The sequence below is a fragment of the Abrus precatorius genome, unplaced genomic scaffold (genome assembly GCF_003935025.1).
Source record: "Abrus precatorius isolate BTA unplaced genomic scaffold, Abrus_2018 Scaffold2, whole genome shotgun sequence".
Taxonomy (NCBI): domain Eukaryota; kingdom Viridiplantae; phylum Streptophyta; class Magnoliopsida; order Fabales; family Fabaceae; genus Abrus; species Abrus precatorius.
The window spans coordinates 27,284,799-27,395,308 of record NW_020874362.1 but is presented as its reverse complement, the minus strand read 5'-3'; the positions used below and the strand labels follow the sequence as shown (position 1 = coordinate 27,395,308).

Sequence of the window (110,510 nt, the reverse complement as noted above, 5' to 3'; positions counted from 1 at the left end):
TTATTTTAACATATATAATATTTTATATAATAAAATTTTATTAAAAATTAAAATTAAAAGATTAAACTTAAACTAAAAATAAAATTAGATAATTAAAATATTAATTTTGCCAAAAATTTTATAACACTTCTACATTTTTCCCCCTCTCTTCATCGCATCACTTATTTTTATTCATATATTTCTATTTTTTTTCTCCAATCTTTCTCCCGTAAGTTGTAAGAATCGTTGTAAAAAAATCGTGTAAGTAAAATTATCCATTTCTTAGGGCAATTAAAGTTGCATAGCAAGCACCAGCAGACACATTTTTTGAGTTGTTGAGCACAAAAAGTATAGGTTACACATCAAGCTTATAGGAATATAGTCTTTGTTCCAATTACAAGGAACTTAAAAGGCACACAATGAGCTTTGCAATTTAACATATAAAACCTCCTTTAGTCTTTTACATACGTCATCTTCATACAATCTGCAACCACAAATCTAAGAAAAGGGTTTGATTAGGATATAAGAGAGATGCCAGCAGCAATCAAATCATCTGCCAAAACCTTGTTTGCAGCTTCTGAGGGATGAAAACCATCCCAAAACACATATTCAGACGCATTAGCACAAGTTCCTATGGACTTATTATTGCACAATATAGATGTCTCTATCAAACCAGTTCCACAACAAGCCTTCCTTGCTTCAAAAAATCCTGTGATAAAACAGTGCATGCCACACATACGAAACAAATTAACAATCCTGGTTCATAATGTATTAGAATAATATTTCACTAGGCTGAGCATAATTGGATTTGGAAAATGTTTTTTTAACAAATTTTGTGGACAAATTTTTGTTGTCTTCTTTAGTTTCTCAGTATATTTTTGAGATGTTTATTAAAGAAACAAAAAATAAGTAAAGATAAAAATAATTATATACAACATCACTAATGTAAATTTTTAGTTATTTTAAGTAACATTTTTTTAGGTTGTACAACATTACAAGTTGACAAAAATTTATATATAATAAGTTTTCAGTGCTACAATTTTAATAAATAAAAATTATTATTTACTAATTTCTTATTTCTTGTAATATTTTACAGAGTAGAAAAATCGAATAAATAAAAGAAATGATAAGATTTCGTACCATTTTCAGAAGGTTTGGTGACTAGGTTATATAGAGGTTGGTAGATATCAAAGATGACCAAATTGAGGCCAGGAAGCATGTTTTGCAAGTTCAGAGATGTGGTATTGAGCTTTTCATTGAAGTTAATAGCATCACTATTTAGATTGGCCACACAGTCATTTCTAAGAAGACCAAAGAGAGTGATGGATGCAGGTAGGCAACCTATTGGAGGTAATGTTGTCACACCAATCTTCCTTGCTCCCAGTGCATATAAATTCTGTCATGCATAGGCATTATTAGACATGCAACTAGCAAAGGCAAAATTCTTTCTTTTTGATCAATGGTATCCACTTCTAAGGAAAGATGAGAAGGTTAAGAAAGGCATGCCTGGATGAAACTGGAATAGTATCGCATGATCATGTCTGAGAATTGATCAGTTGTATAAAGCTTGTTAAGCAGAGGATTTATGTAATAGTTCTGAACAAAATCACTGTTCCCTGCACTAACAAGATATATAGCACCAGATATAATTGATGAAGCACTTGATTTCCCTGCTACAACCATCAATTTCTTCTGGCACTCCTTGTAGTTTTCTAGCTGCTGGCTCAATGGAATTGCATTCTACACCCAGGAAAACACACACACACACACACACACACATCAGCACTTGCCAATAATATGATGTCAAGTAAACAAAAAAAATGAGAATTTTAATTTTAAGACTTTAAATATATTTACATATAGTTTGGCTGTAGATTCAAGGTAACCAGAACCAGCTGAGGCAAAGTTGGCACCATTCAAGAGGTTCTTTCCTTTGGACTTCAAGTTGAGGTAAGCAGGTGGATAGGAGGTAAATCCAAGGGTTTCAGCTGCAGTGAACAAATTCATGAAACAATGATCAAAGTCAAATCCCACTTGAGAAAAAAGATGATGTGGGAAATAGGGAATTGGTGAAAAGATAGTTAGTTAAATGGGAATTTTGAGGACAAAGAAAAGAACCAGTGAAGTCTGTGGCTAGCTTTCCATTGCAGAACCTTCCTGTTGGATTGTGATTCTCAAAGTCTCTTCCATAAGGAGGGAAGTTTGCTTTAATAACAGTTAATAAACGGTTATTATTGCCCACATCAACAACCGAGTCCCCAAATATGAACAATGCAGGAACCAGAGGCTGCCCATTAGTTACATTGAGCACCGCAGCAAGAAGAAGAAAGCCGATCAAGAAAGAACTAGAAAACCCCATACTTAAACTTTTCAAATCCTCTTCAGCAATGAGCCTCTTGCTCATGCAAACACACACATAGAGAGCGTGAACTCTCAAGGTGCGTTACAGTTTTGGGAACTGATAATCTGACGTTAGTCTTTTGCTTTGAAGCTGGTCCATACCGTGTGGCAAGGCTGCAGTTCCGAGAGTTTCATTAATGTTCCAACTTTAGCATAGGGTACTGTATAACCTAAGTAAAAATAGAAAATTTTCCATTCACAATCTTAAAGTCAAAAACATTATTTGAAAAAGAGTTTGCATGCTTGAAGAGTGTAGGGTGTTACCAAAAATTTACTGTTGAGTGTTGTTGAGACTTGAGATAGTGTTATATTATTTAGGTGGCAATTTGAGCATGACTTGAGCTGATGCTGATTAATAGAATAAAAAAGACATAAGGATTAAGATGTATAGTAAGGCTTGAAGTACTAAAGATATAGAGAAGCAAACAAATGCCTACTTCTTAGTTTGTTTTCTGAATTTCCAAAACTAAAACCAAAAACCTGACAGATAATTATAATAGTTATAATGGATGTTTGTTAATAACTACTCAGTAAGTACAAATCTTGAACTGTTGACACATGATATCTTGAGCTGTCCCTGGCTCCTAGCTTCTACTTTTCAACAATACAAATCTATACAACAGGGAGCAACATTACATAAACTCAACTAAAAACATAGGCAGAGAGAAAAACAAAAGGAAAAGGAGGAAGAAATTAGAGAGAATACAAAAAAAAAAAAAAAACGCAACTTTCACTTGGACATATTAATGCGGTTGGTGACCACTTAGTTTTTGTATTGCGTGCCTTATTTACTCAAGTGGCAGCACCACTTTGATCACTGTGTGATTACAACCTTCCTCTGCCAACCTTCTTCTGTTCACAGCACTAATCTTTCTAGACCCTTTATGAACAGTGCTTTGTCCTCACTTGACCTTTCTCTTACCATAATTGCTTCTCTTACGCCGGGAGGGGGGGGGGGGGGGGGGTGTGGTTCAGACACATGCCAGATTTGGTGGGTCAATTCTTTTTTTAAGATTTTTTCTACCAATATCCATTATGATGCTCCTTTGGTTCATTAAAAAGCCAAATTTAGTGTTTCACCAATCATCAAAACCACATTAGCAATGTGGAGTTGTTGGCTCAGATGATAAATTAACTTATGGTAATAATTACTATATCTATGCTTTCTAATATAATATGGTTGAGGCTTATCAGTAATATTATTTCCGGAAATAGAATATAAAACTAAGACTCACTTTTTTTCATCACAACCTTCTATGCCTTTTCTTTACTCCCTCTGGCCTCTTCTATTTTTTTATTTTATTTTTTTCATTACACGTGTCACTGTATGCATTTCTGAGGTTTATGTCCTCTTTAAAATGTATAAATTGAGACGCACGCTATGTTTGCATAATTTACCTTTTGTTCTTCTTTACGTGCTTAAATAATTGTGATTCTGTGAAGTGTCAAAAGGGTATATTATTAGGAGTCATATCATTGTCGGCCACTTCACCTTGAAACTCCTAAAATAACATTACTCGCAGTTAGGGTTATCAATGTTTTAAGTATATTTACGCAGAATTAATAACAATATGCAAGTTTTTTATTTTTCAAAACAAAAATTATTCCTTAAATCATGAATGGTGTATAAGGGCATTAACATATACCGTTTGTTATTCATGCATTAAAAAAATGTTAATCAATAATCATATATTGTTTAATTATTACCCATGATATATAATGATACATGTAACCTTGATCGTTTAGCGAAAAAAAAAAAAAAACTTTGTTGCTGTATTTAAAAGAAAACAAAGAACATCGTTAAATTTCAGCCAACGAATGAAAAATAATGTCTAAAAAACTGTCCTACTCTTTCTTTGGCTTCAGATTTGTAATGTAATGTCATGATCCACCAGGTAAAACTTCAATTCATCTGCCTCCTTTTTGGCCCGGTGGCAAAGTGAAGACGTAATGTGTAAGTGATTGAAAACAATAAAAAAATAGTTCAGTATGGACAAGTTTATATATAAATACATACAGTAGACAAAAATGAGAAAGCAAAATAAATTAAATTCTTGTCATAAGTTAATTTTTTTAACTTTTTAAAAGTCATTTTATTTAATTTATAAAAATATTTTTTTATAAATACTTTTTTAAAAGTTTAATCAAATTAAGTCCAATGATATTTTTTTCCTTCTTTTATTTTATTTTATTTAAACATCGTGTACAAATATTCACAATTCTGTTAACCATTCAAATGAAAAGTAATAGGATGTTAATTACTCAATCTTACAAGTATGGGGAGTTGAATTTTGATTGTTGTTCTAATTGGAATTGCGCATGTCTGACCCTTAGGTGTAAATGGTGTATTTAATTTAGTCTTCATATATTATTTGACATACATTTGACGCTTTAACCTGTCCTTGCATTCTACCATGATCATCATAGTAGCGGTTGGCAGGAATCTCAGAAACCTCGACAGTTTTTTCTTGATGCACATGGTTACATTAGTTTTTATCAAATTCCACCAACATACCTGTTTTGTTAGTGATCATCCTCCGTTTCTCCATTACCTTGCAAATTTCTTCTACAGCTCTAATCATGTAAGAAAATTCAACCTTTAAACATAAGGACAAAAGTTAGGTGCAGTATCATGTAGACGTGTAATTTTCTAATAAAGATTTAGAGTTTCACCTCGGTAAAATTTATGATACTGCGCCTAAATTTTGTCCCTAAATATAATCATAGTTTGAGATTTATCCTCTTAGACATCCACATGATATCTGAAAATATTCTATCACCTCCGATATCTGCACCTGTGGCTCCAGCAGCAACTCGTAAAACATCTTCAATCAAGGCAACATTTCCCATAATGTTGGAACTTGCTCCACTCTCTAGGCCTTTACCATCAAGAAGACTACTTGGTTGTTTGTGCTTATATTCTCTTATATATGTGGCCATGCCAGATGGATTGAACCGTGTTCTTCCACGCCATCCTTTGGCACACATGAAACCTGAACTTACGACGGGCACACTCTCATCTCCATCTTCAAAATAAACACCATTTTGTAACCAACTTCCCTCTTCTCCATATGCTGAACTATCAATTTGAAAGGGAATATTCTTGAACTTGTCAGAAGGGAACAATTTGTATGCATGTGATCTTTCAGTAGGAATTCCAACACCATATAGACAGTATATCTCCATACCCGGAGCATCAGGTAGTCTGAATGAGGAACTCAAATCAATTGTTTGAGCTAATAAATAAAATGAAAATAGCATCAACATCTCAGAGCTTCCAAGGTATGATGCTTAACTTAATTAGAAAAAAGAAAAGAAAATCCCTCGAATTGGCCTAATGCTGGTGCCTATTTGGTTATGTTAGGTCCCATGAACCTGAGTGGACAAGTCCAGTCCAACTTAGTCATGGGCCTTGGGATTTGGAAAACATATAGTAGGAGAAATAAGAAGTTCAGAATGGGATTTAGAGAGAGAAATTAGTTATCGAAAGCAGGTTGACGTGTAATGTTTCGTGGGAGTAAGAGAGAAAATGAGTCAGTTCTGCCTTTTTCCTGTTAGCAGTGGGCAAGGGTGTGAACCTTTAGGAGCTTTGCTTTGGGTATTGCAGAATTGATTCTACAGTATTTTCTTCTTTGTTAATAATAAAATTCACATCCTTTTCATTTGGTCTCAGACATGTTAGTAAGAATCCTATAACTGTGGTCTTTTCTGGTAATGAGACAGGAACTGCTGAATAACCATGAAAAGTTGTGTAAGAACAAAGGAATGTCACTGAATCTTTCAAGGAAAACTAGTCAAAAGTATTTCATGAATCACATACTTACTTGGTCTCAAGTGGATTAGACCAGTATTTGTAATAAGCATATTTAGGATCATCTAAATTCTCTGCTATCCCGTGAGAGAAGTGAGCCTCAGCACGTTTCAGTTTTGGAGCCACAAAATTAAGTAGATCAAAAACAGTTGTTGCATAAGCCTTTTTTTTAGCAAGTTTTTGGATGCTTTCTCTGCTCATCTCATCATATTCAGTGCATACATCTTCACATGATAAGTTAAAAGTGGCAGACTTACTTTTGCACGAAATTTCCTGCTGATGATGAAATATATGAATCACTATTGTTCTCAAGTATATAACTACGCTGATCAAAAGAGAACCTTGGTGAATCGATGCAGAAACTGATATAATTAACATGAATGGAACAGTAGAGGTGTAAATAATGATTCATTCGGTGATGGAATACCTTATAAAACATGTAATGTGGGAAATAAAAACCCTGCCTCTTCTTATGGTAAAAGAATATACTCAAAGCATCAAATTTAAGACGTATTCTTTCTGTTCTTCCATATCCAAATCACTAAACAGTTGAAATTTGGAAATAGACTAATAGAGCTAGTTATTTTTTTTTATTCCTGAAAAAAGTGAAGTGACATCTTATTAAGAGCAAAGAGAAGTGCATAATTGTGGTACCTCAGAATCAAGTGTAGTGAGAGGTGAAGCAAGTAACTGTGAGTCTGCCTTGCCAAAAGAGATTAATCTTCCACAATTCTCAGGTTCTTTTACATGGAGATCATTTTGCTTACCATTGCTGTTAAAAGTATTGTCACTTGCTAAGTGCTTCTCATATCTGTCCTCTACCTGATCACAGCTATTCAGATCTTCAGAACACCAACCTAAGTCGCCCCAGATGGTTTTACCACCTTTTGGCATCAATGAGATGATTGAATCCCAAGTTCTACACATCTGCATGACATGCTCAAGTGTTTGACGACCAAGGTAATACAACTTTAAAATGCCAGAAGCCACAGTTCTGCAAAAGTTGAGTCACTCCATCGTCTACTAAATGTGTAATAATCATTTATGGATATGGTACAGAACATACAAAATATTTAATAACCATTTATTGGGGTAAGCAGATTTTGACATAAGTAGAGTTACAGCCCTAGTTTTCAGTTGTATAGGGGGTACCCCTAAATTTTCAGATTCAAATAGTTCAGACATTTTCTCTTCACCAAAATAAGAGGTGACAATGAGGTTTGAACCTATGATGATCTCATTAACTAGCCAAGCCCCTCACCGCTAGCCTCAATCTAGTGGCTCTCTCTTTTACATTTGGTTTATGGAAACATATAAATAGATGGAAAAACTAATAAAGTAGATAATATCAATCCACAAGTTGATTACAAAAAGAATTCATTCAGACAAGTTAGAAGTCTGGCATGTATATAAGCACTGTTCCAAACATTATTTGCAGATATTTTGTTGGTTCCAGACATTTTCTTTAAAATGTGATAATTTGCACCTTATTCATTATCCTGTATTTGATTTCATTTTATTCACAACAAAAATAAAACTGATTTTTCTTTTCCCTTTTAAAGTTTTGTTTTCTAACATCAAACTTTGCTGAAAGTTTCTTTAAATCCTCGTTGTTTATTAGAGACAGCATTCAATCCACCAATGATATATGATTACTACAATTTCAAAATCAACCTCCAAATTTCGGTATTTCTTAACAATATGTCAAATTGAAGTAAAGGATTTTGTCAAAAATACAGACCTGACAAAAGTAGCATCATTGGCTTCAGTTAAAAACATATTGCTAACTGCCTCTGGAACACCAAGAAATGCAGGGCTAATGTTCATGATTGTTTTGATGTGCTTGTCACACCAACCTGGACCTCCACCGCCTCCCATGGGAGGAGGTGTCTCAACCCATTTTAGGAAATGGAGGAAATAAATAGCCCCCATGGATTGTGGCACCACTACCACTTTCTTATAGCCATTTGTTACAAACATCAGCTCAATATTACTCTTCAATCGACTAAGAGCTTGATCTCGAATCTGCTTTGTCCAAAAAACTAAATTAGTTTACACTTAATTTCTACAAAGATGCTAACCATGCATTTCTACTTAAATTTTAGCTCTAGAAGCCAAAAAGAACGACATTCAAGAAGAAAAAATGTTTCAAAAGGAAAAAGAACAGGGTGAGACTGAGAAGAAGATTAGTGTCTGGAAACGAAGGGGTCATCATGCTTACCTGTGAAAATTAAAAGCAAATATCGCATTCTTTGTTTTCTATTAACAATTAAACGCAGAGGAAAATGAAAGCCTGTCACCCAGTTCCTTCCAAAACACACAATAATAAATTAACATAACATCTTATCCTTAAAATAAGATCATTCACATTCAGGCGACCAGAACCGAACAAAGACAGTTTGAAAGTTGAATTCAATAAACATTATATCACAAGGTAGTGAAAAATAAAATAAAATAATCATTGTACCTCAGTATTCTGGAAAGAAAGTCTCCAATCATAGGCAGCCATGTACAAGTTCTTCCCTTCATAACCAATTCTTGCCAAATTTTCAATAAGAACTGCCCAAACAAGATAACCAGAAGCAAAATTGTCAGCAGCAACTAGCTCAGGTACTGCCCTGACTCTAATGCCTGGTGGGTCCAGCCCAGTCTCCTCATGCAAAGAAAGATGCTCTAACCAGCACAAAGGCCTAAAAAAAGTTTCTTATATTAATATGGACTCATTGAATTCATTGTAGTATTCACTCTCACATAAAATTGTAGTTTGGCCATGTCAAGTTTCAAGACAATACAATTAATAATTTTACTTACTCTACTAAGAGTTATGACTAAGAATGTTATGATCACACACCTTTTGAGGATTTGAGCAAAACTACCACCCCACAACCGCTTTCTGAAAAGGCCTTCAGCACAAGGCCTCCCTTCCCACAGTTCCAAACCGCCAGTTACAATTCCAGGTACAAGAACAACAGGATGAAGTGCAGTGACTCCTTCATCGCCTAGCCTCACCCCAGGTGACAGTGGTGCCTTACAGCCAAGTAACCTAACAGGCAAAAAGCTATACAATAAAGAGAGAAGCCACCAAGTGGTGCATATGTAACCAATCATCCAAAAGCAGGAATCAATGCACCTCCACTTCTTGTACTGCCTCTTCTTCTGCTTCATTTCCCTCTTCTTTTCCACTTCATTTGTAACAACACTCTCATCCTTCTTGTTGGATTCAAAGGGTTGAAAACCAAGGGAGGAGCACTTCATTGGCTCCACATAGCATAGCTTTCGAAACCTCAGAATTGAAACCATCCTCGGCCAAAGTTAGTTAAAAGCTTGAATTGCAGATGAGAGTCACTGACGTATAAAGATCTTAAATGTTCACTATTCACTTATACACATTGAGGCATGTCAAGGATAATTAAAGGACACTCTTCTCCATGAATACCATGTTGATCAAGGAAGATGAACCAAAATGTTGTACACATATTACTTCCTCTGAGATTTTCACTAAGACATCGTCATGAAATCTACATGCATCAGTGTATCAGGTGTCACTGTTGAGTTCCAGACGTTTCTATTATGCGCTTTCACGTGGATGTACCTTTTTCTTTCTTTGCTTCAAGTTGACCCTTTTGAAGCTTCTTCACCACTGTGACCAAAAAAGAACGAGGCACCCACCAAACAAGGACCGTGAAATGAAAGGCAGCAAAACGATGGAAAGAGTTAACGTATGTGCTTTGTCTTGTCAAATCCTGAGAGAAAGAGAGTTGAATGAGTTGAGAAAAAGGGAATCTGCTGTTGTGTGTGTGCGTTCTTAATCATGGGAAAAACATGCACTCACTGCGAAGAACACATAAATGAATATAAAACTTGCACAAAGAGAAAGGGTTTTTTTGTACACGACACACCAAGACCATGGATGTGCACGCAGGACTAGTGTGTGTATATATATATATCTTAAAATATGTTAAATTTTTAGTTTAATTTATAGACTTAAATATATTTTTAATAATGCTTTAGTTTGTCTCTTAAAAAAATTAAATATTTTAATAAATTATTATTTTTAATTTCTCTATGTGATATAATCCAACCAATCTTAGTGATTAAATCAGTAGAACTGACAACATGGACTTACTTTTGTCCAATAAAATGTATAAAAGCTTGTGTTTTGCATTTTTAATAAATTTGAGCCATATTAATCTTTTTAAATTAAATCTGATGCAAGTTAAACTTCCAAAAAAAATAGTATTTACTCGTTTTGGACATTATTATTTACTGGCCTAAATTAGATTTGAACCTTTTTAGTTTGATTCACTAAAATTTGTTACTTGCTTACCAAACGAACTAAAAACAAAAAATTATAAAAAAAAGTAATGACTAAAACTAAATATATATATCTAAAAGAACTAAAAGAAAAAATTTGATAAATATAAAGACTAAAAATATATTTAAATTTAATTATTATATAACTTTTTTTAGTTTTTATATTTTTTAAATTATTAATCATGATCCATCTCACTTTACACAAAAGTCATACATGACATAAAAATCAACATGTAAAACATTTGAATCAATCAAATCATCATAAAACTAATGTTTGATGTATTTTGAGATGTAAAAAAAAAATTAATTTTAAAAATAATTTTATTATTAATAATAAATATGTTGTTATATTAAATAATGATAATTAAATGAGATAAAACTTCTTAAAAAATTAAAATATAAATATAAAATACTTTAATTAATACACATTTTTTATAGATAAGTGTGTCAAAATTTAAAATTAAATCTAAACTAAGATTAATTAATATTATTGTAATATTAAAATTAGATATATATATATATATATGTAATATTTAACATTTTTAAAAAATAAAATTATGAATAAAATTAAATATTTAATGAAAAATCATGTAATTTAATAAAAATAAGATCCACTTCTGAAAACACTCTCATATTAAAAAAAAAAAAAAAGGATACATCATGTACCACCCTAATATATTAAAACACTTCAATTTTTTTACTCATTTTATATTGAAAGCGAGCTTAAGTTTAGTCATATCTCGAAATTAGCGATAAAAAGTAAATCTGATCTAGTTTCATTATTTTATTTGATTAAAAATATTTTTAAAATTAATTTAAAAATATATAAAATTACATATAAATTAATATTATTTAATATTTTATTACTAATTTTAATTTTATAAAAATATAAATTTGTAGCATTAAGTAGTATTAATGTATCAAATTACATTAAAATATAAAATTTTTAATAAAAAATTACAAAATTATTATATATTAAAAAAGAAAGATCTCTTCACATTAGTATAAGTATAAAATTTTTTAAACATACGTTAGAAAATCCTATCTCTAATAAAAAAACTGTATACGTTGAATCTTAAAATATTATATCACAGAATGAACTTTTTTCGGGAGGAGAGATTTTGAAGTATTATTATACCATGAATTTGGTAGTATGACATGCGAATGTCTTAGGACCAGAAGAGTGAAGGCGACACAAAAGCACACATCCAACAATTTGGCAAGTGAGCAGAAGAGGCTCTGAATCAAATTTGGTGGTTTGCAGGGTACACTACTCGAGCCAATATTCGATTCATATCAGTCCAATTTTTGTTTGTTATCGTTCTGTGATACCAAAGATTGAACCTCACTCGTATATATTTTGAACATGACACAAATCGCACGGGATGGAAACACATAATTTTGGCATTAAAAATTATTGTACAAAAAAAAAAAAGAGAGAATTGCTCGATACTATGATTATCAAGTTAATCGGAAAAGTTTCCAAATCAGTGATGAAAACTGGTATCTTGGGTGGTCCATTAGAAGCATCAATGCCCTATCATTTGTGTTTATTTATTTTAGATTATTTTTTCTTAAAATCGATTTTTTGAACTGCGAGGAACATTCTGCAATTGAAGTTAAAAATTATACTTAAGTTTGAATTAGTATAATCAACAAATCCAAAGCTACCAAACCGGTGACCAACTTAGCATATACAAATGTACGATGAGGCTAATTAACTTGATTTAACTTGTCTTCGAAGAGATTAAAGATATTCCCCACTCAACCATATTGGGAACCCTCGAGAAGCATTGTCTATCTTCAAAATCGTATATGCAGAGATTAGTGGAAGAACTGATGCTTTTCAATCGTATTTACGATCATTATAAAAAGGCAGCATTAGTTCTAACTTTTTTTAGATGCTAAAAGTTTTATATGACCATATATTCCAATTTCTAATTCTAATAGAAACACTTTACGCTGTTCTTTAAAAAGAAAAATGCTTTTAATTCACAATGTTTTAATGATAATATTATATTTTCTTAATAAACAAAATCTTAAATTTTATAAGCTACAAGTAATAATTTTAAAAACTTATAAAAAATCCATATCATAAAATTACATTTTTTAGTTTAAACAGATGAATTGCATGCGTCTATGACACCTAAACTAGAAATAGCTATTTAGAAAAGGAAATTATATAACTTCTCCAAGCGGCAGAGGACAATGCATTACGTATCAAACATCATGCGTTTAGAGGTTTGTGTTAAAGGTTTAAAATTGAAATTTGAAGAATTTATGGGAGTGGTAGTTTAAATATGAAAAAATTTAATAGCTTTATTTAAAAAATGTTCCAAAAAAGAAACATAAAAATCGTGTATTTGTCAAGAGATTTATTTTAAAAACTAATATTATCTGTCATATGTTTTATTTTATTTTTTATTTTTATTTTTACTTTACTTCCTCTCTTTTCCTTGCATAAAAAAGGCCAAGTGATGGACCTAATTTCTGGCCAACCCATACGTACATAGAAAAGGCCCCGTAAATGTTCATAGCCCATGAGTCATTCATTACCAGACAAAAACTCATGGCCCGATATGATACATTGACACAAAAGTTATTATTATGCACTAAAAATATATTGTTAAATCGATCTAAAGAGTGTTGAAGACGAATAAAATAAAATTGAGCCAGACAGAAAAATATTTTCTTGTTGACGTGTTAAATAAGTTAAAGTTGTAGAAAAACAGTGTAATTTGATGTAAGAAGCTTTTCTGTTATGAAATATTGTTATAGTGGATCAGGATTCATTTTCGTAATTGCACCGTTCGTTTGTGTATTTTATACTTTTTGCGTAAAAAAAAGTGTAAAATTTTGCTTAACCGTACAGTTCTCACAAAAATAGGACTGAATCCTGAGTTGTTGTTAGTCTAGTACCATCACCATCTCATTCATAAACAGATAAAAGAATTGTTGAACATAACTTTGTTAGTTTTAAATAAATTATAAATTCAAATTATATAAGTATAATAAATAGTCTATCAATAAAAGTTACTGTTATTAATTATTTAAATTCAGTCATTTTTAAAAGTTTAAATTAACATTTTCAAAATAAATCATCTAAGAGTTACTCGAATATATATCATTTTATATTATTTTATAAAAATAAAATAATTTTTCTAATTGTTAAATAATGGTTCTCGTTAAATTAATCAGAAAATAATCAGTATTCCATTTCATTACTCAATTTTAACTGCACTGTATTATTATTAAAAATGTAAATATTAATTATTTGAATAGATATCTATAAATATTTAATTCAGCTCTAAATTAAGGTATGTCGTTTTCATATGAATAAAAAAAATCAGCGTAAAAATTTTTAGTGAGCTCTAAATGTTTTTTAAAACAATTAAATATGTATTGTTTGAAACAATTATTTATTAAAATGTTTTATTACAATTAATGATGGTTATGTTTTTATACTTTATATTTTAAAAAATTTCTTAATATAACAAATATTTCTACGGATATAGGGTTTTTTTTTTTCCAGTTCTACATAAAACATTAAAAGACAATCAACATTTGTAAGAAGAGTGTTAACAACATCTTTTATTAAATTATATTTTTATTATTAATTATAATTTATTAAATTTTTGTGTGATATAAATGAAACTCACATAATTTTAGTATTTTTTAATAAATTTTAGAAAAATGTCTATCTCAGCTCTAAGCATTTAAAAATGACAAGTTTTATTAAAATAATGTATTTATTACATAAAAATATAATAAAAAATAATTTTTAAATAAAAATTTACTATCTTTAAATGTTTTAAACTTAAGACAAAAATTAATAAATAAATAAAAATTTTAAGTGCCGTTAGTTAGTGGTTCCTAACATGCACGTGCATTTTATTTATACATAATGAAATCATGTTAAACATTAATATTTTTTAAATAACATTTTAACTGAATTCTATGTATATAATATATATATATATATATATGACAAACATTAATAAAATTATAATAATTTAAAAAAAATTGTATATGTTTTGTTTAATATTAACAATCAATATATAATGATAATTATAAATTTTAAAGATGTGATTCTTAAAATTCATTTTTAATTTTAAAATTTAAAAATATAAAAGTATATTAAGACATGTATTAAGTACAATAAAATATGCATATAAATTTTTTAAAAAAAATTTATGAAAGATCAACCTGAGAATGATGTAAAATGTGAGAAAAAGATGTATAGAAGCGATGGATTTTACAATTTTTAAGAAAAAAAATATTTTTTACATTAAAATAAAGGTAAGTAATTATTGAAAAAATTATTACGAGTACTACAAACAATATGTTAAATATTATGAGAATTTTAACCAGGTGTATTGTAAATAATATATAAAAAATTATAAATTTTATAAATATAAATGTGTGAAATTTAATAGTTTATATAAAGTAATAAAAAAATTTATGAATATAAATATAAGTATTTATATAAATTTGAAATTTTATATAAAATAAAAAATATAATAATATTTATTTTCAATTTCTATAACAAAATATAAAAAAAAGTGAGATAACAAAATATTGTATGAAGAGAGTGTATAATTTATGTATTATTTTTAGATATTTTTTTATTTTAAGACATACTTATGACTAAGTATAAAAATAGAATAACTAACAAATGTTTTAATTTTGTAAATAAATTTTTTTTATTTATAATATAAAAACTATTTATTTAAATGTTGTAGTTATTATTTACAAATTAAAGTTATAATTTGTTCTTAACAATTTATAATAATATTAAATATAAATTTTATTAAAATAAAATTTATCATTAATTAATAAATAACATAAATAATATATAATTTTTATTTTTTATTACAATAAATTTTTTATAAAATAATAAATTTCAACTAATAATAAATATCGTTACGAAAGAGCATGTCAGGGAAATTTTAGAAGCCTTTCTCATGTCACCAAATCTTAATGGTAGATTTCATGTTAAATAGTTAATCAAGTTGATTCAATTTTTAGCTACATAGTTTTAGATCAAATAAATGTATTGACTTTTAGATTAAAAATTTGTAATGATTGAAATTAATTACTAACATTTGTGTTTATTAAAAAGGTAAGAAATATATTAAAATATAATATTTAAAAATTGTAAAAATATAAAAAATTTTAAAAAATAGTAGTAATTAAATTATAATTTTTAAAAATAAAATAGTTACACGTTCACTGATGATTAACACTAATAATATAATATATTTAAATATTTTATGAGATGAAATATGTACTAGTATTTAATAATTACATAATTATTGATAAAAAGAAAAATTATTCAAATTTTTGTAGTTTAAAAAATTATTTAATCACTAGTGAAGATAAAAATTAAATAAATGATTACTTTAAAAAAATTATTAAAAATATAATTATAGTATTATATGATTATAAAGTGTGATTACATAATATTGTATGAAAATTTATTAAAATTTTTGTGATTTAGGAAAAAGATAAATTTTTTAAAATTTTTAATTTTAATTTAAATAAAGAATACATTTTTACTAAAATTTATTTAAGTAAATTTTGTAGTTCAAACAAATTTTTTTTTGACAAATCTACTTAAACATTTTTTTTATTTTAACAAATTTAAATTACAAATTATAGTTTGTGCAAAATTATAAAGAATTTAAATAAATAAAATAGATTAATGTAAAAAATCTTTCATGGCATTGATGGTGACCAGATGGAAAATTTGTTAGGAAACCCGTTCCGATATTTTGTAGATTACCTTCCGTACGTTTTTAATTAATAGTGAAATTATAATTTAGTTTTCACATTAAAAATTATAATAATATTCTCAGATTATTATTTTTTATTAAAAACACTTGAAAACGGTACATGAAAAAATTAATAAAAAATATACATTAAGTAAATATTAATTATAAAAACTAAGTGCATATTAAAAAATAAAAATTGGTGATTTTATTTTAAAAAATCAATGAAGTATTGAATAAAAAAATTTCAAATTCTTAAAATATTATTTTTTAAAATGTGTTTAGATTTATATTTAAAAGTATTATTTAATCATTCAAATAAAATTCATTATTCTAATTTCATTTTTAAATATAAAGTAATCAAAATAAAGAAACACAACCTTTATTCTTCTTTGTTTTTTTCTCGCGGTCATTAGACGGTACATTTGAGATGAATTTCTTTTAAGAAAAATATATTTTGATTTCTAACAACCCGCTGTTTTATTCATTTATAAAATAATACTTTTTCATTTTACCAAACAGGAATACATTTTACTGAGAAATCATCATTAAAAAAAATCAGGCAAAAATATTCAATATGCTAAAAATGAGTAATTTCAATGTCTTATTAAAAACAGTGAACTCGATTATGTTATTAAATGAAATCACAGCTACTAAAATTGACTCCTTTTATAACGAAATCACTATCGTTACAGATAGTAATAGAAACACTTGAACGAAATTAATTAATTATTTTGACTGTTCAGCGACACAGTTTTCTCACATGCCAAATCAATCAAATCCTTAGAAATTATTTATTGTATACAATAAAAGTAGGTAACCATGATATGTTGCTCTCCGTATTGTATTTTATATTAAATTTATAAATTTAATCATGCAAATAATAAATAAAAAGCGTTATAAAAAATACGTAAAATGTAAAAAAAATAAAAAATTATAATAATATAATTTACAGCAATACAGATAATTTAATTTTAATATAATAATATATTAAATGCTAATAAAATATTTAATTATATTAAATATCATTTATAAAAGTAACTTGTATTAAACAAAATTTAAAAATTAATTATATATGTGAATTGGATTAATTATTTATTAATATGTATTATTTTTTTTAAGAGTTGTAATGAGTTAGAATATTTTTATATTTTAAATTTATTTTTAATAAAATATTAATATTTTAAAAAAAATACCCTGTTGAATATTTGGTTTAGCTAATCGTATGAGTTATGATTTATGAATAATAATTTTATTACCGTTTGTTATGGTCATATGATGTATTGCATGTGTAAAACTAATCTTGAATAATTAAGACATAATTTTACATGCATATAGAGATGAAAACATACCACGTTCAAATATGTTTTACTATATTAAAAAGTTATAATAATTAAAATTAATTACTAACATTTGTGTTTTTAAGGGTTTTTTTATTATAAATAAAAAAATTAGAAAAATATTAAAAAAATTCAAAAATTATTATTAGTAAATTTTGAATACTTAATTTTTTTTAAAAAAAATTTGTTGCTGGTATTTTATTTTTTTTAAACATTACTACAGGTAAATTTATTTTTTATATATTTGTTATTTTTTAAAATACATCACATTTGATAATATTAAATTTTAAAATTACATATATAAAAAAATAAATCGTTTCCAAGCGCTCAACAATCGGATTTGGGTCCTCTACAGTGTTGGCAGAAACTGCAGGGGACGCAGTGCGTTTTCGTTTAAGCCAAATTTTTTTTACTTAAGTGAAATTTAACAAAACTTGATTTTGACTTAAGTCAAAAATTTTAGCTTAAACGAATTTAGTTAAAAAGTGAATTTTCCCTAAAGCTAAAAAATTTACTTAAGCTAAAATTGTGAAAAATTTTAAAACTTCGCAAGAGGGGAAGCCACTATTAAAGGAGCTAATGAGCTAGGCTGCTATGTAGCTATGAAGCTATGCAGCTAGGTAAAGTTGAGAAACATTTGTGCAAGATTATGTGGTCACACTTTATGATTATACAACAAAAACTTAAGTATTTAAAAATATGTAATATCACAATTATTTCTCAACTAATTTTTCAAAGTTATCATTTTTATAATTATTATCATCATTCTCAACAATTTAACTTGATTCTAAATAGTTCAACCTCATTAATATTTAGCACAAGAAGCACACTAGACAATATATTTAAAAATATTTGTACAAGATCATATGGTCACACTTTATGGTCATAATACAAAAACATAAGCGTTTCAAAATATGTAATATCAAAACTATTTCTCAAAGTTATTATTCCTATAATCCTTATCATCATTTCAATAATTTAACTTAATTCTAAATGGTTCTAACTCACTAATGTTTAGCCCAAATAGTACACTAGACAATACAATAAAAAATATTTGTGTAAAGATCATATGGTCACAGTAATAATGTAACTATTTCTCAACCAATTTTTAAAAATTATCATTCTTATTACAATTATCAACAATTTAACTTGATTTTAAATAGTTTTATATCACTAATGTGTAGTATAAATAGCACACTAAATAATATATTTAAAATATTTGATGGAATAAACTAAACAATACATTTAAAATATTCAGTGGAATAAAATATGTAAAAATATTTAATAACTAAGTAGTTATTGATGAGAAACAAATATTTTTTGAATTTTTTGCAGTTTATAGAGGTAAAAGATAAAATTTTGAAATTTTTTGTAATTTTAACTTAATCAAATTTTTTAACTTAAGCAAAAATTTATTTTTAACTAAATTTGTTTAAACTAAATTTTTTAACCTAAACCAAAATTAAGTTTCCGCCAGCATAGGATTCGGATCCTCATCAATCGCGCGCAAACACTCACTGTCGGTGCGCGAAGCTGCGGATATTTGCTGACGTTTTGATGCAATATTGCAATCTTTCATAAACAATTATTTCAATTTTTTATTAAAATACATTTTTAAACAAAATATGTAATTCAAAATATTTTTATATAATATAAAATCAACTTTAAATAAATAAATAAAATTTTAAAATATTTATATTTACAATATTAAAAATCTAAATGCATGATAAACTATAAAAACAATTTATTTAAAGCTAAAATAATGTTTTATTTAAAAAATATATATTTTAATAAATTATACTTTAAATGATTAAAAAACATTTATAAAAATAATATTTTATTTCCAACACAAACACGCTTATTATTTTCGAAAAGTTTTGGAAGAAAGCACGGGAGAATGACACTTACACAGGTCACCGCCATAGCACCGGTTCCCTAACATTCACGTATTCCATCCATAATTGATATGATACGGATTGACATTGATGTGTTTGGTTTGCAAACAGTAAAACCAGAAGCTGTCTTTTCAAGCAAATCAAAATTCTCTTAATTAATTCAGCGCGTTGAACGCGTTGTTATTTTTAATTAGTAAAACTTGCTACTATTAACATCATATTTTAGTAATTAATGTCCTTAAAATATTAATAATAATCTGTTAATATATTCGTAGCGACACATTATATTTTCTTAATATAAATTATGGTTTTAAATTTTATTAATATATTAAATTTAATAATATTATATAATTTTTAATAAAAATATATTACATATAAAATTATATTACATATTTTTAGATACATGTTAAAAACTATATTAATAACAATTTTTTTAAAAAAATATTAAAATTTTTATGCATTACACGGTGAAAGAATATTGTTTACTGTTTATAAAATAAAATTTTTAATTAATCATTTTAAAATGCTATTTAATATTTTTATTAATTTATTGTTTTAGTAAAACGCTTTCTTTGACTTCAAATAAAATTTATTTGATGAAAATGTGATAAAATTAAAATATAATTAAATGATGATAATTACTTAAATACAAGCTGAATGTTTTACATCCTATGTTTTACTCTTGACCAGTGTTCTCACAGGTGAGAGATTCTTCTAACGTAAAATTTACTGTAATTATTTAATAGTATATATATTTATAATAAAATTTAAAATTTTTAATACTACGTATAATATTAGAAAATTGAACGTCAAAAGAGAAATTAGACATAAATTGTTAAGATGAATACCAGTGTTACATTATATGCTATTGAAAATGAAAACAATAAAGTGATTATAAATTATATTTAATAAAAATATATATAAATATAAATATAAATATTTACAAATTATTATTTAATTTTTTACGTATTTTACTACATTGTTGTATAAATATTATTAAAATTTTATAAAATCTGAAAAAAATAATTGTGACGAATATCTTTTATATTTTATCAAAATATTTATGTTGTTATATATATTATTTATATTGTATCATTATTATATATATTATCATTTTAATATAGATTTTGTTATTAATAAAATATTTATTTAAAATTTCTATGTATTAACGTGTTATAAATGACTATTTTTTTTACTGTATATATAAAACTCAAAATCTTACTTAGATATGTTTAGTATTCAAACCCAATTTGTAATTGTATAATAATGATAGAAATCCTTGCGTGATTCCAAAATTAAAATACCGATATCCGTGATACTTGATACTGAAAGTCTTTCTCAAGAAAACACTCAAACAAAATTAAGGAAAATAGACATTGGCTCACGTAAAGCTAGACAAGCAAGTGCCCAATAAGATATGTTGAGCTATCTAACAACCCAGACATAGAAGATAAATTTTGTAGTATCTTTAAAAAAATTTTAAAATTTTTCAGATTAATATACATAAAAAATTGTAATTAATAATATTTAAATAATAAATTTATTTAATAATAAATTATTATATTTATTATATTTTAACAAACTGAAAAATAGTTAAATCTTTAAACAGAATTAAGATGTAATTAAAATTAAACAAATTAAAAATAAAAATAAAAATATTATTATATTAATATATTTTTTATGTTTTTAATTTTAATTTTATTAATATTTAATTATTATATTAATATATTATGTTATAATTTTTTTATTTATAATAAATAAAAATTATATTATATTCAAAACTAAAAATTTATAAAAATATAAAAAATAAAATAAAAATTTTAATATACAATATAATAATATGATATAATAAATAATATTTTTTTTAACTTGTCATATATTTTTTATTAATATAAATTTTTTAGATAGAATATTCATAAAAAAAATTTTAGCGTACGGCATCACCCATTAAAATAAAAAGTATATTAAATGTAATTAAAAAATGAAGCATCGCGAGTAACACGTGCCACGAGTTTTACTTGCACTTGGTAGACCCCTTATTTAGTGCAGGAAAGATTTAATATTTTTGGACTCTATAATGGAAACAACAACAAATTGAGGCCTAAGAGTCCTTAATATGTTTTGGATAAAGACATTTTATTTACAGTCCTTCATCGAGTTGGTAAGACTTCAAATTCTGGTAAAATAGTCTCACACATTCTCTTGTATTTTCACCTGAAAAAGTTTATATTATCTCTTCAAAATTTGCAGAATCAACACACTAGTAGAGATTAAACATGATCTTATAATCTTTTTTGAAGGTTACTTTCTCTATATCAATAACATTACTTTCCAAATTTTGGAAGTTATTCTTGACAATATTGAACACATCATGATATCTAAAATCCCTTTCATTAAGATATATTATCTCTCATAATTATTTTCATTAAGAAATAGAAGAGATGCAGGAAAATTCTCATTTGAATGTGCTATAATCATCTCTTTTTCTTGATTGATGCCTAGACTACTTCCAACACACTTTAGAAAAAGCACATGCATTTTTTCTACCAAACACCGCTTAAACTAATTGTTGGAGCTAAATAACGGTCGAATGATAGACAAAATGTGTGTCTATCGTTTTTTCTATCAAACAGTTGATAGATGTGTAAACTGTGTATATTTATATAGATAAATATAAAAATGCTAAACCGATTATATTGCCCAATACAATTACGGTAACTGTCAAAACTGAATTAACTGCAACAATTTTTACTGTTTTCTCTTATTGCTATTTCGATTAGTCTTGATAGCTTTACGTGCGTTTGTGGTGCAGTTGAAGTTTGATACTCAATAACAAGCCCATAACAACTGTGCTTCCCGGTTGATAAAAGAGATTAATGCAAAAGTTCTTTTGTGGCATTTATGGTGATGCAGATGGAAAATCTGTTAGGGGACACGTTTCCGATATATCGGAGATTACCTTCCGTACGTTTTTAATTAACAGGGAAATTACAACTTAGTTTTTACATTAAAAAATTATAATAAATATTCTTAGATTTTTTTTTATTAAAAACACTGAAAACGGGAATATTTTTATTATTATGATTTCTTTATTATAAAATTACTAAAATATGACCATCTTGACAAATATATCTGAATATAATTTTTTTTTAAATGCAAAGATGATTTTACATATCAGTTATGTATAAAAGTTGTTATTGAAAATTTTAAAGTGAAAAAAAAATTTAAAAAAAAAATTTATTGGCAAATTTAAAAAAAAGTATAAAAAACAAAAAAAAAGTTATTTGTAACATTTGATTGTTATAAACGCATTACTTTTTAAATTATTTAAAAAAATGTTGCTAAGTAATAAATCGTTAATGACAATTTTTAATTGATGAGATTATAAATACTACAATCTTCATTGATAGTAAGTTGTCTTAAAAGCTTTTGAAACACTTTTTTAGTCCTATATTATTGAAGGGACAGAATCTTCTTACACTGGTATAAGTTTAAAAACTCTTATATCCAATTTGAGCCTTTTATTTAAAATAAATATGACGGGTTGTAATTTATTACTTCATTGGCCGCTAGATTTAAGTTAAATAGAAGGCTTACATTAAGTGTTAAGAGTTTTTAAATTTATATTGGTGTAAGAAGATCTTTCCCCATTATTGAATCTTGTGTTTGTTAAAAAAAAAAATGAGTGTGATAATTGTAGTTTATTTTGATGATGAGATTGTAGTAAATACAAGTGACTGTGTGATATTTACATGCAAGAAGCCAACATGGCTGTCTATTCCATATCATATATCATGTGAAAATTTAAAGTATTGGCTTTGTCAATGTATTAAAGTTTTGTTTTTAAAAACGATATAAAATATTATGTATCGATATTCAGTTTTGATATTTGGATACAATTTTAATAACCAACGATGATGATGTTTAATAAATGTTTCAAATGCATCAGCAACATTATCCTCTATGTGGTACCATTGAGTTGTATGTTATTTTAAAAAATAATGAAGTTTAAGAAGAATATGTGAGCACTATGCTAGATATGAAATGGAATGGGAATACAATAACACTGAAAGTAATGGCAATGACTTTGTGGAAGTGATGAGAATTTTGATGATGATGTTGAACCCAATCTAATTGGGCAACATCTATTTTGGGAATCACCCTTTATGTGTAATTTAGATTTTGATGTTAAAAATGCTTCTAAGTTTTTAAAGTATGCAAACTTAGGTATGTGAAATTTATAATTATGTTAGTGGATTTAATTTCAATTATATTAATTAGTTTATATTTGCTATTGGTAGGTAATACTGAAATAGATGGTGAATTATATGTTTGAAAGCAATTTAGTGATAGAGAAGATGTTATAAAAATAGTAAAACATTACAACATATCAAAAGGAGCAGATTATAAAGTATTTGAGTCTGAACCAACAATATTTTATTGCAAATGTGTAAGGTATGACATAGATTGCATGTGACTTTTTTGAGCTAGTTTTAGAGAGAGTGAATATTTTTGGGAAATCAAAAAATATAACGATCCATGCACTTGTACTAGTGGAATCATTTCTCAATATTACAAAAAGTTAGATACAAATACAATTGCAGAATGTATTAAACCAATGGTAAAATCTGATCTTTCTTTTAAAATAAAACTAGTGATTGGGGAGATTCAGTCTCGATTTGAGTACACGGCAATGTGTCGAAAAGCGTGGTTGGCAAAGCAAAATGTAATTGAAAAAGTATTTAGTCATTGGGAAGCCTCAATTGAAGTTTTGTCGCAATGGTGTGTAGCAATGTATGACATTGTTCGAAGATATATTGTTCAATTAGATAGTGTAAAGGCTTATCACAACTATGAATTGGTCCCAACGTTCAAATATTGCGTCAATGTTTTGGAGTTTTGGTCCTTGCATTAGAGTATTTCAACATTGCAAGCCACTTGTGCAAGTTGATCAAACACATTTATATGACAAATACAAAAGAGTTCGACTAGTGGCAACTGCACAAGATGAAAATCATAATATATTGTTAATTGCCTTCGTTGTTGTTAAAGGTAAGACAATAGATACTTGATAGTTTTCCTTGAAAATTTACAAAAATACGTCATTATTAAAGATGACGTTGACATTATTTTTATCGTTACATCACTTAATGCAACAATAAGAAGAAGAAATAAACATTGAAAACCTCTAAGAGCATTCCAAATGTATTGTATTAGGCATATTGCTACAAATTTCTTGCGAAGATTTAAGGCTCTCTACTTGTATAAACTTGTTGTCTGTATGAGTAATAAACTTGATTTTTAAATTTGAAATAAAACAAAAAAAAAATTATTATATGACATTCTTCATGCTTAATAAACACCGTCTCCTAAATATTGAGTGTATATGTCCTCATTTGTTGCATCCTCATATGGTATAAGTTCAGGTTGCAATGGATGCATGAATGGTTAGATATATGTGTAATCTTGTTGCGTCAAATCCCACAAGCTGATTAGCATAGACCATTGCACTAAAGTAACATCATACATTGGTGTCACAAGTTGTAGTTTATACTCATCATCTCGATCTACAAAAATATCTTCGATAGTTACTTCTTCATTTAGGTCAAAGTTTAGAGGCAGATTTCACTATGAAGGCAAAGCTCTATCTACCACAAAGTCATTAACATATAAATCCATGAGAAATTCTACTGGTACTACTGCAATCAACTAACATTTACCTCATTCCTCCCTGCTTCTTTGACCATAACCAATATCTCTCCTACTTACAAATATACATCCTTATTGTGGTTGTAGTGGTTATTCACTCCATTGAAAGGGTTGTCACTTATTCTTTTGCGATGATCAATAATACTCTTGATTTAGTTGTACGAAAATTGATGGAATTCCTTGTAGCTAGATAAGTGGTGCATCCATGAGAATCTCTTCAAACTTAGAAAGTGTTGGTTCCATAGGTAATCATAGCTAGTCTATTGCATATAATGTGTATTATGCCCAATATTCATTAGAAGGATAGAAATTCTGAGATACGTTTATTTTGATGCTCCCATATTGTCATCTAATCATGATATATGAATGTCCAATTCTTTGGTTCTCTTACTCAAAGTAAGTCTTTGTTATGGACTCCCTCAAGTTATTGGGACTGAGGAGGAATGGGTTGAGCATATTTAAATTGATGTGTTACACGATTAGTTGCATGTCCATTTATAACTACAAAACATATCAAAGGATTAATAGTTGACCACACTAGACATTCATATCTCACTTTATTTGGAATTATTGCATCAATTTCATCATCCACATATGGTGTCCACAAAAATTGCAATAAACAAAATGATATTAGTGTTGTAATCATTAAGAAAAATGTTTTTTGTTTTGTAGAGATTTATTTAACATGTTAATAAGAATTAGTAAAAATATTTACCTTATGAACACCTAGTTGATTCAATGCTAATATGATATTCTTAAGATTCTTAAATGGAGTATTAGCTAGATATTGCAAGTGTATTAATCTAAAACTAAGTGAAAATATTATTGATTTACTTGGGATTAGAGCCAACCATGGCAAACGATGTCATGCCCACACTTGCAGAAGTGTCAAGTAACCACATATTTCTGTATTATCATGTATGAAAGTACAATTCAACAATCTATAAAGAAATATTGATCATGTTAATCTCCAACTGTAATTTTCAATTTGATTCACATGTTAACAATTGTAAGAATTTTGCATGTATTACTGAATTATTTTTATTTGGCATCAGAACATATCACAACAAACAAAGAATATACGAGCATGTTATTATAATCTAATGTCAAAATTAATAGGAAACCAACGAAAGTATTGTGATAGTCACTTTAATATAATTTCTAATCATTCAATATCATTTGAATAAGGTCGGCCCCTTATTAAAATTTCACACATTTTTTGTACTACTACAGTAACGGAATTTGTAAAACCAATCACAGTCACACTGTTAGTATGAAGTTCAAGATAAAAACATTTTGTAATTAATTATGCATTATTCACAAAGTAATTGAAATGTGTATATTTTAAACCTCTAACGTTCCATAAATGCATTTATAAGTAAACCATTATTTATATTTGATCAAAGTCATGCTATACAAATATATATATTAAAATATAATATTTTTAAAAATAAAAAAATGTGAAGTTTAAAAATGATTAATAATAATTTTGTATGTAAGTACAAAAAATTTAAAATTAAAAAAACAATAAAGTGTCAATAGTATTTTTTTAAAATAATAAATAAGTATTAAAAAGCAGATAAAATTTGCTATATTATAATTTTTATTAAAAAAATATTAAAAATAAAGAGCCACAGGCGATGTGCAATATGGTCCCATTATTTATTGCTTACTACGGACTTGTCCAAAAATTTAGAGCCGCAGAACCACAAAATTTTAAGCGATAGTACCCATTTTTTTTTTCATAAATTATAGAAATGTTATTTATGGAGCGCACCTTTTAAAATTTTTCTTTTTTAAATTAGTTTTATAAATTAGATGGATAAATTTATTTAAATTTTAAAATAAATTTTATATTTTTGGATTTTTTAATATGTAAAATTTCATTAAAAAATTATTTTTTAACATATAAAATAGGTATTTTTATCTTTTGATTTTATCATTTCTATAAATAATATATTGCACTTTATCTTATTCTTAAAAATATTTGATGAGATAATGTTATCGAAGGTTAAAAATATAATTTTATGAGAAGAATTTTTTAATATAATTAAAAATAGTATTATATAAAATATAAATACTTATTTTATTATGTCTCATAAATTTATATTTTTATTTTTCAGTAACTAAGATATTATCTATTGTGTATAAATATAAAAATTCAAAGATAAAAAAATTAAAAAAATGATAAAGTATATTTATTTTATTATGTCTCACAAATATGAATGAAAATTTTAATTAATATACCTTATTTTTATAAAATAAAATTTATTACTTTAAATTAAGGAATTTATTCTTATCTTTTCTCTTTTCTTTCTTCTTAAGTTTTTTAATTTTTTTAAAGTTTTCATACAAAGTCTAATATATATATATATATATATATATATATAAATTATAAATAATTTTATTTACCTAACTTACAAAATTAATTTAAAAAAAAAAAAAAACTTCACAGAGTGCGCTCCACAGCTACAAATAACATTCCTACAATTTAAGAAAAATAAAGATGGGCCTTAAAATTTTGTGGTTCTGCGGCTCATGATTCCTGATTCAAGGACAAGGGACTGAAGAGTAACAGGGGATCCGAAGTAGGATGGAAGTAGTGAATTTGTCTTTAGCTTTTCTTTTTTAATATTTTTTTTTAGCAAAATCACATGAATATATATTTTTTTTCAAAAATCAGCGTTAGCAATTTTTAGTCAAAAATCATTTATGGCAACTTTTAACTACTTTTTAATATTTAACTATTATTTTAAAAAATTACTATTGATACTTTATCATTTTAAAAATTTTTTATCTTTGAATTTTTGTATTTATACACAAAACCACTATAAACAATTTTTAAATTCCACATTTCTATAATTTTTAAAAATATTATATTATAATATATATAATTTCTAAAAATTATATAAGCAGAAAAGTCCCATTTAATTTATATTGACATAAACATATTTAATTTATGTAATATTTTTTTTATCTTATTTGGAAAAATATAATTTTTTATAGTATAAAATATAAAATAAAGATCAGTTTTTAGATATATTAATTAATAATTTTTATATTATTTATTGTAATTTTTATACTAATAAGTCACTTATTAAATAAATAAATAAATTTATTTGTTTAATATATAAGTTGTTTATTTCTTATTTTAAATATTTATAATATATAATTATTTTAAATTCATTTTGATAAATTAATTAATTATTTTATACAAAAATAATTTTTTGTTAAATAATTTTATTTTGTAATTAAATCAAATATTTTCATCTTGTAAATTATATTCATAGAATTTAAAATAATTAAAAATTACTTGGTGTCTATATATATATATATATATCCAAACTTTTTTAAATCATTAAAAATATTTTTATCTATATATACGCGAAACTTAATAAAATTTTGATACATATTTTAATTTTTTTAGTTTTATTTTTAAAATAAATTTTAATTAAAATATATTTTTTATATATAAAAACAGACAAAATTTATGTTGACGTGAAAAAATTGTTTTTATAAATATTATTCTAATAATTTATTCTAAAAAGAGGACCAAACGACGCAACGTCGAATAGCATTTACCGGGCGTGGGAGGCATGCAGAGCGAGTAGGCACTGAACAACAAAAGGCGCGTGGTATGAGATTAAGTTACCTGATGAATGAACATAAGCCAGGCGGGTGTCACTATCGGAAAAACACGTTCGTTTTCTTTTCATTTCCTTCGTCTCCCTAAAATCATTAAATAAATTAATAATTAATAATTTAATATCAACACACTACTATTATATACCGCTTCCATTCCCTTCTTTCTTCCATTATATCACTCACTCCCATTCATTAGCCACCGTCACTGTTATCGTCACATTCTTCTTCTTCTTCTTGAAGAACAATGGCGCGCGTAGATCTGGACGGTAACGCTATCAAGCCGTTGACGATCTGCATGATCGGCGCCGGCGGCTTCATCGGATCGCACCTCTGCGAGAAACTAATGTCTGAAACTCCTCACAAGGTTCTCGCGTTGGACGTGTACAACGACAAGATCAAACACCTTCTCGAACCCGATTCTCTTCCTTGGGCTGGTCGCATCACTTTCCACCGTCTCAACATCAAGCACGATTCGAGGCTCGAAGGCCTTATCAAGATGGCAGATCTCGTAATTATTATGAATTATACATTTTCCTTTTCTTTATTTTTATCTCTGTTTGTGAAATTAGTGTTGTGTTTCAGACAATAAATCTGGCTGCAATTTGTACTCCCGCGGATTACAACACACGCCCTCTCGACACCATTTACAGCAATTTCATCGACGCGCTCCCTGTGGTACTTCTTTTTCTGATTCTGATTTAAATTGGAATGTGAATCTTTGAGATTTGAAGCGGATGTGTGATTTTGATGCGTGTTAATTTTATCAGGTGAAGTACTGTTCGGAAAATAACAAGCGGCTTATTCATTTCTCTACTTGTGAAGTGTATGGGAAAACAATTGGAAGCTTTCTGCCCAAAGATAGCGCCCTTCGTAAGGTAACCTCTCTTTTTCGTTTTCCCTTTTTTTTTTTTTAATGGATTTTTTCTTGGGAGAATGGGCTTCCAGATCTGTGCATTGTGAGGTATTGTTTTGCGTTTGCGCAATTTGGAATTTGTTGGCCCTAGATTTAGGTTGTGATTATGATGACATTTTTCACTTGTGTTTAGCTTGTTTTGGTGTAGGAGGTTGACGTGTTATGATTTTTTAAAAATGATTTTACCGTTGGATTTAGGTTGTGATTATAATTTTTTTTTTTAAATTGGTTGTTGACTTTGTAAGTTTTTCACTTGCGTTTGGGATGCTAGTTGTGGGAGCTGGACATGTTGTGAATCGTCATAGGTTACTCTAATGTTTCTTCCTTGTTTCGGATTGGGTTTTCTATCTAGCCTCGTCTCAGGTTTTGAAGTGACGGTGTTGGGACTTTTTTCAATCATTTGTGATTTGTCCCTAACGGTTTTTTGCTTTTTGGTTTGTTGTAATGAGATTGAGCTGAACTATGTTGTTTCCAATGTGGTCTTAGGATCCGGCATACTATGTTCTTAAAGAAGACGAGTCTCCCTGCATTTTTGGTTCAATTGAAAAGCAGAGATGGTCATATGCATGTGCAAAACAATTGATTGAGAGGCTGATTTATGGTGAGATGATTTGTTTGTGTTTTGGTGTGGACTGTTTTTGTTTTTCAATCTTGATTATGTTTCATTGACGTGTGATCACTGACAGCTGAGGGTGCTGAAAATGGCTTGGAGTTCACAATTGTGAGGCCTTTTAATTGGATTGGACCAAGAATGGATTTCATTCCTGGCATTGATGGTCCGAGTGAGGGCGTTCCTCGGGTTCTGGCATGCTTTAGCAATGTTAGTTACATTCTGCTGTAGGTTTTTGTCGATGTTTTAGCCAAAGTTTTTATATTGCTTCATAATGTTGTCTCTTTTCCTTCTCTGCAGAATCTCCTCAGGGGAGAGCCCCTCAAGCTTGTGGACGGTGGCCAGTCCCAGAGAACCTTTGTTTACATTAAAGATGCTATTGAAGCTGTCTTATTGATGATTGTAGGTTCTCATATCCAATCTCTTATGTGTACTTCCGTTTTTTAAATATAGGTCATGTGATTGTTGTATACACCTTAAAATATTACTCTCGGCTGGTCCACTGAGTGTTGTGACCTGTGTTAACAGGAAAATCCTGCCAGGGCCAATGGTCAAATCTTTAATGTGGGTAACCCAAACAATGAGGTTACAGTTAAGCAGCTTGCTGAAATAATGATTCAGGTGAAGTGATTATTATTATTTTTATTTTTTAATTATTTTGCTCTATTGTTAGAAGTCGGGCATATTGTTTTGGGATTTTAAGAATCTTTGTTATTCCATTCCACAGGTTTACTCAAAGGTAAGTGGAGAACAAACTCCTGAAACGCCTACGATTGATGTAACCTCTAAAGAATTTTATGGTGAGGGATACGATGACAGTGATAAGAGAATTCCTGATATGACCATAATAAACAGACAGCTTGGTAGGTTTCCTCTTTCATTCACCTCATTTGACCTTTAATATTGTAACTTACTTCACCTGTTAACGGTTGTTGCCTCTATCAGGATGGAATCCTAAGACTTCACTTTGGGACCTGCTTGAATCTACACTGACCTATCAGCACAGGACATATGCTGAAGCTGTTAAGAAAGCCATTGCAAAACCTGTTGCAAGTTGAAGCTTACAGGGTGTGCTTCATATGACAAGGTGTTCTTCCCTACGTGTTATTCCCAATCCCACCTTACATATATTTCACCGGTTGATTTTATTTAAATGGTAAATTTCCTCCCTTTTGTTTTCGGTAGCCAATAGGCAATAGCCCACGTTAGCCCATGCCTTAATGTGTGTTCGTCGAGAAGTAGGAATTTATCTAGGGTCATCTGTGATGCTATGTAATTTTAATGTGTGTTAAGTCATTTTATATTTCTAGGGAAGATGTTTTTTGGTGTTTTAGAGGTCTGTCAATCATCTGTGTTGTCTTTCCAGGTCAGTTGTAAGTTGTAACATTCTGTTTGGCCCTCTTAAGCCATGTGTTCTAAATTATTTTTTATTAATTTATTTTATGAATAACTTTTGTTACAAATTCCCCCTCTTCGATGTTGCTATCTAACATTATTCCGATACTTCATGGACTGATGATAAACTTGTAAACTGACAATTAATTACTAGTTGAAAGTTATTAAGCTATCTTATTGAATTAAAAGTATTTGAAAATAATTAGTCGTTTGAATAAATAGATAAATGAAAAATGACAATGTTTATATGATTTTTCAATAGTTATTTTTTATCTCTTATTATTTTATTAAAGATTATGTATTGTATTAAAAATAAATATGTAGTTAATGGCAAAAAATGTAGTTTAATCATTAAACAAATAGGGGATTATTAAATATATAATTAAAATTATGTGATGATTTTTCGCATAACAAAAAATTGAATAAATATTTTATTAAAATGCTTATCCAAACGGAGCTATAATATTCCATGCGAGTGCCATTCCTTTGTGGGATTGAATTCGAATCAGATGCCAACTCCTCGTTATGACATGGGGATGCCCTTTATGGAAAGGATAGTTTTTCAAGTAGTAGTCTCGGTTCTACTTTAACCCCTTTAGTTAAAAAAAGAAGAGAGAAAACAAAATTCGATTTCCAATTCAATTGGGAGAGTCCGGTAGATTAGGCATGTGGGTTGGCACGGAGAACTTAACAAAATAAACAAGTTTAGGATAGTGTGAGCCGAGCTGTACCTTCTTTGTTGATCAAGGATAATAATAACCATTATATAATACTAAACTTTTAGGGGACCAGATGGGAGGTTTTCTGACGACATAAAGCATAGGGAGAACATTTTTGTCTTCTATATGCCTCTTTAGCCATGTCAACATACTTCATTGAATCATAACTGGATCACAATAACTGTGACCATTGTTTTGACTGATCTTCTAATCAAAACACAATTATTGATGTTCTGGTTCGGTGGTTCACATCTACTCACCTGAGAGATTGAAAGCTACCAATACTTCTACACTTTGTTAAGATGATAAAATAAATAAAAATATTTAAGAGAAATAAAATTATTTTTTATTTGAATTAATATAAATAAATAAATTTATAATTATGAATTAATGAAAAAGTAAAATAAATAAATAAAAATTGTATATAAAGATAATTTTTTAATATTTTTTCATCTGAAATATGGTATTTTAAAATAGTAATAATATGGGGCATAGAGGTATTTTTAAGATGCCGAAAATCACGATTTCTCTCTTCAGTTCCTATACATGAATCACTCCAACTATGGTGAAAAGTGCACTCGTGAGTCTTACTGAAAAGGGAACTCTTAAAAAAATTTAATCCAGACGGGTAAGTTGCTATAATCTTATTGCATTTTCCACTCTTCTATTTCTTTTCATGTTTTTGTCTAACAAAAGTGTTTTGAAGTAAGCTAACACACTTCTTTAGTATGACTATGCATGAAATGTTAGAGTTGAATATATGAGTTTTTAAGTTGTAGGTCGTTCCATATATCGTATTGTTTACAATGAAAAGAGACAGTTTGTGAACAAATAATTTAAGAATAATCTAGAGACTAGATTTAGGTTATCTTAAGTTTTTTTAAATGTGTTGTTTAAATACAATGCCTAAATTAATGTTGTAAAAAGAGTATTAAGTAAGAATAGTGAATAATAAACGCGTGGAACTGAATTGAATGTAGAAGTTTACATAAAACGTGCTAAACAAAGCATAAATTGTATGAACAAAAGACATAAAACGAACTAGAAACAAAATGCAGGAATATAAATGTACAATTCCTAGCAATGAACAGCAACAATCGTATATCTTCTTGTAGCTGGTGTCTGACGCGGTGCAGGATTTCAGCGTGCAAATATTTTTCTATTTTTTGAGCAATTCTAAGAGAAATTAAGAGGCTTATTAGCATTTTGGACCTAGAATAATTTTTCATCGATTTCTATTTTTCGACTAATTCTGGAGAATTTGAGAGTTCTTTTTAATTTCATAGACTTAGAATATTTCCTCTGTCTATTTTTATTTTTTGAACAATTCTAGAAGGAATTTAGAGCTCAACTAGATTTGTAGACTTAGAATATTTTTTGACCGCTTCCTATTTTTTGAGTTATTCTAAAAAAATTTTGGATTTTGATAAGAACCTCTAAAATATCTCAAAATGCAATTTCTAAATATGAGACTTCTTTGGTCCTTCTAAATTTCTTGAAAAAGTGATTTCTCTAAATAAGAACAATAGGACTTATAATATTTTTGTTGATTCCTTCTTTTTGACTAACTTTAGCTATCTTCATTATGGAGCTTGAAAAAACTCCTCAAAAATCTCCATTCCCGTGGATTTAGAATGTTTTCTTGTGGACTTCTTCATATTCTATACAAAATTACTCAAAAATATGGTCTCTTTTTTTTTTTTTTTATGAAGGATGAGGTTCCTTTCATGATTTCTCAAAAGTACATTAGCATACAAAGGTTCTTCTCTAAACTTTTTCAAAACTTCTCAAAAAGTAATTTCTTCAACAGAAATTTTATGACTTAAAGAATTTTTCTGACCCGAAATACATATGGATTATGATCAATGAAAATACAAATTCACTTAAATATTTTTTTCTTGTCCAGTCTGTTTAAGCTGCCAGTTAAATGGGGTTACGTTCACTGATTAACAATCCAAGTTGTATTGATAATATGTATTCCGTTATTTATTTATTTTTACTTAATTTTTTATATTTTTACGTGCTTTAATTATTTTATTATACTTAGATAAATGGACTGACTTGTTAACTTGTGGGCCGAAGTGGAGTGGACATAAACTAATAATTTCATGGCCTGTTTGTTTTGGAAGCTAATATTGGTTCGGCCTGTTAATAATGGTTCGTTGAGAATCGAAAGTGCAAATAATTAATCGAAAAAAAAATAATAATACTTTCTTAAATTTTGTTTTTTGGTCAATGATCGAAATAAGGCTCCAGAAAAAACATCAAACTCGCATCATCATTTCTTCTCCCTTTGTTCAGGTATGATTGTATGAATTAATCATAAAAATATAATCATATCGACAATATGCATACACATTACATAATGTGATTTTTGTTTCCTTCATTTTTCTAGCTATGGACATGATGTAAACACACATCATGGAAAGGGATATGGCTGCTCAACACTACCTCCTACATAATTATATGCTTTTGGGGTTAAAGTAACTATTAAAGCAACTTGTAAGGTGTCATTTGAACTTAATTCATCATATGATTCGAATAAGCGGGAGTCAAGGTAAACATTTTCAATTTAAATTATTGATAATGACTTTGAGTTTAACAGCCAAAAATACAAAGGCATGTGTTTATTCTACAGTCAGATTATTTACATTTTTCATACATCTAAATAATATATGTAAAATATTGGTTAACAATATGTACTAATTCCTCTTTTTTTTTTTAAAAAGAATGTACAGATTGTTATGAAACTTACATATGAAAAACAATTTAATAAATTAAGGAATTTTATTCCGTTATATTTATCCAATTATCCAAAAGCACGTAACAATCAAATACACAAAACTTATTTTGTAAAATTAATTATCATAGTAATTATTTGTAAATATAATTGATTATTAAAATAATTATCGGCAGAATGAAATTTTATTCATATAGTTTCTCTTTGCTGTCACCCAATTTTTGGCAGAGTTTGTGTTACGAATAATACCGTTCAAAAATCGACTCTGAACTATAAGTTAGAAATTCCCTAATACTCAAACGCAGCTACTTAGGGCACTAACCAGTGTATGAGTGTGTCTGACTTGAATCCTACAACCAAACGACCATAAAGGGCACTCTTCCTTTAAGGGGGACAATTGGCAAAGTAATTGTTGTACAAAGCCAAAAGTGTTACCTTTTTTTAATTGAAAAAAGGGGTAAAAGTAGAAAACAAGCTAGGAGACATGAAGGGGGACAAAAATGATTTCCACTCCCTATCACCTGTCATTGCCGAACATGGTAAATATTTTTTTAATCTATGTAATATTATATACAATAATAAATTAATAAGAATTTTTTGTTAAAACCTATAACATTTAATAATATTAATATCTCGAATTATTTAATTTTAATAAAAAATTATATTATTATAAAATTGTACATATTAAAGAAATCAGAAATATTTTTTTTCCTGGGCCGTCCTCTACGTATGACTAATTCATTTTCTAGTATTATACTAAGGTCTTGTTCCCCTCTATTCTTAATGACACACATTACATAACAGAACATGACGTTGTCGCGTCTTTATATTATTCGAGCTCTACTTTATGCGATCGTGTTTGGCGTCGTGATCCGTGCTTCACTTTCTAGTTTCTATTCCACAACACAGTTACACGAACTACTTTTTTAATTTTTATTTATTCTACAAAGGATTTATATTAATTGATTGCACTATCTATTTGTATGGTCCATGTTCTTTTGATGGTCGCAGTGGTGGAGGCATTATTTCATTTGAATGGGGTGGGGGTATTTGATCTTAAGAGAAACACTTGGGGGGTTTTTTTCTTAGCTGTAAAGATCCACTGTTCCATACACGACCTTGTTTGACTCACTCAGTGGCTTTTCTTTCTTTTATTCTTCCCTTTTTCTCACTTTTTTTTACTTAATCTCTCTTTCATTAAAAGGGAAAGGATTAAGGCCCAAACATGTTGTTGGGTTAATTGGTAGGGAGGAAAAGAGGGTGTTTGTTTGCTCTATGGCTCCAGCTGGGAAGCTTTCTGGGTTTCGTCAAGAAGGCAATAACTGGTATTTCCTCTCTCCAAAATTCATGTTTTGAGAGTAAAAAAAACAGGTTTTAATGTGATTTCTGTGGTTTTGGTAGGTTTTGCAATGCTGAATTGCCCAGTGATATTAGTGTTTCCATCGAAGGTGTCACTTTCCATCTTCACAAGGTACATGCTTATTTTCAGAACTGTTCTTCCTTCCACTAATGTATAGAATATAAGTTAGGCTCAATTTGAATATACTTCTAGATAAGAACTTGTATGAGAAGAAAACAAAAGTTAATATGAGTAAAACTTTTTTTTTTTTGTGTAAGTTAAATCAGAGGACTTCTGATAAAGTAGAAGAGCATAAGTTTATATTAATTTATGTGAGAGATATAATTCATTTTACTTCCTTATTTTTGTCTTCTATAAGTCGTTTGTGTAAACTAAGCCTCAGTTGGTTTGAGCTGCAGCATGAGGTGTTCACTCTGCTAAGAACATCTGCAACTTATCATCTTGGGAGTTGGGTATCACATAGTCGGGTTGGGACTTTTTTTTTTCTGGAATTTCGATTGGCATGCTTTTCCTCCCCCTCATATATTCTCGTCTCAATTAGTTTGTCAGGCCCTCCCAATAGAATTAAGAGACACAAGCAAATGTTTTGAGATGGTGGACAAAGTTGGTATTGGAACCAGTGTGTTTTTTGTTTCTTTTTTTGGTTCTGACTCTCTGTAAATTGTAAAGAGCTAAAAGATAGTATAAGACCTAGTTTTATTGTAGTCATATTGTTATGCCTTTGATATGAAAATTTAATAGTTATATGATTCCATGGGAGTTTGAGTAAGATATGCTATGGTAATGCAGTTTCCTCTTGTATCAAGATGTGGAAAATTTGCTCAAACATATGAAGAGTCCAAGGATACCTGTGGGAGAACTCTGAGTACTGTGCTGGAAGAATTTCCAGGTGGTCCTGACACTTTCTTACTTGTGGCTAAATTCTGTTATGGGTTTCGCATAGAACTGACAGCCAGAAATATAGTTTTGGTCTACTGTGCCGCAGACTACCTTGAAATGACAAATGAATTTGGAGAAGATAACTTGTTGTCAAAATCAGAGATCTTTTTCCATAAAAACATACAGCACAACTGGAAAGATTGTATTTTGGCTCTCCGTAGTTCTGAGCCTGTTCTAGCAAGGGCCGAAAAGCTTCAATTAGTGAGTAGGTGTTTGAATGCCCTATCTATGATGGTTTGTACTGATCCAACTTTGTTTGGATGGCCCATGATGATGTATGGGAGTTTACAGAGCCCGGGTGGAAGCATTCTATGGAATGGAATAAATACTGGTGCTAGAATCCAGAGCTCAGAATCTGACTGGTGGTTTGAAGACATCTCATATCTGAGTGTGAGTTTGTTTGAGAAACTTATTAAGACAATGCAAGGAAGAGGTATGAGACCTGAAAACATCACAGGTGCCATAATGTACTATTCTAGAAAGTACTTACCGGGTCTGGATCGGTGGCAGGGTGGACAAGGTGGCAAGACTAGAACTGTTGCAAGTTTCAGCTTGACACCTGCGGCTGTTGATCAGAGGGTTCTATTGGAAAGCATTGAAAAACTTCTTCCTGAAAAGAAGGAACAAGCCTTTTGCCGTTTCTTGTTGGGACTTGTTCGTGTGGCTTTGATATTGAATGTGAATCAAGCATGCATGGATTCTTTAGAGAGGAGAGTAGGGATGCAATTGGAACTGGCGAGTCTTGATAGTCTTCTGATTCCTAATTATTCAGATTCTGATATACTATATAACACAGACTGTATTGAACGAATTGTCCATCATTATGTGTCTTCAGAATCAAATATAACTGCTTTTTCTCCTTCATCTGACTTGCAAGCATCACCATCATGTGAATCTTTAAGGAAAGTTGCAAAGTTGATAGATGACTATATTGCAGAAATTGCTTCTGATGTAAATTTGAAACCCTTAAAGATACGCACTCTTGTAGAGGCCCTACCCGATTCATCAAGATCTTTGCATGATGGACTTTACAGGGCGCTGGACATATATTTCAAGGTTTGATTTTTTTGAGCTGCACTTTAATAAAGGCTTTTTTGCGGTCATGGATTGTTTGATGTCTGCCTATGGTATTGTGCAGGCACATCCCTGGCTTTCTGATAAAGAGAAGGAAGAACTATGCAACGTCATTGACTACCAGAAACTCTCAATCCATGCCTGTACTCATGCATCCCAAAATGATAGGTTACCCCTCAGAGTTGTGCTTCAAGTGTTGTTCTTTGAACAGTTACAATTGAGAACAGCATTAGCGGGATGTCTCCATGCATTGGACAGTGAAATTGCGCCCGCCATAACTGTACCGGGTGACACAGTAGGTGATATTGTACAAAGGGATGGATGGGTGACTGTGGTACGAGAAAATCGAGTTTTAAAGGTGGATATGGAAAGGATGAGGTCTAGAGTTGGAGAACTTGAAGAAGAATTTAGTAAAATAAAGCAAGAAATGAAAAATGTGATCAAATCTCATAGTTCCCTTAGTTATCCTCGATTAGTTGCCCGGAAATTTGGGTGTAAACTTGTTCAACGATATTTGGATGCTCAACCAGAATCTCTTGACCACACTGTACTCCCACCAAGAGCGTCAATTGAGAGTGCAAGTCGATCTCATCAGTCTGGACACAGAAAAAGTTTGTCTTTGGTTTAAGTAATATAAAGAAATCTTTACATATACATATAGCAGTGTTGTGTGGTTTTCAAAATTTTTGTACGAGGGAAAGGGAAGGAAAATGTTTCTTAATCCACTTTTTTTAATAAAATTTCACAATTCATGTTTACAAGACTGGACATTTTCCATTTCTTTCCCTTGTGTGTCCTTTGTGTAAAGTTGGTTGTACACTTCATAGTTCATAGAGGCAAATTTGATAGGGAGCTTGCCACTCCTTTACTTAATAGGATGATTCTTGTTGTTTGTATGGGAATGCTCCTGTATTTTGATAATTTGAAGTTATTAAAATGAAACATTTTTTAGATCCCCATTCATGAAGTTCATTGTGATCATCGAAGAAATAAGCACATGTTAGTTCTCCAGCTGAAGATGCAAAATTGATGCATAAAGATTGGGTCACAAACGAGTGTCTCGTGAATTTTTACATTGCAATTTTAGCTCGATGTAAATATGTCACTCATTTTCATTGATTTGATCTTAATATATACAGAAATAGGCACCAAAAATTGACACAATCATTTACGACTCCCTATAATTACAGCTTAACGTTTTGCTACTGTTTTCTCTTTTCGTTCCAATAATAACTACTGTATATCTGCGAGTCAAAGATAAATAGATGCCTAAACTACCTCATCTATAATCCTGATAGCTGGAAAGAATTACAGCTATCATATCACATATTTACATATTTATCAATATTTCCCTTAATGTACTATACTTCAGAAACGGGCTACTGATCTTTGTAGTTGATCTTCTAAATCCTCTAGAACTTATAGTTTTACAGGCTACAACAGTCTATTAAATTATTATGTATGTGTCACTAAAATTTTGTGACTCATGTTACGTGGATAATTGTAAGGGTGAAGAACCGGTATTGTTGAGGTTTCTAAAACGACTTGCATAATAAATTATATGAACGTATATTCTCTCTTGAATGAATATTCTGAATGACATTATCATAAATATAAGTGTAATGGCACTGTCATAATTATATTCATATAACCTAAAAGAAGAATATTTATGTGTTTAGTGTGAAGTACAATGCAATGATACAATTTGCCAACCATCCCATGAACCTAAATAGCTCAATTATGCATGTTGACCTGCAAATGACTTTCTTTTCCTCATCCTAGGCCGGCAATTTGGAGTAGAATACTCGATTCTTGCATTTCTTTTTATACAAATTAGTCATAAGAGTTAAGAATGTTCTCAAACATTGATTAAAAATTATTATAAAATATTTGCACAATTACGAATATTATATATCGTGCAAATAATTATATATTACTCCATTATCATTCAATGTCTTATAAAATAATGATAGTATTAATTTTCCAACACACATAATGAACAACGTCGCTTTGGCCGAGTGGTTAAGGCGTGTGCCTGCTAAGTACATGGGGTTTCCCCGCGAGAGTTCGAATCTCTCAGGCGACGTTTCGATAGCTTTTTATCAGGTTTCCTAGTATTTTTATTAAAATGATATTCTAATTTTAATTGATAAACAGCACTGAAATGACATAAAAAATAACAAATTTTATCCAAAAGAATTAATACGCCTCGTTGAAGCATCTCCTGAGCTAAATAAGGTCCCACTTGTTGAAAATTTGACATGGCCTTGACAGTAGCTAAGCAATTTTGGTATAACATATATGGTGGTATGAATTATGTTGATTGGTGTCAAATGGATTGGCGTTCAACAAGGGTCTTTGTCTATAGTTTTTCAAATTGCTTCTTCTCGAATGCTTTGTTCAAAGTTGGTGATTTCTTGTCCATGCTGAAGGGTCATACTCAGTGTCAAGAAGTTCCCATAATTCCTTTTTTCTCATCTGTCGGGCATTGTTGTTGTGATTAATAGGAAAAGGCCATAACCGATCAGCTTCTGTCTCTTCTATTTTAGTTTTTCCATGATGTTTTGATTGAGTATGTAGCCATATGCTATCTAATTCATTTGCTAGGATACCAATGTGCTATCTCTTTCATAACTGGGCTAATCATACATGTCTTGAAGCTAATCATATATTTTTCTATCATAACTAAGCATAGTCTTAGGCATTCATGATGCTTTTTGCACATTTTCCTCATAGTTCAAGATTTCATAATGGTTCAAAATTCATGTACTCGATCATTTTTAATATTAAATTGATGAAAACTAAACGCTGTAATTAAAGTATTTCAAGAAAACAATTGGAGGGTTTTACTGAATTTAAAGCTAAACTATCTTCCTTGTCCCGTTGTCCTTTGTTGCTCGAAGACTAATGTTATTTGCATCATCCATCAAGTGGATGTAATGTAAGTTAAGCAGCAATAATCACCAGTCTAGCTGTGAACACAATGCTATGAAACCTGACAGCTGGTAATGGTCGAATGTATTGTATTTAGCTTGTCACCACTTACCTATTTTAACTTTAGTTTAACATAATAATTTTCAATGAAAATGAAGAAAGTTAGGACTTATAATGAAAAATAAAATGAGATAAAATATAATAAAATTACAACACTTTGGTTTAAATAAATTAGGATAAATTAAAGTAAACTTTTTTTATATACATATATATTTTAAATAGATGGATTAACAAAAAATTACAAGATAGATCTTTCCATTTTATCTTATAAGACCAAAATTAGGGAGGTGGGGGGGGGGGCAGCAAAGTATTTGATAGAATAAAGATAATAAATTTCAACTTATTTTATTTTAATTAGTAATTAATATTATTTCATTATAATCAGCGTTAATTAAAAATTTCTTTTTATGTCTGAGTATATTTTGTATCTGATACGATTACTTTTTTAAAATATAACAAACACATTTTTTTTTATCTCTTTAAATAAATTTGTTTCTTTATGCATAATCAACAATTTAATTCTAATAATTGAATTATAGCATAGTCTGATATAATAAGGGAATTTTCTTGTATTACATTGAGATTAAGAAGTTAGCAATATAAACTTCTAATTTATGTAGGATTTTGTAGGCTTATTTATATATATATATATATATATAGAGAGAGAGAGAGAGAGAGAGAGAGAGAGAGAGAGCAATTAGATAAACAAACAATAAAAAAATAATAAACTAATTTAAGAAAAGTTACTCTGATATCATTTAACATATTAGAAGTTTACTATAAATATTTTTCCCGTTTTCCCTTAATCTTTCAAGGCTGTTTTTGTAATTGCATTGTGTAACTTTGTTAGCACAAATTGAAAATTTTTTCTTAAAAAAATTTCATTAAAGAGTTTTGTAAATTGAGTTAACTGAGTTTTGAAACTGACAAATTTTAAATCAATTAAGCTTCAAATAATTTACATTTAGATAATTTAATTAAATAATTCTAATTTAATCAACTAATTATAAATTATATATTTTCAGTTGAGTTTAGCAAAGAGTGTCTAAGTTTTGTGCGATATTTTCTTGACTTTGACCCGGGCAAGATACCAAACTTGACTAGAACGGTTCAAAAAAATCAATTGCCATGTAATAAAAAGGAACACGATAATTAGAAAAATAATAATTAATCATTAATTTGTACCTGTCTGACGGAAAAAATAAAACGCAGAAAAGCGTTTGGTGGGAGAAATAATGAGCAATGAAGATTGCAGGTGTTATGGTGACGGTAATCGGTAAATACGGGTAACTCCAGCACTGCGTAACGGCTTTCTCAGTTTCTGATCCTCACTCCATTTTCTCCCTCTACATTCTCTCTCCGCATTTCACATTCCAAAATTGGAGCAGAATCCGAATCGCTTCGAAAGCGAATTGTGTTGCTGGATCCATCTGCATCTGAACGATCTTTGAGTTTCGCCGGCGAAGAGGGTGACGGTGGTTCCGCTCTCTCCCGGCGGCGGATCTGAACGGAGATGGCGTTGTCTGGCATGAGAGGTCTCTCCATCTTTATCAGCGAGATCCGAAATTGCCAGAACAAAGAGCAGGAGAGGCTCCGCGTCGACAAGGAGCTCGGCAACATCCGAACGCGCTTCAAAAACGACAAGGTTTGGGTTTCTAACTAGCTTTTTGTTGCTTTCTCCAACCTTACGTTTTATCGGAATCGGAATTCGAGTTTGTATGGTCAATGCTTGTCGTCGTTTGCGCGCGCAATTGGAAATTGTTGTGGACGGATGTTTAATCACGTTTTGCAATGTTGAGAACGTGTATACTTGACTAGAAAGTTACAGTTACGTGAACAATCACATGGTGATGTGTGCTTTTATGAGACAACAGTACTCATGGTTACTTGTGTATTGTGAAGTCTATAGACAGATCAGCAATTTTCTCATCCTTTCAGGTGCATGTTGAGTGTACTGTTGGGTCCATGATTGGTTGAATTATGTTCACTTATCATGTCCCTTTGGCGGCTTAATCCAGGTTGATACGGAATGCCAAGTGTCAATTATTTAATACTTTGTTCTTGGGCATTAGTATACTTGATGTTGACTGCTACGAATTGTTTGATGAGCATGTAACTGGTTCCCTAAAATGATTGAAAAATTTTATTGGTGATGCCTTGAAGTTCGTCTTTGTTTACCACTGCACTTGAGTTGATTTGTTTTCGGTATACTAGAACTAGAGAGTCAATGCAATTTATTTTCCCCGTATTCTTTTATTTTTGGTCAACAATTTCTCCGGATTCAGTTAAATGCTTTAGAAGCAGTAATAGTCTTTTTTATTGCCAGTGCTGATTGATAAATCCTTTTTTTTTTTTTTGGGTTTTTGCACATGATAAATGTCTTTGCAATACATATATATAAATTTTATCCTTTTTTGTTTCAATATTTAGGGCTTGACACCATATGAGAAAAAGAAATATGTTTGGAAAATGCTTTACATACATATGCTTGGCTATGATGTGGATTTTGGTCACATGGAAGCTGTTTCTTTAATATCTGCTCCAAAGTATCCAGAAAAGCAGGTAAATATTTTATACTTTTACACATTTCTAAAATGACTTGTTGCTGCCCCCTCCCTATTTCTTGTAAAGTGTCATTTCAGCTAGTTCAAATGTTTACATAGCAGAAATAATATATTTGGGGTGAAGAAGGAATTCTAATTTTGTATTAACTGATTACAGGTTGGGTACATTGTGACATCGTCTCTGCTCAATGAAAATCATGACTTTCTGAGATTGGCAATAAACACTGTGCGCAATGATATTATTGGTCGCAATGAAACGTTCCAGTGCCTAGCATTGACCATGGTATGGTAATGGAAAAAATGTAAACCTTTCTGAGGCCTGCTCTTGTCTTTATGTTAAATTTTATTAATTCTACTGCAGTTTTTCTCTTAGTATCTCAATGTAAGCCCAAGAAAGAGGAAAACTTTCTCTTTGTATATTGCCATCCTTTATTTTGGTGTTTGAACTGAAAATTTTTACGTAGGAATATGGGCTTGGAATGCAACAAATATATAACTCATGAAAGTTATTGTGCTTTGAGTTTCCAGCTGTGAATTTCTGCATTTATTAAATTACAGATGCTGAAAAGTCTAGCTACTTCATTATTCTTCCTTAAGAAATAAATCTTTGCTGATGGAATGCAAGTACCTAGTTAATCAGATTAAATATGATTATATTTTAAATACTTACTGTAAACTTCCCCTCTTTTATTTTTCCAATTTCATTCTTGGCACTTTATTGATTCAATGTATTTAAGTTTTAGTTTTCAACTACTTGGATAGAAGATCTATGTGAGATATAGCTCCCGAACTTTAATTATTGAACATTTCATATACTGTGGAATGTTCTCATTATGTCCTGTTAAAGTGTGACAGATTAAAGTACCTTTTTAAATACATTTAAATGTTGGAATAGATATTAAGAGCATTTAGTGGAGCTATAATTGTTTGTAGACCTTAAACTTTACACTAATTAAACTGCCATCCTTAATGTTTTTATGCTGTAGGTTGGAAATATTGGTGGGAGAGAATTTTCCGAGTCCTTAGCACCTGATGTACAGAAATTGCTGGTAAGAAATTATGCATTATCATTAAATAGGTGGTGTAATTTGAAAATACTTGATCTTGACTATATTTTCTGATATAGACATCTAGCAGCTGCAGACCACTTGTGAGAAAAAAAGCTGCTTTGTGTTTGCTGCGACTATACAGGAAAAACCCTGACGTTGTCAATGTAGATGGGTGGTAAATTTGAATGTCACTTGGTAATATTTTGTTTTCCCATAATTCTTTCCTTTAAATGTATCTTATTAGTCCTTTACCATATCTTTTAGGGCGGATCGGATGACACAACTTTTGGATGAACGAGATCTTGGTGTTTTGACATCATCTATGAGTCTTCTTGTTGCCTTAGTGTCCAACAATTACGAGGCATACTGGAGTTGTGTTCCAAAGTGTGTCAAAATTTTGGAACGCCTAGCTAGAAACCAGGATATTCCACAGGAATATACTTACTATGGTATCCCATCTCCTTGGCTTCAGGTTTGTGAATTTTATTTTCATCTAAAATATCTGTGACCCTTGGTTTTGCTGACATTTTTGGATGCTATACTTGCAGCTTCCCTTTTAGTGACAACTAAAAGTATAGTTCCTATATTTTAGCAAAATTTCTTTTCTAATGATGTTTAACTTTGTATTATTTGTTGGTTCATTATTGAGATGTGAAGGAAAGCAAAGGTTTCTGTTGTTTTTGTCTCTTAAAGAACTTGGCTTTTGTTCTTAACTTACAAGTCTAATCTTTTGGAGGGTGGAATTTGGGAGCAATTAAAAGGTTAAGATATAAAATGAAATCAAATTCTGCTCGATGATCACGTTCATCACCAAGGGTAAATTGATTTTAATGAAGGTCAAACGTTTGCTCCAAATTTATAGTGAAAACAAGAAAATTTCATAGGTTGAGAATGGTTTACACTTTTCTATTTATAAATATTTTAATCTTATCCTGCAACTTCACTTTAATATAGCTTATCCTGCTCGTGCTTAATGTAGGTCAAAACAATGAGGGCTCTTCAGTATTTTCCCACCATTGAAGATCCAAACACCAGAAGATCATTGTTTGATGTTTGTCATGTCTCATTAACACATAAAAATATTTTTATTTAATTTGTGAACTTTTGTGAACCTTGAATTACTCATTTCAGGTTTTACAAAGGATACTCATGGGCACTGATGTTGTGAAAAATGTGAACAAAAATAATGCATCCCATGCTGTTCTTTTTGAAGCCCTTGCTCTGGTATGTCCACTGCGTGCACTTTATATTCAAGCAACAGAAACAGTTTGATCATGCTTAACATTCTCATTATAGTGATAAATTACTCCATGCAAAAGCTAATTGTTGGTCAAACTAGGTAAAATCTTTAGCAGAATTCCAATGTGTCTTAGATAACGTATGTAGCATTTAGAAATTAGAAAGGAATGCTCTGAACTAGAACAATGCTTGTGTCATTTCTTAGTATTTTCAGTTAGCTCCCTTCTCCCCTTCCAAATTTAGCATGGGAATCTTTGTATCCACAAGCATGTATGCAGTTGATAAGCTCTGTAGCCTGTTGTTTCTACTACTCTAGACACATTGATGACACTTATATATGGATGTTCACAGTGCATTTAGGTAAAATGTGCAACTCATTTGGTGACTATAAGTTCTTTCCTTTTCTTTGTTTGTAAGTTACAATTGTGCATTCTCTATTCGAATTGTCTTATTCAGGTAATGCATCTGGATGCTGAAAAAGAAATGATGTCTCAGTGTGTGGCACTTCTTGGAAAATTTATTGCCGTTCGTGAGCCAAACATTCGATATCTTGGCTTGGTAAGTTGTGGAAATCCAATTGATTTATCCCTATTTATGCTTTTCTTGTCTAACTTTTCTTTTCTTGGGAAGAGCTGATGTGTAGGACTGTGTTACCTAAATATAAATACAATTTTTCTAACATGTGCCTAAAAGCACATAATAAGAACCTATATATTATATATTTTTTATTAAAAATTATCAGCTATCACAAGATTCAATACATTGATATGATATATTAAATGTTACAGTTTTTAATAAAAAGTTACTATTTAATTTTATTGATATTTTATTGTATGCATTTGAACACATTAAAAATCATATATAAATATTATATGGATAAATTAAGAAAACTAAACATTTATTCATAAACCATAAATATTTATTCCTATCACGTTGTATCAAAGTTTAGAAGACTAAAATTTGCTGCCAGAATACATGTAAGAGTTCATAACAATATGCTATTCGGTGCAGGAAAATATGACTAGAATGTTTATGATTACAGATGTACAAGATATCATAAAAGGACATCAAGCTCAGATTATTACATCATTGAAGGATCCCGACATCAGGTTAAATGTGCTTAAATTATTAATCCTTTGTATATCATCGCTGAATTATGTTCAGCTTGCACAGATTTCATTCATAGCTTATAAATATACATATATGTTAAAGTTGTAATTATAAAGGAAAAGATTCCCTTTCATGTAAGTTCTTAAGTCATTAAGTAAAAGGTTGTATTTTATTAGTTACCTCCAAATCCTATTAATTACTGTTGCAGTTTTTCTATCTTATTTAACCAGAAGAATTTGATATGAAATGTAATATTGGGGGTGACCACCATTCTTTTGTCATCTCTTTTGACAAACTAGATTGTTGCTTCTTTTTTTTTATTGTAGTAATGAACAGATTTGTATGCTGCTTTTCTGAGGCCAGCATCTGATATTCATACCTGCTAAACTAGTTTGAACTAAGATGGAAATATGATGTATTATTGTCACGATTCTCTTGTTTGAGGGATTCTTTTATTTTGGTCTTCACTACTATACATTAACTCAGTTGCATTTATTGTTAATTCTAAATATCTTGCAGAAGTATTAGGTAGTATTAGAAATCTACCAGAAAGGTCTCAGATAAATAGTTAATTCCTTTGTTCTTGACATCATTCTTTGTTGAATCTAGTATTTCTAACTGGCATTGATTTATGCTCAGTATTCGGAAGAGAGCTCTAGATTTGCTTTATAGCATGTGTGATGTTTCAAATGCAAAGGATATAGTTGAAGAACTACTGCAGGTATGAAGCTAGATCCAGCTTGAGATTTTGGGAATATATCTGTATAGCTTACCCTTTGCTGCCATAAAGAGAGAGAGAGAATGGCTTTTATAGGTGAACCACAAAATGATTACTTTGAAGTTTGTATTGTTTTGTAGTACCTCAGTACAGCAGAGTTTGCTATGCAAGAAGAATTATCATTGAAAGCAGCTATTCTTGCTGAAAAGTTTGCACCAGATCTTTCATGGTAATGCTATACCTAAATGTTCACATTGCTGAAGTATATTACATCTGGCATTTGATCAACCTTATGTTTTCTGCAGTTGTTGACATTAGTTTTGACATTTCTAAAGACAGCAATGTTGGAACTGGCAATTGTCACTAACACTAAAAAAGAGCTTACTGTTGGACTATAATTTATATAAGAATGAATTATGTTACTGCAACAGATATCCATCATTGAGTACTCTTTTGAACATAAATTTTAGGCTTTTGCAACTGCTGTTGTCTTGTGTATAGCTGCTAAACTACCCATATAGGTTACATTCGGAGGTGTTGATTATTATAATTATATAGCAATAGCACCTAATGTACCAAGGACAAGGACTTGGACTACTTTGGATGGTTAATTATTTTTTAAACTACCAATGTATGTTGATTTCTTTATTGGAATAACATGCTGGAGGTTAAAGTTTCTAGCATTGCTACTGTTGGATTGGGTAGTTTTTTCTGGCTTTTATGTGGTTGGGCAAATGGTTACTTCTGAGGCAGGAAGAGTTCCACTGTCATAAATGTGGTTGGGTATTCTTTTTCTCCAAAAAAAAGAGTATACTTTGGGAATGGATAGTTTTGTTAATTTATTTTTGTTTGGATTTTTTTCCATCTTGCTTTGAAGGTTTTTTAGAAGATGCTCTATACTCTTATTGAATAAAGCAAGATAACAATATGATTCAAAATAACAGATGGCCTATTAGTTTTTACTTATGCATAGAGCCAAAATATATGATTACTGGAACTTTGTGTCCTTTTTGATCATAAACTGTAAATCATTGAATTTGGAACATTTTCTGATGGCTGGAAAATGTATTTTGTCAGTATTTGATAGAATAAACTTGTAGTTAAATAATTGCCAAGTCATCATGGAACCAACATTGATATTACACATATATTGATATCATACCATGTCTATTTTACAGGTATGTTGATGTGATTCTTCAATTAATTGACAAGGCTGGGGAATTTATTAGTGATGACATCTGGTTTCATGTTGTGCAATTTACTACAAACAATGAAGACCTACAGGTAGGTTTGAAGTTTGTAGCAACTATTTTTCTTGTTCCTCTTATACACTCATCATCAGGGACCTTTTATGTCATTGATCAGCCATATGCTGCGGCAAAAGCACGAGAGTATCTTGACAAACCTGCCATACACGAAACAATGGTTAAGGTATGAGTGCTTTGATCATCCCTCAATAATTTTCAATTAGTATTAGTGGATATTGTATAAGATTTATCTTCTAATGTATCATTTAGTGGTAATGGTTTCTAAATTATAGAATGTGCTTGGAAGGCATTTACTCATATTAGAGCAAGATGGCTTACATGTTCATGAGGAAGTCAGAATATGAGAAAAATAGGTTTGTTTGAACTGTGTTTGGCCACTCCCCTGCCTTAACAGGGAAGGGGTGGGTTATTACTGTAATCATTCATATGTCTTCACCTAATTGCTTAAGCTTATGGGAGACTTGGTCCTTGACTATCATACGTGGCATTGTCTACACTTCAAGCCAACAGGCCATTGCATGGAGGGGCATTAGAGATGTAGAATTATTCATTTGCCTTCTTAAGCTTTAAGCCTATGATTAGTTCTTGATAGAAGGCAAATAAAAAGTAGCAAACAACCAAAGCTTTTCACGCAACATTTTGAATTTTGCCTCAGCCTTGCATTTGTTGAATTAGTCATTAGTTATTAGTGCTTCCATTGTAAATTTTGTTTGCAGGTTTTTATGCCTGTCAAAATCTCTTTACAATATTTCCCTTCATTATCAGTTAAAATTTTCTGGTGCCAAAACTAAAACCATCGAGAGAAGTACAGTACTGGAAAACATTGTAGTTAGATTTGATTGTTAATTTTTTTTTTCTGTTTATTTATGAATTTTCCTTTGTATTGTTATATTTACTGTCACAATTAATTTTTATTTTATCAAATCACTCGGATGTAGCATGAGGTCTGATTTTAGTCCAGTATGGAGTTAATATATGTATCTCATCTCCATATGCTTCAACAGGTTAGTGCATATATCCTTGGAGAGTTTGGACACCTTTTAGGGAGACAACCTGGGTGTAGTCCAAAGGAAATATTTAACATTATACATGAGAAGCTTCCTACTGTATCGTAAGGGGAATCGCACCATATGCCTCAATTTATTGCTGGATCTCATTTAGTTTGGATGCCTTATGAGACATGCTTTATTTTCAGGACTTCTACTATTCCTATTCTCCTCTCAACATATGCTAAAATTCTTATGCACACTCAACCATCAGACCCTGAACTACAGAATCAGATATGGGCAATATTTAAGAAGTAAGATTTACCTCTGCAATTTATATATATGTATTTCTCTATGGTTTGTCTTTACACTGTAGGTTCTTCTAACCCATATTCTAATACCTTAGATATGAGAGTTGCATTGAAGTTGAGATACAGCAACGAGCTGTTGAATATTTTGCATTGAGTAGAAAAGGTACTGCTTTAATGGATATATTGGCTGAAATGCCTAAATACCCTGAGCGGCAGGTATTTTTGCTGTATTATTTCAGAGCCAGCTCGTCTACAATTTCATTTGATCAGTTTATTCATCTATGAGGTGCAACACTCATGGGTTTCTCTTCTTTTCATTCAGTCTGCATTGATCAAAAAGGTGGAAGATAATGAAGTTGATGCTGCAGAACAAAGTGCAACTAAGTTGCGAACCCAGCAGCTCTCTCAAACATCAAATGCTTTGGTGGTAACTGACCAATGTCCTGCTAATGGAACTCCACCTATCAGCCAACTTAGTCTTGTAAAAATACCCAGCCCCAACACAAGCAGCAATGTGGTTAGTTCTTTCCACCTGCACCCTTTTTTATGTTTTGTCTTTTACTGTGCCATTGTTGTCAACATTAGATGGGTCACTAACTCGCTATATATATCACTACCATTTACATTAGGTGAAAAATGGTTCCTTCTTGTGCTTCTTTGTTTGATTACTTCATTTTTATTCAGGATAATCATTCAACAAATCAAAGTTTATCCCATGAAAATGGGACTTCGAGTAAACTAGATTCTCAATCTCCCCCTGCTGATCTCCTTAGTGATATCTTGGGTCCTTTGGCAATTGACGGCTCTCCGAGTAGCAGTGTCCACCCGCAACCAAATACAAATTCGGGAATGGAAGGTGCTGTGGTTGAACCTCTATCAGCCATAGTACCTGCTGGAGAGCAGGCCAATTCTATGCAGGTACTTCATTGATTTAGGGTCCATTTATTTTAATCTTTGGTGGAATTGATTTTGAAAAAATTGATTTGTATTTGAGTATGATACTCCTTACCATCCTATTTATAAGAAACAACTATCCCTATTTTTTGTGTCTAAAATATAAGAAACAAAGATACTTTTTCAAATACATTAACTATTAAATTATATTTATACCCTTTGTTAAGATGTTCAGTCCTGTTGGGTCCACTCATACAGATGTCCAGTCTTGGACATGAAGGGGTGTGTTAAAATGTCTTACATTAGTTAAGAATGGAGAGAGAATACTTTTTATAAAGGTTAAGATAGTCCTCCTCCTATAAGCTAGCTTTTAGGAATGAGTTAAGCCTAAATTTCTTAACACCCTTATTTATTGTTAAATTTATATTATGAAGATACTCACTTATTACTCAGTTGTGGATATTGTCATTCATTTAATGAATGAAATATTAATTTGATCATTTATTACCTTGGTTATTTTAAGAATACACTTTAAATTTATAACATATAACTACTTTTTCATAGTCTTAATGAATACTCTTGCTTTATCCAATGTGTTCTATCAGCCATGGAAGGTGCCATTATCGGACTTTTGAATTCTGTTTGTAGGTTAATAGTCAATAGAGCCATATGTTATTATATTACTTTTATTTTCTTTTGCACAAGTAATTAAGGTTCAGGATAAATCATGTTAATTTTTTTGTCAATACTATTTCCTTGAATGAATAATTATCATAGACTGTTTAGCATGCCTCTCCTTACTCCTAGACTCCATTTCTCCATTGTTCAACACAAATTGTACGCATTGGAAAATAATAAATTTCACCCTTTGTATGTGCAGCCCATTGGAAATATAGTTGAAAGATTTCATTCTTTGTGCTTGAAGGATAGCGGTGTTCTATATGAGGATCCTTACATTCAGGTTTTTCTTCATTTTTCTCCAATAGTATTGAATCTTGATGGTTTTACTTTATTCAAGTCATATATACTTGCAACTTACTTACACAGACCTATTATTGACATTTTAAGTTAGGTTCAAGCTTATCTTAGATTTCTTGTGTTCCTAGGTTTGTCAATATTTATGTATTTGCTACAGATTGGCATTAAAGCGGAGTGGAGAGCTCATCATGGGCGTCTGGTTCTTTTCATGGGGAACAAGAATACTTCTCCTCTTGTCTCTGTTCATGCTATACTATTGCCTCCCACTCATTTGAAGATGGATCTTTCGCTAGTACCAGAAACTATACCTCCCAGGGCACAGGTCAGGAACAGTTGTTATTATCAACTATTTATATTTTTGTTAGTGTTGTTTAAATATTTCCTTTTTTTGGTTGCATAGGTGCAATGTCCACTAGAAATCATTATTCTGCACCCAAGCAGGGACGTAGCTGTTATTGACTTCTCCTTCAAGTTTGGTAACAATATGGTACATAATTTAAACCTGTGTTTTATGTCCCTAACTTGACAAATCACTGTGATTCTTTCCCTCTACCAGGATGGATCAATCAACACTGTTAACATTTACTGCTACTGCATAAAACCAAGTACACGAAAAGAGCTCAGTCCATTGCAACTTTATATTGCATCAAAACAAATTATCTCGAGAAATGTCTCTAATTCTCACACAGAATCTGAAACCTTTATCATATTGATTTTGCTTAAAGGTCCAATTGAATAATGGGAAGTACTTCATCAAGGCTGTGATTTAGTGCAATTTTTGCCTATAGAAAATTGTTGAGGAAATTGAAATATCGCCAACATGATTGTAATATAAGATTTAAAATTTCAAGTGTAAAGTTTAGAAAAATAGTAAATTTTTTTACATGCAACAATTATGAACCCCTGTACTCAGAGTGACTGCATTCTCATCTGTCCTTTCATAGATCAATGCCAAACTTCGCCTTCCAGCTGTCCTAAACAAGTTTCTCCAGCCTGTAGCTGTATCTGCTGAAGAGTTTTTCCCTCAATGGAGATCACTTACTGGACCACCTTTAAAGCTTCAAGAGGTGGTATGTGTTCTGCATTACAAGTTTGTATATTTGGTTAAATGTGAATTCTGAGCAAGTCAAATTCAATATTGCTAATATCTTTCATTGATTGGCTGTATTGTTTATGATTAATGTCATAGGTTCATTTTGTTGATTTTGCAGGTTAGGGGTGTTAGACCACTTCCACTGCTTGAAATGGCGAACTTATTCAACAGTTACCATTTGACTATTTGCCCAGGGCTTGTATGATATTTTTGAAGTTCTTTTTTACTTTTGTTTATTTTCCTGTCAATTTTTTAGCACCTGTTTATTTATTTATTTATTTTTTCTTACTATCAATCTGCCTTTAGGACCCCAATCCGAACAATCTTATTGCAAGTACAACATTCTATTCAGAAAGTACAAGGGCGATGCTCTGTTTAGTAAGTATATATCTTGAACCACGTACTACGATGTGGTTCCTGCTAGGAGTATGATCTACAATTCTTGAAGTAATCTGTTCTATGAAAATGAAGCAAAATCAAAGAAAACAATTTTCACGTCCCTACTTCTAAGAGATCATAAATGATAATTTTATTTGAGAATCAGTAATGGTTTTTTAATTAAGCACCTACATGTGCAGACAGACAGGGATGGGATATGGGATACTTTTTCTTTGACTGTCAACACAAACTCTAGTTTTGTTATTAGATTAGTTATGCATTCATAGTTGAACTTAGTAACGATGATGATGATGTATTTGTACGATTGTGTTTAGTGTAGCATATTAAGAGCTTGTAACTCTTTTTTGTTCAGTAAGTTATAAGAGTTGTGTTTAGTGTAGCATATTAAGAGCTTGTAAATCTTTTTTGTTCAGTAAGTTACAAGAGTTGTTTGATAAAAATAAAAAAAGACGAAGAAAACGTATAACTTTTGAAAATTACTCTAAATAACATTCAGCTTATTCGAAAATAACTACCAATACTTTTCCCATATTTACCCTGAAACTTTAAACAAATTACAGTCACATATAACGACTACAAGTTATAATTTTTTAACCAGTTTTACTAAACTTAACCTGTATCATGAATTGATACGTGTTAATCTTTGAAACCCGAGTTGTTTTAACATCTATTTAAATGGTCAGATAAGAATTGAAACGGATCCAGCAGACAGAACCCAGCTGCGAATGACGGTTGCTTCAGGAGATCCCACACTAACGTTCGAGTATGTGATTTATCTTATTATGAGAAACTGTTAAATATAGATTCTACAGGATTTAGATAATTCTGACATCGGTTTGCAGGTTGAAGGAGTTTATCAAGGAACAACTAGTCAGGATCACCGCAGCAACGCATACACCTACACAAGAACCACCAATGGCACAACAAGCCATTTCTCCAGAAGCATCGACGGACCCTGGGGCAATGTTGGCTGCACTTCTGTGACATTATAAAGGTGAACGATGGATGTTCAGTACACACTCGTAATTGTAAACATGATTTCTCACAAGCCAGCGGATTGGTTATACAGAACCATATGAGCAAGAGCCTTCGGAATTGAGGGTGAGTTATAATTTGTTGCCCGTTGTGTGTTTGATTTCTCTGGTTTAATCGGCATTTTGAGATTCTTTCTGCACAAAATGGCTGTCCATGAACTCCGATTTTACTTGGGCGAGGGTTTAATTCTTATAATTTCACCCATTCCTCTTTCAATGGATTGTTTATAGTGTGTGCACATAATACATGTAAAATATTGCCTCGTATAGAACGAACTGTAATAGATCTTTTTATTCTCTAATTTGTTTCAATAATAGAATGGGGTTATACATATTTCAAGCTTATTTTTTTGTTTCACATTTTTCTTGCTTTCCAATGCTGAATTATTGGATTAGTAGACAAAAATGAATCTAAGACTTATTAACACTAAAATTTGCCAAGTAACCAATGCGAATTAACGTTGACAATTGCAATCCAGCTGCATGGCTACAGGAACATTAATTCGCTCGGCACACGAGCGGGTAAATGACAGATCATTTATAACATCTAATAATCAAGCAGATAATAATAGACCGGCAGATACTTGAAAATTGCACTGATTTTAAGCATTTTTACTTCGATTGAATATGAATGCAGTATAGAAGCTTCTTTTTAAATTGAGTGAAGCTTCTTAATTTCGACCGAACTCAAAAAAATTGAGAATTTTAATCTATACAAATAATGTTTCAGATAAGCATTGTTAAAAAAAAAACATGCCTATCTCAGATCAGAGCTGAATTATGTAGATTGTGAAATGGGAAAAACAATACCATATGCGACTGGGGAATAAAACAGCCGATAAACCACGGATATCCGAGCGCATCAACCAAAACCATCGACTGCCGGTTTAAAATCATACCTTATCTTTCGATCGAAAAATCTGGGGTCCACTAAACACCCAGAAAACAGCAAATCATTCCAACGGCAACCCGCAAGCCAATTAACCTCTGAAAGTGCTAGACATAAACTTGCCTCAAGGTTGTAACATTCATTGCCCAGCTTGCATGATTATTATTACAAATGTTCTCAAGGACTCACCACCTCCGCCAAGAGAACGAGCAAAAATTCAACAGCCAAAGCTTAACAGGATGAAACGTCAATCAGCTTATTCCCATTCCCGGCAGTTCCCACACCTCCAACTTCCAAGCCTAGATGGTGATTCGACCCAAGGCGAACATTGGCTGTGAATCATAATCCCACAAATTTCACAACAGAGATCAGGTGCTGGTTCCATTTGTGAACATCTCCAACAACAATAGCCGGTGTCTTGTAAGGAATATGCAGGTTCTGATTTATCAACTAAACTAAAATCTCCACATTCTTCAGGAACAAGGGTACAAGAATTTTCCAAATATCCTGTCAAGTCCCCAGACACATCAACTCCCTCAAACTGACTACTATCATCTGGGTGCAGCAGTTCAGTCACAGAGAAGTAGGTATGGGGTTCAAAATCCATGTCAGCAAAATTTACATTTTCAGAGTCATTCGGCAACTTGCTGTCAAAGGGCACAGCTGTGTCAGATTCTAAAGCTGATGACAACTGTGCAGGTGTAGCCAGATTACCTGCGTCACTGTATATTGAGAATTCAGCATGCAAAGGTATATCACCAAAAGAACCATCACCATCCCCCTCATGCTTAACATGCCTTCTCACTGGCAGTTTCTGAAGCCCTGACCCAGAGACACTGTTCCAGTCAACATCCCCATTAAACCTAGGTTCTGTTATCAGCTGAACACTTGAAAGAGAGAAAAGAAGAGGATCATCCTCCCCAGGAAAGACAGGAGTAGCGGGTTCACACTCTCTCATATCAGAAAATGTTCCAGAATCAGAATCTGCTCCAGAATGCTCTTTCTTTGAAGCCCTTGTGCGTGACTTCTTGCCCTCTTGTCTCTTAGGCTTCAAGTCAGAGTATGGACAAACAGGCGACTTTATCCTGCGACATTTGCAACATTTGAAGCCCAACACACTAGAAATTTTGGATTCTTCAAGTTCAACAGCTTCAGCATGATACCAGTCTGTGAAAACGAAACAAATATCAGATAAATGAATGTAAGCACTTTTACGTTTTATTAATTATTTACTTCATAAAACTTACTTCCACATGTCTCACAGCAAATATACATCAGATCAGACCTATATGGCTTACGACACAAGTGACAAACAGGTTTCAATTGAGGAATGCATGAACCTCCCTTTAAAAGTATGTTTTTGAGCCTGAAATCAATGTCTGTATCCTCATTATTTTTCTTTTTCCATATAATCCCCCAAGAACAATTCTTGCGATGGCTTTTTGCTGCCAAAGTGGAATCAGAAGTAACTTGTTTCATGTCAGAATGACTATCCTTTGTCCTGGTAGAAGTTGATTCTTGTTCATAGCATTTAGCCTTCATTCCCTTCAAAACTGCCACAGGAGTAACCTGTTTCATGTCAGGATTATTAGACTTTGTCCTGGCAGATTTTAGTAATTGATCATAAGATTTAGGCCTAGGTCCCTTCAAAACTGTCCCCGGGTTACTCTCTTGTCCTTGTAGGAGTAAGGGACTGGTTGGAGATTCATTGCTAGTCTCTTTTCGGGCAAGTAACCTGGCATGGTAACATTGTTTGCACGTGGTCAAGTACTCAACTTCATTTGCAGAGATTGCTGAACTTATGGCACAGCCCTCATGACAATACCCTGATAACCATGAGGAACAAAATATTAAAACAAGATACATATATGAAATATAATAATGCAAAAGCTAAGATATCATAACCACATGGTCACATCCTCTGACCACTAGTAACAACCAGCAGAATTTAGTCTAGGATTTTAAATTTCAAACATCAACAAAAAAGTATTGTTTGATTGTGTGCGTAGTGTTAATTATATAGAAAATAATTTATATACAACTCATTAAATAAGAAACTAAACAAGAATCAAATTTCAAGGTTCTCATAAAAACTTAGGGCGGCATGATAAAGTAAAGAAAGAATGATCATGGATTGTTCATGGGTACCTTGACATGCACTACACCTGTGAGCATTCCTGGAATCACAACAAATAGAGATTATGGTCCTTGATAAAACCAGTGTAAAGAGGAAAAATGGGAAGGGAAGAAACAAATTGACAAATGAAGGAGTAACCAAGTTAGTTTAATTACCGAATTAAAACACCCATATGGCATACAGAACATGAGAAAACATCCAAGTTATCTCTCTTGCAGGTAAGGTAAATAAAAATGTCCTTGCAGGCAGCTTTCAACCGCCTTCTATGTGACTCAGATGCAGTACTCTGGTGTTCTTCATCACATGGCACATTTCCATTACCTTCTTCGTACTCTTTTACCAAATATAAAGGAATACGTGTTTCTGAAAACCAATACTTTTCCTTTCCTTCTGGACCCTGCTCGATTTCAACAACATTTTTCATCACTCGAGAAGGAAGATGCTTTTGGCTTCCAAAAGCTATTCCGTAAAGACTTTTTCCCTCAACAAGTTTTTTATCACAAATATTTGCATTTCGAAAAGCAGAAGCTTCAGTCTCTTGACCTTTCCCATCCTGGATGTTCTGCTCTGGACGAATAAGATCACTCCATCTGAGATAAAAATCTAGATATCTGACCTGATGCAAATATTCACCAAGTCACATAGCTTGCAAGATCCAACAAGTCTAACAGCAAAATAAACTAGATAATGCTCGAAATATAACTCAATAAAAATAGGGAACCTGAAGTGCCAGCTGTGATGCATTCCTACTCATTTGAACTGCAACTCTCCAACCAAGCTGTCTACTTCTTTTAGGGATTTCAGAGCCATCAGCATAGAAAATACCAGAAATTTTCCTCAAACCACCTGATGCCCACAAGAAATAGACCATGTTTTTTATTGGCTAACAATTTAAACAACAAAAAAGATTTGACAAATACTAGTCTCCTGGTAAGCATGGAGACAATGAAATTGAAATATTCAATAGGCTTTGAAGGCTCAGCTTAACTTGATTTGAACCTTGATTTATGTGTAACAGAAACATTGAACACACAATATCCAGCTTTAGAGCTCACTGATCATCTCAACTAATTATGTACACATAATACTACATGTTAATTAAAAAATACGATGAATAAAATTAATAATTATTGAAAAATAAAAAATAATTCAAATCAAGCCAAGCTAAATTTTGGATTACGACCTAAATGCAACTCATTGTTGGATCCACCAATTAAAAAAATGAATGTAAGAAGGAAGGAGATCATTGGGCCACTTGAGCCCATTAATGGATGCACTTTTGATGCTTAGAAAGCAAAGTGATCAGTTAGTCAACAATCTGTCAGTTATAACTGACTCTGGTGACTACACGTGGAACCAGAAATTGGCTTGTACAAAAAGGGAAGAGAATGCAAAGTGTGAGTTTATTGTGTGCATTCAGGAAGTTAAGGGGGAGTGCCAGGACTCTCAAAATTCCTGGGCCTTTTCAGTCATGTTCATCTATTTTTCATTCCTGAACTCTTGATAACCCTGGCTCAAAAGGAGAACCTTATTCAATAGAAGTTCCATTTTCACTTCATTTCTCTTCTCTCTTTCCTACATTCCATCACATCTGTTATATAATATGGTTTATAGTAAAATACCTTGACGAGCTGTTTTTCTGATCATGGATTTAGGCAAAACTGCTTTCTGGAATATAAATTTGGTGAATTTGCCACCACGCCACCACACAAAATTTTCAGGGCAACCATCAGCAGTAGCTTCATCAATAGCTGACTGCTTCTTGTAACGCCTTCCACCTGGTGCACGTTTCTGTGTTGTTCCAAGAGTAGATGTAGTACTTTGTATTATGGAAAATTCAACAAGCCAATCATCCATCAACTTAACCCAGTCCCCACAAAAAGCAATCATTCGAATGTTCTCCTCAAGCTGAAATTGAAGTTTTAAAAATTTAGTCATATGGCACAAGCAAGAAATGTCTTGATACAATATTCCTAATACATTCATAACAAAAGGAGATACAACCATTTAGTCACTTGTACAAGAAATTCCTAATACATTCGAATGATACTTTACAGTCCTGAAAAGGCTATATTTAAATTACTAGCCATTTAGTCACTTGTACAAGCGCTGAATTTCATAACAAAAGGAGATACAACCTTTGTTGTCACATTTAGTTCTAAGCGACATCACTTTCAAGTTATCTGTCGTTGGAATTTTGTCATTCAACATCTTTCACCTCATTTGAATCAGTTTAATTGTTCAATATCACGCAATGAACTTAGACTTTAGTTGAGTTAGCCTTGTTTTTCTTATGGCTTTTAGTTTCTTTACTTGGCTTTGCCAATACATCATCAAAAGACAGTATCATATCCAGAAATAGGTCAAATTTTTTAATCAGAACAAGCTTTGAAGATTTGATTATTCATCATAACAATCACACAACAATCAAGTAGCAAGTGCTTGACAGAATGGATCTTGCCTTTCTAACACCTCACATTAATGCCTGGGGAGCTACACATTCAAGGTATTAGAAGAATATAATATTTTGGATTGAAAACATGAAAGTCAAAATAACAAATGCAAATATGGGATAAATGCCATTGTATCATTTGTATGCTGGCAACAGAAAATGAACTATTTGCAGAAACCAAAACACTTCATCAAACAAGTTAGCGTAGCGTACACTCACTTTAAGTAAAAGTGGCTTGATAGCACTGAACGTTGTGGCCTGTTCTACTTGCTTACGCCATTGCCTTCTATAGCTTGCACTTAGGAAGGGCCCAACTACCAAACCACGTAGACATTCCTCCATGTATATAATGTAAGTTGCAATGCTAGGAAGTATTCCGTCTCCACTCCTTATAGGAGAAAAACCAGCAAGGATTTTCATAGCACTTTTTGTGGCACTTATAGCAGCATGATTTAACATGCATCCTCTCTTGCTTGAGATAGGGGCTTTACAAGAAAAACACCAGCCACACCTCTCTCTTGGAACTTCCACAAGCTTCTTTTCAGAACTTGGCCAAAAGAAGCGTGAAGCTGTTAGTGAGAATGCTTTAGCTTGCAAGTAAGTGTTTCCAGATGCAGTTTTCCGCTGATTGTCAGACACATGACCCTCTGACCTAGATTCTTCTGAGGATAAAATGGCAAATTTAGCAGCTGCTGATGCAGCAAAATCACCATGCATATAATAATTAATGTATGACAAGGGTTTATAGGAGAAACCCATGTACCCAGAATCATTAGTAATGTTGCGTTCACACTTCCCAAAACCTATTTGGGTGCTTTCTTTGGTTTGCAAAGAAAAATTTATAGGCATCCCTGTATGATTTGCATGGCCATAATTAATAAATTGGCTGTTTACCAAAGAGCACTTAGCAGGATCTACGGCACTTGACCTATTAACAGAACTTTGATAGTTCACATCAGAATGATAACTAACAGAAACAGAACCAAGATCAGCAGAGATGACAGGCTCCATCCTAGTGTCCTCAGGCAGCTTCATATTCACAGTAGGGCACTCTTTACTGCTAATATTGCCACTGCTTGCAGGAGCAGGACTTTGAGTGGAAACTGATGAAGGATCAAGAGATGGCACCATAACACTATGAACTGAATTCACAGTGGTAAGAGGGTACTCTTCCTTCACCAAACTAACAGGTTTATGATTGCCTTCACCCAGAGGGGGAAGTGATGTAGAGAGAGCTGTCTCTTCCTTTATATTTACTGACTTTACATCTGTTCCAGTTGAAACAGCAAGAGGCAAGAAACTTTCTGGAATGCTCCAATATTGTAACACTGCCATGCAAATATCATGGTAAAGTGGTCTATACTGCATGGGTTCATAAAGCACTTGAAGAACCTTAGGAATGTCATTCTGATTGTAATATTTAAGACGAAATTCATCATTGTCAATATTGAGCCTGCAATTTATCCATTTGAAAGGATCATAAAGATAAACTTCGGAAACTGAAGTGAATCTATGGTGAGATGATGGCTAAGAAAGAAAAAAGATAAAGCATAAATTCAAGTCTAAGGCTTTTTAAAACATGGAACTGAACTTTAAATTTCATTGACTTAGAAATAGCTACAGTACTGATCCAGCATAACAAATGAACCAGTAAAAGCAACTACAAAGATGTTGAACATACACAAGTAAGTGCTCGCAAGTACCCATGAAGAGTTGCCCATACAAATCCTTTCCAAATGTTTCAGCCCCTCGAAGTGATGTGCCCTTCGCAATAGTTGGGCCAGTCATATTAATTTTGCACTCTGGACAATACCAAGGCCCTTCTGGTATATACATTTTCATCACACCAATACACCTTGAATGATAAGCAGAGGGACACCCATCACAACAAAGCAGGGTCCCATCCATACCACAGAGGCGACATTCATCTCCATTTCTATCAACATCGCCATCTTCAGTATTTTCTGTGTCCCTGAGATATGAAATGGAGTTCCCAGGTTGGTTCACAGCATTTGATGCTGAAACTTTTCTTGGCCCAACTTCTGAAGGAATGATATCTTCTGCCTCATAATCATAATCTGTCCCAACCTCTGATTCTTTCCGCAAGTTCATTTCTGATTTTAGCTCCTCAGATTCCAAAACATCATCACATAGAATTTGCAATATCATTAATTTCCTACTTACAGGCATCAAATAATACTCGCCATTAAAAACCTCGTCATAAAATCCTTTCCAGTCAGGTCTGTTTGTGTACCCATTAACTACTAAATACTGAATCACAAAAACAGGCCATGTCAATGTATCAAGCAAGCTCCAATCATTGCACCTGCAAATACATCAAATATAATATATTTTCAACTATAAAAGATCTTGCTGAAAAAGATTAAAACCATTAAGTATAAACAAATTACTTATTCTCGCAATCCTACAGCAACAAAGAAATAAATATAAGCACCTAAGGCATTGTGATGCAAGCTCAGAGCCTTCAGACGAAATGATTTCAAGATGATGCCTCAATGCCCGCAACAGTGAAACGTGAATGGCATCAAACAAAGTGTTTGAAATTTGGCAATTAAGGCACCCAACAAACTCATCCAAAGTAAAAGGCAGTAGAAACAAGCGAATGCTGAATGATCTCAAAAATCCATAAACAGCAAATAGTTGTGAAACACATGGCTCAGGCACACCAATGGTTCCAGACGAAGACGGCAACTGCAATGGTGGAAGTAAGGGTTGAAGTGTCTCAGCATCAGACCCAGAATCCCTATCCCTAAAACCTGCACTTGAGTCACTCGAAGAATCAGCATCCGCATCATCATCGTCACCCTCTTCCTCATCATTTTTACCCAATGACGCACCATTCAATTCACTTGAAACAGGCACATCAACCACAGATTCCTCCTTATTTGCTACAGCAGAGCCCTTCTCAGAAACAGCTTTGACTTTGGCATTATTCCGTGACACTAATTCCTCCAATTTACCTCTCCTCTTTGCTAAATCAATATCAAAATCATCTTCATTGAGAAGAATCCTGCGAACCTCACTACTATCTAAATCCTCAAAATCACCATCCTCGTAATTAACTCTATACAACCCGCACTCGTAATACACAACTTTCCCGAGAAAAAGTCCATTTCTAGGGAACTCTTTCAGCACATTTTTTCCAACTAATGCTATCGATCGTGTCCCCATAGCTTGCTTCTTCGCTTCAGGAGCCAATTTCACATCGTTTTCGTCCTCTTTTCTTCTCCGTTTCCGCGGACGACCCCTCGATCTAACAACTGGCGGTTCCATCGTTCAGTCAGAACGAAAATCGAAACCCTACGATCCTCAAGAGAAAGTGCCTTTGATTTTCCTTTTCAGAAATTTTTTTATTTATAAAAGTCAGGATTAATCAGATCCTGCAAAAGCGTAGAGAGAAAGCAAACACTGATTAAGAAAGATAGTGGAAATGGAAAATGAAGAGTGCCTAAATGAAAATTTAAGAAATGGAAAAATCGAAGTTGGATGATTTGTAAGAGATTGGAAATGAAAGAGAAAAGAGGATTCAAATAGGAAAGCTGAAGACGAAGATTGTGATTATTCAGACACAGAGTGTGAGAAAAGGAAGAAGCAAAATATAAAAAATAAAGAGAGAGAAAGAGATAACCCTAGTGTAAGGAAATGCAGAGCAGAGAAAACAATCGTTTTGGTTTGTTCTGGAAACTCGGTTGCCTAGTTATTTTATTAAGACGATTTATTTGTGTTGACTCGTCGCGAACGAGTTGACGCGCCGAGTCAATTCCTATTCATTGTGTTGTATAAGGAAAACGTTCCATGTATGATGAAGGTAGGTAATCCGTGTTAACAAGCTGGCCACGTGGAAATTTTGAATAGTCAATATTTATGGAATTTATTTATTTTGAACCAAAAGAATACACTGCTTCTAAACATTATGCCCGCGAAAACAGAAGATTCAAAAAAGCATTGCTCCATTTGTTTTTTAATTGATAAATCCACAATAAACTTTTGAACTTAGTTGGAGATGTCTTGCATTACAAGTTACCCCCATACAGAGTAATATTTGGATTCATATTCATTTATCAATCATTATCCCGCAAACTAAAAGAAAATTATATTATAAATAATTGTATTATTATTAATAATATATATATATAATACAACATCATTATTAATGATTTTTTAATTTAAAATTTGTTTTTTTTAAATTGCCGATAGTTTTTTATATTTTATAATTTTAACCATTCATTTTTTAAATTGATGTACTTACATGAAGATTGTTATTTATAATTTTTAAATTTTATTATTATAATTTTAAAAAATTATATTTTAGCATTTTTTTCTGAAGCATCTTTTTTTTTAGATACCATATTAAAAAATTATTTATCATTTTACATTTTTTAATATGAAATTTGTTGAATTTAAATCATATGACTATAACGATATAATAAAATTAGTCTATTTAAATCACTTTGAATCCATTCAAAAAGACCTGAGCTTTAAACTTTGAATTCAATTTGAATTCAGACTTTATTTTAAAACATTATCTCATCAAAACCAATGTGAATTAAACCAGCAAAAATACAATTTTACTTATATTGACCACCATTTTTATAAATTTAAATTTAATTTGATTTTTACTAAAATCTGTAACTTGCTGACAAACTCAAGTAAGTTTGATAACTCATTTTATCATTTATAATGATAAAGAGATTATGAATACATTAGTCGACAATAACATATTAGTTAAAGTTTTAAATTTAAAGTATGTTTAAGTGTATAAACTTTTTAACAAATATTTACAAGAGTTCCAAGTTATTTGAAAGTTAAACTTTTAAATCTATATTATATTTATCTGTTTTTTATTATTATTTTTAAATTTAAATTGTTTTTAATTTATAAAAATAGAACTAGTCTAATTGGATAAACTTTTAGAAAAATACTTGTAAGATAAATAAATAAATAAATTCTCTCTCACATATTAAAAATAAATTTTACTTCTTCATTTTGTAAGAAAATTTATGAAAAACTTTCTCATTTAATTTATCTAATTTTTTAGAAAATAAATTATTTTTAACTTATAAAAAAATTGTATTAACTTTTATATTTTTATATGAACTTTTTTAGAAAATTTATTATTATTATTATTCATTTATAGAAATTTGTTCACATAATCACTTAAACTAGGTCTACTTTGTTTTGAACAAATTATTATTCTCATGATGACATATGTATGAAGCTAATTAACTTTAAAAAATCAAAACAAAACGAGGAAATTGGACAATTCTCTTTTAAACTTAAGAACATCTTTATCAAGGGTTAATAAATAGTTTTTTATTATATTTTTTAATCACGTGATGACAGAAAAAATAATTTTAAAACAAATTAATTTATTCATTTATGAAACTAGAAAGAAAGAGGATATTAAATTTATTCTAATACTTTTACAAATAAGTACAGCTTATAATAAGATTACAATTATAAATAACTAAATAATATTAAAAAATAGTTTGATGATAACGATGAAATTAAAAAAAATCGTAACCCTATAGTGACACTTGTCACAAATTATCATCCCTAAAATTTCACTAAATAAGATTCCATAACTATCTATATTTTTTTTTTGGCGCTAATGTTTTTATGTTTTCATATATTTTCCTGAAAACTCGGTGATACAACTCAACATTTTTCTTAATAAAAAATGAGATGAGACGATGAGTTAACTCGGAATGAGTAGCGAGTTGACTAAAAAAGATGAGCTGTAGCTAGTGGAATGAGTCTATCACATTTTCTTTTCGCTCACAAAGGTAAATTATAAGAAATTATTGGCGGGAACAATTATCCCGCTTAATTGAATTTGCCCGCGAATTTTTCAAACAAATGATTTGATGTTAGAGACCCTGCAACCGTTGTGCAAATTTGGGTTACTTTTTATGTATTTTTCCTGTCATCATCCTATTAATGTGCATTATTTATTTATTTATGATATATTTTATAGTTAAATATCTATCGAAAGGAATAAAATGTAACAGGAATAGAGTGCAGTGCTAAAAATGCTACACATAAGTAAGTATTCTCTCTACTTTTATTTTTTTTTATCCATAAATGTTGAGTCTTAATATACCTAGTAAGTGAAATCTCATTCATACGTGGTATTGGTAATTGTTGAAAAATCTAAGGTAATGGCAAGTTCTCACACATCTTGAACAATTATTTACGTGCAAATCTTTTTCTTCTTGAATTTGTTTTAATTTTTTTGAATGGGACATAAAACTAATGGTGTAATGTATGTTATAAAAAAAATTATGTTGACTTCTGTTCAAAAAATTACTTGGAAGTGTTTCTTTGAAAATTCCTTTTTTATGAAGATATTTTTTTCAAATACATGTTTAGATATATGTATATAAAGATAAAACTACTAAAACAGAGGCAAATATATAATTAATTGGTATGATATATGTAACTTTAATAAGAAATTAAATCCATATGACAGCATCGTGCAATTATATTTTTCATATGCAATGGTCATTTACATAAATATATTAAAAAAATCTCCTCTCTTTGCTTGAACGAGCATTAGAAATGACCAATTTGAGATATTGGGAAATGACTCCAAAATCAGTTATGAGAAAGCTATCATGTGCAAAATTTCATTGGCATGTTACTTTGAGATAGTTTTGGATGTCTTTCTCTTGGTTCATTCCGTCATGCTCTAATTCATTGTCTCAGAAAATTTAAGTTTGATTTATAAAACATTAAGCAAGTGGTTAAGAGTATAAATAAACTTTGCACAAATATAAAGATCAACTACGTAAATACATGTTAAAATTGATTAAACAAAGTTTCGTATTTTTAAGTTCGTAAAAGAAGAGAGTGATCAACGTTATGCATTAATCGTTTCAAATGTATGAGTCAAAAATAATTTAAGTTTGTACGTTACTTTTTTTTATTGTGAGTTGTTCAAAATTTTGTTTTGTAAAAAGGTGAGTGTGCCGCGGAGTCGTGAAATGATGGAGAAAATTTTGTATGGATTGTAATTTTTTTTCATATTGTATTATTATTTGGTTGTTAGACGATAGTGATAGTTTTTTTTTAATTATTTTACAGTTTTTACATTTATTATTACATGGTGATTGTATTATAATTTTATGTTTGAAATAATTTTTTAATGGTAACTTTACATTATTTTCATTTATAAGTGGATAACATGATAGTAAATTTTGAATTTTTATTGCGTATAATTTATAATTAAAGTTTAGAATCAATTAATTGAACGAGAGTTGTTTGATAACACTAACAATGTAACTAGTTAAAATATATTAAGTAACTAAAAAATTAAAATTAAATATTTTTTAAATTATTTAATTATCATTAAACTAAATATTTAATTTATATTTAAGAAACATTTATTTAAATAAAATATGAAGAAGAGAAAAAATTTTAAAAATATCAACAAATGTTATGTGAGTGATTAACAATATTTTAGTAGAAGATCAGATGCTATTAATACATGTTTAATTACAATTATTTGTACATGGCCTAAATAAATATTTAAGAGTCGTTTTTATTTGAAAAAAAAAGTAAATTAAAAACAAAACTAAACTATTGAGCTTAATTTGTACCAAAAGAAAAACTACTTAAAACTAATTAAGCTTGTATCAAAATTTAATTTCTTAAATATATTTGTTTTTCTAACCTTTGAATTTGTAAAAAAAAAAAACCATTCATTTAAGTAAATTTTAACAAAAACATAATATATTTTAATAATATTATATTTTTTGTCACAAAATTTGTCTAAATATATATGTTTTTGTTGAATTTAATAAGAAGAAAAACAATGAATAATAATTTTAATAAAATTAATATTTTTGAAAAAATACTTATTTAAAAATATATTTTTATAAATTAAAAGACAAACACACTCTCGTAATAAATAAAGTAATAAATAAAAAAATTTAAAATATAAAATAGAACATGTCATTTGTCACAATGAGACCTAAAAGCTTTGAATAAAATATTTTTTACTTTTAAAAATTATAGGAGTCGAGATTAAAAATTGTTAAGAAAAAATTTTAAAATAATATATTAATTTATATTATAGATAAAATATAAATAATAATTATTTTAAATTAATTATACATATTTATTATAAATTTAAAAATATTTATTTTATCTTACTGGCCGGGAGCCTCTTATATCATAATCCAGAAAAAAAAAACTATCAGCACTTTCTAATACTTTAAGCAAACTCATATGCATTTTTCTTATACTTATGCTGATCATCCTTTCTGAGTTATAATAAAGAGGACCGTAGCAACAGGATCTTTTACCTAAAAATTTTCTGATGCATAGAATCCATTAAAATGGCAAGTGCAGAGCATACTTCTTTCTAGTCAGAGACTAGAGGATAGTCATTATAAATAAAACTTTCAGAGAGAGAAACTTAGAAACAACTCAGGATATATGAAACACAAAAATTTTATTTCAGTTCGATATGCCTTCAAATGGCAGGGACTCCTCCTTATATAAAGGATGGACAACAGACATAATTATTACATTCGACAGGTTTAGATAAGATTTCAATCCTTTTGCAAAGTAACTTTGCACAAACATACAAAAAAAAAGTTTTAAGTACATCTGAGTCACACAAAAAACATAATACATAAAGACACTTTATTACATAAGGGTACTTTATTTGAGATTCTTCAGTCCTTGAAGATAAGCTCGTGACTTGGTGACATGTTAGAATCAGTACTAGAGCTGTAGCTGAAGTAATCATTTGGATCTTGTGAGTCTATGAATGTATAAGTATGCGAATATCCTTCATCTCTGATTATGACATGGCTAGTTGTTTCTCAATTTTCAAAAGTAATATTGGAGCAAGTTACTGGCGGATTTACCTGTTGAATTTTGTCCCACGTGGTTGGATTATCATTATCAGGCGGGCAGATTATGTCCATTGCTTTTAATTTAGAACATGTAGATTTAACTTTAAACATTTTTTCTTGAGCTCCATTTTCAACATGGAGATGAATATTTAAATCTGCCTGGTTATAAGGTGGTCTATCTGGCTGAGAGATTTCCTTAAGATTTGGATAAGTATTCTAAACCTTAACCTGATTATGAGTGTAAAGTAATTTTGTAACAGGATGTTCAAAATAAGGTCTGTGAATGATTACCACCGTTACATACTTTGGAGTCTCAGTTGGAGGCAGATTAATTTCTTTTCATATGCTGAGTCTTTTCATTTCAGTCTGAACATCTTTTTTCCAATTATGAATAGGTTGATACTAAGATAGGAATTTCCATATCAATGTTGACTGATTTCGAATATCACTGAGAAATTCAAACATACTGAATGTGGAAAAAATCATGGGATAATGGAATAAAAGAGTGGCACACCAGAGATACCATACATATTCTTCAATTAAGGAAAAATCCATTAATAAAGCAAAGATGTTTAGGTATGGTGCATCAGGTTGAAACCAGGTAGGTTTTGATTTAGCACTATGGTTATGAAGGGAAAGAGCCAAATAATGGAACATATGATTTCTGGCAAAATCTTTAATGTATTCCACTGTAATTAAAAGACAAACACACTCTCGTAATAAATAAAATAATAAATAAATAAAATATAAAATATAAAATGGAACATGTCATTTGTCACAACGAGACGTTAAAGCTTTGAATAAAATATTTTTTACTTTTAAAAATTATAGGAGTCGAGGTTAAAAATTGTTAAGAAAAACTTTTAAAATAATATATTAATTTATATTATAGATAAAATATAAATAATTATTATTTTAAATTAATTATACATATTTATTATAAATTTAAAAATATTTATTTATTATAGATAAAATATAAAAATATTTTAAATTTTATTTTAATTTTTTTAGTCCAGTTTATTCTTACATGCAATAAAAAATTCAAAGCTATGTAAATGTATTATAAAATTTATGAAATTAGTTTATTAATTTAATTTTTAGAAATAAATTTGTAACTTTAAAAATATAAAATAATGCGAATATATGTTATCCTATTACAAATAATGTTAAAAACTAAGAAAAATTGCACTTCATACTATAAATTATTTTAGAAAAAAAGTGAAGTAGTTAAGGCAATTTACTTGAATATATGAAAAATATTTAAATATATATTAATTATAATTTTGATACTAAAAAAATTTAAAATTGTGTAAGTTATACATAAATCTTTTATGAATTAGTTATTAACATAAAGTTATATAAATTGCACATATATAAAATATTATATGATAAAATAGAAAATTAAATTTAAGCAACTAAATGTTTAATTATTTAACTTATCAAAGTTAGAAAAACGATTTAAAAAAATAATATAAAATATTTATATTTAATGAAAGAAGAGATATTTAAAGAGAAAAATAAAAAATATGTTTATATTTATTAGTAAATATAATTATTTAATTCAGAGAAATTAAAATATCATTTAATAAGTTTGTATTATATTCAACTTAAAGTAATATTAATACATACAAGTCTTAACAATTTAAAAGTCAGATGATAATACAATAACATTACACATTGCTGCATTGAAGTGATTTGTAGCTTAATTTAATGAATCAATTATTATTTTGATAATTAAAAAAAAATACATTTAAACACCTATATTTTAATAAGCTAAAAATATTTATTTAATTGATTAAATTTAAAATGTATTAAATTTAAATTGTATAAAACTTAAGTAATGTAGGTACATATAAGTCTCATTAGTTTATAACACATGATAATACCAAAGTTACATATTAATATTATAAAAATTGATACAAATATTATATTATTGATTTATTTAATATAAAAATAAATTATATTAACAATCTAAAATTATATAATTTAAAAAAGATAATAATGCTAAAAAACAAATAGCATAAATAAATAAGTAGAATGTAAATAATAAAATAACATGAAAATTATGGTGAGACTAAATATAATATAATTAAAACAACACAAAATTATATTATATTTAAATTGATTTTAATCATTTATTATTATAGCTTAGAAAAATTAATAAATGAAATTAAGAAAACTAAATTAAAAAAAAAGTAAAATATTTTTATTCAAGATGAATTAAGATAGATAAAATAAAACATGAGCTAAAAGTAACATTAAAAATAAGAACTCCCATTTTTTAGATAAAAAAATATTGGATTGAAAAAAAAAATTGTTTGGTGCATTTGGGCCACTAGATGACAAAAAAAGAAAAGGTAAACATAATTTTAAATTTTTATATTCAAGAATTTTTAGTACACTGAGTGATTATTTTTTCTTTTTTTTTTAAGAGAGGTCATAGAAAGGGTGAACATAAGATTGATAAAGATCATAATTTGAAGTAGTAAATGCTAGTGGAAGGAAGGGGAAAAAAAAAAAAGATAAGTGAGCAAAAAATTTTCAGAGTGAATTTTGTGTTTAGAGACGATAATAACTTGAGGTAGAGGAACAATAATGAGTTGAGAAGGAAGTGGACTTTTGGTGGTTGAGAGGATAAAAAAAGAACTGTAGAGTGGAATAAGAGTGAAGTGTGAAATTAAAAAAAAATGATGGAGAAGGGCTTTAATGGTGGATAGAGGGTGATGAGTGGAATAAAGAATTTTTATGGTGAATTTTGGTGGCTGGTATGATTAAAGAGGAGGAGAAAAAATAAATTGGTTAGCAGCAGCTGTGGACAGTCACTTGCAGTTTTTAAATTTTTTTTTTTTTAATATCCACATTAAAAAAAATTTAAAATATACTTTAGAATTTATTTTAAGTTATATTATTTTAAGAGTTAATTATTTTTCGCACTAGACAATGTAATTACTTCTATGTTTAATATTTAATTTTTTATATTCATGATTTTGAAAATTGTCTTTTTTTTTTTTAATTATTCAAGTGTAATAATATATTTTGCACTATATAAAAAGCTATGAATCATCGAGATGCCCACGAATAAAGAAAAAGTTGAAGCTCGCTAATTAACAAGTTAAAAAGATTATGTGAGCATATGAAGTTATATATATATATATATATCAACATGAAAAAATTTCTGTTTATATAAAAAATCATGTTGTGTTTTATTTTATATTATTATATATTAATCTACTTTTTATTTATGTTTTTCATTTGATTAATTTTTCTCTTGTAGAAAACATTATGTACATATTTTTATAAAAAATTGCATTGCTCGTAAGTTTAGAGATATATTGAAAATTAGTATTTCAAAAATAATTCTTTTTAAATAAAATATTTTATTAAAAATTATAAACAAATTTATGCAATATACCTGCATAATTACTAGCAATAACTAAAATTTATAGTAATTAATATTTTAGTATTTTTGGTATATTATAATTTTATAATATTAAATATTATAAAATTATTTTTATTTAAATTAACACAATATAAATATTAAATAAAATTTATTATTTCTTATTAATAAGTGTTCAATAATAATTTGTTTCCTTAAAATATGTGAAGCTAAATATTTATTATAATTATTTAAAATGAAATTATTAAAAAATTGTTTTTTGCTAATAAATAGTTTTATTTTTAATTGTATTAAATACCAGTGTTAATATTTTTATTTTATTTTTAATTTCAAGAACTTAAGTTAACATTTTCCTTTTAAATATAGGTTATTTTTAACATTAATATTATAAGTAAAAAATGTATTGATTACAAATTATGACCTGAGATTATAACTGTTTTGTATTTTAAAATTGTCATAAATTTTCATTTTCAGTATTTTTAATTTTTTTAAAGGAATAAAATTATTTTCACAATAATAAATAATTATTTTTAAATTAAGTTATTTAAAAATTTTAGAGAATGTGAATTAGTTTTTGAAAAAGAAAAGAGAGAAAACTAAAATTTAAAAAAATTATAAAGTTATATAATATTTTAAAATAAATAAATAAATAATTAACACACTATATATATATAGTAATTTATCATTTCTTATTTTAAAAAATTGTAAAAGTATATAATATTAGTGAGAAATTTTTCTCCCCTCGTTTTTATACAACTTAATTTTCAAGCACACATTCTCTACAGTGGATGATCAAAAAATAAAAAATATAAATATCTTGTAGAATATTATATATATAATTAAATAATATCAACACGATACTAATTAATAAATGAGTATTAATGTTTTTTATTTTTATTAAAATTTTATTATTTTAACAAATATTATTTATTATATATTTTTATATATTGTTATATACTAAATTGCTTTTTGATTTATTTATCTTTCTATTTTTTTAGTTGATTGTTTTGCTTTTTTAGAAAAATCATAGGCATGTTTCTACAGAAAATTGTATTTCTCGTATGTTTAAAAATACATTAAAAAAATATACATTAAAGTATTTAATATATTTATATTTTAAAATGTAATTTTTAAATTATTTTTAAATAAAATATTTTGATAAAAATTATAAACCAAATTGTCTCATGCACCTAATGCGTAACTAAAATTTATAACAATTAATATTTTAGTATTTTTGGTGTATTCTAATTTTTATAATATTTAATATCATAAAATATTTTTTAATTAAAATTAACATAATATAAAGGTTAAATAATTTTCATACATCATATTACTAACATATTTCTAGTAATTATAATAAATCGTGCTTTCAGGAGTGTTTAATGTACATAAGCTTTTTTTAGTTTATAAAAATTATGTTTGTTGAAAATCAATAATAGTATACAATGATTTTTGTGAATGTTACATTTGATTTCAATATTTTTCTAAATACTTTAATTTTTTTATGATAAGTAATACTTATTTATTTATTTAATTATATATAAAGTTGATCAATATAAATAATAAAACTACACAATAATTTTAAATACATTTAATTATAATTATAAAATATTAAAAATATTTAAATAAATACTAATAAAATAAATTTTTTAATTTAAAAATATTAAAGACTATAATCAAATTTTTATATTATAAATTTATTTTATGAGAATCTTATATTTTACCCTTTCGATGAAAATATTTTTTAAAAATACTTAATTAAATAAACATATAAATATTAATTTCCTGAATTTTAAAAAAATATTCATACTAAATATGAAAATTCAATATTTTTAACTTCATATTTTTAAATAATTTTTCTTCACACAAAATTATTCGTATGACATAGTTCCAAAACATTAAAGAAATACCATTTATTATTAATAAATGTTTGAGAATCATTTATTCCATTAGAATAAGTGAACCAAATATTTATTCTAATAATTTAAAAAGAATTTATTAAATAATTTTATATTTTATTATATTAAACAGTCATAGTAATTTTTTATTTTATAATTTAAATAATGCTATTTTTTAAATGCCAATGCTAGGAAAATAAAATCCTCACACCCTTTCATCGTCAAACTACTTTACTAAATTGTCTATTTAAATTATCCTCTTCTGCCTGGATTAACAATTTTAATTGTCACGTTATATGAATATTATTAATCGTTCTTTAATTAACAGTATCATCAATTATTTTTTATTAATGGTTAAAAAAATCCTAATACAAAAAACATGATAGCGTGAATAATTTATATTTAACGTGTGATGTGAAGCATAATAATTATAATAAATTTCAATTAAATATCCTTATTTTGTTTTCTTTATCTATATTTATTATTGTCAAGTAGTAAAATATAGAAGACTCGGAACATGTTTGACTTTTATCTTAAAAATAATTTTCTATTTAATTTATATTATATTATACTTTTAAAATAGAAATTAAACATACTCTCAATTTATTATTTATTTTTTATATATTTAGAAATTAAAAACAACAATTTATAATAATTAAAATAATGACATTTTTCGGTAAGGCAAGTTGAGGATTTTTAATATATATAGACATGCACTTCATTGATTAACCAGAAGAAGAGAAACTAACCTAAAAAATATATTTTATTTTACAAACTCAAATAGCTGTACTATAATTGAAATATTAAATATCAAAACAAATTGCGTTTATTTTTTACAGTTCTATAAATCTATCAATTTTTTTATCAAATGTAAAAAATAAATTTACTTTTATAAAATTTTTTGTTATAGTTTTTTTAATATTTTATTAAATTTCGTTTATTTTTAAATGTAAAATGAAAACTTCTATATATTTTCAAATAAAAATTATCATTAAATATTATGAAATGAATTTATTATCATTTCAAAATGTTTATTAATGCTTTTCTTTAATTATTTTATATAAATTTTTATTGTTAATTAAATTGTTAATAATATTTAAATAAAAAATTTTAACAAAAAATGGTAATAAAGATATGAAAATAATAACAAACGCTTTTAATATTTTATTATAATAAATTTAGCCACCATTTGCAGGTGATTCTGGTTTAAGGCTTTAATAAGTAAAACATGGGAACTTGTTTTTTTGCAATCTATTTCTCTGACAATTTTGTTATCTTGTTAATTCTAAATTTTAAGATTGAATTAAATATATAAATAAATTTGTATAAAAAATAAAATTTATGAATTTTTATATTTTAAAATAACAAATATTTTTAATAAAAATATTATTTTTGTTGCTTATTTTTAAGTTTAAGAACTTAAGTTAACATTTTCTTTTTAAATATAAGATGTTTTTTTAACATTAATATTATATATAAAAGCTTTTAATTACAAGTTATGACATGTGATTATAACTGTTTTGTATTTTAAAATTGTTTTAATTTTCAATTCTAAGTTGTTTAAAAATTTAAATATTTTTTAAAAAGGAATAAAATTAATTTTGTGATAATAAAAAACAACATATTTATTTACTAAGTTGTTTAAATATTTTTAAGTGTGTTAGAGAGTTGAGCTTTGGAGAAGAGAACAGAGAAAAACATTTTTTTTATTTAAAGAGTTATATAATATTTTTAAGTAAATAAATAAAATATTAACTAATTAAATATATAGTAGTCTATCATTTTTAGTTTTTATTTAAAAATTATAAATACTAATTAAAAATTTTCTCTCTCTCTTTTTTTTTTATTTAACTCCCAAGCACACATGAATTTTCTCAAAAAAGAATAAAATGATTTTCACTATAAAACATTATTGTTATTTAAGAAGATTTATTATATTAAAAAAGAAGTGCTAAGGGATGTTCTTTTTTACCCCAGTTTAAAATAACACACCATGTGAAGTTTACATTACCAATATTTTGACGCATTTTGCTATAATTTATAATTTACAATTAAGACAAAGAGAAACATTTTCCAAAAATAAAAAATTAATACCATATTAAAAACTAATCAATATTTTCACACAGTTAATAATATTCGGGAAAAAATCCGATAAAATATTATAAATCATTAATTTTTTAAATCACTGCAATTAAAATTTTAATTGCCACGTAGATAAAATCATTGAATATTTAACTATTTTAATTTTCATAATCCGCAAGAATCCATCTTTCGCCAGATATATTAATTCAAAATAATAGGAAAATCAGATACAACGCTATGAAATAATAATAAATAGTAATAATTTCATTTTGTCCTTTTTTATCTGAAAATTCAAATCAGCTAAGGGTATTCATGGCATAGAAACAAACAAAAAGAAACTGTCCCCAATCCCCTATTTTCATATATACCCACATAGTAATAATATAAAAAAATATACAGCACAACAAGTGAAGAGTTATTTTCACAATTTCTGATAAAGAAATCAGAAAATCCAAATTTCTTACATAGAGAGAGTTGAGAACAGTTCCTACTGAAAATAAGCTAAAAGACGGGGTTTTTTCCGGCATCTTGTGCATAGTGTTGCATGTTCCAACACTTCCACCATTATTATACCAACTTCTTCTTCTTTTTTTTCTTCAATCTTCTCTCAAAGGCAAATTAACCTTTGTTGTGGAAATAAGCTAGAATCTCAAAGGGTGTCTTTTTCATGGAGGATCAGAACCATACGGTTAATGACTCTCTAACTTTAAGCACCACCCAGAACGAGTCACCCCCCACTGAAACCAAAGCACACACCAACACCAACACCACAACCACCGCCACCGACAACAACAACAACAGCGTTGTTAATGCTGTTGGAGTTGATTATGCTTTAACTGTAACCGTACCGAAGTCCGAGACTGAAAATTCGGGACAAGCGGTGAAGAGAGGAAGAGGGAGACCTCGAAAATATGACGTTAATGGAAACATGATGTCTCCGGTGTCGGCGCCGTCAGGATTTCCCGATCATGCTATTGAAAGCACGGTCAAGCGAAGTAGGGGACGTCCTCGTGGTTCTGGAAAACTGCAGATTCTGGCTGCCATTGGTGAGCTTTCTCGTGTTCATTATTTTGTGTTTGCATGAATTTGTTTATAAAGATGATAAATTTTAGTTTTAACCTTTAATTTCCTCATTTCAATATTTCAACTGAACTTTTTTTTTTAATTCACATGCTCTTAGTCTATATTTTTTTTTTCTTGGATAAAGGTTTTCTCTCTAAACGTTGAGTTAATTTTTGATTGAAAATGAAATGTCAAGATAAATACTAAGAATGAGATTAGTACAAAAAAATTCTCAAACTCATTCTTATTCTTGACCATTCCTCTCTAGTTTTAGGCATTTGTGGGGAAGAAGTATCAAAAGTACTAACTCAGCAATGGAGTGACAACTTCCAACTTGTTTGTTTTCCCATTTTCTCAGGTCAAAATCTTTTTGGTAACAAAAAAACAACAGACAAAAGTTGTATGATTTTCCAAACAAATTGAATGACTGATAAATTTTCAATTTTAAAGGAATCGATTCTAGAGTCTTCCAAACACGCCATTAGTCATTGCCACGTAATAATTTGCTTAATTATTTATTTTAATTTTATGTTATAAAAGAAACGCATTTAGTTTTTCAAGACATAAAATGAAAAAAAAAGTTAATTGTTTATTGATATTATGTTGCCACCTCACGATTAATAAAGCGTTTATTAAATGCCTATTGGTGGTCCAATACAAACTGACTATTGGTTAAATAAATAAATTTATATGACTTTTAAATAATGTGATGACAATTCAAATTAAATATGCACATGTAACGCAAAAAACATTTAAAGTTTATAATAAAATATGCCGCATATCAGCATAAATTCTATAACAAAAATTAAGTTTCATTCTTACAATTGAAGTCGGTTACTATGATTTATATTTGGCTAAAAATTAAATTTTTAAAAATAATATTTATAATAAGATATTCTTTGATAGTTTTTTAAGGTACTTTTAAAGCCTTCTTTTATGGTTTTTATACGACTAAAAAATATATAATCAACTTTTATTATATATGTTTTTAGTAACTTTCTTTCTATATATCTAAATTATCTTAATCAAATTTTTATACACTTTTTCGATATGTGGTATCCAAGTTTTTACTTATATACAATTAGTCTTAACTTATGCTCTAAAAGTAAAAAACAACCAAAAAAAAAAATGTTAAATTCGGCTACAAGCAACTCAAAACAGTATTTAATTTCTCAAATAGCATATTTGATGTGTGGACAAAATGAAATGAAATACTATAGTTTGTTTCATTTTCTTTATTTTCACTATTTTTAGGGAATAACAAATGTACTGTTTTTTAATCTCTTTTGGGAATTGTTTTAATTTTTCAAATGTACCAAACATAAAAGATAACTTTAATGTTATGCTTTGGCACATTCTAATGTTGTTGTTTTATAGTGGGAACATACCAAATTTCAAAGGCTTCTAGTGGGATGGAGCTGAGAAACTAAAATATACAATTTAGATTTACCTGCTTAAGCAATGCCTCCACTGTCAATGTGCCTTTAAGTTACCATTGTATGCTTATTTTTTTGCAGGTGGGTATATTGCAGAAACAGCTGGGGGAAGCTTCACACCTCATGTGTTGACTGTGAGCACTGGGGAGGTAACATGAGACCCTTAAAGAACTCGTTCAATTTCATATTTGTCTTAGTTTTACAAGCCAGTGTTGTATTTCTATGATCTATTAAAGGTGAATTATATGCTTTTCAGGATGTGGTAAGTAAGATAATATCATTTTTCCAAAGAGGTCCACGGGCAGCTTGCATACTTTCTGCTACTGGTGTTGTTTCAAGTGTGATCATTCGCCAATCTTGTGTTTCTGGTGGCTTTCTGAGATATGAGGTACACTTGTACAAACAATCTTGTATGTGACTAGCATTATTACTCTTGTTACGCATAGATATTGTCTTTATTTTAATTTATTTTCACATGTTTTACAACATGATTTGTGGTTTGCTACATGAGTGTTGTTATTGAATATAAAATACTAATATTGTAATTGTTTTAGTATTTAAAAGTAGTTATTTTAGGATTAATCTTTCTTTACTTTTTTCTCTATTATTCCTTAGATTTAAGCTAAATAATTTGTTTTTAATCCCACCCCAAGCTAAAAATAAAATAAAATAATTAAAACATATATTTTTAAAAAAATCAAAAACACTTTTAGTTTATTTTTAATATTTAATGTACTATTATTTTCACACCTATCACCTAAATCTAAAAAAATATTGTTTTCCTGAATTAAATAGAAACATTGATATTTTCTATACACAATTTTAAATAATTATAAAAAATGGGGTTAAGTTAAAAAAGTATAATTTTTTTCCAGATTTTAAAATTTCTTAATTTTATTTGACACAGGATTGAACATTAGTTGAAGAAACAATTTTGAATAAAATAATATTTGATTTTAAAAAATTTTGGACATAAAATCTTCATATTGTTATTTTTTAATACACAATTTTAAATAATGCTATAAATCAGATTAAGATATAAATAACTTATTTTTAAAAAATTTCTCTTTGTTTTTATTTCATTTTATAAATTAAAAAAAGGTTTGATTATTGGTTTTGTTTTTGTTTTGCCTTCTTCATTATACCGATTGTATATATTAACCTAACACGTTGGGTCTTGAATCTAGACACTTTCTGGCCCCCGTCTCTCGGCACAAGGAATGTTCTTATTTATTAGTTTTTTGTGTCTTGTTATTTCACTAATGAAGGTGCAAATTTGAAGCCACCTAAAATTTTGCATGTTATGTATGGATCAGCTCTCTCACCTCTTTTCCATGTTTCTACTTAGGTTTTTTTTTTTAATTAATTTTGCTACATATAGGGCCTCTTTGAGATATTATCTTTATCTGGATCATTTACCCACACTAGTGGCGCTAGTGGTGCACATCGTACAAATGGCACATTAAGTGTTTTACTGGCTAAACCTGATGGGAGGGTTTTTGGAGGTTGCATTGAGAGCTCATTGATAGCTGCTGGCCCTATTCAAGTAAGAAAATTTCAAATTATTGATCTTTTGGTTCCACCGAAGCAATTTCATTACACATTATTGAGGCACTAGTTGTTTTCAAAACAAATTTGAAAGATGATTCAAATGAATTACTCACGAGTTAAATATCATAATAGTTATGTTGTACATATACTGGCACATATAATGCATATGAAAGATATATTTGCTATTTGGATGGCGATAAACCCTGTGTGAAAGCTAGATGAACTATTGTGAAGCCATTGTACTCATTTTTGGAATTGGATGTAACTTTTGATGATTGATAGCCTTCATGGGACATTGGAGAACCCACAGGGTTTGTCTTTCAGGAAGTACTTGAAGATCCTTCACATTTAGAAAAAAAAATCCATATTGACATGCATAGATCAAATTATACTTATTGTCATCCCATCCTTATACTGAAAGATTCTTTACTCTATAGGAGTATAATTAAATGTCTACTTGCAGTAAGTTACTGTTGCTCAAACATAATGACAATTATTTCCGTGCTTTTTAGTTGACCAGGAAGTTGAATTTTTTTATGTAATATATTTTATTTATTGGTCATGTTAACTTGTTAATTAGTATTCTAAAGACATTGGTTAAAAAATTAATAAATTGAAAATTTTTATTAAAATTTATGAGAGAATCGCAATTTGATTCCTTAACCAACGTCTTAAGAATACTGAATAATATTTTCCTTTATTTGTAATTGATTGTTGTGTTGCAATGTTGCATTGAAAACCATTGAATAACTTACTATAAGTCTCTCTTTCTATTCATCAGCTTGTCATGGCCACTTTCAAGCAAAACATAAGCAATCAAATCAAGAAAAGACTCTTACCTGAATCTTCCAATGCTCCCAACATGCCAGACATTCCAGATTTAGAAAGGGATCCCCCAAAGGTTCAGAAGTTGATGGAAGGTGTCCAGAGTAGCCCTTCACCAAAATCAGAACATGGTCCAACAGAAACAACTAATGACATAGTTGAAAATGTCAATTCTGCAACAACTAATGAAGTGGCTGATAATGTTATTCCTGCTGATGACAACATGCACTCTGCCTCTGTTAATGGTGTTGACTTGGAATGTCACATCCATCAACCTATCACAGACAAAGGAACTTCTGCTGATACTGATGCAAGTGTCACAAAGATGTGAAGTTATCAACATGAGCCTCTTTCATATGCTTTCAGTTGTAGAGAACAAATTTATTTTTTCTTGCTCATGATAGAGGTTAACTTTTTATAGTGTCTAGCTTTATTAAAAAAAAAATTCCTCTAGTTCTCATATGTGGTGGTGAATTCTGAACTTGTTAGTGATCACAGTAACTGAAAAGGGACAACTGCAGGTGCTGTAATTTTATTTTTCCTTTTGACTATATCTATATGATACATTCAGCTGTTATTTCATGCTTTGTTTCATAAATAAGTATTATGTTTGTTAGGTAGGCCGTGGCGTGAACACCTGATAGTAAAGCGATTGGCAATATTACTTAGGACTTGTTTTTAGAGAAATGTCTATATTTAGTCATTTACCAACTTTGTGGGATGGTTATTTGATATAATTAATTTTCAACTACTAACATTGTATTATTTTAGTGTGCCATATATGGCCATATCATAGTGGAATAAACTCATTCGTGAAACCCGTTAGATGAATTGTTGAACAACAGAGAAAAACCAAATACTCATGTTTGTTCTTTAAGCTTGGGTAGAAAACCTGAAGTATCAAATAGCATGCAAGTGAGAATACAAGTATTTGTTTGATTTGTAAAAGACCGAGTAGCATGCAAATGGATATTTATGTATTATTCTCCAGTGCCTTGCAAGGTTGCCTTGATAAAATTAATTATAAGTCGTTAAATGTAATTAAAATGAGTATTCAAATTAATCTTCATCATAGATTTTACATTAAAATGTGTGTCTGACGGTAAGAAGAAGTGGTTGTAGTATATGATCAATCAAATACTAACACTCTGTTTGTTTTGATCGAAAATGAATGGAAGGAATTAGCCTCGACTAAAACCGGATCGAAAAAGTTAACTTTCTTCGATTGAATGGTTTGTCGTTTTATAAACTGAAAGAAAAAAAACGTGTTGTGGGATCCACCTTCATTATTTTCTTTGCTCGTTTGCCTGAAAACTTGCGTGAATCGAGATCAAAAGCTACACTTTCCATTTTACCTTTTTTCTTTTAGTTTTGTTTGGACACAACTTTAAAATATATCATAATAGAAAAATTATATTTTATATAAAAATAATATAATAAATATTGTAACATGTAAAATATCTTTACATGAAATTTATTATCATCTTAATTTTTTTTCATTCATCCAAATAAAAAATATTTTGTCTTCATCTTTATTTTATCCATTCAAATAATAAAATTATAGTATTTTTAAATTTATTTTCTCTTCTCACCAATAAATAACCTTCACAACATTAATCGACTTATTTTTCTTGAGTAAATGAGTTAAAATGAGTCACATACTTTTAAGGCGCTGCACACAAAAAACAAAAACAACTATAAAATTTAATAGATTGAGTTAATGTAAAATTTTTAATTTAAAAATTATTGATTTTACACATAAAATTTATAGATAACTTAAAAAAATTTAAATGACATTTAATATTTTATTATTTTAAAAAATATTTTATTTATAAAAACGAGTTTATTTTTTATTTTTTCTACTTATTCATTTTGCACGAAGTCTTTAATTTACATTTTAGATTAAGGATATCTCTCTAATCTTGGGTTGATTTTGATTGAAAATAAAAACTTAAGACAAACACTATTTATTAGCATTTTAACTGATGTATTTATCAAATATTTGTGCCATTATAAATGATTATCAATATAAAACTATAAATTAAAAATGTTTTACTTCCAACAATTTTTATGAAATCCTTTCATTAAGTTACTGGATTACATAAAAAAATTAATTTAAATTTACGCCAATGTAAAAATGTTTTATATTATCATCTAAATTATGATTTTAAATCAGTAATAATTTTTAATTTTTATAATAATTAAAAATATTATAGTTATAGTATAATATAATTGGTTAACAATATAAAAAAAATTTACTAACAATATTTTGAAAAATAAATTCATATAAAATTATGATGAGTATTTCATAAGACTAATATATAAATATATATTTTTATTATTTTTAAACATGTAAAATTATGACGAGTATTTCATATATATTTTAAAACTCAACCCAACTTAACTACTTAACTTTTTTATTTTAAAAACGAGTCAAGTTACCCGAACCCCTTCTAGTTTTAGGCCCAGTTATTTTGAAGTTTAATAAAAATAATTTTAAACTTAAGATATGTACACGACAAAAAAAAGATATGTATTAAATTATTTTCAATCATTTTTTTTGGGTTAAAATTATGAAAATTACCTTTTCAATAGCAAGGTAAACAAGCTCTTTTTTACTGTCATATAATAATATATTTAAATAACTCATTTAAAATTTGTTTATTTAAAATTTTTTACGTAAAGTGAGCACATTTAATTTTTTTAGACATAAAAAGAAAAGAAAAATTAATAATAATCTATTCGTATTAAGTTGCTACGCGACATTTAATAAAACTTTTTTTTTTCAATGCCTACTAGGATCCAAACTTCTTTAAAATGAAAAAATGTGTAAAGTGAAAGAGTACATGATTTTAAGTTAATTATATTTATATTTTAATCAATTCAGCAGATAAAACTCTATTTTCTCACTTCACGCCTTTCTGTACTTTAAAGAAGCTCGTAACGGACAATTGGTTAGACAACTTTTTAGAACTTTTTAATAAGATTACAATAATTTAATTATTTATAATTGTATAGTTAGTCTCTATATTTTTACTAACATGTTATTTTTTTATTTTTAAAGTTTCACATTAATGTTATTATTATTGTTCAATTATTTAAATTAAAATTCACCACAAAATTTTATTAAATAATTAAAAATATAATAAAAATGTAATATATTATTAATTTATACATATTTTTAAAAAATCTGTACATTATTTAATAAAAAATGAATATTTTTAATATTATAGTTACTATTTTTATTTAAATAATATATATTTCACTAATTCATATAAAAAAATAATTATAAGTAATTTATTGTTGTTAATTATTAGATGATATTTTAATATAACCAATTTAATTTAAATAATTAATAATTAAAAAAAAAATTCAAGCAGTTAAAATTATAAAAATTAAAATCACACATAAATTAAATTACAGAAACCAAAAAATATAATTAAGTCAAAATATAACAAGCAGTAGAAAAACATTTAAGATTTTCTTACAAAATAAAAATATTTAAAGTTTATAATAAAATATGTAAAACATTAGTTGTATAAAAAAAATTTATAGTCATATTTATAAGAAATAAAGATTGATTATTTAAGATTAATAAAATACCATTATATATCATAAATTTATATTATATTTCATAAATTGTGTCATTTAAATAAAATAAAATATTTATTTATTAATATAAATAAATAATGATTATATCGTTAATATTAATTTTTAATAATAAATAAAGGTATAAAAAATTTAATAATTTATATATTTAAAAATGAGCTTTTATCTTTTATACTTTAAATAAAAAAATTCATACTTGTTTTTTCTATATAGACAAGATCATAAATAGTATAATATACAACATTATTGGGGAAAAATGATATGAACTATGAAATTAAAATATAGAACAACCAATTCTAAAATTCATCACACGGCTTATGTCATACATTTGCAAATAATCGGTAATTTTTGGCATCAAGAACTATCTGTCTAACTGCTGCAATGGATGCTATAGCTCCAAATGCGGAGAAAACCACAGCAATGGTCACATTCAACCAGAAAATTAGGCTTCGCTTAGATGGCTTAAATGTCAAATTGTAGAAAACCACCGGCAGAATAAAGTCAAGTGGGATAAAACCGAACGCTCCCATAAGCGAGTTTATGTCTCCAAAAAATGGAAGCATGGCTGCTACAATGGTTGCAACAGTCATAGCTAATGACCGTGAAATCACTCTCGGGATTATATTTCGCTTCGAAAATTCTGGGCTTTCTGGGTCTCCAAAAGTTTGCTCTAGCACTTCATTTGTAGGTTGCAAATAAACCTGCTTTCAAATTCAATGGTTGACTCAACTTTTCTTTATTGATTACGAAGGATATATTTGATGTTTGTCTAACAGGAACGTGAGTGAGAAGAGTAAATAGATTAATTTTACTATATTTTAATCTTGACTATTATGATGAGATTACATATATTGAAAATTTAAACATGAAATTACTATTACTATCTTAAATAACTATTTTTTGAAAATAAACTAAATCCAAGAATCACTGATTCTGAGATCAGGTGGTGGTGATGTGAATGTTAAGTGTATTACTTACCACACCAACTGCTGATAATTGTGCTATAGTGAAAATGTTGGTCATATAGATAAACCACCTGGGGACTAGAGGCTTCCCATTATCCACGAAGTTGCTTAAGATGAGGCTTTCAGATTCGTTGCCAAATGCCCAGTAACCAGACACAGATACGCTAAAGAAAGTTAAAATAAGTACAGCATAACAAACACATAGTCCCTTGAACATTTTCCCTTTCACGGGTGGTGCTAATGTTGCCTGCAAGAAGGTAATTAAATTAAGCACTAAACAAGTAAATTATTTTTTACAAATTTTCTAACGTGTATCGAATGATGTAGATAAAAACTTATATATAATATGTTTAAAAAAATATATAAAATGTTTCATCAAATGTTAACTTTTAAATAAAATATTTATAAAAATTAAATTTAAATTGTGCAATTTTTGTAAGGACTAGCTATTTAACTAAGCATATTAAAAATGATTTATTTTTAATTACAAAGAATAAGTTAATGCTTTGTGCATTAAGTGAACGAAATGAGAGGGAAGTTGAGCTGCTTCAGACCTGAATTTCTGGTATTATTCCATTTCCATAAGTGGTGGCAATGATGGCAACGGCATTGAAGACTCCAAATAAGCGATTCACTGAATTACCTTTCAACGAATAATCCTTTTCTGGTCCTTTTGATGAGTCTCCTGAAGTAATAAAGTGCAAATTCATAAACATAAACTGAAATTGCTGAGTTACCAAAGTGGGAAAGAAGACTGAGCAAATTACCAATGTATATGGAACCAACAGTAGCACAGGCACTATAGGCTAAGGACAGAACCAAAGACACTAGATTAATGTGTCTCAATGAATGGAAAGATGGGGTTTGAGCCAAAATCAGCATGAAGCATCCAAATATGATTACAAACTCGTAAAGCTTCATGGTCCCATTTGGGTTTGACAGCAGGTAAATTGCCTGCATTTAATTCAGTTAGAAAAAACATAGAAGGGTATGAACATCTTGGAGGTCAATTTGATTTTTCTAAAGTCCTTAGTGTTAACAAACAATGAGTTTAGAGTTATAATATTTGATTAAACAACCAAGTATTAAAATGAAAATTATTAAACAGGTGTTGATACTGTTGGATTGTTTAAAAAATTAAATTGATTAAAATTATGATAAAATGAACAATTTTTATTTTTGGTAAACTATATTTGATGAACATTTTTTGGTCAATTTGAATATTTTATTTTTGGTCAAGGAAGGTTTGAAGATAACCTTCATGCATTGTCCTCCCAAAAGGGTACAAGCCACTACAGCTCCGTAGCAGACAGCGAATTGAATTGGCCCCACAAAATAGCGACCCCATCGTGGACCTGCCAAAGATTTACATTAGCTGTAAGCTTGAACTGGCCCACATGATATGGGCCTAGAGGTTACAAAACTAAAAGGTTTACATCTAAAATGTTTGGTGAATGGATATATAGAACAATTCACCAAAAAAAGAAGAAGGGGGATATAGAGAACAAAAAATATATTTTGTTCCTCTTGCTTTTATCTTTTCTTTGAAATTAAAATATATGTTTTTTATTCTTAGGTATAATTTTGTTCTATCTTAAAATACAAATATATAACAGTTTATATGTTATGTTATGTATGGTTGTAATCCTTCTATCAAATTCTATCACAGTCGTATTTGGGTTTCCCATATACAAAGTCTACTTTGAACAAACAGTATCAATGGCACCCATGGACTCTAGCGTTAATTAGCATTCAACGTATGTCAACATGAATTATTCTAATTTTTGATATTCCTAGCTCAACCTTCACATTTTGCCAAGTTATTATTTGGTCAATCTATCAAACTTAACCTAATTTGGTTGCAAGGCATTATTATTGCTTGTAGAAACAAGTTAGGTTTGATAAGGTTTAAGCCTAAATTATTAAATATAAAACGAGCATAATTTATTTATCTAACAGATTAATATTTTCACTAAAATTTAGTTTGCATTTTTCAAAAACTTTAGTTTATCGTAAATATCTGCCCAATGCCTATATATCTTTTGTTTCATCTTGTAAATGGAAAGATATATAGATAGTGTGTGTCTGTGTGTGTTAATTATAACCACAAACTATAATGACATGGAATTATTGATTTTTCACGTGGAAGAGTGCTCACAACATGCACTAAAGAAATACTAACATATTATTGAGGGATGCAATGCGATAATTGGCAAACGAAAGTACCTAAAATATCGCGAGCCATGTCCCTAAATCGTAGCTGGCGATTACCCAATTGAGCGTGATGTTCAAGAACGCGAGATATTAAATTGTAGGAATAGAAAGTGACAAGAGCTCCAATTACTAAGCAGAAGATCCCAACCGTCCATCCAAGGAAGGTGAAAGCATAAGGAAGACTCAGCAGTGGTGGTGCCACTATTGACGTTGTCAGGTGGTAACCACAATGCATCCAAGAACCTACCATTCAAAACAACATGTAATATGATAGGTGGTAACCAATCTGTCAACAATACAAATTTGTTTTTTATATTGAAAACTTGCTTGCTACCCATAACATGTGCTCCAATTATTGAAACAAAGCCAGACAAAATTGCATCAATTTTTCTTTTCAATGAAGTCAGAAGGGAGAACATTCAACAATGACATCATTCTTTTGATTAAAACCACGAAAGCCCCACTAAATTACCACTTATATATCATGACATAAAAAGGTACACTGTAGTAGTGCTCATATTCCTTTCTATAATGCTTATGGTGGTATTGGTGGAAGGTTTGGAAACAAGAAGAAACGAGTTCATTCCTTGAGCATACACAGCTTTTTGATGAAAGCCTTCATCCATGCTTATATTTCCTTGTCTTTCTGTCAACTCACAAGGGAGAGAGAGAGGGACAAAAATCATAGGCTTATAAAGTTTCATAAAAGAAGGATAAAGATGGAAGAAGGAGGAGGAGGAGGAGGCTTAAGAAGGATATACCATACAGGTTTTTTAATGAATGTCTAAATCACACAATAAGAAATTAATAATAAAAAGTTAATAAGTACCTTATAATTGCATTAAAATTTGTATCATTAAAATTTATAATTTATAATAAACACTTAAGTACCTTTTGATTTGAGGACAAACAGAGCACCTGCGTCAACATCTTTTTGATTTGGAATATGTTGCAAAGCATTTGGATTCTCTGATGTTTCATTGGATAAGGTTGGAAGCAGAGTACCCATCCTCTCCCCTGCAAAAGGTCCATAGAATGAGTATGTAGAGTGATCAATATTGAAGCCAAAATAACATTATAAAAGAACCCAATAGTACCTTTTTACCATATGAAGCAAAGTCAATTTGATCGAGGATCTCGTTGATGCTATCTTTATAGACTCCTTGTGTACTATACAGTTAGCAACTTGGAGTTATGATCAAAACCTTATTAAGAGAATAAGGTGACCAAATTGACCTCACTGTACAAAGTTGATATTAGCGAAGCAAAATTAGGAGTGGATATGACAAGGATTTACAAAGCGTTGCTTTTCACGACTTTATAAAGTGGGAGTCCAAATTGGAGACCCGCAGAAATAATATTCTAAGTTGAACACGCCATGGATAAAAGCTGGTATGAGTTTTCATATGATAGGTGTTTCTTGTTTTCACATATAGAGGCGGCAAACAAATTCAACATGTTGCGCCTTATAGTCAAAATGAATACGTAAGTAAGTAAAGATTTAAATCAATATTTTAGATTTGAGTCGTATTAATTAAATGTTGGCAAATGTATAAAAGGAGTATTACATATAATTGGTAAATATATAGTAAGAACTTATGTATAGTAAATTTTTATTAAAAATAAAAATATTGTAAAATTTAATATATTGATATTTGAACGTTATACTTTAATTAACATATTTTCAAGAACTAATTTAATGTACTTCTCGTATAAAAATCTAAAGATGTCAAGGCACTCCACACACGCCCTTCCAATGTATTAAATCTGAATAATGGGTGGAAGATAATTACGACTTATTTGTTACTTTTATAATAGTGATTACTTTATTACTTACACATTTTAACGTGAAATTTATAGATGAAATTAATTTGAACATATTTCTTGATTAAGTTTAATGATTTAAGATTAATTTAATCTCAGTTCAAAATAAATGAAAATTTAATCGTTTATTGCATCTTATTGATGATTGAGATGATATAATTGTTCAATGGTTTTTGTAGGAAACTCAGAGCATAAATCTTTAGTTGTTTCTTTTAAAATTTATAACTCACACAATGGCAAAGTGTAAGTTTAAAATCACGTTGTTAAGTTTGAAATTAATGCTCGTTCAAAAAAAATTAATGCGAGTGCAATGTATTGAATGATTGAGTTGACGTAATTCGATTCCAATTAATGCACATGTGAGTAGAAGCTATTACAAGTAGTTTGGATTTAGAATTTGTCTGGAAAAAATTATAAATTTTAGCTTATTTTAATAATTTTTTAATATAATTTATTAAAATAATTTATTTTTAATAAGGTTTATTATTCAATTTATAACAAATTATTATTTAAAAAAATAAATAAGTGTTTAAATAAACTGTATATTTCATTTATCTTGTATTTTACCTCTCCTACAAACATGAAAAAGTTATGCTTTAATTTCAAGAAATTCCAGTTTGAAATACATATTTTATAGAATAACATTAACATGTCCCCTGAACCAGCTTGTATCTGTTCTCTTGCAAAAGTTAAAATATTGTGCATGTATTTTATTTTTTTATTCAATTAATATAAATTATTTTTTTGCATACATATTTAATTTTTTTTTAATGAATACATCAAAAATAGATTGTTATAGCACAAGTCTACATAAATAATTATACATAACCCTAAAAAAGTCTAATTTGTCAATTTTACACCCAAAAGCAATTACGAGTATATATAAATAATCATATTTGCCAAAACAACTATTTAAATAGAAATTATATTACTTTGAATTTACTTTTACAAAAATTAATTTTAGAAATTTATATTAATTTAAACACATTTTTATAAATAATAAGGAGGAACTAAATAAGTTTAGGTATTTGGATGAAAATAAGAAAGAGGAAAAAGAGAAATATTTAGAAAGACGGACCAACAAAGCCTAGAAACTTAGAGGGAAGAGAGGTGGGAATTTTTTGTTTTTATTTAATATTTATATAAATTTTAAAATAATTTTTTTGATTTTATTTAAAATTTTTATAATTATTTTTAATATAATTTAATTATTATTTTGTACTCGTCTAAACAAACAAATAGATATTTTTTAAAAAAATTCTCTTATTTTGAATTTTCTCTCTTTGTTTTTTAATTACCAGATCACTGATTATATTTCTTATTTTGTTCTTTAAATTTTTATCTTTTCACTTCTTTCCACCTGATATGCTTAAAAATTGAAGTATACACTAATATTTATCCTATTATTAATTGGTTATTCTAAAAACGAGCTCACATTCCCTTCAAAAGACTCTTCCCCAACTAATTTGTTATTTACGAGTAACTATTATTATGTCTAAGAACAATTTCCCTTCACATTACAACATTAATTGGTGTGACGCTTACTGCTGTCTACAAGAGAGATCCTTCTAATCCACATCTGTCATTTGTATATGCAAGTGACTTTTGATATTATTGGCATCTTCTACGATCTTTTGGATAAATTTATATTCATATTCGTACCTGCAAAAATACAAGGTCTTCAATTTATTTATAACAATATTGTCACCATCCCTTACTAAATGTGAAATAGACATAAGAAAGAGCAAAATACAAAGTAGAGAAAAAATGGAGATGTAACAAGTAATATGCTAAAAAGCAAATATGAAAATATTATGATTGATTTTTTTATGCACATATTTCTTGTCTTATTCCTATTAGTCATAATTTAGTTTAAAAAAGCATATAAAATTAAGCCTGACCAAAACTTGAACAACATAATAACACGTCTAATAAAAATATAATTATTTGAAAGCATACTACATACCCAGTTTTGAAAGTCTTTCCTGACAAGTTAGCAATTTCAAACAAAGCTGATCTCCATTTCTGTATTTTCTGAGAATCATTTCCATATCTTTTAACATGTTTATCCAAGGCTTTACCATAACTATTTTTCTGAATCCTTATGTCCGAGGGTTCCACTTTGTAAAAGATTGGCCAAACCATTTGATTATACATCTTCATGCACTCGAGGATCTTGACAAGTTCATCAAGGCACCAAGAGGAATCTGCGTAGTTTTCAGATAAAACAATAATTGAAAGCCTTGATTCCTCAATTGCTTTAAGAATAGTTAGTGAAATTTGGTCTCCACTCCTCAATTCTTCATCCATGAAAGTCTTGAACCCTCCATAACACAAAGCATGGTAAAGAGAACCTGTAAAAGAGTAACGAGTATCTTCTCCTCTAAAACTAAGAAAAATTTGGTTCCTTGCTATTGAATGTCTCATGCTATCTAATAATGCTCTCCACTCCTCAATGGATTTACTTTTTAAACAATACACTACATCTTTAATTGCACCAGGTAACCCTTTACATTCATTAGCAACTTCACGTGCCACGTTTTCTAGGTCAGATGATGACTCATCATCATCTATGCTTGAATGCTTTTTGAGCAATGTCCAAGTTTCCTCCTTAGATAAGGGACCCAAATTAATCACCCTTTGACAATTCATCAAGGCACATTCTTGTCTATGACGTGTGGTCAAAAGTACCTTGCACTTATTAGCATTACAAGGATTAATACCTATATTCTCTAGTTCAAGCTTTTCCCTAACATCATCCAATATCACAAGAACCTTACCAATACTTTCCAATGTAGAATATATTGTTTTTGCTCTTCCTACTTCAGCATCTCTCTCAAATCTTAGATTCAATGGTTCAGCAATTTCATTTTGAATCATCCTAACATATGGATTTTTTGAAACGGTTGCAAACAAAACTACATCAAAAATCCTTAAATACTTCGATTTCACTCCCATTGCTTTCACCAATGTTGTTTTACCCGAACCTCGCTTCCCATACAATCCAATCATATAGCTACTACCATCATTCAGTGCCTCCAAAAGTTGATCTGAAGCTTCTTTTGTGGACTCAAAACACATAAAATCTCTCGAAGCAAAGTGCTCCAAACTAGGAATTGGTGTGAAAATTGACTCAAATTTACGCTCGTCATTCAACTTCATTTCCTTAAGCATTTTGTTATAATTCCACCATGTCATACGCCTCTCTCTGGCAGACTTAGGAACCTTTACCTTAGGCACAGTGCAAAGGAAACAACAATTGCTATGAGTTAATGTGTCTGTTTCTAGATCCTCCACCTTTTGTAGGAGTTTCTCCACGTCTTTTAGCCACTCCCAAACTTCATCACTGACCCTTTCTCTTCCATTAATCTCTTCAACTCTTTGCCTCAAATGATCTCGTCTTGAAATCAGCTTCTTCTTTAGTTTCTTGACACGACTAGCGTCCATGGAAACAATAGTCCGAAATTGGTCCTCTGAAGAAACAAGTCTATAGACATCCCAGCAACACACTGTCTCTGGGGATGGGGGTCCGTCTGCCATGTAAACAAATGTAACCTGAAAGACAATCATCCCAACACTTACGTTCCATTTGGTAATCATGATAATATAAAGGATTAGAATATGAGAGTTAAAAAATGATATGATAAGATAAAAATAGAATAAACTCTTACCTTATACTATCTTTAATGCATGTCAAGACAATCAAATAGACAACAATATGTTATACCATATACTGATATTACATAAGAGAAATACATAGGACAATTTTATTGGATAGAAAAAAATTATCTAATCATGTTTCGTTCTTGTGACCATGAAACACGATCTGGTTGTAATTTTTGCACAACAAATCAAAATGAACTACAATGTATATGAAACGAATTTTCATATAAATCCAAGGGAATTATGCCTTCAGTTTTAATTTGATCTAGACAAATCTTCATAAAAAAATGGAACAGAATATATATATGACAATTGAAAATGATCATAACGTGAGACGGATACAACTTTAACAGAAAATAGGTCCAAATTAGAGAAAATTAAGTATATTTCTGGACCAGTATGCATATTGATGGAAAAGAAAAGAAAGCTTGCGGTATCTCTAGCATTGTAGTAAAGCAAAATCAATTTCTACGCCCTAGAAGGCAAGGCTAAACGGGTTTGGTTGTTTACTTTTTCTATCATTTTAATCTGCTTTCTATATTAATTAAATTGTTAAACACCCTCATTATCATCACAGATCTAACTTGGGCGTTATGTGAAGCACAAACAAATTTGCTAGCAGACCATAATTCAGTAGGAAGTGTGGATAAAAGGAAGATATTTCACGTGAAAATGGTACGGAATATAAAGATGAAAAGTGAATGGAATTTCCACTTACTCTAAGAGGTTGGAGGCAGTAGCACGGGCAATGGAGATCCCTCTACTCTTCCGGGGAATGACTAGCAACCAGAAAGTACAAGATATTTTGGTTGATTTTGCTTTGTGTCTAAATCATTTATGGGAAAGAATTGATGTTACTAGGAACTGATCCATATATTAAATTTTTTGGTTTGGTCAAAGTCTTTCCTTTCTCACCAGTCAAAGTCAATGGGCCTTTTTTTTTTTTTCTTCATAAAGTCATTAGATTAGTTTAACTGATGTGAGAGGAACTTCTTTTATTGGTCAACTAATGTGAGAGGAACTGAAAAAAAACAAAGATACAAACCCATATTTGGTCAAGAAGATTATAACCTTTCTCAAAGATAAAATATACAAACGAGCCAGGCCCAATGAACCACAAGCCAAACATTGGCGCTTGTTTGGCAATCGACAATGACAAAAGGACCTCGTGGGCAAGAACATGGGCTTGGACTTGTATGATGAATCATCTGGATTAACGCAAAACATCTCAAAAACTTGTTGACCAAAAATAAAACACAGAATGATAGTGTATTTGAAAACACATTAGAAAATGAGTGAATTTAGAGTAAAAAAATTAACTAATAATATTAAAATAAACGTGAATCTATAACTATTTAAATCTAATTTCAAAATTAATGATAAATTTCAACTAAAAAAACAAAAATGAGGAAAATACCAAGTGTATGTCGCTCAACCTCTCTTGTATATGAAGATCAATAGTGCCCTGCCACTACCACTAATATTCTCTATTATCAAATAGAACATATTATTATTTATTTGACTACTAACAGTCATTATCATTTTACTGAATCCAAATTATAATAGAATGTTACCTAATTTGTATTACACAGTAACTAATACCTCCCTACAACTTTATTACATACTCTTACTAATCTATAAAAATTATCATTTGTTTTTATTGCTGTATTGTTAAATGTTAACAAATCAAACAAGGGTTGATGTGACAATCTAACAATGTATGATAGTAAAGGGAAAGGTCGGATAATTGTTGGCAATGTTGCAAAGTATTTAACAAAGTTGGTCATTGAAATCATAATGAAGGGTTGGAACTTTTCCAACAAGATATGAACGTGAAAGTGGAGGCAGACAAGTTCTCACAGAGCCAGCTATGTTCGTGGTGGCCACTTGAGGCATCCTTGGGAGAAGAATATACTGTGGATCACGTAGAGATAAATTGGACCCAGTTGCATGGTGGGATAGCTTTCGTTTTTAAAAGGTCCCCATAGCAAACCTTTGTCTTAAAAGTTTTTGTCACGTTTCTAAGTTTACGATTTTTGAAGAGAGATGCTCGAGATTATAATGATCAATGCAAGAAGATAGGTAGAATTATTTTAGTTTAAATATATTTTTAGTTTTTATACATACACGACTTCATTTAGTATTGATCCTTTAATATTTTTTATTTAAATTTTGTTTTTTTTATAAATTTTAAAAAATATTTGTCGTTACTGAATTAATGTTGATGTCATATATTTAATTATATCACGTTAATGATTATTTAAAAGTAACATTATTAGACGCACTTTATGGTATTATTAAGTGATGGAAGATATTAGTTTTATAAATTAAAATTTATAAAGACTAACACCGATGACACATTTTTCAGATGATTCAAATTACATTGAATCATATTTATAGATTGAAAACATATATTTTATCTAAATATATTTTGTCTAAAACTGTCTATGATCATAAGCTTGTTACATACATGTGTAATGCTAGCTTTCATGCAGAAATCAGAAATTGAGTAGGTTTAGGAGAAGAATTTTAGAGATAAATTTAGTTAAAAATGATTAAATTGCAGAGTATAAATGACGAGTGTATGAATTTGAAGTGTTTTGTCCCTTTTTTTTTTTAGTTCTTTTGACTCCTCTCTTCTTGTTCCTTTCAAGGCCCATCGGTATCTCTTTGGATGTTTTTTTTCTTCTTAAAAAAACAAAACTATCGTTGATAGTTCTGACATATTACAACATGTTGTGTCACTTTTCGACTTTTCGTGGTTGCTTAGATATTTGGAACCAGATGTCAAAATTTCGATGGTAGTATGATATAGTATAGGAATAAGGAACTCTGGTAAATAATGGTGGACTATTGATTATTATCATCATGAAAAATTCCATTTGTTCAAGCATGTGCTGAAGGGGGACCGCCAAGGAGTTCTTGTGTCCAAGCCTATATGAGTGAAAAATCTATAAAATTTTAGCTTATATGATATGGCATAGTAATTGAATATACAAGCGTTGGTGGCCTATAAATCATAACCATCCTCCTATAGCATTTAACACATCGAATAAATTGGCTCCAATTATTTCTTAATTGCAGCTCAGGGAACAACCAACTAAAAAGATCTCTGTTTATATCAAACTTATATGCTATTTTGGGAATTTTTGAGGGCTTTATGTAAGTGCAAGCAAACTACGAATATAGGCATATATGTTTTGTTCCATCAGCTTAATACGATTTGATAAATCAATGATCTAATGAAAGTTCGCTGTTATTTTGTGGCAATACAAGGTTTTGTTGCTTTTGTTAAAATGTTCTAAATGTTAATAATATAGTCAAAATATATCTGATAAGTTTGAATAATCTTTCTTTTATCAGATAAAATGCCTCATCTGAAAAGAATTGAGATCACCTTTATCTCTAATGAAGCGCCAAATAGTTAGATGTTGCATTTGATTAACCATAGTTCGGCAACAAAGTTTTGGGATTAAAATCAAATCATAACTAACATTATTATCTTATTAATGCTCTCATCTCATAACTAACATTACATTTGGCGCTCATTCTCTCCGTGTTCTGGACATGTATGCATGTTCTTTTTCCGACAATTATCTTCACTATAATCGATAAATCTGGCCATTATCACATTGTTTTCTAGCATGCGCAACTATCGTCCAGAAAATCCCATGACAGTTTAATGTCACTGTCTTGACATCTTTCATTAGACTCGTGCACTTATCATAAATCACGCTCTAAATTTTCCCTAACATATGGACTTTTTATAACTTCATAAATAATCTCTCGGACTAAAAAAAAATGAAGTGCCCCAAATCTCAACATGGGTTTTGTACTACTTCTTAGTCTAATCCAGGGTATCTGCTTTACGTAGGAAGCAAGATTTTTCTTGTTCTTTAATATTAAAAAGAAAGAAAGAAAGAAAGCAGTATTTTTGGGTGCAAAAGAAAGACATTGGTATTTTTTTACACATGATCGGTTCTTGGATTGGTCATAGTCAATCTTTTTAATAATGCCAACATGTAACAGGCGCATACAATTTCAATGCAGCTTATTTGGTCCTTGGCCATATTACTTACTAAAAGAAAATTGTGACAAGCGCAAGGAAAAGTCGAATTCTATAAGGAAGTAGGAACAAACCAGGGAGAATAATCCAAAAAATTATACCTACATAATATATAGAAGTGGGTTGTTCTTTTTCTTTTGGAAGAAAAAGGGAGAAAAGTAAAGAAAAGAAAAAGAAATTGGCATTAAAGACAGTGACTACGACCACATTTGCTTTATATAAACACAGAAAACAAATCGATTAGGTAGGCGTAACAATTAATCTAATAAGTCATAATTTCTTATGGATATGACTTGGGCGAGAGATTTTTCTTCATAACACCCTTCTCCATAATGAAAATTAAATATCTATAATTTTTATAAGAACTTACTAAATAATGGAGTATTGGGCCTTTGGGAAATTGGTAAAGAACAGTTTTGTGGGTTGAGTCAAGGAGAGTGGCTAAGTGGGTCTCTATGATCAGCGTTCTCTAGACACAATTCAATTGATGGTACTGTTGCCCTTCCTGAATGACAAACAATAGAAAAAATTGTCGAGCTGAGATTCCCTTCTACTGTACCCAATTTTCATTGTGATTTCTCTCTCACACCTAAAATTTAAGAATAGACAAATCGAATTATAGTTATACTTAAGAGAAACAAAGGTTGAACTCATTCGCCTTCCAATTCAACTTTGACATATAAGAGATATAGACATGTTTTTTTATTAGTAAATTTGTGTTAGTAAAACACATATATTAACTATATGTATAAGTAAATATAGTTAGATATATACGTTATTAATATAATTATTTAATATTACAAATATTTTTATAATATAATATATAACTATTCTTTATTTATCTAAATGAATTGTTGATTTCTTATAAAAAATAGTGAATACATGACTTGCTGGACGTGATGTTCCAAGATCACCGACCACCTCTTAATAATATCAAGTCGCGTTATTTAATTGAAAAAAAAAAAGAATTGTAGTTACCACAAATTATTGCTGCCTAGCTATCAATGGTAGTAAGAGGAACGAAGGCTATTGGCTACCGACAGTCTCATTACATGAATGCTACCAATATATGGTTTCCGAGACGTTAGAGCAAAAAACACCTAAAACATAAAGCTATTTTTTTTTATTTTAATATAAATTATTTTCTTCAACGGATATATAGTAGGACCAAGTAATCAGATTTGATTGCTCATTCGTTAATTTCTTACTATTAATTTTGTATTTAACAATTCGGGTACATTCATATTTCACTTATTTATCTCTGATTTAGTCCAATTGCTTGTGTAAAATCTCTAAAAGAGATGCGAAAAAATTTAAGGGGTTTTTAGAAGAAAACATTATTATCATAAGTTGAATATTTCAAAACTTTAATTTTAGTTTTGGATCTGTTTTAACTGTGTACATGAATAAGTGTCGGTTGGTGTGTGTAAATGGACTTGAGCATGTTTTGTGAGAAGAAGCTAAATATCGATTCTTCCACATTTCGGTAATGCACAAATAGATCCTTAATATTTTATCAAAGAGCATATAATTCTTAGCTACTTATGAGGGAATACACATTAGAAGAGCCTTAATACCAAGTACTAAAAAGTTAATCATATCATAAAATTAATATGATTATGAGATGAGAAACAAGCAATGAATAATGGAATAAAAGATACATATTAAAGAGGTTAGAGGGGGTAGTTGGTTAGTTAACCATTGATAGCAGGTGCAAAAGGATTTAGAGTGATGAATTTATAAGGTAGCATAAACAAGATGAGTACAAGGGATATTCTTTCTTTATATTATTGATTATTGATTTAGGTGGTCTCAAGTCCACTTGTTTATTTTTGCTTCTCGTTTAGGAAGTGATATAAGATAAAAAGACCTATGCACCCCACCAAATAAAAATAATGAAAAAAGAAAAGAAAAATGAGAAAGTGGCTGATGACTGATTGTGCATGAGACAAAATTAATATGTCTCCAACTATTGATGATTGTGTTTTGGGTGAACGATCCAAATCACAGTAACTAACAATTGCAGGCAAGGCACGGGAGAATAGAGCGCAAAATAATGCGCATGTTACTGGGAAGATGGCATATCAATAGCCAATAACACGAAGGCTTGTCAAAGTTTGTTGTTTTGAAAGCAATGGGTTTGTGTGAATTTTGCTGCCACGCCTACAAACCAAGAAAAGTTTGTGTTTTTCCTTCTATTTTTTCAAGAAAAAAAGGAAAATGGGAAAAGAAAATTGTGGGCTGGTCCAACTTGACCGCAAAAGTTCTTTGTTTAATCTTATTGATAGAGATTTTTTGTAAACAGTTAAAAGATAAAGATAGGAATTGACATGTTTAGTCTAGTTTTTTTTTTAAAAAGGGCAGAGTACATGTATTGTGGGGGTTTAATTCCTTTCAATCTTTCTTTGAGGGTTAACTTTCAAAACATGTCTTGAAAAACCCATGAATTATATGATACATTACATACTCCTTCACTAACTTTTTCTTTTGTTTTTCCTTCAGATTTGAGAAAGTTTGTGGAGCTGTGTCATATCCATCCCTTTTTTCATATTTATTCTGTAAGGAGAAAAAAAAAAGGCAACTTTAAATAAAGAAATCTAGAAAGATAAAAACAAAAGAAGGTAGGGTAGGTGTTTACACAGTAGTCCATACTCAATGTGGTAGGTAGGTCATATTTCTAACTCTTTTTCACATGTTATTTATGAGCATCTCCTGAGAACACCAAAACTCATAATTGAATGCCATGAGGTTGAGAAACTGGCTAGAAATGAAATCTTTTAATTTCTAGATACATTGGAATCTGCGAACTCAAAATCCCTATATAACTTTTCACTCAACTGAAATCTTAACCCATTGTAAGAATTGGAAAATAAGTTTACCTTAGAGACAAGGATTGGAGTGTTTTTTAAGGTTTGTTTGTTTTGAAGTTATAAAATTAATTCTCACACTTGTTAATGAGAAACACAGGCTCTTAACAAAATGTATGGTTTAAATTAATTTATGCATGTTTAATGGCTTAAAATTAATTATACTCAACTTTAAACTGTGCAGACGTTTAATTTAACTAATAGGGCAAAGGGCATAAAACATGAACCATTTTTATCATATTCTCATTCCTAATGTGCCTCACCTAATTAAACAGATTGTTATTGACATCAATGTGATATACTCACAAGATTGAATATTAACTAATGACAAAATAATTGCGATTAGTACATCCTACCGCTAGATAAAACAGGGTATCTAATGTAAATACAAGAAGAATAATGTTCAGATAAGCTCAGATGTACTCAGTTCAATCTTGACCTGGCTTGACAATCACAGTTTGTTCACATGGATAAACAGTGAGGTTTAGTATTTTTGACTTTGTTTTGGAGAGAAAGCGAAATTGAAGGGAATTTTGATGTTCAGATTATAGACATAGTGTGATTGTCTGGGGCTCTAGGCATTGTGTTTCCTAAGCATATTGCCGAAAGGAGAACAATATCACAAAAGATGCACAAAACTTTGACAACATGACAGACATGACTCCTAAATCAAGGGCTTGTTAAATGTCAGATACTTAATTACATATAGGTCCCATAGAAAACCGATATAAGCACTATTCTAGAGCGCTAAATTTCATGTCACTCATTAATAGCTCACATGATTAGTCCTTCCAACTTGCCAAGGTTAATGTTCTTCTCTATAAATTACTTAAGTTCAACAAATTAACAAGCAATTAAATTATTATGTGTACTTCACTATCCCGCTAAACTCTTGCACATGTTAGCTTCTTGATAATGACACTTCCAATAAATTAAGATTGAGTAAAATGCAGCACTTAATTTACTATGCATTAGTTTTTTATGTCTGACTTAGGCTTCCATTTGCATTTGGACTTTTCAAATGGGAAAAAAATGCAGAGATTAAATTTATGAGTTGGCATAATAACTTAAGTTATGAAGAAGTACGTACGTTTTATGGTTCAACAGAGGTAATAAAAAAAATTGAAGAGTTTATAAGGAAGTAAAATGAGAATGGTAAGTTGTTATCGTCCTTGGTTAGCTCATTTGATTATAATTTAGATTAGATCCATGATCTTGACTTGGTGTACTTTTGGTCTCTTGCCCATTTGAATAATATCATATTACAATTTGAAGCTATATATACTATATGTTATGCACAATTAAAACTCAAAATCGAAGTTAATCAACTCAATTAAACCAAAAGAATAAACTATTTCAAGATGCTACTTATTCCGATCCATAAAATTATATGTCGGTAGTCTTGGCTCTTATTCTCTACTAATTTTAATGTTATTAGAACTTGCATGATTGTATTCTTTGGCAGCATAAGGAAAAAAAAAGTCTTAAAATTTCCATGTTCTAATAATTTAAAACTCAAATGCTATTAATTTCAACAATCAATGTTTCCCCTTCCCTTCACATTTAAAAATAGTTCAAGTTCTTCTACAAGTACAAGAAAAAAAGGTTCAATATTAAAATTTAACAAGCGTTGATGTCTTGTTTAGTGGTCGTTGTTTACTTGTTTTCAATTAAACTTCTAGTTAGGGATTAGAATCGGACATGGATTCAGTGAATATTCCAAAAACTTATCCATATTCGATAAGAATTTTACCTTTTAAATAAATACAGTTAGATATGAATAATTACTTATATAATTTTGCAGACATCCAACCCTACCTCTAGCGCATAACATATTTATTATATTTAATAACTATAATTTAAATATTTTATATAATATTTAATTAAGATAAGTAATTCTATTTATAAAGTTCTATAATTAAGAATCTTTATTTTTAATATAATTTTCAGTTAAATTATATACTATCATTCATCAATAAGAAGTACGGTCATGAATATTAAAGTTGTTGTCCACACATGAGTCCACGTATGGTATTTATCTAAATTTTAGTTATAAAAAAACGAAGAATATAATAATTTTTTCAAACCAAAGTCATTATATACCTCACCTCTAATATTTTTAAATTATATTATAGCTTGTGGTTTTATTTTATTCCCTTGAGATTCCATTCCCTTCTCAGTCTCCTTGTGCCATCGAACCCTTATAATTCCAAATAGAAAAATAATATATATATATATATATATATATATAAACCAATGTCCTACAAAAAAAATTCATGAAAGATTTTTATCAAAAATATGTTGAGAAAATATTCAAAAAATTACATTTGAAGTGCATTAATAACATTTTAAATAAAGATTATTTTTTATTTCTTAATCAATGTTGTATTTGTTAGCATTTATCAAATAAAAATAATAGAAACTAACAAGTCAATCAACTTTGATGGATATTTAAAAAAAAGAAGAAGATATTTCACATTGTCCAGAAATATAGTTAAGATATTTTTTTGATAAAATTTAGATAATTTCTTTTCTTTGAAATAACTTTTGAAAGTGAATTAAGCCAATTTTTTTTAATATAATATTAAAACACATTCAATTTTAATATTAAGACAAATGTAATTATTATGCGAAATAGAATATATTGAGATCTCTTACATTAACTTAGAAAACATCTTTAAAAGATTTCTACAATTTTCCTCTTTTAATTTAACTTTTAAAACTAAGTTAAACCTAACAATGTGCTCATCCTGCAAGAGTTGAAGTAAAGAAAAAATTATTCATTAAAAAAAAAAAATCAATGCTTCAAATGAATTAGATTAGAGTTGTCTTTTCTTTTGGTCCAGACGGAGTGATAACCTTGCACAAGGCTCTAGGCTTAAAACACGCTTCCACAGCTCATTCATATTACTCTATACTACGTTACATTTACTCTAATACAGTGTTGACCAATCTAAGGGAACTAAGGATTATATAATCCAACGTGAGAAAACACATTTAATGCAACAAGTTATAAATACAACTTTAAAAAATGTGAGTTTGAGGAAATATTACGATTTGTTTAGTAAAAAAAATATATGATTTTCACAAAAAAAATATAAAATATCATTTTGTTGAATCGACAAAAAAGATTTGGTTATATTCTTCACACTTGTTTTGTGTAAACATTAGGGAATAATAAATAAAGTAAAAAAATTATTAATCTAAATAATATAAAAAAACATTAACATTGTCAGTGTATTTCAGTTAAATTATTTTTATTATTTATAAGAATAAGGAATGGGATAGTTTTTTTCTTCATAATATAGGTCCTTTTATGTTGAAATTCATAGGAGGTATATATTTTAAATTTTTTAATATTTTACCGTTGATTCTTTAATTAATGTAATTATTAAAAAATTGTGCATTAAATATAATAAATATTAAAGTGATATGCAATACCAAAAGAAAAGGAGTGGTAGGGAGAGGCACGTGACTTTCTGGCCTACTCGATCGGTTAATGAAATATAGTGATTTTTTCTATTATTAATTTTATAATTTATACATAGAATATTGGATTGCACAAACTGAGGTTGGTGATACTTGTGTTTTTACCAAAGAGTCTTCAATCATGTATTTAATCAATGCATGAACATATAGATCACATCACATCTAATGGGGTTGCCTTTCTTTCCCTGTATATGTTGCCTTTGCTCTTAGTTATTGACAGATATACTCATAAATATGTAGATTGCTCTAAGTTCACAACATGGCTTTATCACATTATTTGGAAGACATGGTTGTCCCTACCTCGTCTCATTTGTGAAATATAGCCCCAGATCCCCATTCCAGCTTGTTTCGTTTTCTTTCACGATTCATTGCCAAAAATACAACGATTTCATTATTGCCAGCTTATATGATTAATCGGTTCACCTATTTATAGTGCTTTCATGATATACTTTTTATTATTATCTGTTCAATAATCTGTATATATATTGACAACATGTATGATTCCTGAGCAAGCTGTTTTTCCATATAATTTTATATATATGCATATAAGAGGTAGATTAATTTACTTCTTAATAATTAACTGTGCAAAAAATGGTTATGTGGCTTTGCTGATTTGAAACCTAAGATTTACATTTTTGTAATGAACATATTTCGTTAGATCTGATTCTCCTCTATATTGAGTAAATCATACCGAAAATTTGAACTCAAGATTATATGCTAAACTAAATGATCATAGTTGATTTGTTTCATAAAAGAAATATTTGTTTATACATCCATGTGTGACTTTTTAAGCCCGAAAAACATATTTATGTGTGTATATATATTTCACTTATTTTATTGACAAAAATTTTCCTTTCAAAACAAACCATGTGTAAATATATAGAATCTTTTTTTAGTCCAGTTCTCTAAATTAATTAAAAATTTATAACTTATAATTAGTTAAAATGTGTTTAATATATGACTAAAAATTGATTATTGGTGTAAATTTTTAATAAAATAAATATTATTTTGTATAACTTTTAATAAATTTTCTTTCGAAAATTATAAACTAACTTAATCTGTGTGGGGAGGGGGATCAGATTTAAAATTCTATTCACGTAGTTTCGTCCTTTTATTCATCGATCTTCTTTCTTTTTTGCTTTTTAACCCTTTTTTTTCCCATTGTATATCTAATAAATAATTAAGATGAGGGCGAAACAAAAAAATCATATATAATGTCGAAGACTTTGCTGTGATTTTCAAAACCACTTTAGTTTTGTAGAATTATACAAAATTATGACATATATCCAATAAGTAAATTAGTCCCAAAATTAACATCAGACGTTCATATGAAGATTTGAGGCAAATCGTTGTGGTTCAATTAGAACGAAAGTGAGCAAAAATGTTAAAATCATGGCAATAAATAACGAGTTTTGTATACGACACGTAATGGTGCATAAATTGAATTTGTCTAATTTACATCTACCACTGCAAATCGAATATTTACTAGAATTGTGTCAGCAAATATTGCCTGAATTCTTGTACGACATTGGTGCTATGGGCAAATTGATTCCCAATATCGGTTAACATATTTAGTTGACATGCTTGTGTCACATTCAATGTCTGAATCTCAGTGTCATTGGTGACTTACCATGTTTTATGTGTATACCCAAATAACTCACATTTAATTCATGAAATTTTTGTATAATATGATTGGAGTGCAATCTAATGATATCTCAATTTATAATTTATATTTATCTACTTAATAGAATAATGTAGAAATAAAAAATACAATTAATGTTTTTATTTATATTGATTGATTTCCTGTGTATTTTATATATTTTATTAATTTTAAATAAAAATATATTCTCTAATTTTAGTTTTTTATAAATTTAAAAATAGTATCTATTTTTATCATATTAATAGTAAATATTCTATTCTATTATATAGGGCTAAATTAAAAAAGATAAATTTTTAAAAATATGAAAAAACTAGAATTCAAATTTTAAATTAAGGTTTAATTAAAATATATGAATGCTAATTGCAAGAGAAGTTACATGTGTTAAGGAAAAAATAACTTCTGAAAATTATTTCATTTAAGATAATATTTAAAAAATTCTTATTTAATATAAAAACCCACATTTACTATATAGAGATTGATTAAAATTATTTTAAAATTTTAATATGACCTTGACCATTATTTATCTCTCGTTTATAATAAGTTTGTAAAGTATTTTTTAAAAATTATTAAAAAATTGTACCCAAAAAATATTTAAAAAATAGATTGAGAAAATGGTATAGTTGAAAAGATAGTTAATATCATCTTAAAGTTATAAATAGAAATGTAAATAAAAACATAATTTTATTTTAAAAGTGGACAAATAAAAATAAATGAAATGACTTTCTAAGTTGAATAATTTTAGGAGTCATTTAACTAATGTAAAATAACTTGAATCAAATTTAAGGTAAATAACAAAAATATATTGATAAAAATGAAGAAATTTTTTTTTTCGTGAATAATTATTAAACTATTTTTTTATCAAATGATAAAAGACTGCTTAGTTAGAACACTTGCTCCGTTATGTGTGAGGAAAAAATGTGCATAATGTTTTGGGTAAATAATTTATATATGTTGAGACTTAATTATCCTTTTTGATTTGAATTATATATGATTTTGGTCTCTCAAGCTTTTTAAAGCTAATTAGGTCATTTTATTTTAAAATTAAATAATTAATTTTTTCTGTTAATTTTATTCTTTATAAAACTCTCCAATTCCCTTTTTCACGTGTCCAAGTTGTGATAAAATTGAGATATAAAATAAAATTAGAAGTTTAGAAAGTCACAAGTTTAGTTAATTTAAAAGAATTTTATACAATGTGAGTTTAGGGTTTGAATAGGAAACATAGATTTTCTAATTTTAGTAAATATTTAATGTTTTAAGTAGTGAGTTTAAGAAAAAAATTGTTTTAAACAATTTAACTATAAAATGAAATGTATAAATTTTATGTAAAAAAAATTTAAGAATTGACAGAGCGGCTAAATCAACTTCATATGTGTATGAGAGATTCATAAAAAATATGTGATCTTAAGTGATGAAATGTGTAATTTATTGTTATAAAAAAATTTAATTCTTCATGACCTATGAATTAAACTCAATATGATTTATTTATTTATTTATGAAGAGAAGGAGAAGAAATTCACTTTCTCCCCCCCCCCCCCAAAAAAAAAGAAAACTTTAAGAAAATTATTTATTTATGGATTATCAATTGTTACTTTGATATGTGATGAGAAAATAAAAACGAGATATGATAAACATGTTGTCTTAACTCAATATCTTTGACATTCAAATTGGAGGAAGAGGTATTTCTCATATAGTAACAAGAGCCTAGAAAATAACATAGTACCTATTCATAAACAAAAAATCCCTATTAAAAAAAGGATCTTTCTATAACCATCCTAGGTCATTGCTCATGAAAATAACATAAGAAAAAACATCTAATGAGTGATGAGATGTATAAAAAATACCATACGGTCTTATTTACGTTTACTAATCAGCTAAAATAGAAATTTTAATTTATACTTACTTATGATTTAAATATTTTTATTTTAGTTTTTAGAAATGTTGTATTCATTCTAAATTATACATTCAGTTAAACCGATGTGATTTTTGTCCTATAATGTTTTTATAAAACTTTCTTCAAAACAAATCATATAAAATTTCAGGGATTAAAAATAAGAAAATATTTATACTTAAAAATATATAAATTGTATTTAGAAATTGCAATAAACAAGCGAATTTGGAAATGCGTTTTCCAAGTCCCAGTTGAGAATTTGAGATGCCCTTCTGTTTTCAACTCTCGAGTACGGAGTCAATTGCGGTAAGATCCTCCATTTTCAGCACAGCATTTTGGATTGGACATTCACAAATCGTTAAAACCGCAAAGGAATACAAATCAAATCAAATCAAAGTAGCTTCTAATATTTCGTATATATGATATATGTCAAGCTTTACTTTTGACTAATTATACAAAACATAAAAAAGAAAAAGGCCTCGTCCACAGGCACTACATGCGGAGTGATTGCATCTACTTCCAATTTCTGAAAACAAAGTTTATTCTGTGCTCTTTTTAAAATAGTAATGAAACAAAATCATCCACACTCATACATTGTAACTCTCTGCCTAACATTTTGCCCCCCTTTTTAGGTATAGGATAACTGTCCATCTTAATAATATTACAATTTATCTTTAGTTGATGCTGCAGAGTGAAAAATTAAAAAGAAGAAGAAGATGAAATTGCGATTTTTCGTATATTCTGTCGGACATCAACTGTAATGACAGATAGGCACTGGTCATCAGTGTACGTAACTGAAGTTTAGAAAGTTACATGGGTGAGAGAAGATCCTCATTGAATTCATAATTGATTCTGCTTCGTTTAACCACAACAGTGGAGGCTTCTCAGATCACTAATAAAAACGGAATAGTCGTTTTAATTTCAATAATTCCCCATCCAAAAATAATAAATACTAACAATAAGAAAAATGAAAAAAAGACAACCAAAATAAAGATTGATCCAATTTCTGATTCGTTGTCGCAGCTGCCATTATATGAAAACTTTTTTTATAGACGTGCTTGAAATAAGGACAAAAAAATAAAAATGTATTATTTAAATAGTTAAAATATTTAAAAAATAAAAAAATTATTATTTTTAGATAAATAAAAACGAGAGAATAAAATTATATCAAATAAATTTTTATAGTCATAATAAAAAATTACTATAAACTTTTTAGTGAAAGATTAGTTAATATTAAAACATTAAAAATAACTGTAAAAAAGTTCACATCGCTCTCTCCTTTCTCCTCTGAGTAAAACACACAGATGATTTTCTTTCCTTTTAGTTCTTTGCTTTCCAAGATAAAAATAGAGTAAAACCGTACTCTGGCTGCCAACAAATAAAATAATGGTTTTAAAAAATCGTATAAATTAATAACTATCTTTATTATTAGATAAAATATTAAATAGTTTAAAATTTTAAACATGTAAATGTATTCATACATTTAATCTTTTTTATAAAATAGTAAAAATATTATTATAGAAATCATTAGAAAATTAATAAAATAAATAAATTCCTAATTCGAACTGAAACTCTTAAAGACGAAAGCGTTGATTTTTATTTTTACTGTGTTGATAAAAAGCAAATACATTGGTTTTTAAGAAAATTAAAATTAATCTTAAATTTTTAAAAGTATGAGTTTCAACTATATTTGTCTTTAAGTATAGAATATAATTTTTTAAATACAAAATAAAAAGTATATTAAATAAATTTTAAATTTATAGAACTATTAGTTGCTTTGTTTTATAATCCTCGATTTTATTTTTTATTTTATTTTAATCACTGTAAAGTTTGGTATTATTTTTTCATCATCGCCATTAGTAGTCTTCCGTTAAGTGATGACCAAGGTAAACACAATCAAATATCAACACACTTGACAAATTCAATACACACGAATCTTCACATGGCAATTACCTGTGTTATTGATTTGAAAAAAAAATATGTTTTAATCAAGTTTTATTTTGTTAATTTTAAATTCACAATTTAAGACTTCCAATCATATAACAATAAAGGTTATACAGTTAATAATCATTAGCTACACCAATTATTAACAAATACAAAACAACAATAGAGATTAAAAAGGATAATTTTCTACAATGAGGGTAATTGCCTAAAACATTGGTTTAAAGGTTTACTCAACAACAAAACATAGACAATACATGATTAGAAATGGTCAGTTATATCTCATCACTATATTTAAATTTTTAAAAAATATTATCTTAAAAAAATGAAAAAAGAAGGAAATAAAATTTAATCCCTGAAATTCATTTTTTTTTTACCGAATACAAACTTGTTAAGTGTGTGTACCATTTTTATCAATGTTACTCTGTCATTTATACTCAGGATTAGAATTAT

At 29.0% G+C, this 110,510-nt stretch overlaps 9 protein-coding genes and 1 non-coding gene across 18 annotated transcripts; 5 read left to right on the top strand and 5 right to left on the bottom strand.

Annotated features, from left to right (window-relative positions):
• Positions 1-494: 494 nt before the first annotated feature.
• Positions 495-2,526, bottom strand: LOC113858575 (GDSL esterase/lipase At5g22810-like). The gene is made up of 5 exons (XM_027491270.1): positions 2,098-2,526; positions 1,837-1,967; positions 1,486-1,719; positions 1,120-1,375; positions 495-688 (listed from the first exon to the last, which is right to left on the bottom strand). Exons 1-5 carry the CDS (start codon positions 2,381-2,383, stop codon positions 495-497), a joined length of 1,101 nt encoding a protein of 366 aa, XP_027347071.1. The 5' UTR covers positions 2,384-2,526.
• Positions 2,527-5,100: 2,574 nt separating this feature from the next.
• LOC113860043 (putative phospholipid:diacylglycerol acyltransferase 2) lies at positions 5,101-9,490 on the bottom strand. Its single transcript, XM_027492668.1, has 6 exons — positions 9,042-9,490; positions 8,658-8,880; positions 7,932-8,215; positions 6,845-7,184; positions 6,204-6,466; positions 5,101-5,584 (listed from the first exon to the last, which is right to left on the bottom strand). The coding sequence occupies exons 1-6, from the start codon at positions 9,488-9,490 to the stop codon at positions 5,101-5,103; spliced, it is 2,043 nt and encodes a 680-aa protein (XP_027348469.1).
• Positions 9,491-28,997: 19,507 nt separating this feature from the next.
• Positions 28,998-31,952, top strand: LOC113857603 (UDP-D-apiose/UDP-D-xylose synthase 2-like). Its single transcript, XM_027489675.1, has 9 exons — positions 28,998-29,372; positions 29,447-29,539; positions 29,632-29,739; positions 30,264-30,378; positions 30,464-30,597; positions 30,688-30,789; positions 30,916-31,008; positions 31,115-31,250; positions 31,333-31,952. Exons 1-9 carry the CDS (start codon positions 29,109-29,111, stop codon positions 31,443-31,445), a joined length of 1,158 nt encoding a protein of 385 aa, XP_027345476.1. The 5' UTR covers positions 28,998-29,108; the 3' UTR covers positions 31,446-31,952.
• A 4,298-nt stretch (positions 31,953-36,250) lies between these two features.
• On the top strand, positions 36,251-39,605 carry LOC113859306 (BTB/POZ domain-containing protein At3g44820-like). Of its 3 annotated transcripts, none has more exons than XM_027492114.1 (4): positions 36,251-36,566; positions 36,643-36,712; positions 37,391-38,596; positions 38,679-39,605. In XM_027492114.1, exons 1-4 carry the CDS (start codon positions 36,517-36,519, stop codon positions 39,240-39,242), a joined length of 1,890 nt encoding a protein of 629 aa, XP_027347915.1. In that variant the 5' UTR covers positions 36,251-36,516; the 3' UTR covers positions 39,243-39,605. The 3 variants fall into 3 exon arrangements, with proteins under 3 accessions (XP_027347915.1, XP_027347917.1, XP_027347916.1); XM_027492116.1 differs by having other exon boundaries at positions 36,506-36,566; positions 37,000-38,596; XM_027492115.1 differs by having other exon boundaries at positions 36,524-36,566; positions 36,984-38,596.
• Positions 39,606-40,618: 1,013 nt separating this feature from the next.
• TRNAS-GCU lies at positions 40,619-40,700 on the top strand. The gene has a single exon. It is a non-coding gene; the product is annotated as a tRNA-Ser (tRNA).
• Positions 40,701-42,852: 2,152 nt separating this feature from the next.
• On the top strand, positions 42,853-55,589 carry LOC113859305 (AP-2 complex subunit alpha-1-like). Of its 4 annotated transcripts, XM_027492110.1 has the most exons (27): positions 42,853-43,253; positions 44,039-44,170; positions 44,330-44,455; positions 45,159-45,221; positions 45,299-45,396; positions 45,486-45,693; positions 46,201-46,272; positions 46,353-46,445; positions 46,917-47,018; positions 47,472-47,569; positions 48,210-48,291; positions 48,429-48,517; positions 49,467-49,572; positions 49,654-49,719; positions 50,561-50,667; positions 50,752-50,856; positions 50,949-51,069; positions 51,176-51,370; positions 51,538-51,771; positions 52,628-52,708; positions 52,883-53,047; positions 53,126-53,212; positions 53,670-53,795; positions 53,937-54,017; positions 54,125-54,196; positions 54,901-54,980; positions 55,060-55,589. In XM_027492110.1, the coding sequence occupies exons 1-27, from the start codon at positions 43,122-43,124 to the stop codon at positions 55,199-55,201; spliced, it is 3,063 nt and encodes a 1,020-aa protein (XP_027347911.1). In that variant the 5' UTR covers positions 42,853-43,121; the 3' UTR covers positions 55,202-55,589. The 4 variants fall into 4 exon arrangements, with proteins under 4 accessions (XP_027347911.1, XP_027347914.1, XP_027347912.1 ...); XM_027492113.1 differs by lacking the exons at positions 42,853-43,253; positions 44,039-44,170 and having other exon boundaries at positions 44,366-44,474; positions 55,060-55,210; XM_027492111.1 differs by lacking the exons at positions 42,853-43,253; positions 44,039-44,170 and having other exon boundaries at positions 44,399-44,455; positions 45,307-45,396; positions 55,060-55,210.
• A 251-nt stretch (positions 55,590-55,840) lies between these two features.
• Positions 55,841-64,308, bottom strand: LOC113859303 (DDT domain-containing protein PTM-like). Its single transcript, XM_027492109.1, has 9 exons — positions 63,185-64,308; positions 62,411-63,055; positions 60,949-62,182; positions 59,900-60,185; positions 58,999-59,123; positions 58,433-58,893; positions 58,289-58,317; positions 57,388-57,966; positions 55,841-57,307 (listed from the first exon to the last, which is right to left on the bottom strand). The coding sequence occupies exons 1-9, from the start codon at positions 64,021-64,023 to the stop codon at positions 56,397-56,399; spliced, it is 5,109 nt and encodes a 1,702-aa protein (XP_027347910.1). The 5' UTR covers positions 64,024-64,308; the 3' UTR covers positions 55,841-56,396.
• A 13,353-nt stretch (positions 64,309-77,661) lies between these two features.
• On the top strand, positions 77,662-82,199 carry LOC113859742 (AT-hook motif nuclear-localized protein 7-like). Its single transcript, XM_027492440.1, has 5 exons — positions 77,662-78,040; positions 79,574-79,641; positions 79,749-79,880; positions 80,874-81,038; positions 81,825-82,199. The coding sequence occupies exons 1-5, from the start codon at positions 77,662-77,664 to the stop codon at positions 82,197-82,199; spliced, it is 1,119 nt and encodes a 372-aa protein (XP_027348241.1).
• A 3,596-nt stretch (positions 82,200-85,795) lies between these two features.
• Positions 85,796-89,814, bottom strand: LOC113858741 (GABA transporter 1-like). Of its 4 annotated transcripts, XM_027491483.1 has the most exons (8): positions 89,754-89,814; positions 89,548-89,673; positions 88,669-88,899; positions 87,700-87,797; positions 87,210-87,396; positions 86,997-87,127; positions 86,456-86,689; positions 85,796-86,178 (listed from the first exon to the last, which is right to left on the bottom strand). In XM_027491483.1, exons 2-8 carry the CDS (start codon positions 89,663-89,665, stop codon positions 85,798-85,800), a joined length of 1,380 nt encoding a protein of 459 aa, XP_027347284.1. In that variant the 5' UTR covers positions 89,666-89,673; positions 89,754-89,814; the 3' UTR covers positions 85,796-85,797. The 4 variants fall into 4 exon arrangements, with proteins under 4 accessions (XP_027347284.1, XP_027347283.1, XP_027347285.1 ...); XM_027491482.1 differs by lacking the exon at positions 89,754-89,814 and having other exon boundaries at positions 89,548-89,709; XM_027491484.1 differs by lacking the exon at positions 89,754-89,814 and having other exon boundaries at positions 87,210-87,357; positions 89,548-89,709.
• A 2,031-nt stretch (positions 89,815-91,845) lies between these two features.
• On the bottom strand, positions 91,846-94,207 carry LOC113859292 (putative disease resistance protein At5g05400). Its single transcript, XM_027492100.1, has one exon. It carries the CDS (start codon positions 94,078-94,080, stop codon positions 92,371-92,373), a length of 1,710 nt encoding a protein of 569 aa, XP_027347901.1. The 5' UTR covers positions 94,081-94,207; the 3' UTR covers positions 91,846-92,370.
• Positions 94,208-110,510: the final 16,303 nt, after the last annotated feature.

Bases quoted from the DNA above. Each gene is read 5' to 3' on its own strand.
- LOC113858575 (XM_027491270.1), bottom strand. From the start codon at position 2,383: ATGAGCAAGAGGCTCATTGCTGAAGAGGATTTGAAAAGTTTAAGTATG. The intron at 1,968-2,097 runs GTTCTTTTCTTT...TGTTCACTGCAG, and splicing joins GCTAGCCACAGACTTCACTG to CTGAAACCCTTGGATTTACC. The intron at 1,376-1,485 runs GCATGCCTTTCT...TATGCATGACAG, and splicing joins ACTATTCCAGTTTCATCCAG to AATTTATATGCACTGGGAGC.
- LOC113860043 (XM_027492668.1), bottom strand. From the start codon at position 9,490: ATGGTTTCAATTCTGAGGTTTCGAAAGCTATGCTATGTGGAGCCAATG. The intron at 7,185-7,931 runs GTCTGTATTTTT...CAACTTTTGCAG, and splicing joins AATGATGCTACTTTTGTCAG to AACTGTGGCTTCTGGCATTT. The intron at 5,585-6,203 runs GTAAGTATGTGA...TTCCTCATTCAG, and splicing joins TCTAATCCACTTGAGACCAA to ACTACCTGATGCTCCGGGTA.
- LOC113857603 (XM_027489675.1), top strand. From the start codon at position 29,109: ATGGCGCGCGTAGATCTGGACGGTAACGCTATCAAGCCGTTGACGATC. The intron at 30,790-30,915 runs GTAGGTTCTCAT...CTGTGTTAACAG, and splicing joins AAGCTGTCTTATTGATGATT to GAAAATCCTGCCAGGGCCAA. The intron at 31,251-31,332 runs GTAGGTTTCCTC...TGCCTCTATCAG, and splicing joins CATAATAAACAGACAGCTTG to GATGGAATCCTAAGACTTCA.
- LOC113859306 (XM_027492114.1), top strand. From the start codon at position 36,517: ATGGCTCCAGCTGGGAAGCTTTCTGGGTTTCGTCAAGAAGGCAATAAC. The intron at 36,713-37,390 runs GTACATGCTTAT...ATGGTAATGCAG, and splicing joins TCACTTTCCATCTTCACAAG to TTTCCTCTTGTATCAAGATG. The intron at 38,597-38,678 runs GTTTGATTTTTT...GGTATTGTGCAG, and splicing joins CGCTGGACATATATTTCAAG to GCACATCCCTGGCTTTCTGA.
- LOC113859305 (XM_027492110.1), top strand. From the start codon at position 43,122: ATGGCGTTGTCTGGCATGAGAGGTCTCTCCATCTTTATCAGCGAGATC. The intron at 45,222-45,298 runs GTAAGAAATTAT...TTTCTGATATAG, and splicing joins CTGATGTACAGAAATTGCTG to ACATCTAGCAGCTGCAGACC. The intron at 47,019-47,471 runs GTAAGTTGTGGA...TATTCGGTGCAG, and splicing joins ACATTCGATATCTTGGCTTG to GAAAATATGACTAGAATGTT.
- LOC113859303 (XM_027492109.1), bottom strand. From the start codon at position 64,023: ATGGAACCGCCAGTTGTTAGATCGAGGGGTCGTCCGCGGAAACGGAGA. The intron at 62,183-62,410 runs GTATGTTCAACA...GATAAATTGCAG, and splicing joins ACTTGCGAGCACTTACTTGT to GCTCAATATTGACAATGATG. The intron at 58,894-58,998 runs GTTCCCTATTTT...TATTTGCATCAG, and splicing joins CATCACAGCTGGCACTTCAG to GTCAGATATCTAGATTTTTA.
- LOC113859742 (XM_027492440.1), top strand. From the start codon at position 77,662: ATGGAGGATCAGAACCATACGGTTAATGACTCTCTAACTTTAAGCACC. The intron at 79,642-79,748 runs GTAACATGAGAC...TATGCTTTTCAG, and splicing joins TGACTGTGAGCACTGGGGAG to GATGTGGTAAGTAAGATAAT. The intron at 79,881-80,873 runs GTACACTTGTAC...TGCTACATATAG, and splicing joins GTGGCTTTCTGAGATATGAG to GGCCTCTTTGAGATATTATC.
- LOC113858741 (XM_027491483.1), bottom strand. From the start codon at position 89,665: ATGGGTACTCTGCTTCCAACCTTATCCAATGAAACATCAGAGAATCCA. The intron at 86,690-86,996 runs GTCTGAAGCAGC...ACCTTCTTGCAG, and splicing joins GAATAATACCAGAAATTCAG to GCAACATTAGCACCACCCGT. The intron at 86,179-86,455 runs GTAAGTAATACA...ATTTGAAAGCAG, and splicing joins AATTATCAGCAGTTGGTGTG to GTTTATTTGCAACCTACAAA.
- LOC113859292 (XM_027492100.1), bottom strand. From the start codon at position 94,080: ATGATTACCAAATGGAACGTAAGTGTTGGGATGATTGTCTTTCAGGTT.